Source organism: Pecten maximus, chromosome 14, assembly GCF_902652985.1.
Source record: "Pecten maximus chromosome 14, xPecMax1.1, whole genome shotgun sequence".
Lineage (NCBI taxonomy): Eukaryota > Metazoa > Mollusca > Bivalvia > Pectinida > Pectinidae > Pecten > Pecten maximus.
The window spans coordinates 17188325-17332503 of NC_047028.1; the positions used below are offsets into that span (position 1 = coordinate 17188325).

At 35.8% G+C, this 144179-nt stretch overlaps 5 protein-coding genes across 6 annotated transcripts in view; 3 read left to right on the forward strand and 2 right to left on the reverse strand.

Annotated features, from left to right (window-relative positions):
* The first annotated feature begins 7707 nt into the window (after nucleotides 1-7707).
* Nucleotides 7708-58560, forward strand: LOC117342344 (F-box-like/WD repeat-containing protein TBL1XR1-A). The gene is given in 16 exon segments (XM_033904486.1): nucleotides 7708-8003; nucleotides 8994-9149; nucleotides 28413-28558; nucleotides 29243-29314; nucleotides 29316-29394; nucleotides 45530-45662; nucleotides 47444-47582; nucleotides 48239-48302; nucleotides 48613-48710; nucleotides 49110-49170; nucleotides 49835-49956; nucleotides 50287-50361; nucleotides 51222-51349; nucleotides 51978-52143; nucleotides 53054-53155; nucleotides 54920-58560. Coding segments are annotated over 15 exon segments (1470 nt in total). The 5' UTR covers nucleotides 7708-8003; nucleotides 8994-9091; the 3' UTR covers nucleotides 54947-58560.
* A 2127-nt stretch (nucleotides 58561-60687) lies between these two features.
* LOC117342345 (E3 ubiquitin-protein ligase RNF13-like) lies at nucleotides 60688-77886 on the reverse strand. The gene is made up of 11 exons (XM_033904487.1): nucleotides 77779-77886; nucleotides 75479-75597; nucleotides 72522-72602; nucleotides 68719-68853; nucleotides 68455-68545; nucleotides 67661-67754; nucleotides 67152-67260; nucleotides 66684-66777; nucleotides 66193-66273; nucleotides 65710-65919; nucleotides 60688-64817 (listed from the first exon to the last, which is right to left on the reverse strand). Exons 2-11 carry the CDS (start codon nucleotides 75593-75595, stop codon nucleotides 64480-64482), a joined length of 1350 nt encoding a protein of 449 aa, XP_033760378.1. The 5' UTR covers nucleotides 75596-75597; nucleotides 77779-77886; the 3' UTR covers nucleotides 60688-64479.
* A 4080-nt stretch (nucleotides 77887-81966) lies between these two features.
* On the forward strand, nucleotides 81967-91030 carry LOC117342346 (probable sodium/potassium-transporting ATPase subunit beta-3). The gene is made up of 6 exons (XM_033904488.1): nucleotides 81967-82149; nucleotides 85429-85569; nucleotides 86135-86245; nucleotides 86703-86899; nucleotides 87365-87466; nucleotides 88372-91030. Exons 1-6 carry the CDS (start codon nucleotides 82005-82007, stop codon nucleotides 88609-88611), a joined length of 936 nt encoding a protein of 311 aa, XP_033760379.1. The 5' UTR covers nucleotides 81967-82004; the 3' UTR covers nucleotides 88612-91030.
* Nucleotides 91031-96572: 5542 nt separating this feature from the next.
* LOC117342347 (ATP-dependent RNA helicase eIF4A-like) lies at nucleotides 96573-105438 on the forward strand. Of its 2 annotated transcripts, none has more exons than XM_033904489.1 (10): nucleotides 96573-96850; nucleotides 98987-99044; nucleotides 99411-99558; nucleotides 99982-100121; nucleotides 100473-100638; nucleotides 101011-101120; nucleotides 101647-101790; nucleotides 103308-103445; nucleotides 104054-104223; nucleotides 104432-105438. In XM_033904489.1, exons 1-10 carry the CDS (start codon nucleotides 96588-96590, stop codon nucleotides 104574-104576), a joined length of 1482 nt encoding a protein of 493 aa, XP_033760380.1. In that variant the 5' UTR covers nucleotides 96573-96587; the 3' UTR covers nucleotides 104577-105438. The 2 variants fall into 2 exon arrangements, with proteins under 2 accessions (XP_033760380.1, XP_033760381.1); XM_033904490.1 differs by lacking the exon at nucleotides 96573-96850 and adding an exon at nucleotides 97318-97439.
* Nucleotides 105439-113371: 7933 nt separating this feature from the next.
* Nucleotides 113372-144179, reverse strand: part of LOC117342348 (diacylglycerol kinase delta-like) — a 134987-nt gene continuing 104179 nt past the window's right edge. Inside the window, exons 10-37 of the mRNA XM_033904491.1 lie at nucleotides 143972-144151; nucleotides 143586-143668; nucleotides 143003-143111; nucleotides 142388-142527; nucleotides 141808-141865; nucleotides 141309-141403; nucleotides 141054-141108; nucleotides 140682-140762; nucleotides 140273-140368; nucleotides 139759-139846; nucleotides 138632-138838; nucleotides 137961-138149; nucleotides 137519-137639; nucleotides 137035-137145; nucleotides 136486-136644; nucleotides 135946-135991; nucleotides 135552-135665; nucleotides 134640-134774; nucleotides 134173-134312; nucleotides 133717-133828; nucleotides 130989-131084; nucleotides 130326-130475; nucleotides 129418-129532; nucleotides 128610-128749; nucleotides 121877-127695; nucleotides 121428-121579; nucleotides 121192-121259; nucleotides 113372-121157 (exon numbers count right to left, since the gene is read on the reverse strand). Of these exons, the coding sequence (XP_033760382.1) occupies nucleotides 127597-127695; nucleotides 128610-128749; nucleotides 129418-129532; nucleotides 130326-130475; nucleotides 130989-131084; nucleotides 133717-133828; nucleotides 134173-134312; nucleotides 134640-134774; nucleotides 135552-135665; nucleotides 135946-135991; nucleotides 136486-136644; nucleotides 137035-137145; nucleotides 137519-137639; nucleotides 137961-138149; nucleotides 138632-138838; nucleotides 139759-139846; nucleotides 140273-140368; nucleotides 140682-140762; nucleotides 141054-141108; nucleotides 141309-141403; nucleotides 141808-141865; nucleotides 142388-142527; nucleotides 143003-143111; nucleotides 143586-143668; nucleotides 143972-144151 (2919 nt within the window). The 3' untranslated portion in view covers nucleotides 113372-121157; nucleotides 121192-121259; nucleotides 121428-121579; nucleotides 121877-127596. The remainder of the gene's footprint in view (nucleotides 121158-121191; nucleotides 121260-121427; nucleotides 121580-121876; nucleotides 127696-128609; nucleotides 128750-129417; nucleotides 129533-130325; nucleotides 130476-130988; nucleotides 131085-133716; nucleotides 133829-134172; nucleotides 134313-134639; nucleotides 134775-135551; nucleotides 135666-135945; nucleotides 135992-136485; nucleotides 136645-137034; nucleotides 137146-137518; nucleotides 137640-137960; nucleotides 138150-138631; nucleotides 138839-139758; nucleotides 139847-140272; nucleotides 140369-140681; nucleotides 140763-141053; nucleotides 141109-141308; nucleotides 141404-141807; nucleotides 141866-142387; nucleotides 142528-143002; nucleotides 143112-143585; nucleotides 143669-143971; nucleotides 144152-144179) is intronic.

A 144179-nucleotide genomic window follows, 5' to 3' on the forward strand; every position in this document is an offset into this window, starting at 1 on the left:
CGGACGTGTTCTATTTCCCTATGTGATATAAAGGCGGACGTGTTCTATTTCTCTGTGTGATATAAAGTTGGACGTGTTCTATTTCCCTGTGTGATATAAAGTCGGACGTGTTCTATTTCCCGATGTGATATAAAGTCGGACGTGTTCTATTTCCCTGTGTGATATAAAGTCGGACGTGTTCTATTTCCCTATGTGATATAAAGTCGGACGTGTTCTATTTCCCTGTGTGATATAAAGTCGGACATGTTCTATTTCCCTGTGTGATATGAGGTCGGACATGTTCTATTTCCCTGTGTGATATAAAGTCTGACGTGTTCTATTTCTCTGTGTGATATAAAGTCGGACGTGTTCTATTTCCCTGTGTGATATAAAGTCGGACGTGTTCTATTTCCCTGTGTGATATAAAGTCTGACATGTTCTATTTCCCTGTGTGATATAAAGTCTGACATGTTCTATTTCCCTGTGTGATGTGAAGTCTGACGTGTTCTATTTCCCTGTGTGATATAAAGTCGGACGTGTTCTATTTCCCTGTGTGATATAAAGTCGGACGTGTTCTATTCCCCCGTGTGATATAAAGTCGAACGTGTTATATTTCCCAGTGTGATGTGAAGTCTGACATGTTCTATTTCCCTGTGTGATATAAAGTCGGACGTGTTCTATTTCCCTGTGTGATATAAAGTCGGATGTGTTCTATTTCCCTGCGTGATATAAAGTCGGACGTGTTCTATTTCCATGTGTGATATAAAGTCGGACGTGTTCTATTTCCATGTGTGATAAAAGTTGGACGTGTTCTATTTCCCTGTGTGATATCAAGTCGGACGTGTTCTATTTCCCTGTGTGATATAAAGTCGGACGTGTTCTATTTCCCTATGTGATATAAAGGCGGACGTGTTCTATTTCTCTGTGTGATAAAAGTTGGACGTGTTCTATTTCCCTGTGTGATATAAAGTCGGACGTGTTCTATTTCCCTATGTGATATAAAGTCGGACGTGTTCTATTTCTCTGTGTGATATAAAGTCGGACATGTTCTATTTCCCTGTGTGATATGAGGTCGGACATGTTCTATTTCCCTGTGTGATATAAAGTCTGACGTGTTCTATTTCTCTGTGTGATATAAAGTCGGACGTGTTCTATTTCCCTGTGTGATATAAAGTCGGACGTGTTCTATTTCCCTGTGTGATATAAAGTCTGACATGTTCTATTTCCCTGTGTGATATAAAGTCTGACATGTTCTATTTCCCTGTGTGATGTGAAGTCTGACGTGTTCTATTTCCCTGTGTGATATAAAGTCGGGCGTGTTCTATTTCCCTGTGTGATATAAAGTCGGACGTGTTCTATTTCCCTGTGTGATATAAAGTTGGACGTGTTCTATTTCCCTATGTGATGTAAAGTCGGACATGTTCTATTTCCCTGTGTGATATAAAGTCTGACATGTTCTATTTCCCTGTGTGATATAAAGTCTGACATGTTCTATTTCCCTGTGTGATATAAAGTCGGACGTGTTCTATTTCCATGTGTGATATAAAGTCGGACGTGTTCTATTTCCCTGTGTGATATAAAGTCGGACGTGTTCTATTTCTCTGTGTGATAAAAGTTGGACGTGTTCTATTTCCCTGTGTGATATGAAGTCTGACATGTTCTATTTCCCTGTGTGATATAAAGTCGGACGTGTTCTATTTCTCTGTGTGATAAAAGTTGGACGTGTTCTATTTCCCTGTGTGATATAAAGTCGGTCGTGTTCTGTTTCCCTGTGTGATATGAAGTCGGGCTTGTTCGTCACTCGTTACCCGGAGGGTGTTTAAAATGCAAATTGTAATTGTTTTAAATCGGCACGCATATCGAAATAAGTTTTATATGAATATTCAATCCCTGCGTAGGACTATGACAATGATTTATAATGTAAAGGTGATCAATTTTATCTGATGGCAGGTTTGCTTTTTACTTTTATAATTAGGGAAATGTCAAAATTGAAGTATTGCCTAATACAATGTTATGATGGATATGCCTGGTGGTTGTAATTATCACCACCCAAGGCTCATTTGGAGAACACATCATTCAGATCGATCCTTTACACGCTGGTAGTTATCTTAGGAGTAGTAGTTATCTATGATCAGAAGACAGTGTAAGTTGTCTTTCCTGGACGTCATTTCATTTTTTTTTGTTTTGTTATTAACCTACGACCTGTGGTCAGTACCTGGCAACTGCCCCACGTAGGTTTCAAACTCGCAACCCAGAGTTGGAGGGCTACTGATAAAATGTCGGCACACCTTAACCACTCGATCACTGCGGGCCCGTATTCATTACAATTTGTAAATTAAATGTTGTTTTTATAAAGCATCCGGCTTATGAAGCATGCGCTACCTACAAAGTAATTAATGATCAGGTATATGTTTGTTAACTGTTATGAAAAGATTACAGCATATTTACTCTGGTGTGTGTCGAAAAAGAAGCAGAGGACTCTTACTATTCCGACACGTCTGGTCTTTTTCTCCTTGTACCTTTTCAATGGCCTCCATACATGTCTATATTTTTGTTTATATTTTGCCCTTGTTCTGTCGATTTGGATTTCGTTTTAATATCGATATTCTGTGGTGTTTTGATCGCTTCCGTATATAATCAAAAGTTGATGTTTTTTGTTACAGAGGGGTTAAAAGTGAAACCACAATTCTGCAAAAAGTTCCCACATTGCTCTTCCGTTGTAAGTACAGTGTGGCCGGGTAGGGTAATATATACTCCTACGTCTATGCTATGACATTTCAGTAAGGAGACGTTTTAAAGTGGTCTGTGGTATGCTACTGTATACTATCCATCACGAACACCACCCTCGTGTTACATTGTTACATAACCGATATAGTCACGTAAAACTACAAACCAGGATATTTTTCATACTTAAACTGTAAAAAGTACCGAAAAGGGAATATCTTTTTTCGAGAATTTTATGGTAAACACCTTGAGATAAAGGTGTCGTCTGTCACGGATTATTTTACATTGTGTCTTTATACGTGTCGAATTCCCATTATTCTCTGAAGGTCATAAGTGTCTATAGCTCTATCGTATTTGACAATTATAAGTAACCGGTTGTTTGTTCGTTATCAGACTCACTGAACGTTTAATGGTGCTCTAGGGATATTGCTTTTGCTCTTTGCATTTTTTTCTTTTTGTTTTTTGTTATATCTTTAAAGTTTAACCACGAGTACTACATGAGTTTTAACACTGTTCCAGCCGTTTTAATAGCTTAGTATTGTACAATGCTAACAAATTAACGATACCTTTCAGTTTGAATTGTGTTCAAGCAATACAATTGGTACATTTGTATATCAATTGTAAAAGTAAATTTTATTTATTTTACAACAATTGCGAACCAAGTTTTATCAACTTATATCAATCCCGCTTGTTGTCCCGGATGGAGAGGTCTTCCCGCTTGTTGTCCCGGATGGAGGGGTCTTACTGTGGGAGGAAAGCGGGATACCCGGGCAAAACCCACGTGGTAGGGCAGGTGACCCCATACGGCCAATCGTGGAATCGAACCCCTGCCGCCTAGATAAAAGGCAAGTGTTTTAACACTGTGTCCGCCCAACCACCCATATATATCAATTGTCAATGACAATAGACCTATAGACCATCCTGCCCATATACCTCTTACAGAATTAGTGCTGTCTCAAGTTTTTCCTGTGGAAACGGGGAAAAAATACTGTCACATAAAAATCTTTTGGCGTCTTTTGTCCCTCCCTGTCGAGTGTTCTATTTCCGATGGTGTCTTACTGCGTAGACAGTATCTTAACTGACACACAAATATTTAACTCGACCAACAAGAAAGCAAAAACTGCTTAGGTCAATAATAAGAGGTATAGAGAACAGTTGGACTGATAAAACTTATCTTTGTTTGACCATACATTCTGAATATTTCAGTGTCGTTATAAAACTCCGTAGCATGATAATGTATGACGCCAGTGCACAACATAGAGGCAAAAGGTCAATGCCGCTAAGGGTTAAAGGTCATCTCATTACAATGATGCCAAGGCCATAATTGAATTATGGAGACTTCGACATTTTCATTATAGTTGTGAAAGTGTATAGGTGATATGCTATAACTACAGTATGCCATGCATCTATCATGATCGTACCCAAAGTTCAAGGTCACTACAAGGTTGGTTTTATTTTGTTTTTGTTTAACGTCCTGTTAACAGCCAGGGGCATTTAAGGACGCGCCAGGTTTTGGAGGTGGAGGAAAGCCGGAGTAACCGGAGAAAAACCACCGGCCTACGGTCAGTACCTGGCAACTGCCCCACGTAGGTTTCGAACTTGTAACCCAGAGGTGGAGAACTAGTGATGAAGTGTCGGGACACCTTAACCACTCGGCCACCACAGCCCCATACACATACATACAATTTGGCTCAAAGACGAAGGTGGGCTTCTTGAAAGTCAACTAAAGAGCATTTCTAGCACTACAAGGAGTCAAAGATCACACAACTTGCGTTCTCATAAACTGGGTAATATTGAGCGCTGTTTCATTAAACGAATCCCTAGTCGGGTATTGTTCAAATGTAAGATACTCATTAATTTCATCAACTAATTAAAATAATCAATGATTTATTTTATTTTAGTGTCACTCATTTTTTCAAACACACATAGGTAAAATATATTTGAATTGAAATGCCCAGGCTAAAAGTCTTATGAGACAATAAGTATATGCAATTGATAAAGTAATACATGGTATATTAGTGGAAATATTATACGATGCTAATTCCAAGGAGCAAATCAATATGGAACATTAATACTTCACTAAAGTAAAACCGTTGGAAATTGAACTCTGTACTAAACCAAGCAATCTACGAACAACCTCAGGACAGGTAGGTTTCTTCAAGTTTCTGATCTTGTTAACCTTCGAATCCATCCTCACTAACTACAAATCCCAGGTATTTCACTTTACGTTGGAGGTAGGTAAACTTCTTTTGAGAAAGCTTTATCCCGTGCTGTCGAGTACCCTGGAGAGCTTTTGGAGATGTTTCCCGAATGTTGAAGAAAATAGGATTACTTCGTCCAGGTATGTGAAGGAATGGAGTTCCCCAAGGCACTGTTCCGTTAGCCTCTGAACAGTGGATGGGGCATTCGCAAGACCGAAAGGCAGTCGATTGAATTCTAAGAACCGCAGTTGGCCAACATTGAATGTTGTTTTCTCCTTGTGTTCTTCCTCAACTTCACCCTGATGATACCCACTCTTCATGTCGTGTACAGAAAAGTTTTTGCGCCCGAGAGAGAGAGTTTAGAAGTTCTTCTATCCGTGGAAGAGCATGTCCTTTGGTTTAGTTGACGATAGTCAATACACATCCGGAGTTGGCTATTCTTCTTGCGCGTCAGTACCACTCCAGAATCCCATGGCGAATGGGACTGTATCACTCCGCGTGTGGTGACTGCTGAAGGTCATCCCTAGCCTCCTGAACCATACCGAGTGGTATCCTCCACTGTCTTTGTTTTAAACGGCCGGTCATCATCCCGACCAATTTTGCGGGTAACACCAACTGTGTGTCGTAGGTCCAATTCTCTACTTGAAAACACATTTGCGAATTATATATTTTCCTTTCAAGAGCAGCACATCGTCCAGGAAAGACGAAAATGTTACCTGATCCAAAACGCTTGGCAAAGCAGGTTCCACTCTTTCAATTCCATTGGCTGCAAAGCTGTTCCTTACAGAAACAGACTGATTTCGCAAACTAATTCCCGTGGTGGGACAACGACTATTCGGGGGTTAACATTGGAAATATTACCATTGATTATCTCCTGAAGTGACATACAACGAAAAGACATGTACCAGGATGTAATCATTGGTGCTTCTTGGGGTTTTCAAACCATTTCTGGCATCGCAGCATAAAATGAGGGAGTAGGTTGGTACATAGCAGACCTGGTATACGCTTATTGAAGTCATAATCAGGAATAACAAGTAAAAGGCAGCTGTCTTCTTCCTCCCCATACCCCCTAAACTATCTAGTTTGAGGTTAATTTCAATGAATCCGATGTAAGGTAATAACTCCTCCATCCTTTAAGTGGTTGTAGGGATATGTGTCCAAGATGACGCCTGTAGAATGTTTCAACAACACAGGATACGGTAGCACCTGTGTCTAATAATGCCATATATTGCAACCCACCCCGTCCGATAGCTAGGTCAGGTGGTCCCTCATCTGGTATCTCCCTACTATTAATATCCATGCTGTAAGCTTGTTTTATAGTTACATATGGGTAACCTCGGTCCATAGGTCTTAGACGGTTTAAATTCCCTCTCGTATGGTCAAGCGGAACTCGACATCCCAGCTGCATATGTCCACACTCGTCACCTCGGAAGCACAGTGGTTCCTCTTGATAGTCTCGTGGCTTTGGATCCCTGTGTGACTTAATAACTTACATTTCCTGTGTGTGTAAAAGCATCTGAATATTAACTTAGCGTGTGAAAATTAGCGATTGTGTCAAGTTGGTTAATTGGGTTGAGAAGCTATCAAGCAAAAAAAAAAAAAAAAACGCTATCGCCTGACTTGATTGAAATAAAATAAATAAATGATATTGGACACACCAAACCAGAAACATATATAAGAGAGATAAAATACGTTTCTGCACAAAACCCAAAATTCGCAACAGCATCGCCATCAACAACATTTCTTCCAAGATATATATGCATAACCCAGTAGAAGTGTTCAAAAAAATTTATTTGAGTTGAAACAACAACAACAAAAAGACCAACACAAAAAAAATCCAACAGCAAAATTTAAATAGCCTTGTAAGCTAAGAACTGATTTTTACAAATTTATTTTTAAGGGTAATACTAAATGACTCTGATCGCCTTTTAAATAAAACATGTTTTTTCTTGATATAAGTTCATATGCTGCAGAAGATGACAATACTTGTGAAATAAATGTTGTTTGTTTTTGATATTACCAACTTGAGCAAGTCTACAAATTGATCAACGCCTACAAAGTAAGTTGACAAATCATACCAACATTGCATACTGGAATTAGTGTCTGTCGAAATTCATAAACCCTGTGCGACCCGGATATAGACTTAATGGTGATTACTGTAAAATTGGCAGTTTTGTGATGTTATTAGCGTCCCCCATTCACTGCTACTTGTAGTGGTAACCGCGTTAGGTTGCAAAATAGAAAAAAACTAGGACGCTACTGAGGGATATTAATAGTGTCAGGGAACGACCTTCACCTTTGCTTTTGTATACATCTGGGTGGGTCCAATATCGGGGTAATCATGGTATGTGTATATAGCCATAATACAGTGTAATCAGAATTTCGGAGAAAGGGAATAAACCAAATACAACAGCTACATTTTGTCAAAAATAAACGAATACAGCAAAGTCCACGAGAAAATGAGACAACCAAATCGTTTTGAGTTGAATGATTGCACCAATTTGTTAATGTATGTATCTGTGACACATCCTGTTTTCCCACAGCATGGACGAGTTCATCTTCAGTTTTTTAGCGGCTGACGTCACGACATGTGAGCGGTAAATACGCACCTGAACTTTTTTCATATATCGCTCCGCAGTGATTAACTATTAACATATACATATTTGTATTGGCAATTAATTACCAATTATAAAATAGTAATTTCATCTGGATAAAAATAGCATAATAGACGATAGAGGGTTTTATTATCACTTCATGTGCCACATTAAAATTTTTAAGCTTCCGCTCATCAGAAAATAGTGCGACAGACTTCTTCCGCCATTGTCGGCATAGTTGATGGACTGACGACTCGTTGGATTACAGATGTATATTTCTCGTGCTAATCTGGGAATTATTGTGCGGTTTGCTACACTAACATATAACTTAAATATTTAGTGACTATATATTATTCATTTCACTGATAATTTTGACCACAAACGGAGTACGCGTGATTATAATTCAGGTGTATAGGTGAATATTGGCCTAGGAGTTAAAGTCTGTTTCTGTAAACGATTTCTCAGGCTTTTAATAGTGCTACGAGTATTACACTGCATATTTGAAGTAAGTATGCATGATAATTAATTTATTTAAATTGATATGTTGATGTTTGCGTAGATGTCTTCTTGAGAAATTATCGGATAACATCACATGCATTGTTTTGTTGTATTGCCTATTGTACTTTCGTTTTCATGTTTCTCTCAAGTTCCCTTGAACTGAATTATACTATATGCCATCAACTCACGTTTAAAGGAAACATATTTGCTTAAAACATTCGAGAGACATCAATTTGTTGACGAAGAAATGGGATTTATCTGTGTAAAGATTCTGTATAGATTGTTTCAGAAAACTTGCATTACACGTATAGGTTATTTCACATTTGTACCAATAGCCTGGCTATAGGTTGTTTCAAATAAGTGACAAACTCTATCTAATTGTACATGTTTACCATACATACAGCTTACATTAACAAATATAAAATGATAGTCTTCATGAAAACTTTCTTTAACAAGCAGGTTTCCAGATGTAATAATATTAAAAAAAAAAAACTATTTCAAATGTCATTCCCTGAACAGGTTGGGGAAGACCACCAACTTGTGTATAACTTGCCTTTTATACCAATTTATATTAGGTATAGCTTAATTAGCTTTGTTACTAAAAATAGCAAAAGTCACTCTAAACTTACTTTTTGGAACATTTTCTTCCAAGTCACATTAATTTTATCATTAAACATCATAAACAACAAAATAAAAATAATTTGCATGTTGGAAAGTACCTAAAATTGATGCAACACTTACGGTAAAGTATACATAACATCATGTTTCTAAGTAGAAAATACTTAAATTAAATTTCTTTTGTAAAATATGATTTAAATTAATGTGCCATTGAATAATCTATTGCAAAATTCGCTGTTTAAGCAATTTTACCTATTGTTAGTTAGAAATCTGTTCTTAACTGGCATATAATATGCCAGTTTGCAAGCTTAAGTTGGAGGTTTCCCAAACCTGCTGAAGTAAGCAATGATGTTAACAAAATATGTTCTACTTTATCCAGGTGGTGCTTTTTCCACAGAGGAATGTGGTGATCGGTAATTGATGGTCAGATGACACAGAACGGATGTTTCCTCATTTTGGCCACTGTTTAATATAGCCATGAGCTTCAGCAGTGATGAAATTAACTTCCTTGTATATCGATATTTACAGGAATCAGGTAAATGCAACTCTTAGTTATTGCGTAAAAAATGTGTATGTATCATGTAGGAAAGCAATTTCTTTCTGTTTTCAGCATACTATATAAATGCACATTGTGATTGAGTCATTGATATACAAATGTACTATATAATTACTGCCATTGGAATGCTTAACCATCTTAGTATTAAATATTTATTTGGTGAAATTTTCAGGAAGGACACAACAGTCTATCCATTGATGATTTCAATGCTGTTGTGTTAGATGTTAAATTAAACTAACATAAATCTGCATATATTGTGTACTAAACTGAAAAATATATTTGATATTCAAGCCAGCAATAGCAAAATTATAGTCTTCACCAAGAAATATCTTAATAAACTGCAATATCACTGACAGTAAACAGGTTGTCGGACTACAAGCCTAAGATTTAGAATTTTCTCTGATGTACAGTTTGACTCAATGCAGATTTTTTAAACTAACACAGTGAAGAAATCAGTGTTTCAATTTCAGAGATTTGAGTCTTGTCAGTGCTATGTATTGACACTACCTGAAGAATCCATTCCAGGTTTAATATATAGGTACAACTTTGGGTGGCACAGTGTACTACATGGTAATTACACACTTGCCTTTCACCTAGACGGCCAGGGTTTGATTAACTGGTCGGACATGAAAAGGTATCATACTATGGGATCGCCTGCCCAACCTCTTTGGTTTCCCTGGGTAGTTTCTTCCCACAGCAAGACCTCGCACGTTTTCACCCGGACCAAAAAGTGATTAATTTAAGTTGATATAACTTGTTTGGCAATTATTGTAAGATGAATACAGTTAACATTTTATAGGTACAACCAACTTTTTGAATTCATCTATCTTGGCTGGTAATTATATAAAATGTGGAACTGATAAAAGTAACAATGACATCATCACATTCTTTTAAACTCTGCATGATCAGTCTGCATATCACGTTATATTCTGAAAGCCTCCTAATTTCTTGATTACATTAGTTTAGGGTTCCTAACCAATCCTCGATTTTACCCTCTGACTCTGTTAATAGTACATTTTTATCACCATGAAAGGGAATTAAAAAATGATGCTCGAGGGATTTCAGTAGGAGAATGTGCAACAGATATCTGACAGCTAATGCAGATCTAGAATGCATTTGGACAGAACACACCTGACCACTTCGGAATTTATTTCATTTTGAGTTTTGATTGGTTACCAGAAAGTGATAAGTCTAGTTGATACTGAGAGAGCTGTTGGGTGGCGCTTCTTCTGACACTGACAGTCTGTGTTAGATCCATGTATCAACATGGACATACCCAGGTTTATTTAACTCTCTTTAGGTTACTCAATATTTGGTACTAGGAATGTTTCCCATTTTTATTCACATTTGTTATATAAAAATGTTAAGTGTTGACACTATTTTTCCTGGGTAGTTTGGGAAAATCCAATCTGACAACCAAATTGGGAAAGTCTTACATGTAAATCATATCAAAAATTAACATGCTTGTAATTGTTTCATGAGTGTCAGCTTACCAGTTTTATATGTGATGGCACACCCCAACTTTGACCCTTAACTTTACATGTTATTTTTCTTAGCCATTTTTTGTAAACTTTTGGGGAGTTTTATTCTTTGGACACAATTGAGATTTTTTCGGGGAAAAAAATGGAAAAATAAGGCTAAATTGCATTGGCATTCAGTTATATAGGCAGGAAAAACACCAGAGGATTTCTAGTAAGACTTGATAAATCTAAAGAAAGACAAGGTCTGGAGTGGTGTAAAAAGAGGGGTCACTAAATTGCAATTTGCTGGTGGTCATCTATAGCAGGCTTCTGAATTATCATAGTTTTAAATATGGTCTTTATCACTTTACTGATAGAGTGATGGAGAATTCTTCTTTGGTAGAGTTGGTATTGAGCTGTTGCTGTTTGATTCCTTTCAGGATACTTGGTACAAGTAGGATATTTTTTCTCATCTCCAAAAGGTTGTCTAACAATTTTCAGTCTTTGTCAAAGAGCTGTTTCAGAGAGATTGTTGTGATGGTAGAATTTTTAAACCTCTCCCTGAAGGCTTGTACTGCTAACAGTTAATATCCTTATAATTATCATTAATTTATTTTATGACAACTTTGGAAATAATTTGCTTTCTTTGTCTGATGCCAGTGTTAAATTGCCACTGTACATGTGCCAATCTTACTCTCTGCCACTGTGGAAAGAGATCTTGCCTTACTTAGATATCAAACATACTTTTGTATTTATGGTAATGTACACATCATCACTACCCATATTTCCCCTAAACCGTTTCTGCTGGAAACAAAGATTACAGGCCCAAACATTGATATATATCACTGCTTTATTACAAATTATTTCATGAGGCTAGATATTGGAGGGTTGATAAATCTCTGTATTCACCTGAAATATGGTTGATAACTGTTTTATTATATGATATTTTACTTGTTTTTAAGCAAAAGTTGTTTGTCAACATTCATTTGGAGAAAGATGGTTTCAATGTCCTTTTCCTCAATGTTTACAGGACAGTGATTGCCGTTTTCTTGGCTCTTGTATATTTTGCATCGTTTACATTCAAGATTTTCACTAGTTTCTCCTCGGAAACATTTCCAAAACGCGTGTTTGTCCGTTTTGTTTGCGTATATCATGACTGAAGCGACTGATCATGAGTCGTCTGCCATATTTATTGTATGGAGTTAATTTTTACTGGTGTCTAATTGGTCAATATTTTACAGTGGGTGTTTTGGATTCAGTTATTTATCTGCGAGGCTCACGGCGGGGTTTTTGGATTTCAATATTAACCTCTAGTGCAAGTTTTTGTCATTGCAGGTTAATATCGCATCTAATTTTGACCTATATGTATAGACTGTTTAGACCAATCAGCATTAGGTAAATAGTGTAGTCATATAATAAAATCCAGTATAGCTAAATATGGTATAAATCATTTGATTCCACATTCAAGATCTAGATTATGCAGTTTTTGAACTAACTGCACAATTCCATAACAGTGGTTCTTTTTGGGTATACTTTGGGCTTGTGAAATTTTGTTGGATTTTCTCAATTTCTTCTTCATATTTTTCCAGTGAAAAAAATAGCTTTAGTGTCAATGTGTACATCAATTGGTATGCAGAAATGTCAATCCAAATGTATTCAACATAATGTTTTCCAAGCAGATGTAATAATGCTACTAATTTATATTTACACAAAGAAAAAGGCAGATAGTGTTACATGCAAAGTTATAAACACATAAGTACTGTACTTGTGGTTTTTTTCTGACTTCTACCTTCTTAAAGAAAAAGAGGGGGGGGGGGGGGGAGCTGGTTTGTCAATTTGCATACAGTACATTTCCACTAGCTGTACATCTGAGACTTCATGTTTGGGATAACAATTTATACATACCAGGTAGATAGAATGAATATGTTTGGTTGATAGTAAATTTGTTCACGTTTGCCTGTGAGCTATATAACTATGGTAAGTAAGGTATGAAAAGTATGTCCCTGAATTTAATTCACAAAATATATATATATTTTTTCATTACTGCTTTCCAGAGAGAAAATCTGCAAGGAAGTCTTCATTATCTTTTTACAAAATAGTTAAGAGGAAGGCTGGATGTCATCCAAAATGGAAAAAAAATATATCTAACATCAACCGTATCCTGGTTTTTAAGTGCGTTAAGTAGAAGTAAACTTTATAAAAGCAGTCAGTATATAGCCTGGAGTAATTCAAATGTTTAAATAAATAGCACCAGAAAGAATTAATACACAAACATTTCTATACCCGGTGACCTAGGCCTGTACTTTGCAAGACCAATAATCCGTGTATCCACCCACCATCTTGACGAACCGTACCTGAAATATTCCTAATGTTTACACAGGCTTTTTACCTGGCATATTCACGTGTCTGTGTAAATCCGGTTTCACGATTGAAAAGATTTCAATTTCCAAATCAGCTTTAAAACTAAGCTTTATTACATCACTGCAGAAATTTGAATCTCCTTAAAACTTAATGAAATTAAAGTTGGAAATTATTTTAAGTTAATCTTATGCTGGTTTAATATATTTAAACAATGCTTAAAGCAAAATCAAATATTCAAATCAATTTCTTATCTAGAATTATATATCATATTGATATATAACTTGTATTTGGTTAATACTTTACACATATGCTTATAAAAAATAAAATATAATGACATTTGATGGTGAAATGTTATGGCCTGCATTGCTGTACATGTGTAATGGTTTATTATAAATGTATATACATAATAACCCAGCTGAAACAGATTCATTTTAATATGAATAGAATATTTTTTTTATTCATCTGACTTAAATAAGCGAAATTAATATTTTACTCATAAATTAAAAAGTTTACCCTGTCCCATATAATACTGTTTAGCATGTAAAACTTTTACCATGCCACACTACAGTGTAGTTTTCTGAAACAGACTATAGAATGTTTGCCGATCAGGTTGCTTGGCAAGTCTCTTACATCATCTGAGATAAAAGTAGTTACACCAGGACATACATACACCAGGAGCTGTGTTTATGCTATTAATCATTGGCGCTATCATTGAAACCATCTAGACTGTCTGCCTTTATTGTTCACTGCATGAATGACATTGCCTAGATTTTTTTAGAATCATTTCAAGCCTGAACATTAAATATTCTGTTTATTAGCAAGGCTCCAACAAGCCAGACAGTTAGGGAGGGAATGGCTTTGTTGTACTGATATTCTAAAGAGATAAGATCTTCAATTTTTTCTTAGAAAACTAAAAAGTTGTCATATCAGAACAGTTTTTGGTCATGACCTGGTTCAATTGATAATATTTAATTTATTCATCATTTAAAATGCTTGGCAAGGACATCTTGTATAATACAAAAACAGGAAACTCTTATTCTTGCAGAGTAGCTTTTACTCAAGTTCTCCTTGAAAACAGCACAAATTGAGAGGCATTTTACTTCAATATGCACTTTTCTGATCAGATGATGAGATATACAGATAAGTTGGTTAATAGATTCCCAAGGCATGTAAAACACTTCTCATTTTTAATTGCTTACTTATAAAATAGTCATGTACTATTTTATGTGTGTAACATGGAGGCATGCAATTTTTATAAGTATCTTGTTAATTTAGCTTCCATTACTCCAGCTTCAGTAAGCACGGTTTTTCCCTTGTCTGCTTTAGATTGAATTTAAATATTAAACAAAAATACCGTATTTATTATTCAATAATCCCAGCGGATACAAATAACCTTGACTCAGATTATGAGCTTATTACAGACATTAAAATAAACTTTGATGGTTAATACAAGTTACTGAACAACTTGTAGGTATCATGGTAAGGTAGCATATAACCTTAACTTAAACACAAAACACAGCTATATGATGTTTAAGGCAGCATATGACCTAAACCTAACACAAATTAAAGGTACAATGTGTAAGGTAGCATATAACCTTAACTCTTACACAAATCACAGGTGTAATGTGTAAGGTAGCATATATATAGCCTTATATATAACTCTTAACAAACCACAGGTATGCTGTGTAAGGTAGCATATATAACCTTAACTCTAACACAAACCACAGGTATAGTGTGTATGGTATCTTGGGTAGAATTTAACTTTTTTAGTAACTCGCACATTGTTGCGAGTGGATAAAATTTTAACTCGCAAAATTACAAACTTACTCGCAATTTTGAAATTATGTGTTAGCAATATAACAGATGTTTTATGATAAATATTTCTTTTTGAATTACATGTTATAATTTATTTTCAAGAAAAAAAAAATCAGTCATTTCATTTGATTTAATCATGTATGATTTCTCATAAAATCTTTGACTAATAATGAAATAAGTATTAATTCTATCTAATTAAAATGCTATTCCCTGTCCATCATGATTTTACAACATATTCGTGATTCGGAAAAAAAACCCCCGAATTTTTCGTTTAAAAATTTCATTTTGTTTTTGTCATATCTGAAGTTGACTTGTTAAATTAGAAAACGGACAATACAGTAAGTGCTGATAGAATTTCAAGTAAGAACAAAACATTTACCGATGATGACTTGTCGGGACTATATTCTTTGCAAGTTTTGCAATAAATTTCAATAACGTGCACATGATCATCGTCAAGGTTTTTTTCCAGGTCAATATGCAGTTCACGCTCCCATTTCTCGACAGTTTGTTTTGTTGGCCTTGGGATGTGTTTCAATTTTTTCTTAGGAGTTGGCCCACTTTCTGTACATGTGTCCTTGCTCTCATCATTTTCGCCGATCTTTTCATTTGATGTTCCGGCAGGGCTGACTTAAAAAATTGGTTATGTCAGCCATGCTTGCAGACGTCGTGCTTTGTTTCTCGGAAACTCTCGTTTCTTTTCCATTACAATATATTAACCCTTTGCCACATGCAGGTTATAACACTTCAGCACTCTGTGCCAATAGTGCAAAGATACATTGTTGCAATGCAACATTATTGCGCTGACTGAAATATACATACACCATCTCAATGGCAGTTTTTGAGAAATTAAGCTTTGTTTTGATTAATTTTTCTAAACCTAATTTTGAAAGTGAAATAGTTGTTTTAGACATTTTTAGTAAGTTACAATTATGTTCAGAATTTCTTAAATTTTAATTCTGTGCTATTTTCTTTATAAAACCAACAACACATAACCACGAAATCAGCTGTATACAAACAGAACAGAAAAAATTCAAAATATTTTGACAATGTAATTTATAATTCATTGAATTCCTGTACATGAAATGATTCAACATTAACTCCCAAATGAAACAAACTGAATTTTCAAAGTTTTCACAAGAATATTTCAACAGTTCAGGCTTAAGCCTAGAATATTTTATATCCGATGTCGCGACGAAGGAATGTGTATCCGACCATTTTGGGTCAAATCTACCTTCGTTTTTCAAATGCCGGCGAGCGTAGTTATTAGTGTGTCGAGCTATGGTGGAAACTGATTCTCATTGAAGAAAAGGTAGAAATAATCAATGGGACTTGCAGTATCAACATCAAAAGTTTCTGGAAGTTCTGGCCCCGTTTCCCTAACAAAATCATTTACTGTGATCGGCGAAAAATCTCTGTCAACATTACCTAATGGCGGCGGTACAACTAGTCGCCGTTCGTCCTCATTTTCGGACTCGTTATCTGTTGACAGTTCATTTAGAACATCGTTAAGATCAATATCTGACTCAATGTATTCAGGTCCAAAGCCATCGAACTCTAAATTATCATCATCGTCGTCAAAAATGTCGCGCAAAATCGTAGCCACAGCCGCCATCACGCCTCGTTGTTGTCACACTTTTCTACACTCATGACTCACACTTTCTAGGTTAATTTATTCAAAAACTTTCGTATGAATGACGTGTACAAATTCATGTATATCGTAGTCTTTGAGACGCTTGGAACTAACGAGTGCTGTGTACAAGCGTCACCAAGATAATGCATTGTCTGTGTGTCGGTTTTTGTTTCAAGTTTTCGTCGATGTTTTACTATGTGTGTCTGTTTTACCAGGATTTATATGCACTCGCAGAAAAATGCAAGTACCACAATTTTCTACTCGCAAAATGAAAAATCAGCTCGCATTTAGTGAGTGTGCGAGCGTTAAATTCGAACGCTGTAACCTTATATAACTAACTCTAAAACAATCTCGGGTTTATCTTATAATTATAGGTGTCATATATAATGTATAAAGTAACATTTTTCAAGATTCAGAAATTTCTTGCCAACTTCACTATTTAGATGGGAAACACCAAGTTTTGGGCTCAAAACTGAGATATAACAATCTAATTTTGAAATTACAATTAGACTAGAACAATGATAATTCAGTCATTGTTATAAACATACTTTGTATATATATATGGATGTAATGTCAAGTGTGGTAATCAATGCAGGTTAACTCTCATGAGTCTAGTGTGTGTTTTACATCTAGCCGGTAATGTGGAGACTTACTACAAGTTAAAAACACAAAACGAAAAGTTTCTGAAAGGGAAAATTTTAGATTCTTAGAAAAAAGGTAATTGGGCCAAAAATGTATCTATATATTTAAATTTGCATATATATTATATGCAATACATAAAAAACACATTTCATAAATGAGGTATAATAGTGAATTGCAATGCGCGCAAGCTCAAGTAAGTTAAGTTGCCGATACCGTACTATCACAATACTAGTCTATTGTGATAGTAAGCCACAAAAGCTAATTATCACAATTCCAATAGTACTGCAATTGTGAGAAACCTCCACAATAGACAGGCTTATGACATATTTATGATTAGTTCATGTAATTTAAGTTTGTCAAAATCGTATATAGCAAATTAATTTCTAGACTAGACAATTTCAGGGAATCATTAGTCATGGAAAATCATAGATCAAAACCATACTGAACTTGCTGAAGTCTGTTGTATCGTGTTATACATGTTTTAATTAATTCCAAATGGAATCATGATGGGCTACAAAAATAGCTATCATTACAGTTATCTCAGCTCATGTAAATGCTCAAAGTGGTTTCAGCTTGATGACATAAAATAGATTTTCAGGCATAGACCTTGATAAAATCAGTGCACGTGGTTGTAAATGAAGATGAAAAAGATGAATGATAATTATATAACATCGCCAAACATTATACAATACAGTCTTTCTGTAATATCAAAGTTATACGTACATGTATTGTCTTACAATATTATCATTATCCCCTAATTTATAAGACTAGTATTTATCAGTACTTATCATCACAGGATAATGAAATTGTATTACAGGTACAGTATGTCAGTATATATATATATTATCATAGTTCACCAGCTGGCTCAAAGGGTAAAGTGAGTATGCCGTGATGTTCATGTCTGGTGTAAACTTTTCCCTTCAAACACCTTCTTTTCAATAATAATATTTTCAATAATAAAGTGGGCATGTACAAGCACTATTGTTCAGACTGTTTTTTTTTGGGATGAAGTCAAAGTTTGAATTACGAACAAAAATGACCTTGTCCCATTTCCCAAGTTCGCAGGGGTCATTGACTCAAATGTCTTTCACAGGAAGCCAAGAAACAGGCCGATCTGTGCTGTTGTGGTTGTTTCCTTGGGCAAGACACTTTACCCTAATTGAGTACTGGATGGCATAAGATGAGCCTCCCATATATGTTTTCAGTGAGGCAAGGAGATTCTGCCTAAAAACAACCCAGACTGTTCAACCCAGCAAATTAAACAGAGCCTCTATATCCATATCTAATATATATATTTATTAGCTATAACATTGGTGTTTTTTTTGTTTTTTGTTTTGCATTGTATAATTCCAATGACGTTTTGCCCGAATATACATTTTTAAAGGTTCTTCTGTGGGCTAGCTTTCAATTATGTGTTTTACTTGTTGGTTCCTGGGATAATGCTTGTTAACAAATAAATAAGTTAGCAAAAACAAATGACCTTGACCCATATTCATATTTGACCTTGGCCTAGAATGATGATGATATAAATATCTTGTAATTTGACAGTTATAAGTACCATACAGATTGGTTTCGGATTTCATATGTAAGTTCTAGGGCTGTTACACATATGCACAAGTACCTGAGTACCAGATTACAGGTTGGGTTTGAGAATCCAGGTTCAAAGTTTTTACCAGAGTACCTGTCAGAATAGCAAAGACATCCAAGTCCATGTCAGAAAAGCAAACTTTCTGACTGCTAGGGATGGGCAACCATTTTGCATAAAGACAAATTTAGTAAGTATCATTATTTGAATAATTCACTGCAGAAAGTACCTTACAGATCATTATGTGTGTGATCAGTTTCTCTTGTAATGATGTTACTTTGGGATTAATCTCCCTGTCATTCGCGGATCGGCTGTCAATTAATAAAACAAATAATCAGAGGAAAGAAATTACTCTTACTTGCCCCTATAGATAGGGGGTGCCAAGTGGGATCTAACTGTGTATTCGTCACTAACATTGAATACTGGTAGCAATACCAGGAGACACAGGCCAATTGGGCCTCTTGTCTGATGTATTTTAGGCTTGTGTATTTGTACTGTAACCTGCGCTAGAGCACAGCACTTCTGGTGATTATTATATATACACAAGTCTTGTTTACATTTCTATCTGTTGTTTCTGAATGTTTGTTCAATGATATATACCTAAGCATATACTAGTACTTTTGAATGAAGAAGACCTGTACAAGTTCACAGTATATATATAAATATGAACCAGTGCTATGATGGCTTTGACTCTATATCAGTTTAAAATGAAGCAGCTGCAAAAACCGTCATATATTTTGTATTAGATTATGCCATATATATAAATTGCAAGATTAATTGTGGCAATCTGATGAAAATCGTCTGTTTATGTAGCGTACATGTACATGTGCTATGCCTGAACAGGTACAGCAATAAAGGTCATGCATGTTCAGCATGTTTCAACCTAATTTGGGGTGAAATCAAATAAAAATATATGGTAAATGATATACTTTCAAACTGATCTTAAATAATCTGTAGTTAAATGTTTAAACAATGTGCCAAGTGTTGTTCGAAAATGTACTCCCATAATATGGCTGGTGTGCCCTAAATAATCATGGGTGAGCAAAATTTTCCATAGTTGATGCATGTATGTATTATACAATATAATTCAAACCTAACACTATATTCATAGTCATTGAAAATTAACATTCAATGACAAGAATTTTAAAATGTATATGATTTCCATATTTCAAATAATAAAAAAAGAAATAATAGCATTTATAGATTCTGTGATATCCCCTTTCTAATCTGACTGAACTAATGTAATTGCATGTATATACGTGCAATGAGTCCGTGCAATAATTCTGTATACATGCCTGTAGTTGTGTAATTAAAAACTGCGGTGCACATGTTGATGTAATCTTGAGTCTGTTATGTGCAGAATGTTCCTTGGTAGCTAGGGTGTGGTTCAGATCTGACAGCAGTCAATTTAATTATTCAAGTATAACATGTACACCAGTTTAAATTACTGCATACATAACAGTTGCATATAAATTGCACAGTACGTAATTGGTTGTGTTTTGGCCTACTGGCCGAGATTGTTAATACAATTAATTTAATTACGTTTGATAATAAACCTAGTAATAATCCTACTTGCGGGTGTTATCTACCTGGTTGAGACTCGCACTAGATCTGTTACCCTGATGAATGCTACATCAACTTCTGTAATATCTTTCACAGTTGGGATAAATAGGATGGATGCTAATCCATTGCCAGTAAATAGTTACTTGATACCAGTAAATTATAAGCTTCCCAATTCCAACACAGATAATTTCAAAATTCAAGATTTACCAAATTGCATAGGTGTAGGAAATATTTACCTATAAATGAAATGTTGTAATTCTTTAATTTTGAAATTATCTGTTTTGGAATGGGGAAGCTTACTGGTATTAGGTGGCTATTTATTAGCAATGGATATATTTATCTCTCCACCAAGGATTCTCATAAACACCCATCCTATTCCTCAAAACTGTGAAAGGTTTTACTGAAGTCAATTTAGAAGTAATGCACTCCAATTAACTATATAAGTTAAGATATCTTTTGTACTGCCCACTCTGGAATTACTTAGAAGCATGTATAGGATGAAAAAAAACAGGATATTTAATCACTTATATATTTATTTATTTTTTATAAATACAATGTAAATGAAAGTCACTCTGAGAGCCAGGTATTTACACAATTGGTCAAGTATGAATTAATTTTTAGTTCTACATAAGTAAGGTAAATGAATTAAATATCATTTGCTTGAGTAAGGTAGACCAGTCACATCATATGACTGCACCTGTCTAGTCAACATTTTATGTATCTATTAATTATGATGTAATGTATAGCCTAGAATTAATGCTCCTTGGTGAAAACATTACCCTCGATATTCAAGGCAACGACATGCATCTAACCTTTCATGTTAATGTCACATGTGTGTTGTAAAATCCAACCAGGATGATGTCTGCATGCCATTTTAGCATAGGATGAACTTTAAAATCAGTTTTAAAATGCCAGTCATCTTGTCCCAGTTGCACCAGACAACTGATGACAAAGAAAAAATTTAAAAGTCAAGGATTTGCTAGACACCAAATTTATGTCTGGGAAAATGAGAACTTTGAAAGTATATATATACTGTCAATTTATATTTTGTGATAATGGAATTTCTCAAAATCTTTTATGAGGTATAGTAAGTTTACTTAGAAGTTATGTCTGAAATGTTACATTAAGATACCACAGACGACCCAGTTTGTGGGCATAAAAATTAACAGACTCCAGGTGTTGAATGGTAAAAGTCAAGGTAATTTTAGTACTACAAACTATGATGTATTATGATATATATATATATATACATACAGCCTTAAAAATGTGTTTGTCTAAAAATTGGCATATATATCTATCGTCAGGACAACATTAAAGTAACCTCAAATAGATAAAGTGTGAGGTTAAGATACTTGAGAGTATCCTGATATACTATATTTGATTATAATTGTGGATGGTCCCAGGGCAACCTTACAGTAACCTCAAATAGATAAAGTTCTGATATACTGGCTATGTATGATTATAATGGTGGATGGTCCCGCCTGTTCTCTACTAAATCACCTCACTAAATCACTAACATCAACAAATTGTGACCTTGCACTTGTAAGTCACTACATTGTACTAAGCTCTAGGGTCAGAAGATAAAGTTTCAAGGTCCATTTACATAATGCATGAAAGCTAGAGGATTTAGGTCATAGTTGTAGACAGCTAAAATGCACGTACACCTATTTATAGGTGGGTGTATGTGCTGTTTGATGATCAGTCACTCCTGTTACATTTACTATTGGTTGTTCAAGGTACAAATTACTTCAGGTTATAATAAGTAACTAGCTTCCTAAGTTTAATTTAAGTGAAAATAAGGATTTAGTTGGGTAAGCAGTAGTTAGATATGGCATTGGTTCATTCAGGAGGAAAATTTGGCTTTATATTGCATATATCACCATCAACCGGCTCAGTCTAGTTTTGAAAGTTAACCTGCATTGTAGTCTCACCTGTCAAATGAAGTCTATATATGGTGTTACTTTCCAAGCAGTCCAGTTTTGAACCTGCATTGTAGTCTGGCCTGTACATGTGTGAATCGAGACTATGGTGTTACTTTTCCAGCAACCACTGCATCAACTTTTCGCTTAAATGTTTTGTTTTTAGATCTGTAACTCAAAAAGTGTAAGTCGAACTTAAATCAAGCTTAGTGTATAATTTAATATATAATATCTACCTAAAACTTATATAATACTATATTGACAAAGCGGGACAGGTGAGACATTTTAATTACAGGTAATTCTTGTGTTGCTAGATGGGGTTTCGAATCAGCACTGGTTAAATTATTTTTAAATTTAATGAAAACAGAATAAAGTAAAGTTACAGTATATATTGTTTTCAGTCTGTGATTTACTGTGTGTATATATATATACCAAAAGTACAGTTGTAACCGCAATTAGCATACATATTATATACCTGTGTATATTATAGTATACCAGGATGTCTGATCGAGGGTTATATTCTATAGTACATAAGATATAAGCTAGCTACGTATACCAGCCAGCCAGATATATCTAATATACAAATGTACTGCCAGTGTACATGTGTGTAGTACTTCTATCTTGTGTAACAAGATTGGTCCATTATTCATGTCAAAATTCAACTTTATAGAATCTTTCATCAATCTCGTGTGAAATGGTGTGAATAATAAAAAATACAATACATGTATTGTACATGTTTATTGTACAGGATATATCATCTAGACAATGTGTAGAAATTAAAAAAAAACCGTGATATCTGCGGTTGATATTTTGATATTACTGTACATTGGACAGAGAGGGGGCTATCCTAAAATGACCATATAGCTTTTGATTGATGGATATTAAACAATATTAATCAACCCAACTAAACAAATCAGGGATTTTTCTGGGGAATTTCTTGGGCCAATATACGTACCTCATTCCCACTTGAGTTTTTCTTTTATATACCCTGGTAATAAAAAAAAAAGATTCATATTATTCCAAATTCCGAAAGTTTGAAGTTTACCCCGTAAAGTTCCTTTCCATGAATTATTGTCCCATAATGAGACAAAGGCTACATTCAAAATGGATGAAAAAAGCCCTGATTCCTCATATCAGAGAGCCCCCTCTCATCCCCATATATAAGCTCATCCCAATTATTGTATCATAGGTTTATACCTATTACTACTACAGGATAAATACGGTAATAATCTAAAACTATAGTCTCCATCACACATGCCAACTGCATTGAAATTTAAAAATGTACAGTATACATACATGTATAAATCTCTTTGCCAATTGCTGAAATTTTCCTGGTTTAATGAAATTTGTGTACACTGAAGTTATTTCTAGAAAGGCATTTTATTTGCATTCTTATATATAATGAGGTTTTCAATGTAAAACTTGTGCTGCAATTATTTTCGGCTTTATATATTTAGCTTTTGGAACAATTCTTCAAGTTGGAATTTGAAATGGTTTGGCAGTGTGCCCTATCACAAAATAGATTTCAGTTTTGTAAGGCAGACCTTGATGGTAGAAATAGCTCTCTTGGTACACCATATAACCTAACAGAAACAGTGTTATGGAGAACTGGGTTCTCGCCGATTGATTTACGGTGGAAAGGGATTTGTGCCACCTATTGAATAACACTTATTGTGAAACTTGATAAACTGGTATGACATGACAGAGAAATCTTCTCATGTGTCTGTGAATAGAATTTTTTATTGAAATTTTTTCTGGAGCTGATTGAATGAATAATAAAAGAAGAATTGACTCAAATTTATTTTCAAAAAAGCTGGAGTTGTATACACTTATCATTGATGGCTTACTGAAAGATAAGCTAAATGAAAAATAGTGATATTAATACATTATTTTCAAGGAGTTCAATTTCTGCTGTTTTCAGGGTTAGGAAAAAAGTCATTTAATTAAAATATGCACAGAAAATGCAAACTGAGAGACCTATGACCATTTTCAGAATTACTATGATAAAAAGTACTTGCTTATAATGTTTGGTAAAACTGTTCAAATTTGAACAATAAAAAGGGCTTGTACAGAACCAACAATTCATTTTAGTGTACCTTAGTACATTAAACATGAAGAAAAAGCATTGATCTCTATTTAATTATCATCAACTACAAATTTTGAATTATTGTCAAAATCTTACGATTACACAGTCAGCACATTACTGAGGTAATGAAATGCACTCGCGATGTTTGGAGACCGTATCATTACAGGAGCTCTGATGAGTAAGGATGCTGTAATAGACTTGCTATCATTGGTGCTGGCTTGAATGATCACCACAATAAAAGTCAATGCATTGTGTAACTATAAACAGGAAGTCAAGTAACTTCAACCAAGAGACCTGAAATTGTCCTCTAGAGTGTTTTATAAACTTCCACGAAATGTTACAATTGAATGCTGTTTGCGTTAACCAGGTTAAAGTTTCTCTTGAGAAGGTTCGAGTTGAGATATATGACTTTGTTCGTAAAGACCTATAACAGTGCTGGTCCTGTACCCCTATAGGAAGTCAGTAATGTACAGTTTTATTCTACACCACCAGCATGTTTAAATTTTCCTTCCTTGTTTAATTACCTTGAATGTATACCACTGTATTTCATTTTGAGGTTATGAATAGTTACCTGGAATTCAATTGTTTCTGATCATCTGTTTTATAGTTGGAAAGGACCTTGTTGTCTTACCGTTGCAATTGTCTGTCTGAAGTGCTGAACATAAATTTCTTGGGTCATGTACAAGTCCATACATATGTCTTTCATTTCTTAAAAAGTGTGATTTAAAACATATTTCTTGAAAAAAAGTAACAAATATATAAATTTCCATCAGATTGAAAATAATACTGTATGTCTGTAAATGTACATATTTCAGCAGTAATCTTATTTCAGTGTTTTTTCGCACTAGAAGCTTAAGCCTTCCACTAAATTATGATGACTTTAAGTGTAGTTTATCTACTTTGGTTTCTTTTACAATCATTAATTTCATTGGTGTGCTAATTCAGCATTCAGCTAATCTGTATCAATTTTGGGTTGTTTTTTTCGCTAAGATTTGAGTGCGTCAAATATATTGAGAAAGTTTACAGTAATTGGAGAGAAATTTAAGTACAGTATAAGTATGTTTTGACACTTAGTTGTAAAACAAGCTAACATGTTGGTTTGATGTGAAAAAATATACCTTTTATCATCAGATTAAGAGAGATAATTAGAATTAGAATTTGTGGTCCCTAGTCAAATTACATATATGCTTTCTATACCCGACTGTACATGTGGACGTCTGGACACTGTACATGTGGACGACTGGACGGTAGTCATGAAAACTTGCCAGTCTAAATCAAGACATAAAGTTTCGACTGTCAGTTTTGATTTCAAGTCCGGGCATTCAGTAGACCCTTGGGTGAGGATTGGACTCCCCAAAATTGACTTTAATTGAATTTTGTGGTTTGAAAAGACATTTATCATTGTGAATGATGTCTTCTTGACCTTCTAATTTTCAGAGTTTATGTTATTTTCTGAAATTGCAAAATGTCAAGGGTCAGTTTAAGGCTGTGCATTTAGCTGTATATTGTTATATGGATAAAATACTACATTCAACCTGGGATTCTTTAGTTTCAAATTCATCATCTTTTATGTTAGTTTAAAAAGGTCTGCAGTTTTTATATTAGTTTAAAAAGGTCTGCAGTGTCATTTAACTTGATTTGTTTTGAAGTAAAGCTTTAAGCTACCAATCTCAAATAGAGGAAAAAACATACATGTGTGTTTATATTTTAGAGATTATAAATGTGTTCACTTTGTCAGTTCATATTTTTGTCAATGGGTAGCTATTTAGTATAGGTATGTTCAATACACTGTGCAGTATGCAGGTTTGGAACTGCTACTACAAATGGATTACAGAATTCTGTCACCATTACCAAGGTTAACACTGAGTCTGGTTCCAGCTGAATTGTGGCTTTGTATTTCCCATGTGCTACTTGAGGCAGACTAATAAATCTGTTGTGATACATGGGGTCAGTTGAAATTGGAGTATATATTGTCACTATGAACATATCAGGGTATAGGGTTGACCATCACTGCCCAATTTGTGGTGCAGTGGTAAAAGATGCAGGTATTTCTGGCAAGGCAATTTAGAATTACCGTAGGTGCTGTACATGTAGATTGTGAGTTCGAGGCACGATCAGGGCACGAGTCATAAAATTTTCTTCCTTCATCATTTGTGTTACTATGTTATACAGTGGAACTTCGTTAACTCGAACTCGGATAACTCGAATACCCCGCTTAACTCGAAGTACCTCGCCGGTCCCGGCCGAATTCTCTCGTTATCTTAGTAAAAAAAACTCGGATAATTCGAATTCGGATAGCTCGAAAAACTCGGATAATACGAAGTAAAAATTTGGTCCCAACAATAAAAATCCTACTTGAGATGTTCGAATAACTCGAAGTATAATTTTCGTCGATCGGTGGCAAACGCCGACATTTTTTAAGAGCTAAATTCCGTTTGTAATACTGAACATATCGGCACTACTAAACTACATGCTATTATAAGTGTTTCATAAATTCATAAAAGAAATTGTCGGTTGAATCTTATAACAACAAGTCTTGGTGATAAAAAGTACTGCTTTACTTACATCAGGTAATTTCCCAAGGCGGTCGCCGATATCAGTACACACGATAGTCAACAACTCATCTACCCGTTCGCTCAAGCGGAACTAATCTCTGACACACCGGTAGATCTACCCGGCTGATGTTTTTACAGGTGTAGAAATGACACAGTCACCGGCGCCTATTAAATCTTTAAACTGCTGAAACAATAGCGTAATTACTGCCGAGGTGTTCAGAGTACAACTGTAACGGTCAGTGCTGTCTATTAAATCGGATAAAACGCCAACTCAGTTACAGTAACATTTTATACGCACATGCGCAGCCCAACTTCCGGTGCTAATACACATGGAAATGGCGTGGTTATCAATAAAAAGTAAGTAGGCCGATCAAACAGTATTTTATATATGTCCAATAAAAGGTAATGGTTCTGTTACGTTTTGTATGCAATCTGTGTTAAACTTAAACGGTTATTTGTTTTGACATTAATAACTTGTTATTTTGTCGAATTCCGTTTTATCGTTTACCTTTTGCAAACATGACTTGCACATCAGATCGTTATTGAAGTGACTAAGTGAAAGAAACTTTATCGTGACTGTATATCGGCAAAACTACACCAAATCACAAGTGACATAACGAAACATTACATATATATTTACATGTATTGACCAGTCTTCACACTAAACTGATGAGCGACAGAGCGAAGTTATAATGATTATATAATGTTGACAAATATTGACCAAACTTTTCACCAAAAATGATAACTCGCTTAATTCGAACACTCGGATAACTCGAAGTTTTTTCGTGGTCCCGTCGACTTCGAGTTAACGAAGTTCCACTGTATATCAAATAATTAGCACAATGTCTCTTATGCACTATGTGTTGTCAGGGCTTTTTCTCACTGGTTTGCGAAAGGGCTATTTTTTTTTCTCATTTTGGGAAGAAAATTGGTGAATTGGGAAAGATTTTTTCAGGAGTAAACTGCAAATTTTAGGAATTTGGCTTAATGGGGCCCATTAACGGCCCCAGAAAAAGCCCTGGTTGTTGATCCAAAGGTAAAGATTTGAATTTTCTATAGTAGTTGTACTGTGTTAAATATCCTTTAATGGGAAGTACAGAATGGTGGTGGTTGGGTGGTGCAGTGTAACACACTTTTCACCTCGGTGACTAGGGTTTGATTCCCTGAATGGGTAATCACCTGCCTTACCATTAAGGTTTCCACTGTTTACTCTGGTTTTCTCCCACAGTTAGACCCCCTCCTGTACTTCTATCAGGACTCTCAAGGAATTATTGTGGACACAATTGTGGTCTCTAATTTCTAAAAAGACAGGATTGGTAATTATAAGATGATCTATTGAGACAACAGTCATTGGTATATGCTTATTATTACACAGATCTCTTTATTACACAGATCTCTTTATTACACAGATCTCTTTATTACACAGAGCTCTTTATTACCCAGATCTCTTTATTACACATATCTCTTTATTACACAGATCTCTTTATTACACAGATCAGATCTCTTTATTACACAGATCTCTTTAAGGGACAAGAAAAATATTTTTATACACACGTGACACTAATATTAATATTTTTACATACGTTTTGACACAGATATCTTACCAAACATTTTGGTGTGTTTCAGGTTTTGTTCATTCTGCGTACACGTTTGGTATAGAGAGCCACATAAGTCAGTCCAACATAAATGGGGCTCTTGTGCCTCCCGCGGCACTCCTCAACATTATACAGAAGGGTCTCCAGTACACGGAGGCGGAAATCAGCATAGGGGAGGTGAGTATGGTAAAGTCACTGTTTTTGACCAACTTCGAATTCAGGGTAAAATCTTGAAATCTTGTGGTGTAACATACATTTTCATTTATCATGGATTAACATAACATAATAATAATTTCACGTTAATCCTTATAATTTGATTTACTTTACACAATCCCTGTGGAAATCTACATTTAGTGATGAACTCTTCTCTTATATATTATTATTTCACTGCACACAGCCAGTCAAAAGTGACGTAACAAACAGCGATGTCATTTTTATGCCCCGGCCATTAAAAAAAAAGTGTGTGTGTGGAGGGGGGATATAGTGATAGTGTTACCCATGTCCATTGCCCGTCCTGTCCTGATGCAATGTAACTAGCTAATCTCAGGAACTGCTGAGGTTTCGGGTTGTCCAGTGGCAGCAGGGGCATTTATGTCTTGCAGACATTTTCAAGTTTACTTTAAGGATTGATAACATTTAAGCATTTAGCATGATTAAATAACTTTTTTCATAATGCAAATATTTGTTGTTTACCTCTAAAGAATCTTGCATCTAAATTCGTCAAAATCAAATTCTGACCTCTATGTCCAAATGAAATTGGGTTTTTTTATCCTTCAATTATGTTGTGGCAAAATCATTTCAGATCATTCATGGAGATCTGCACTTGTCTGGTTTTCCAAGATGTTTTTATTATACTTTCAGGATGGGTCAGAAAAGGTTATTGAGTCTTTATCACTGATTGATGCTGTAATGCCGGATGTGGTAGAGTCTAGGAAAACAGGCGGCAGCTAAAGCCCACATCAAAACGGCAGAGACGCCTAATACTAATGGTGAAGAGCCCTCCCAGACACTTAGTAAGTCTATCAAATGTAGGAATTGGATTACTTCCCTTAAAATTATCTCCCCTTGACTAGGAGACTCGCACTTTTCATTTTCATAAGCTGAGTTTTCAGTAAACCGTTGAGTGCTTTTTGACTCCACAAAATGAGGCTTGCCTCTGGGTTTGCATTTTTTTTTATCTTACTAAATATCTTTTTTGAACTTAACCTTTTGAAGAGTTGAGCAGAGACATTTTGTGTGTGTTAATTGTTGTGTTGAAGGACAACAGCTGCCTTCTACCATTAGGTGTAGCCTTTTGTAGTTGATGGTTACATTTTTTGTGCCCAAAAATATTTCAGACAGTTGGTAATGATGTTAGGCCTGAAATTAAAAATGAAGTGTAGATATTTTTGTCCTACCTCTGGGAAATTACATTGGTTGGTTAATTCAGGACCTATGTTGTAATTAAAACTTCTCCAGGTACATGTTGACCTTTGTCATTAATGCTAATAATACTGATTGTAACAGCTTGAAAATGTCTCCACATAGTAAAATGCACTTGACCTTTCCATCCTGAAAAATCGTATTCCTACAGAAATCTTTTTATGGGAAGTTTTTTTTTTTTTTTACATTATCAACTTAAAAACACAGGTATAAACATTAATTATAAATAATTCTATTTTATATGAAACACGCATTTTCATTGGCTGAAATAATTTTGTTATACCTCCATAACAAAATTTTTGACGTTGCGAAATGTAAAGTCATTTTTGATTGGCTGATGACGTTGCGTAATAATTTATCACAGAAAAGAGTTTGCCAAAGAAAGTGAAATATCTTGGTGTGTATAAGACGAAATTAAATTATAAGAATTAACATTAATTATTTTTTCTGTTATACAGTCATAACATAAAAAACTGGAGTGTACTCTCTTCATAAACCGCTTCACGGTTTATTTAGAGTACACTCCAGTTTTTTCTGTTATGACTGTATAACAGAAAAAATAATTGATGTTAATCCTTAAATATTTAAACTTTATTTTAGTAGATTAAATTTAATTCAAATTTAAATTTTAGTGTAATAAAATGCATTAAGTAAACTTTGAGAGTAAGTTTTGAGTCCCTTTTACTTGTTTGACCCTGATTTCCAGGAAAAGGTGATTTTACTTTTGAAATTGGAAAAATGTGAAGGTCAGATGAAAGCAAAGACATCCGTGCTTGTCCATTGGATTAAGTGATTTACTTAAGCCTCAAACTAAAGCTGAAGTGCTAGTGTTATAGTGTTTGTACCCAGGAAACGTTTGAGAGACTATGGGTGCCTTAATTAGTGTGACTGGGATCACATGAAAATCATGACTTAGTAATAATAACAAGTTCTTGTTCTATTTAACTCTTATCAGTTACTATCTGGGTCAGGTAAAGGTACAATTTACCTGCGTCGAAGGTAGACAAGGTACAAATATGATTTTGCCGGACTTTGACCCTGGCTTTGTGGTATGGATCATTATTATATATTATATAAATATATATATAGCTATACACAAACGGAGTTTAATTACAGAGGGTTTTAAAGTGGTTCAGTTGGTTTGTGTAGTGGTTAATCTGTACCTGTAAACATTTTATGTAATAGGATGTATGTTTCTGGTCATTGACAATAGTGTTACTTGAGATAAGCCTCTGTTGTATTCTATGATTCAATCCCATGTTCTACTTTTCAGACACCCTTTTTAAACTCTGATATTTCAAATTGCCTCATACTCAACAACAGGGACCAGTGTTTGTAGGTTGAAGATAACATTTTGCTGTTTAATCTGGGATGTCCTGTATATATACTGTATTGAGTTTATTATCTAGAATGGCTTTTGAGTAGGTACATATAGGTTGAATGGATTTATTTCCAAATAAATGATGTATCTTATTTCTGTCCTGATCTGGCCAGTTCTCAAACTCTCTTATGTTTCATTCTTGTTCCACAAATGGGGAGATTTTTAGCCCACCATCATCAGATGGTGGGCTATTCAAATCGCCCTGCGTCCGTGGTCCGTGGTCCGTCCGTCCCTCCGTCCCTCCGTCCGTAAACAATTCTTGTTATCGCTAATCCTCAGAGAGTACTGAAGGGATCTTTCCCAAATTTCATATGTGGGTTCCCCTTGGTGCCTAGTTATGCAAATTGCATTTTGAGACCAATCGGAAAACAACATGGCCGACAGGCAGCCATCTTGGATTTTGACAATTCAAGTTTGTTATCGCTATTTCTGAGAAAGTACTGAAGGGATCTTTCTCAAATTTCATATGTAGGCTTCCCTTGGTGCCTAGTTATGCATATTGCATTTTGAGACCAATCAGAAAACAACATGGCCGACAGGCAGCCATCTTGGATTTTGATAATTGAAGTTTGTTATCGCTATTTCTGAGAAAGTACTGAAGGGATCTTTCTCAAATTTCATATGTAGACTCCCCTTGGTGCCTAGTTATGCATATTGCATTTTGAGACCAATCGGAAAACAACATGGCCGACAGGCAGCCATCTTGGATTTTGATAATTGAAGTTTGTTATTGCTATTTCTGAGAAAGTACTGAAGGGATCTTTCTCAAATTTCATATGTAGGTTCCCCTTGGTGCCTAGTTATGCATATTGCATTTTGAGACCAATCGGAAAACAACATGGCCGACAGGCAGCCATCTTGGATTTTGACAATTGAAGTTTGTTATCACTATTTCTGAGAAAGCACTGAAGGGATCTTTCTCAAATTTCATATGTAGGCTTCCCTTGGTGCCTAGTTATGCATATTGCATTTTGAGACCAATCAGAAAACAACATGGCCGACAGGCAGCCATCTTGGATTTTGATAATTGAAGTTTGTTATCGCTATTTCTGAGAAAGTACTGAAGGGATCTTTCTCAAATTTCATATGTAGACTCCCCTTGGTGCCTAGTTATGCATATTGCATTTTGAGACCAATCGGAAAACAACATGGCCGACAGGCAGCCATCTTGGATTTTGATAATTGAAGTTTGTTATTGCTATTTCTGAGAAAGTACTGAAGGGATCTTTCTCAAATTTCATATGTAGGTTCCCCTTGGTGCCTAGTTATGCATATTGCATTTTGAGACCAATCGGAAAACAACATGGCCGACAGGCAGCCATCTTGGATTTTGACAATTGAAGTTTGTTATCACTATTTCTGAGAAAGTACTGAAGGGATCTTTCTCAAATTTCATATGTAGATTCCCCTTGGTGCCTAGTTATGCATATTGCATTTTGAGACCAATCGGAAAACAACATGGCCGACAGGCAGCCATCTTGGATTTTGACAATTGAAGTTTGTTATCGCTATTTCTCAGATACTTATGAAGGGATCTTTCTCAAATTTCATATGTAGGTTTCCCTCGATGCTTAGTTATGCATATTGCATTTTGAGACCAATCAGAAAACAACATGGCCGACAGGCAGCCATCTTGGATTTTGACAATTGAAGTTTGTTATCGCTATTTTACAGAAAGTACTGAAGGGATCTTTCTGAAATTTCATATGTAGGTTCCCCTCTGTGCCTAGTTATGCATATTGCATTTTGAGACTATTCGGAAAACAACATGGCCGACAGGCAGTCATCTTGGATTTTGACAATTGAAGTTTGTTATCGCTATTTCTCAGAAAGTACTGAAGGGATCTTTCTCAAATTTCATATGTAGGTTTCCCTCAGTGCGTAGTTATGCATATTGGATTTTGAGACCAATCGAAAAACAACATGGCCGACAGGCAGCCATCTTGGATTTTGACAATTGAAGATTGTTATCGCTATTTATCAGAAATTGCTGAAAGGATCTTTCTGAATTTCATTTGTAGGTTGCCCTCTGTGTCTAGTTATACATATTGGATTTTGAGACCAGTCAGAAAACAACCTTGCTGACAGGCAGCCATCTTGTATTTTGAAAATTGAAGTTTGTTATCGCTATTGTACAGAAGGTACTGAAGGGATCTTTCTCAAATTTCATATGTAGGTTCCCCTTGGTCCCTGGTATTGCATTTTGGGACCAATCGGAAAACAACATGGCCGACAGACAGCCATTATCGCTAAATCTTAAATTTTATATATAGGTTCCCCTTGTTTGAAAAGTACTAGATCTAGAGGGCTGTTTCTGAATTTACACAGATTAGTAAGACTTAGAAGAAGGGAAAAGTAGAGAAAAGATCAATCTGACATGGAACCTATAAAGATCATTCAATGGTGGGCGCCAAGATCCCTCTGGGATCTCTTGTTTCCCATGTTGATGATGCCTAATGACTTTTGCTGCAGGGGGGGGGGGGGGGGGGGGCACTTTTTTCTGCTCTGATAAGTGAAGCTTTATACTAGCTAGCATGCCAATATAAATCTGAGCTGATGACTTGCAGCAACCAGACATAAAACAGACAATCATGAAAATAAATGTTAATGCTCAAAAGGTTATCAATCTGGAAATAATTTTTCAATTTAACCCAAATAATAGACGTGTGCGCTATTAACACTATGGGAGTAAATTTCATCTATTTTTTTTGCAGGTGATTATCACCAAAGCATTAGACTTGAGAGAAATATTTTGATTTTTTTTTTTAATGTAAAATCTAGAGATGTGAATGTTATAATCTAGTTGGAGTATAAATATGTCAGTATCCCCTCACTCCCCATTACACAGGTGTCATGTGATCATGGCCTGCAACCAAAATTGTCAGCTATTCAGACAAAAATAACAGCAAACAATGCTAAATATTCAAGCACATTATGTATGTGTATATTATTAAAATTAAGATGAATCTACATGTTTGAGCCAATTGTTTATTTGAACGGAAATAGATGTTGGAATTTCTAGGTGTGTCTCGAGTATTTTTTTAAGAAGTGTTGTGATTAGTCTTCAAACATCAAGTCTATAACAATCTTAGCATGTATTTTAAAACTTTCCTAAAAGATCCCTTTTGGGCCCCTGGCCCCCTGTACCCTGAAATTAGGTCAATGTATAATTCCTATATATAATGCAGTGTTATTTGTGGACTAGACAGACTCGTGTCATAACATGCAGTTTTGATGGTGTATTTATACCTCCACCAACCAGGCTATAACCAGGCAGTACACCAAGTTTACTGTGTCCCAGATCAAAGTCCCAGGCACAGGTTGGAAGGTACATGAGTAATAGGGAACATGTTCGATAAAAAAATAGATACATGTACCGAGATAGAATTTCAGACTGAAGGCAAAAAGGTAGAACCATTCAAGTATAGATAGGAAATTTTCAGATAAAGATTGGATTACAGCAAACTTCAGATGGGTACTTTAAATAAAAAAAGTTAAATACTGATGAAAATGTAGTTAAAACAAAAAACAAAAAAATCAGATGGCAAGTTGAAACTTTAGATGAGAAAATGGTAGAAAATGGTATGAATGTTATAACACTGGCAAGAAATTCAAGAATACAAATACAACACCAATGTCAGGTGAAATTTTCTGGTACATTACATACCTCAGTGCACTTGAATTACATCACGTTTGATGTTTTATGGGGCTGAAAGTTTGACAAGGTTGTATTGGTCTTTGTGTGAATCTTGTAGGTCGGTAGTTTGACGCTCTACCTTCCCTGAGAATCTTGTAGGTTATTTTTACTGCCAGCATTTTCATTATCTGTGTGTCTTTAGGATATCATTTTGTGTTGTATTTTGTCTCCAATGAAATCACACCTGTGTAGGCGATACGGTACAAAACCACCTGTACATCTGAAACACCATGTTTTTAAATGATATGGATTCTAAAGGATTGAACCACATAATCTGGCCAGTAGATGATCCAATCAATCATGCCTGTAACTTTTCAACCCATCACGTGTTAAGTGATAACAAACTAAAGAAAAAGGATGTGTGAAAACAAAATAAATCAAATACAAAAACTGACAATAAATTAATTAAGTTGTTGTCCGGTAACAAGGTCACTTGTGTCTATAATTGCTGATCAGGAAATATGCTCTTTCATTTTCCTTCAATAAGCCCATCCCAACTTTGAATCAAAGTTATGTGTTTATCCCTGGACTTATTACAGGAAAAACATGGTATTCCTAAAATGTAACCTCAACTACATTCTAGGGAAGTGATATATTTTGGGTATCTCTTAATATTGCAATCCCTTGTCTTCAGTCTGGCAATCATTGATCAGTATATGTAGACCCCTTATAATGCTTCTAGTAAGTAGCCTTCTTCATTTTGTGAGAATCAGCAATTTTGTAATAGCAAGATAAAAATGGTTCGCAAATAAGCCCTCCTCAAACTTTAATAAAGACCTTTACTCTAGGAGAGAGGGTTTATTTTAGAATAAATACAGTTTTAAAAATATTTTGAGAATTTTTATGTATGGTGATTATTATTTATAAATTATCTGTAATCATTCTCAAATAAGCCTCCTGTATTGTGAAATTTTAGTTCTGCAGTATATGGGGAGGGCTTACTGGTGAACCCTGTTTTGTTCAATGTTTAAAATTGAAGATTCTGTGAAATTCAAGAAAGTAATTTTTTTCTAGACATGGGATTAGTTGTGGATATAATTACTGTACTTAAAAAAGGAAGTCTTGTGTAGGAAAAAAAAAGTTGGGAAGAGAGAACAAACAATAGTGTTATTTCTTACATGATGAAGATCTGTATTCTTATGTAACTTGATTTGAGTTATCACAAGGGTAGTAGCAGGTCATTGTCCGGTTGGGTATTGATTTTTGGCCAGGAGTGTGAGTATATACACAGACTTGATTGATCTGTCTGTAATTCAAGAGAACAGCTTCTGTTAGTCTGTTCTTTTTCTACTTTCATCTGACTCATCAGCTGCTTTAAGTTGCAGCCTGGAGTTGACCTCTGATTGACCTCGATGTGTGACCCAATTCTGGACAGTGAATATATTTTTTGTTAAAGAGTTTTCAAGATAGAAATTTTAACTATACCCAGATAAGGTCAGAATTAGATGAACTTTGATTGAACTTATATAATAATTAAACACATGAAAACAAAATAAGGAACCAGTCCTTTCTTCAACATCAGCCATAGCTTAATAAGAACAAAGCCAGATTTTACACTCTGCCTTATTAAATGAGCCTGTGACTAACAGACACTGACTTAGTTATTCAATGTCAAGGTCTAGCAATGTACATGTATATCATATTTTATGTGCGAAAGCATTAATATTAATCTCCAGGGACTTGAAAACTCATTAAGTGACCTATACCTGAGAAAAAATCATCGGAATTGCTTTTATACAGATACAGGATCCTTGTTGGTCCTGTATTTTATGTAAATTGGATGGATATATCATTGTTTATTAAAGGAGGAGGTCAGAAACTAATTTTGCTGTTTGGATAAGTTTAAATACATTTTAAGGGAGACACAGGCCTCAGGTTATCTGTTGGATGGGTTTGAGTGTCCTAGGAGGGAGATCCAGGCACTCTGTTTGGATGGGTTGGAGTGTCCTATGAGGGAGACCTGGGCTCTCTGTTTGGATGGGTTGGAGTACCCTATGAGGGAGACCCGGGCTCTCTGTTTGGATGGGTTGGAGTGTCCTAGGAGGGAGATCCAGGCACTTTGTTTGGATGGGTTGGAGTACCCTAAGAGGGAGACCTGGGCTCTTTGTTTGGATGGGTTGGAGTGTCCTATGAGGGAGACCCGGGCTCTCTGTTTGGATGGGTTGGAGTGTCCTAGGAGGGAGACCCGGGCTCTCTGTTTGGATGGGTTTGAGTGTCCTAGGAGGGAGATCCAGGCACTTTGTTTGGATGGGTTGGAGTGTCCTATGAGGGAGACCTGGGCTCTCTGTTTGGATGGGTTGGAGTACCCTATGAGGGAGACCCGGGCTCTCTGTTTGGATAGGTTGGAGTGTCCTAGGAGGGAGATCCAGGCACTTTGTTTGGATGGGTTGGAGTACCCTAAGAGGGAGACCTGGGCTCTCTGTTTGGATGGGTTGGAGTGTCCTATGAGGGAGACCCGGGCTCTCTGTTTGGATGGGTTGGAGTGTCCTAGGAGGGAAACCCGGGCTCTCTGTTTGGATGGGTTGGAGTGTCCTATGAGGGAGACCCGGGCTCTCTGTTTGGATGGGTTGGAGTGTCCTATGAGGGAGGCCCAGGCTCTCTGTTTGGATGGGTTGGAGTACCCTAAGAGGGAGACCCGGGCTCTCTGTTTGGATGGGTTGGAGTGTCCTATGAGGGAGACCCAGGCTCTCTGTTTGGATGGGTTGGAGTGTCCTAGGAGGGAGACCCAGGCTCTCTGTTTGGATGGGTTTGAGTGTCCTAGGAGGGAGATCCAGGCACTCTGTTTGGATGGGTTTGAGTGTCCTAGGAGGGAGACCCGGGCTCTCTGTTTGGATGGGTTGGAGTGTCCTGTGAGGGAGACCCAGGCTCTCTGTTTGGATGGGTTTGAGTGTCCTAGGAGGGAGACCCAGGCTCTCTGTTTGGATGGGTTTGAGTGTCCTAGGAGGGAGATCCAGGCACTCTGTTTGGATGGGTTTGAGTGTCCTAGGAGGGAGACCCGGGCTCTCTGTTTGGATGGGTTTGAGTACCCTAAGAGGGAGACCCTGGGCTCTCTGTTTGGATGGGTTGGAGTGTCCTATGAGGGAGGCCCAGGCTCTCTGTTTGGATGGGTTGGAGTGTCCTATGAGGGAGACCCGGGCTCTCTGTTTGGATGGGTTGGAGTGTCCTAGGAGGGAGACCCAGGCTGTCTGTTTGGATGGGTTGGAGTGTCCTGTGAGGGAGACCCGGGCTCTCTGTTTGGATGGGTTTGAGTGTCCTAGGAGGGAGACCCAGCTCTCTGTTTGGATAGGTTGGAGTGTCCTATGAGGGAGACCCGGGCTCTCTGTTTGGATGGGTTGGAGTGTCCTGGGAGGGAGACCCGGGCTCCCTGTTTGGATGGGTTTGAGTGTCCTAGGAGGGAGACCCAGCTCTCTGTTTGGATAGGTTGGAGTGTCCTATGAGGGAGACCCGGGCTCTCTGTTTGGATGGGTTGTAGTGTCCTGGGAGGGAGACCCGGGCTCTCTGTTTGGATGGGTTGGAGTGTCCTAGGAGGGAGACCCGGGCTCTCTGTTTGGATGGGTTGGAGTGCCCTGGGAGGGAGACCCGGGCTCTCTGTTTGGATGGGTTGGAGTGTCCTAGGAGGGAGACCCAGGCTCTCTGCTTGGATGGGTTGGAGTGTCCGGGCTCTCTGTTTGGATGGGTTGGAGTGTCCTATGAGGGAGACCCGGGCTCTCTGTTTGGATGGGTTGGAGTGTCCTGGGAGGGAGACCTGGGCTCTCTGTTTGGATGGGTTGAAATGTATTCAAAGGGAGAAAAATGTCTTCTGTAAAAGGCCATGTGATTGCTTATGCATTATTCATAGAATTATATCAACTTCCTAATTTTAATTGCAACCAAAGTTGTCTTCTGCTGTGGCTTCTGTGGTTAGGTTAAATCAATTTGTTGTGATAAATATATGCCAATCCTCAACTTTTTAACAGGAATCCAGATGGAACAATTACGTCAGTGTAATAATGAGACATGGAGAATTTGATATGGAACGCAGAAGCTATGTTCAAATGACATAATTATAAGTTCAAAGTCATGGGCTGATAGGATTTTCTGGTAGTTCCGGTGTTAAACTAATGAGATGAAGCTAATGAAATGGAGATGTGGTGATGTTTACAAGAAGTCAAAATGTTTCACTCGAGTTTATGCCTATTACAAGCCATCATTACAGGAATCTGACATAAAAGTCCACATAGTCTTATCAAGGAAAACCCAGATTTACTCCGGGAAAAGAGAAAGAGAGAGAGAGAAAAAACAACAACAGATTTATCACTTCTTTCACAGATTCATTAAAATCATTTAAAGTTCCAGGTCAGGGGGAAAAAATCAGCATTGTTGGTCCTTTGGACAAGTTTGGGTTAAAAAATACTTGCCCAAAGGTAAAACATGTTGGTCCAATTAAATTAGATTACTGTAAATCACTTATATTTCGCGTGGGATTTATTTTCGCGTTAATTCGCGAGGAGAGTCAAACGAGAATTAAAATCCCTCGCAAATATTTGTATAAGAATGATAAAAATACTAAGTGGCGTCCATTTTGAATCTACAGTAATCTTTAGTTGGTGAGCAAACATCACCGTTAAAGTAATGATAGAGTGATAGATTATATACTTATATCAGAGTGTGTTTTTATATCACAAAACACCAAAATTTCACACAAAAAAAACGCCACTGAACACTGATATTGTGGTTGAACTCAGACTTAATTAACTTCTACACGAGGTTTTACATGTAGTTAATTTAATTAACTTCTACACGAGGTTTTACATGTAGTTAATTTAAGTACAATAGGTACGGTCCCGAGGATCCCGGATGGTCACCCGGAATACGTCCTACTTTATTACCCACGCTGTTGTAAGTTATGTAAGGTTACATGTATATATAGAACTTCACATCGCTTGATTCTCGAAAAGATATTGACCATAACAAAGTTGAAATCAAACAAATTATTTATTTAATTCAAACATTCAGAGCAAATAATTACAGTACTCTAGGAAAGAGTAAAAATATGAGAAATTTGCACTTGCTAATCAGGCAAGTAGTCACCAATATTTACTTGCCCAAAGACTAAATCTACAGGCCCAGGGTCATCAGACCTGGGTTTTGTATTGCCCTGAAATCAAGGGTTAAATATCACAATAAGCTGTGCTATACATTTGAAGGAACTAGGTCAGATGTATGCAGGTACTTCCATATAATAAAAGTGTAGTAAATTAAAATAGTACCCCTGACAGATATATGGCTTTAATGAAACTAGATCAGATTACAGGTATTGCTGTAACAAGGTCAAATTACAGGTATTGCTATTACTATTTCAGATTACAGGTATTGCTATAACTAGGTCAAATTATAGGTATTGCTATTACTAGGTCAGATTACAGGTATTGCCATTACTAGGTCAGATTACAGGTTATGCTATAACTAGGTCAGATTACAGGTATATATATCAACAAGATCCTTTGTTCTAACCTCACAGTTATAAAATCAATAGTGTTTGTACACATGCTACAATAATGTTTAATTTCAGTTGTCCTTTGCAAAGAACAAAATTTTCCCAAAAAAATGAGGATTTTTAAACAAGTAAAGGTCCATTTTTGGCATATTTCAGTATATTTATGAATTTCATATCATTGAGGGGGAAATGTTGCTTATATTATCATAAGGTTTTCCATCAACATCTGTTTTGTCTTTGTCATAACTTATGTCAATTTTCTTATCACAATGGATGATACTACACAGTTATATTCCTGAGGGTGTTTACAACAGAACAAATATTGTATTTCAGTGATGAGGTGTTCGGGTTTGACTTCCTGTTGCCATTAGAGATGGTTAAATTCTTAAAGGTTACTGTGTAACCAAGAGGCATTTCGAGGTCTCTGCCTAGTAATCTAGTATTGGCTGTCAAGGACACCCAGTAGATTTCAATATCGACTTGTTTCTCTGGTGATTCAGAGCAAGGACAATCTACTAAGGAATAACGCAGTAAAATTTTAATTGCACAAGAAAGGAATGTTAATGGTGGTAGTTCTGCAGCGGAGCAGCTCCTCCATCAATTATGTTGATTTACAGGCACAATTTTGTTGTGATGTTCTGTAGAGAATTGGGGCAGAACAATTAGATGGCACTCACAGTTCCATTTTTGGAACATTGAGTCCTCTGTTGTAAGGTCGTTGATATTTTTCTTCACTTGTAAGTGTTATTTAAGGTTTCTGGCATTACAGAAGATTTCATGCAATATATTTAGGTTTTAAGGACCTGCATGACTTTTACCTGTTGACATGGAGTCTTGATAAAAAGGTTTGAAATTAGTGTTAGTTTAAGATTAGAGATAACTGTTCAAACTATATTATATGTTTGACCTTGGTATTAGACATGTTTGAGATTCGTGTTATAGGTGTATGCTTGGTCTTGGTCCATGAAAGGTTTGATACTGGTATTATGATGAATCCTGGTCTATGAAAGGTTTGATACTGGTATTATGATGAATCCTGGTCTATGAAAGGTTTGATACTAGTTTTATGATGCATATACAATAATGTTGCATGCTTGATTAATTGATCCTGGTCTATGAAAGGTTTGATGCATATACAATAATGTTGCATGCTTAATTGATTCTATGAAAGGCTTGATACTACATTATAGTGATGTTACATAATATATGATAATGTTGCATGCTTGGTCCATGAAAGGTCAACAGCAGTGTTATATAAAGCTTTATGAGTGATCTTATCTGATTCATTGCTGGCCTAATAATTCTGATTATTTTGTTTTGATTATTGGATCAGAGTTGATTATGAAATAAGGATGGACTTAGCTATATAGTAACCTTATCTTGCTTTTTTGGCAGGCATTATCAAAAACTTTGAAGGACTTAAGGTTGTGATGATTAAAGCCTGAACTGTTCCATTTAAAAATAGACAACCCAGTTTGTCCATGTAATAAATGATCAGACCCCCTGGTATTATACAGTGATGGTATGGCAGAAAGGTCAAGGTCCTTCTCAGTGTTAACTGTTTATTGACTCTCTGAGATAGAGAGAGTATGGTGGAGTGGGTTCTAATACACACTACTGTGACCTTGCCAACTCCCTTGTCAATCAGTCAAAGATTACTACATATTTTGTACAATATGAAATGTTGATATACTTCCTGAGGAACAGATTTCATGTGTTCATTGGCCTCAGAGTGAGAGGGTTTCTGACAGCCTGTAATATAAAACCCCTAGTGTGTACCTTAGGGACAATGGAGGTGTTCTGGGGAAAATGTATTAATGGTGAAATCATCACATATATATATGTATGTGTAAATAGATATGTATCAGGAATAGATTTCATTAGATACTCTATTTTGTAGTTAATACTTGATGAAGGATCGATGGACAATGCCATGTTTTTGTTTATTTGTTTGTTTGTTTTTCTTTGGGGGGGGGGGGGGGGGGGGGGGGGTTAGTGCAGTAAAAATGTGATTTATGGGGGTAAATGAGATGAAATAGAAATGGGATGAAGTAGAAATGGGATTTGTGGTTTAAAAAATGGCATGCAGTAGAATTGTGATTTGGGGGGGGGGGGGGGGGGGGGGGGGGGGGGAATGTGGTGCAGTAGAAATGTGATTTGTGGGAAAACATGGAGCAGTAAAAATGTGATTTGTAACTGATCATACTTGTTTTATGTCAAAAACTAGAACTGATTACTCATCAGGAAGATTAAAAGATTTATGAAGCATATCTACTTCTCAAGGTCTTTTGGTTCAAAGTTCTTGAATGAGATGGATCACTTCCAAACCCCAACCATTTTGTCTGCAGCCTATACAACTTATATACTGCTTTTTTAAGTGCGTAACCTTCCGTTTGGCGTTTATCTAACAATGCGCTTCCATTGGATCATGCGCTTCAGGTGCACCACAGCACACTGGATAGTAAACATTCTTTGGGTATGTTATATAGCCTTTATGACTAAGTGGTATCTTTATGACCGAGAACCCCAGACGTAGGATTATTTACTATAGGTACTCAGAACTTGTGATTACTTCAAACAGTTTTGGAACAGCTGGATTGCTTCTAGTTGTGTTTACCTCTACCTGATATAAAAATACAAGCTATGTTTGAAAACAGCCAACCACAAAAAACAAGAGAGATGAAATGAATATATAGCACAGCATCAGGAAGTGGGTCAAAATGACTACCGGCTGTCTCCTGTGGTTATATCTCAAACACTTTTAACTTCAAACACTTCAGTCCTCTTGCTGAAAGCAGTAACCAAATTTAGATGAACAGTTTTCACAATTTGTGTTTTTCTGATGTTATCGTAAATCTTTCTTTAGATTTTTCATGTAAAAAAAACTTACACTTTCATTTATGTGTGATTGTGAGTAATGAGGTTTCTTTTGTCAAAATTGGCCCCCAGAAAGAATAATTAACCTATTTGTTGAATTTAAAAAAAAAGAAAAACCTTTGATAGCGATTTGTAAAATTTGAAAGGGTAATTTCCCTTAGTATTTGAAAATGTACTTCATTATTTTTCTCTCTCAATTTTTAACTAACTTCTTCTTTGAAACCCACTAGGCTTTATAATCATAGATATCTAGCCTACAGAATGGCATTTTGATTTTATGGCAATTAAATGAGTTAAGTATCATATATTTTTACTTTAGCATGAAGCTGGTGCATATTCACTTTTCAACACTTCATAGTTGTGTATTTTGGTTTGGATATGGCCTAGATTTTCTACTGTGTTGTGATTTATATATATAATTTGTGGTCATCAGAAATCTATTAAGACTTAAAGAAATTCCCACTGGAGTTAAGATTAATCTGATCATATAATGATAGCAATTTGAAGATGACATTTATTCAGGGATAACAAGCCTATCCTTTTTGCCATAATTTAATAGAAGCATTGCAGCAAAGCCATAAACATTAATTCTTGTTGGCTCTCATGATTTATCGATTTTCTCAATATTTTCTTGAGAAAGCTTCCAAGCTCATATTGGAAAATCTGCCGTTGTCACCTAAGTAACAAGACGAGAAACCATTTCATATCTGTTTGTCTTCTTGGCTTGGGGGTGCACGTGACTGACAATCCTGGATACCAGTTTCCGTGACAGCTTATTAAATATGAAAGTATATTCTAAATTTAGATATTGATGAAAGACAACTAAAGAAAAAGATAAAATATATTTTAGAAAAAAAAATTGTTGGATAGCACCAATGCTTATTTGATACATCTTTCAAGAAGTATGTTTATTTTTTATTTAAGAAATATTTTTGTGAAAACAAAACAAAAAATAGATTAAGTTATGCAGAAAGTGAGTTCTAATTAATGGACTAGTTGTTCATTAAATAACACACAGCCACAGGTATTTATATATATATACATTGAGGCTGCTGCTTTTTGTGCCTGTGATTGGGGAATGCCTAATTACTGCCTTGGGTAGTAGACAGACAGACCTGCCATTTCTAGCCTGTAAACAGAAGGGAGTACTGTAGCACTCTAGGCTGTAAACTGCCTGTGAGTTGGCAACTTGCCAATACACCAAGTAACATGACCTCTGGTGTACATCAACATGGAAAGAATATAGATCAAGCATACAGGTATAGACCAGCCTATGTCTGTAATTACATGGGAGGCACAGCTCTGATTATCTGGGATGGTCCATTCACTGTTTGACTAAAGGGGTTGCAGGCTGGTGAACTGGAGCTGACACCTACACAGCTTTCATGTGTGGCAATAACTTTTTTCCAGGTTATAGCCTGTTTCAATAAAGTAAGCTAGTCTAATGGAAAGTATAGTCTGTTTCAGTAATGTTTAGACAGAATGGAATTTTCCATTGCGGTTATAGTCTGTTTCAGCTTTCGATGGATAGCTGCAGAGCTATATGGCGTCTTTCATCTTGTGGTTTAAATGGGTTTTTTTTCAGAGAGAGGAGAGATAGAAAAAAAGCATGACTCATGCTGGAAAGAGATTGACTTTACTAAAGCAGATCCTGCTTGAATATTTAACCTAAATTGTTAGTGTATATTGTTTAGATATTGTTGCTCGTATCCTATATCTTGTAATGGGAAGTATTGGTTTATTGATTTGCAACATTCAATTTGAAAACAACAAAATCTGTATGAATATTTATTTATATTGTTAAAATGAAGAAAAGATCTTTATTATATATAGGTGTGTTCGATACAAGATGTTTTTTATATATATAACTGTCATGCTCAGAAATTGAAATTTATCATGTTTGAGTCAAATAGTTATATGCTTAAATAGAGCAAAAATAATTTTCAAAAATTATTTTCAGTTATAATTTTTGGTTATATAAAAAGTATTAGATTTCTTTTTATAAAAGATTATATGAGAAGAAATAGAACATGACAGTTTCAGTTTTAAAGTTTTTTTTTTTTTTTCTGGTTATGCAATAGTTAAGTATTGGTATATACAAGATACCGGTATGTTTCATTGGTAATTGAGGGTAGGTTGGATTTACCCTCCATGAGTAACATTTATTATTTTTTGGAGATGTTATTGGATTTCTTTTCATTTTTTTTTTTACATTTTTTTTTTTTTTTTTAAATTTAAATTTTTTTTTTTTTTCAAGTTTTATGCTACAATTATTTTTTTCTCCATAATTTACAGCCAATCACACAGAGTCGATGGAAGTTGATGGCAGTTTGGAAATCCCAAGCAGCAAAGCCACAGTGCTACGTGGCCATGAGTCGGAGGTGTTCATCTGTGCTTGGAATCCAGCTAATGACCTGCTAGCATCTGGGTAGGTGTTTTTCTCATCTGTAAATGCCACTGAACTGAAGCAAAACACGGCTGCAGGTGGTTGTGTTGCTAATATGTAAAATGGTCGAGCATTAATTCCGTGTGTTGATTTTTTTCTGTAAAACAGGTTTCCTGGACATGTCTTTGATGCAAGGTAGCTCCATCGGGAATTTTAAAAAAGATGGATTCCATTACATTGGATGCAAGAAAATAGGAAAATGCTTTCAGTTTAATTTGAAAATTATGTAGTTAATAAAAATATCATCTTGAGTTGGAATACCAGTTGTTATCACCTGAAATGATTAACTAAATATTGTATTTTATAATATTAATCTCTCTGTAATTATTGTTATCTCTTCGCAAATCATGTTCTAACATCCCGCCTCAAGCAACGATTGGTCAAATAATATAATCCGTACTATCTTGGTCTATAATGTGTATTGGAAAGACTGCACCAATTTCTCGCTGCTGTAAAAATGCATTATTAACAATGACTAAACACATGGACCATGCAAATGACAATTTATCGTAGGCCTAACATCACAGATAGATCTGAAAAGATATTTCCAATTAATACGAGAAGATCAGAACAGATGAAAAGGTAGAATATAACAAGACTGAAAATGTAAAACAGATTTCTATTGAGATTATTAACAATAACGAAAAAACGTCTCTGAACCTTGGCTGATGAAGGAAAGGAAATAGAGAAACGTGAAGACAGATTCCACTTATTGTTTAAGTATATTTACTGACATAAGTGAAAAAATTGAGGCAAACAGTGCAAAATACAAAGGTACCGTACCTTACGACAATTAATGTAAGCTCAGTCAACTCAACAGAAATTGAAAACACCTCAAACTAACAAGCAACACTGCTACAGCCTGCAAGCATTGACAAATAAATTATGTAATTCAAATATTAATAGTAATAAAAAAAAATCTCGAAGTTAAACAATGCTTTTTTTTTTTTTTTTTTTATTAAATTGGTAAAATTACATATTATCAGATTTGCTTGAATACAATGAAAATCTTAGAGGGAATTTGAATAACAAATGTTCAGTGTGCAGCACTAGTGCACACAAATGAGTTGTACAATATTTTTAAAGTTAATGTTTGGGGAGGTAAAATATAAAAAAAATTAAAAACCGTCAGTAGCTACGTACTATGCGATAGTATCAGAACACAACATAGAGCTTCTATATAGATTTTTTTCTGCTGTTATGTAATATCCATTCTTCAAGATTGAATTTGCCGAAATTGGACAAATAATATAAAAAAACGAGTCTGAAAGTTTTATGGAATGATTTTCTATTATTTAACAGATAGTGCTTCCTTCTAGAGACTATTTGAAGTGATAATTGAGTTTCAGTTATAGAGACTATTTGAAGTGATAATTGAGTGATAATTGATTTTTGCCAGTATCCAATAAAAAGTTGAACATAATTGACATTTTATTGATCACACTGGCTAAAATATCCTTACCACCCCTAGACTTTATCAGCACAAATAAGGCAGATTGAAAAGTTGGAAAATCTTTTTTGTTTGAATTTCGACATGCTTTCGACTGGCTAGTGTTGAACTCATCTCCATCAAAGTGGGAGTGGGGACATACATGTTGTGCAAACAAACTTCTACCTACTAGGTATAATTGGATTTATCCTTACCCTAATACTGAAGCTGCTTTTGCTGGTAAATAAGCTGTATTGCATGGTAAAATATTTTCACTACGCCCTATCCTCACTTAATCGAGTCTTCATCACACATTTAATCCTGTGTTGTCCAGGTCTGGGGATTCTACAGCACGGATCTGGAACATGAATGACAACAGCAATAGTGCTAATCAGCTGGTGCTGCGTCACTGTATCCAGAAAGGAGGAACGGAGGTCCCCAGCAACAAAGACGTTACATCTTTAGACTGGAATGTAAGTTCTGAGAGAGACAACATAACAATAACTCTCAAAATCAGAAACCCCAATAGCACAGATGAGTCCAACAATATTGTAAAATTTAACTCTAATTGATCCAATCTCCCTTTTAAAATTGATGGAGATCAACTCAACATACCTTTTCCAAGCTCTTAATTATAAGTGAGTCTTGTTAATATTCGTCCTAAACATCCCACCTTGGTCTGATTCTATGAATTGAGCCTGAACCAAGAACGAACTTGACTTAGATGATTGAATTACCTTCTGTTTTTTAGCTTAGTCAAATTTTAGCATGAGGTTGTCACACCCTTATAACATGAGGTATTTCTCATGCTGTGGTCTGAATAGCCATATACTTTGTACATGGTAAAGGGGAGATAACTACAGTAACAGAATGGAAAGTGTTCATTAGCATCAATATACTTCAAGGCTTATGCTAAGTGTTGAGATTTTGTGTATTTTTTCTGGTCACAATTGTTGCGAAAAATATCATCATGGAAAAATGATATCTTTCTATGTCAACTATTTTCTTGGTCTTTTACTAGAACTATTGTATGATCATTCTCTATCAAATGTCATTTAGAGTGACAAGCCCATAGAAGTTCATGTGTTAATCATGACAGTGTAAGTTATAGAGATGTGTTCCTTTTCAGTGTGAAGGTACATTGCTGGCTACAGGATCCTATGATGGTTACGCTAGAATATGGAGCACAGATGGTAAATAAAAACTGAAACCTTAACTCCACTGTAAAATCTCTGATATTGTGTAAAAATTGGCGTAGTTAGTCTGTAACATGGCAGAATACCATATACCCACTACATGTACATTGTAATGGAAAGAAAAACTATAAAATACGAAAAAGGAATAAGCGTTAAACTTTTATCTATAAGAATACACTATTAGTAGCACTAAAACTAACAATCAGGTTCATACTTCCGTTGAATTGGTCTTCTGTGTGTATTAGATTTGTTATATTGTAATCTCTTGTTTTAAGTTAATTTCATATATTGTAACCTTTTGTTTTAGGTCGGTTGGTTAACACACTAGGGCAACATAAAGGTCCAATATTTGCTTTAAAGTGGAATAAACGAGGGAATTACATCCTTAGTGCTGGGGTGGATAAGGTAAGACCTATCATTGTGACCTTTGTATGACCTGTCAATTCAGAGTCTGACCTCTACATTATTTTGCCACTAACACTTGCATTACCTGTCCCTATGACCATTGACTTTTGAACTGTGAGTCTTACCTTTCAACTGTGATTTTGGCTCATTAATCTTTGTACTTGATCCTGTGCTATTAAACCTGATTTAGACTTACAATCAATCAGTTTTCTGAGTCTACAGTAAACTTTGTCAATTTTAATAAGAGTACTGCAGATCAGGTCTTAAAAAATATTTCATTTTTGTGGAAATTTTGTTGTTTCTGACTGTTATTTTCAGACTTGTTGGTAGTATATCAGGAAGCAAATTTGTTATCATGTTGTGACACTCGGTAATTAGATTTTCTTTCTTTTTTTTTAGACCACTATTATCTGGGACGCAAGTTCAGGGAATTGTACACAACAGTTTTCATTTCATTCTGGTAAGTATTTATTAAATGGGGATGTTAGAAATTTTAATGAAATGTTTAAGTCTTTTGTAATTAACTTTAATATAACCTTTTGAAACGAAATAATTATTATGATTTGACCCTTTGTATGCTCTGAATGCACCACCATAATTTGGTATTAATTTTGAAGTTATTAGCCAAAGTTTGTCAGCGCTTTAGGGGCAACACCCTTTAGGGATTGACCATAATATTTTGGGACAAGTTCCGAGTTTCAGGGTTTTTAGGTCAAGGTCACTTAATATTTTAACAGGGTGGAGTAGGAGACATTTATTGCTTTAGCAATACCCAGTTTGCTTGTTAAACGTTATTGTAGTAATTATGTGAAAACAATTTATGTTACTTCTTTTCTAAACTTGACCTCTGTGACCTGACATTTCTAAATCTAGGAGCTGGTTGTCAGTGTCTCATTCTAGTTTGTCTATCTGTATTTATCTTAGAGTTAATAATAATCACTTCATAAATGATAGAGGGGTATCACATATAGAACTCTTCAGTGATACTCATTCCCCTGTGGAAAGTAAATAAAAAAAAAAAAAAACATTAAGTCAAATGTTTATTTATTTAGATATTATCTGGAACACTTTAATATATGTATGTGTTGTGTCACTATTATCATTACTGATATGGTCTATTCTAGCTCCTGCGCTGGACGTAGATTGGCAGACAAATGCAACTTTTGCGTCCTGTTCCACTGACCAGTGTATACACGTTTGTCGATTAGGGGTTGACCGGCCCATCAAAACATTCCAAGGCCATACGGTAAGGACATAACATGGACAAGTTTTTGCTTCAAAATATAAATGTTAGTGAAAATTTGATCAATAAGCTAGTGAAATTTGATCATAAAAAATGCATTCTTTATTGCATGTAGTTGATGTACAGGTAATATTGTTCTAAAATCCATCAATAACATTTGACCGAGATATTTTGATCTCTCTTCAAGCATAAAGTCAATAGACTGGTCATATATATTGACCCAAGTGTAGGATTTACTGGTTGTATTTTGAAACCTTTGGAATCATTAATTCTTGTAATACCACTTTTTACTGTTGTTTCTCTGTTACATTTTCTGTGGTTGCTGTTTTACAGAATGAAGTAAATGCCATCAAGTGGGATCCACAGGGTCAGCTTTTAGCATCGTGTTCAGATGATATGACATTAAAGGTTTGTGGACATTTTTTCAGGAGACTAGATAAGAAATTTAGATTATCTATTAATATATTGTTCATGCTATTGTTTTAACATATTGTTCATGCTATTTTTTTTTAATATTCAAACGTATTGCTTAATGAAAATTAAGAGCAGAGCACGGAATAACAAAAAACTGTCACATTTAAACAGGCAACTAAGACACCATACTCAGTCTTCACTCTTCTGTGGCATTCAATATCGGGGGCAGATTCTCGGTGTGTCTTACTAATATATCAGTTTGTGTGCCCTAATAGCTAATAACTATCAGAGTTATCTCCCATTGATCTTCTGTGTCACTGTGTAAACTCGGTTACGATTGCCATATTTAATTGCCCGCAAAGGCTGCATCATGCACCTTGCAATATAACTTTTGGTTATCAGAATTGTTGTAAGGGATTCCTTCCATTACATAAGTCCTGACTATATAGCTATTGAATTTGTTCCCATTGAATATATTTCTGTATTAAATGTTAGGAAAGACATTTTTGGTGTTGTGTAGTTCAGATCTCACTACATACTAGCTGTGATCATGGTGGTTCCAAGTCTATAAGGAACAGTACCTGTATGTGATATGTAAGGGTTAGCTATCTTCTGTCTACGGTAAACCAAAATTTGACCTGTAAGCATTTTTACCCTAATGTGATAATTAATGAAAATTCCAAAATGTATTGAAATAAAGAAAAAATGTAGAAAACAGATTGAAAAAGGAGGAGAGTTTATGAATTCATACTTTATTATGTGTTTGTTCAAGTGATATGCAGATTACCTAACTTTGTCGGCCATTTACCTGGTATATTTATAACAATGGATGTTAATGATTGATGTTTTCACAGATATGGGATATGCAGCATAACAATTGTGTCCATGATTTACAAGCTCACAACAAAGAAATCTACACAATCAAATGGAGTCCCACTGGGCCAGGAACCAACAATCCAAACGTACCACTGATTTTATCAAGGTAGGTTCTACTGGGCCAGGAACTAAACATATCATTAATCTGATGTTAAATCGGGGTCAAATGTCAACTACTGTTCCTGTAGTCAATACCATACTAGAGAAATGCATAGAAATGTAATCTTGGTTCAGAGACAAATATAAAAGCCCAAGAGCAAGAGTGAATTGTAATTGGGAGGAAGTAAAACAAAGCAAAACTGCCTAGACTGTTTTCAACATCTGCAAATTTCACATGTAATTTAAATGTGATATTTTCAAGTATTTTTTTTTCTTCTTTCTTTTTAATATTATCAAGATGTAATGAAATCTCTGAAATTTTGGATACAATGAAAAAAAATGAACAGAGAAAATCCTAGTTCAATTTATAATCCCCGCAGTAAAAAAACAACCACTTTTGCTTCAAACTTTTGGTAAAACAAATATGAATCATAAAAAACTTATATTTAAAATGTGTTTGTCTTCATCATGGTATCTTTATATTTATATAACTTTATTGACTTTAGAAAATACAATGTAGTAAGTGATTTTTCACTTCAAAGAAAATGTAACAATCCTGAAATCTATGTTATATTGATGTCTACAAAATAAATATTATCCTAATAGAAGTCATGTGTTCCCTGTTTCTGTTGCAGTGCGTCATTTGATTCCACGGTGCGTCTCTGGGATGTACAGCAGGGTACCTGCATCCACACGCTGACCAAGCACCAGGAACCTGTCTATAGTGTGGCGTTCAGCCCAGACGGAAAGTTCCTGGCAAGCGGGTCTTTTGACAAGTGTGTTCATATATGGAATGTGCAGGTAAATAACTGGTTTGAATTAACAGATAGAATACTGTATAGTTGGTCATATTTGCTGGGGATTTAATTTTGGTAATAAGTTCCCACTGAGGGTGGACAATTGGGATATAGTTTTGGTAATTAGTCCCCTACTGAGGGGAGATTGGGGGGGGGGGGGGGGGGGGGGGGGGGGGATAGTTTTGTGTCCTTCCTCACTTCACTTTATCTTGTCCACACTTTGTCTCCTACACTACTCACTGGAACTTCATACTTTGGACATGTGTATACCTAGGCAATGTATCCATAATAGATCACTTTGACCTATATTTTGACTTGACCTACATCAAAGAGAAATTTGTTCAGGCCTGATCTCTAGCTTGGTGGCTCTGTGAAACACTCAGTTTGTAGAATTAATTCATTATCTGTGTATACTTGGCATAAGGTTTCATGTTCAGTGGGGGACTGTAATTTGTTATTTTGTTAGATACTTATGTAAAAATAAATACCCAGCAATCATCTCTATAAACACAAATGTTTAATAGAAGTGTTAACTGCAGAATGTTTAAAACGGATGGTTGCAGGAAATTTTATACCCACAAACTAGTTTCGACTGTGACAACTATGAAATATAAACCTCATGAAATTTAACAACTGTACTGTACAGTATTCAAGTTGCCACCATAAGGTCAAGAGTGGAAGTTATTTACATACTTTTGTGGAGAGATTTGGAAAATAAACATTTCTTTGCTGAAAATCTCATTGGAATTATGAAAATGTACTTTATCATGGAAAAAAATCACAAGCTCTACTTTCTTCTGAACTGAAATCCTCTAGTAACATTCTTTACCCAGAATTCTTATATCTCAGATAGGTACATATAGATAATATAAAGTAAATTTGACCCTAAACAACTTCATTATTTCCATTTTTAGAGTGGTGCATTGGTTCAGAGTTACCGGGGTACAGGAGGCATTTTTGAAGTGTGTTGGAACCACCGTGGGGACAAAGTGGGGGCGAGTGCTTCTGATGGATCAGTAAGTATAGCTGTGCTGTGTGTAGAATAAGAGCTGGATATGTCACGTGAAACCTCTGGGTTCCTTCATTTATAAGAGTACAGGGCTATGTTACAGTGAACATATTCCATCTACACTGAAGGCTATCCCAGTAAAATATCTACCCGTCAGAATTCAGGTTTATTTTGTGTAACATCCTATTAAAAGCCAGGGTCATTTAAGGACGTGCTGGGTTTTTGAGGTGGAGGAAAGCCAGAGTACTCAGAGAAAAACCACCAGCCTATGGTCAGTACCTGGCAACTGCCCCACGTAGGTTTCAAACTCACAACCCAGAGGTGGAGGGCTAGTGATAAAGTGTCGGGACACCTTAACCACTCGGCCACCGCAGCCCCTACCATCAGCATTCAGGTTTTCAGAATAGGAAGCACCAACAGAAGTGATTTGCCTAAACAGTACCATATCCAGCACCCATAGAATGTGTTTATTTCTGGAGTCTTCCCATAGAAGTATACTCTACTGGAATAGCCCTGATGAATATATTTAACTGGAATAGCCCTGATGAATATATTTGACTGGAATAGCCCTGATGAATATATTTGACTGGAATAGCCCTGATGAATATATTTGACTGGAATAGCCCTGATGAATATATTTGACTGGAATAGCCCTGATGAATATATTTGACTGGAATAGCCCTGATGAATATATTTGACTGGAATAGCCCTGATGAATATATTTGACTGGAATAGCCCTGATGAATATATTTGACTGGAATAGCCCTGATGAATATATTTGACTGGAATAGCCCTGATGAATATATTTGACTGGATTAGCCCTGATGAATATATTTTACTGGAATAGCCCTGATGAATATATTTTACTGGAATAGCCCTGATGAATATATTTGACTGGAATAGCCCTGATGAATATATTTGACTGGAATAGCCCTGATGAATATATTTGACTGGATTAGCCCTGATGAATATATTTGACTGGAATAGCCCTGATGAATATATTTGACTGGAATAGCCCTGATGAATATATTTGACTGGAATAGCCCTGATGAATATATTTGACTGGAATAGCCCTGATGAATATATTTGACTGGAATAGCCCTGATGAATATATTTTACTGGAATAGCCCTGATGAATATATTTTATTGGAATAGCCCTGATGAATATATTTTACTAGAATAGCCCTGATGAATATATTTTACTGGATTAGCCCTGATGAATATATTTTACTGGATTAGCCCTGATGAATATATTTTACTAGAATAGCCCTGATGAATATATCTTACTGGAATAGCCCTGACCAATGTATTTTACTGGAATAGCCCTGACCAATGTATTTTACTGGAATAGCCCTGACCAATGTATTTTCCTGGATAAGCTGTAATGAAATCTTTGTCAATGAGGTATTGACAGTGCAAGGTATTCTCTGTGGAGTTTTATGAAAACTGAAGTGCTTTGTAGTATTGTTAAGTAATGATAATATTGTAAAATGGTAATTTACTACAAGAGTGGAGACTTAACAAGTAATAAATTTGTTATGGTAATCTCCTGTGTAAAGAAATACAGAATATGTAGTTCAGGTTTCAAAAGTGATGATGATTTTAGGGAGAGAATTTCACCTCAACTGAAGTTTCAAATGTGATGCTGATTTAAGGAAAAGAAGTTCACCTCAACTGTTCAAAATTCTATGGTTCATTTTGAAAATTATCAAGTACAGTTTGGTATTGTTAAGTCTATTGAATTTGATAAATGTCCATTTTTATCCAATAGGTATTTGTCTTGGATTTGCGGAAGTGAAGAATTGCTATAAAAACAAGAACATTGCTAGCTGCTACCTCGTAGTCTTTTTCAAAGGAATGAAACATGAAAGAGCTCGATGGGTCTCTGATGACAGAGAATAATCATATGGATCGATCTTCAATCAAAGTGAAATGCAAATGAGGCACAGTCCAGGTCTAAGTCGACTGTTTAAGATGAGCCCATTTCCCCAGGGTCGGATAGTGCTGAACGGTCCAGAGAGTTGACGGCAGTTAACGGCATGTATGCAGCCTGCTCAGGTTGACAGAGACTGTAAGCCCATATGCAGTCTAGCACACAGAGTTGATAAGTCAGTTCTGATATCAGAAAGATTGTGTTTTTGTGCACAGAGAGGTTATTTAGATTGAGAGAAAGGAAAGGTGAATCTAAAGATATTCCTTAAGAACGAGCTTGAACAAGAAATATTTTGCTTGTGAGATGAGGACCTTTGTCTACAGGTCTATTAAGAAAGAGTTAAAGATGTATTCCTTGAATTAATTCCTAGCACCAAAGAGGACACTATTGAACAGAGAAATATGCTCTATAATGATCAGCTATTTTAATCATCATGTGAAAAAATTAAAATCTGTCAGTGATGAGTGTATGTAATTTTTGACCGACATGATGCGGTCAACTTGTTTATTGTGTCAATCTTGAATTGTGTATTTCTCGATTTGAGAAAGCATACTATTAACACAGTCCAAAGATAATTCTCCCCCATTGTAGCGTTTCTTTGTTATGACACTTTCTCTTTGTAACATTTTCTCTTAAATTAAGAGTGTCTGATTTCTTTTCAGATGAAGAATGTTCTTTTCTTTACATGTAAATTGTCTCTTCGTCATTGTGTATAAAAAACAAAAATGATTTTTTTTTTCAAATATTTGTGAATCGGTTCAGTCCCTAAAACTTTTTGAGGCTTTTCAGGTGACTGGTCTGTTCTGAAATATTGAAAATTTCACAAAAACTTCTCAAATGATTTATCATGAAACTTTTCAAGCAACTTAATTCCTAGCTGTGTAGGTTTAATTTTTTTAAAGTTTAGGTTTTGAGAATATTCAAAAATGCTCTTCTTTTTTTCTTTGTGCTGATACATTGTTAATGGTTTATTTGTTTCACTGCAAACTCACTGCAATAGTTTGCAGTGAGGTAGAGCTTCAAAGTTTCTTTGTTGTGTTTAGTTTAGGTTATTTTAAAGTTTCTATATTAATGCTTGGTTATAAATCTAAAAGTAAAAAAAATTCAAAAATATTATGACATTGAAAAAAGATCAAATTTGTATGACAGATTAGACTTTTTTTGGAAGCAATCAAGACAATATCTTGCCAGTTTGACTTCCATGAAATCTGGTAACTAATATACTGTACTTACTGTATAAGCTAATGCCAATTAAGTCTTGTTTCGTTTTCACAGTTTGATAAGTTGGAATGAAATTAGTAAAATTTGGGGTAGCACCAATACTTCGGTATCTGTTGATTATGCTGTGAAGAACTCATCCGTTTTCAGAAAATATATTACTGGTCATAGAAAAGAAATTTAAGAGATGTGTATTTCAGTAACAACAGGAGAAAATCTTTTCAATTTTTTTATGGTATTTTTATTTTTTCCACTTAAAAAAAAAAAAGAAAAATCAGGGACACTGATGATTCTGTAACAACGAACACATTTGTATTACGCTTCATGTCAACAACTGGAATATTATTACTGATTTCATAAGAAATAACTTCAATATTTAAAATATTGCATTGGCTTGATAGGAGATCACTAGCATGCAAGTTTTACTGTTTATGGTACATACTTTTAGTGATTTTTAATTGATTTTTCAATTTCTCCTGTGAATATGATTAAAATTAGCACAAGATGCTAGTGACTTTAGTCCAGGTCACAGTTTGGTTGATTTAGTCATTAACATCAATAAAGGATATACATGTATACAGTTTTGTAAATGATTACTTATGTAAGGTAATATATAATTTGGCAATCATAATTAAGATACGAAAGGTGGCATAAACAATTTCAGAAATTGCTTTATGTAAAATATTCTACAGAAACAAGTTTTTCAATTGTCTGTATTAAAGTAGAGTTTACCTTAGTAGAGAATTACTAGATGACTGCATTTAAATATTGAAAGATACATTTTTTTACAAAATGAAAAGTGCTGTATTTAACTTAAAATTTCCTGTTTTGTTTGTTTTTTTCTCTCTTATTTTATTTTTGTTGATTTTGTGAGTGTTTTTATGTAAATTTGACCACAAAAATTGGTCAATATTGATTATATGTAGTATTGCCACTAAAATCAACACGGTATTCCGCAACTGATGATACAAAGCTTAAAAGGTAAAAGAGAGACAGTAAATGTCTTAATTTCTCAGTAATCATTTTAATTGTGTATATAATCTGATAGGAAGTGTATTAGTTTGAAACTTGAAGACTATTTGTGCGAAGGTCATTTTTCATTTTTTTTCTCCATTGGAAAGGTATGTGTTAGTTTGGAACAAAGATCAGTTGATGTTTTTCATTAATTTTCCAGATTTTTTGTTGGACATGCATTGAAATTTGGATCTTGCAGTTAATAATGTGATTAGATTTTGTAATTATGTAAGTTGGAAGGTGTTGCCCTGGTTGTTTGTGATGGGTAAAAATGTGCTTACTGTAATAGTAATGTAGTGAGGATGAAAGACATATTTAACAAAGCCATGACAAGAGAGAATATATGAGTGGGTTTTCTTTCTACCTTTCAGTGTTTTATGTTGCAAACTCCATGCCTGGACTTTTTTTTTAAAATTAATTATTTGTACTGTTAATACTTATTCTGTATTCCATCATAAAAACATAAATACTTCTGAAATTGGAACTTCTGAACGAATTAATCTGACATTTCAAAAGATTTCAGTAGCATTGTTATCTATAGATTATTTTAGAATGGCATTTTTAAATGCGTGTACACTAAGGCATTGGAACTTGGTGTGAAGAACCCTTGGGTGAATGTGGATTATTTTGTGTGGGTGTTATGATTGGTAGTAAAAGGTCATAGGGCAAGAGGGAGTGAATGAATAAAGAGATAAAAAAACATTAGTAACATAAAGTAGATAAATAAAGGCAGCTACTGCATGGATAAACGATCATGTACATACAATGAGCACTACACACCATACATAGGATTCACCTGGCCTGCTAGTAGCAAGTTTCATTAGTCACACATCAAGTCTGTTAATCACTGGACTTCTTTAACTATTGTTTGATAGGGAATATTTCAATCCTAGAATATTTTTCATATATTTCGAAAATATTCAGAAATATTGTTTTCAGACTTGTCAGTTCTGTTGATGTGACGATGAAACTTGACTTGGCTGATCATCCATAACTATTTAACTAGATATAAACAAAAGCGGACACTGGTTTTAACTAGACAAACTTTCATTAATAAAGCCATGTTGTTATTGTGAAGAAGAAGTGCATGTATGTAATATGTTGTGTTTTGGAGAATTCATTATATTTGGTCAACAGGTTCCTCAACATTTTTATCGTGATATCACATGGGTTAATAGGAAACCTGTACTGATCCGTCGATCTTAGGCTGTTATTAATATGTCTGTCAAATACAAATATACTTTGTACAAATGTGTTCGTCTTCATTCATTACTGATCATGAGGAGTACAAATTCTTGCATATTTCTCCACTGGTACTTTCGGAGTGGAATCTACACTTGCTTGCCATTGCAACTGACTACAGAAATTCAATACTGAAACCATGTGAAAAGAAAGTTCCGAGTTTATTTTACAACAATTTGAAAACCAGCATTTCAACTAAAGAGGGCCGATTGATAAGTTGCGAGCCTCCGAGCCTCCGAGCCTCCTATTGAAGGAATTACTTAAGGATGTTCTTTTAAGTCCTACTATTCTCTGACTATATGGGGCTGTGTACCCAAGGACTGGTCTCATTTGGTTAGTTTATATCGACGAGGTAGCACTCTAAAGTAAACAAGACAAGCAGCTTTTGCAAAATGGACAAACTAGGGAAATTGTGAAAGAGTCGGTCATTGTCATAGCTGCCATCCACGATTGTGGCTTTAAATTGATTGAGGGTCTGCCTTATTCACCTAACCTCGCTCCATCAAACTTTCGTCTATTTCAAACAAGAGGCCCAATGGGCCTGTATCGCTCACCTGGCTCTACAGCAACTTTGAAGTTGATTGAAGTCATTTCTAAAGATACTATGTTGATTACCTCTTTATTCAAATATCATTGTAAGCTAGTTTTATTCATATTAAACATTTTCTAGTCCTTCATTCTAGCATTCTATTGGCCTAATATCAGGTCTTGGAGGCTCTTGGCTATCGCAAAATTATTGTTTACAGATTTGAGCCGATTTCACCCCTGTGACTTTGAATGTAGGTCAAGGTCATTTATTTGAACAAAATTGGTAGTGCTTCACCCCAGCCCAGCATGCTACAGGCCTAATATCAAGTCCCTGGGCCTCTTGGTTATTGAGAAGAAGTCGTATGAAGATTATAGCCTATTTGACCCATGTGACCTTGAATGAAGGTCAAGGTCATTTATTTGAACAAACTTTGTAGCCCTTCATCCCAGCATGCTACAGGCCCAATATCAAGTCCATGGGCCTCTTGGTTATTGAGAAGAAGTCGTTTGAAGATTATAGCCTATTTGACCCCTGTGACCTTGAATGAAGGTCAAGGTCAATTATTTGAACAAACTTTGTAGCCCTTCACCCAAGCATGCTACAGGCCCAATATCAAGTCGCTGGGCCTCTTGGTTATTGAGAAGAAGTCGTTTGAAGATTATAGCCTATTTGACCCATGTGACCTTGAATGAAGGTCAAGGTCAATTATTTGAACAAACTTTGTAGCCCTTCACCCCAGCATGCTACAGGCCCAATATCAAGTCCATGGGCCTCTTGGTTATTGAGAAGAAGTCGTTTGAAGATTATAGCCTATTTGACTCATATGACCTTGAATGAAGGTCAAGGTCATTTATTTGAACAAACTTTGTAGCCCTTCACCCCAGCATGCTACAAGCCCAATATCAAATCCATGGGCCTCTCGGTTATTGAGAAGAAGTCGTTTGAAGATTATAGCCTATTTGACCCATGTGACCTTGAATGAAGGTCAAGGCCATTTATTTGAACAAACTTTGTAGCCCTTCACCCCAGCATGCTACAGGCCCAATATCAAGTCCCTGGGCCTCTTGGTTATTGAGAAGAAGTTGTTTGAATGAAAAAGTTGACGCCGGACGGCCGGACGGCCGGACGGACGGACGACGGACGCCGCACCACGGCATAAGCTCACTTGCCCTTCGGGCAGGTGAGCTAAAAATGAAAACGGCTTTTTCATGGACATAACCCTAACATGCAGTGGATGACTTTCTGAACAGCTCTATAAAAGTGGCATTGAGGCCCTTAAACGCCGCTGGCAAAAGTGTACAGATACTGAAGGGGATTATGTTGAAAAATAATACATTATGTCCGACAAAATTCAAATCCTTCAATATGAGGCTCACAACAATCGGCCCTCGTATATTAATCACTTATGTTGGACCAGATGGAAACGCCATGTGTCTTACCGTGGGAGGAAACTGACTGGAGTATCCAGAGATAACTAATTTCAAGTAGGTGATTCGCCATATCTTTTCATGTGATTGAGGAATCGAGCCGGGTTGCCTAGGTGAAATGCGAATATGTTATTACAGCACCAGCCGACCATCAAATAAAAATTAAAAAGACAAGAATGGGTATATAAAATTTATTCACTTCATATTTAGATGAAAAATTGTGTAAAATATATTGGCTTGTAATGTATGCTTAGAAGAATGAAAACAATGGATATCAATTTATTTCCAGTTACTTGCAACATACAGTGAAATCACTTAACACAAATTTCACATTTTTTATCAGCTCTCTTCCAATCAATTAAGATAGAATGACAACACATATATCTGCCCATTGGAATGACCATGATGTATCTACCGGGTAAATAAATCATCCACTCTCTTGGTGGATTTTAATGTTTTACAATTTTGATTTTTAAAATTAATCTAGAAAAATCTTTTCTATATGAAATGGTATTGCATGAAATTCTTCAAACCCAAATAACTTAATTACTAACCTGATGGATACGACTACCAAACCATCTGGTAACTAGTAAATATTTCAAGCCTATTACAACTTTCCTAAAACAATACATAATACAGATATCTCGAAGATAAAAACTGACTTGTTGGGAATATATACCGGTACATACCATTAAAATCTTCATTTATTCAGAAGGAAAGTACAATCCCAAATGAGTATTTCCATTTAATTGCTGATGAACATCAGGCATGAAAATTTCATTTAAATTAAACATGAATTTGTGTACTCCAGAGCCAAGAAGTATTGTATCTTACCTTTGAAAAGCTGAGAGGCCTTTGTACCAGGGTACTTGTCTGAACTCAAATGATTTCTATTTTACACCATGATAAATTTCACATACGCAATTACGATATCCTGTGAAGTCAAAGACCTACATACTTCGACCTATCTAAATTGGACCAATATGTATCCTGTGAAGTCACAAAGGCCTATATAATTCTATCCCATGAAAGAATTAACATAAATTTAGATACTTTTACTGAATAGTTGAACTTTATTATATATCAAATGCTAAACATATTTAAAAACAATAATAATAAAAAAAAAAAAAAAAAAATAATAATTCAATAACAGAATAAATATTGGGGGGAAAATTCATTCATCTCGTATACATTGTACTGTACATGAAGTAAAATATTAAATAAAGCACTATAAGTCATGTTCAAATTACTGTCACTATATACATCTTGATAATTTACACATACAGCATGTACATCGATTTAAATCACCAGGAATTTGTTTCTTACACAATTTCTATAAAATTTAAAGAGTTCAGATTTAGATCTAACCACTCTTGCAGCATAACATATCTAAAATGAAACGTATCAATTAGCATAAGCTCACTGCAAAAGAAACCCGTAAATTTAAAGAAAGATCTGTACACTGACTGAGAAAGCAGTCTGGAAAATACACGTTCAGCCAAAATCTATGTAAATCAAACCTGATGAATTTTTAAAATATGCACCAACTAGGAAAAGTGGCCTTGAAAATAAACAGTCAGGGCCTGGTGTAAACCATCTCTTTCCAGAACAAATGCTTGTAAAGAAATATCTGAAGGTATGATATGTTTTGGAGCCAAGTCAATCTAATTCTGTGGTCGTATATCACATGAATTTTTTTCTTATTTAACCTGGTTATTGTTCATTCTGATAAACCCTATTACTGGTTCCAGTTTTGCTGACCATCAAATTTTAAGGTATAATTATTACCTGAAGGGAGGTAACTGTTCCATCTTCATGTTGACATATATACCCATCTGTCATTAAAGAGCTTTGCTCAGATACCGGCTTACAAAGATCATCATGTACAGACAAAACTGAAATATTTTGGTTGTGCATTTTTTAGAAGTCTGAGTTAAGTTACATGTGGATTAGTGACAACTGTAATTTTCAAAGTGAGGCAGAATTTGTTGACCTTTAAGGTCAGACTTTTTTGTGACCTAAATTCCTAATATGTCAAAGTTATTGATACAAACTAACAATCACTATTTCGACGGAAGTCAAAATGAGATGGTATATTGTTGTTATATGATAATCTATTTCTACTAACCAATCAAATTCTGCGTAACATTTTAAGTGAAAAAGAATAAAGTTTTATGATAGCAGATAGCAGGCATAATGTTTGATAATATATTATGTGCAGAAGTGTACCATATGAAGCGTAGTATGATACATTTCTTAACATGAAAACATTAAAAGAGTTTTAAAAAGTTTCAAAAAGAATTCTGATATACAATAAATTTTCATGCAACTGCAATGGAGAGGAGGAAAAGACAATTCCAAAAGAAGTTAACATCAAACATACTGTTCATTCGTATATATAAAAATCACAGGTGAAAGTTTGTATTTAGTTAAGACGTGACAACTTAATAATATCAAATACAGAAAATTTTATATAATCTCAATTCATACACAAATTCATCATTAGCTATCTCTCAACAACTTTTTTGGATTTTTGTTATCAATAAGATATCTGGAAACCCGAAATTGTAAAAGTCATATTTATACTAAAAGGTTGCTTACCTTCTTTATCTTAAATTAATAGAATCCGTTTTTGGTTTTTACCAAACATGATTTTATGAAATCAATTGAAATGAAAATAATCAACAGGTATATGATTTACCTGCTTAAAAATGTTTGGTCTTGTATTTTTATTAAATCACATTTAAATGACTTCATAACATTTATTTGAAACTAATAGGGACATAAGCTATCTCCATACACAAAAACATTTCCACAGTTTGTAACAATGACCAAGGTCAAGGTCAGTAATAACATGGATTAGTCAAAGTCAAGGCCATTGCACCAATTAAAAATAACAATAATGTTGATAATTTTAATTTCATAATAACTTCAATGTTAAAACCATTGTTAAACTGGTACTTTCATACTACCATGGTTTTAGAAGTGTGCAAAATTTCCTTCCTGTACTGCGAAAACAAAAATAGTTGATCACAATCAACCTCCGTCTATTGCTATAAAACAAGAAAGTTTACCAGTGGCTTTCTGAAAAGTGTCTGCTGGCTTTCGAAGCACATCTTGTTTTATGTTGCATTTCTTCTTCTTGGACGAGGCAAATTGGTCAAATATATACTTTTGAAATTACCTTGGCGGACAGCATGTGAAAATATCCTGACTTACAGTATGAGAAATTACCCTGGCAGTTTGATTAAGCTCTAATTTTTTCGTCAATGACCTTGACCTACAACTTTAAATCTGACCTGTGTTTTGACCTTCACACATTTCTGGAACTACTGTAACATCATCAATGCTTCTTTGACTCTTTCCCAAATTTAATTGACACTTTTTGCAATACATGACAAAAAGTTTTATACACATCTCCATGCATCCATCTTTTTAAAATTCAAGGGTTCCACTTCAATACATAATCTAGTTTAATGCCCCTTTGAATGTGTCACGAAAAATATTGAAGGCTCACGCACGGTTACAAGATTTGATTGGATAGAGTCAAAACATGACTGACCAATCACTAAAACTGATACTTTTCCTCTAGATATTATAAAGGTGTATCATTGATATTAAAGCCACCCAATTCGCTGTCAGGTTGGTTTGTAATTGACTCTATCTTAATGAAGATCACAGATATGCATCATTCCTGAATAGTTTCCAGACAAATGACATCACCTGCAAGGTGGCACATACAATACCTTCAACTTTTGTCATGACATGTTCTGAGGGAGTAAAGAAAAGTAGTGGCAAACCCCTTTTCTTCTAAAGACATAAATCTGACTTAATAATTTCATTCACAGCCTTAAAGTTTTGAGGATATTGGTATCCGGAATACATCTTCTACACATATTCCTATTAAGTTTCTATTTTAAAGTCTTCATAACAACTTGAATCCTGATCTGGACACAACCAGAAAACAATCACACGACATGATTTACAGTCCTGGATTCTGATGTTTGGTCCACATTAACTATTGAAACATTAGCAATAATTCCCTGTCTGTTTTCCTCAACAACCTCGGACTCTTGGTTTTGTCTGTGAGTGTCACCATCACTGACTTGTTCGTCCTCATCATCCTCTTCATCGCTCGACTTGAAGTAGCCGCGATTTACCACTGCTCTGTTCACGACATTTTCCTGTGAGTGAATCATTGGTCGTGGCATGTTGTCGTCCTCCTCAGAGTCAGAATCGCTATCACTAGAGTCAGGGTTCACCTCATTAACAGTCCTCAGCATTGGTCGCATTGTCTCTGGTAACCCTGTAGATAAACAAAAATTCAGTCCAAACTCTTCACGAAAAAATATCAGAAATGTCATAAACTTATGTCAAATCTCAATGAAAAAACAGGATCTTTTAATGCAGTAGGCATATGATGAACCCCAATGATATTTACTGTCGTAGGGCTGTTCCAAACCTTTCCTTGTGGGAGTGGTAGGTGGGAGTCAATTTTCAAAGACTCCACCACCCATCCAATATCAAAACATATTCAGTATAAGGAAATCTAGAAAAATTGGACTTGACCCTTACCAACCATCAAGTTTTAATACAAGTGCCTCCTGCGCCTCCCGCGCCTCCCACAGTTATTTCTGGAATAGCCCTAATGCCTTATAAACAGATTTAAGTCATTTTATGAAGATACCTAAAAATCTTAAAAACCGAACTCGATCAAACACATATTGTTGGTGACTTTCAAAGCTGACTTTCATTTTAAAAGAAATATTATTAGACCGAGAATAAAATTAGGATATTGGCTTAAGTTTAACTTGATATCCCTGACTTACACACAAAAATTGATGTAAGGGAAAGCCTTAAAATTAAGGGACATTACTTCTGGGAAATGCATTGAAATAAAAAATAAATCACAAGTGCACAACAACCTTGTTCAAGTTTCATGAAAATTGGTTGAGAGGTGAATTCCTATAATGAACAAACTTCTATCCAAAGGTGGATGGGTAGATGGATGAACATCCTCAGTTGTAGTCACCAAGGAGAGACACAGAAAATAAATCTAATTTGGAAGATACCACACACTGCCTTTTACTTCTACCCACAATATAAACACTGGTATATACTTGGTACCAGGAATATCTAATAGAGCTCATTATTTACTTCTATCAGAATTATCTGATGCTGCCTACATAAAAACTTACCAGAATTATCAAACGTGGACCTCCTGGCAGGTCTTGTGTTATTGTTGTTTCCAAGGAGGGGAGTTCTCTCTGATGTAGACTGGTTTCCATTATCCTCGTCCGAGTCCGAATCAGAGTCTGGATTACTTCCAGGAATGACTTTCCTCTTACACACTGGACAAGTTTTCTTGTTTTTTGTCAGCCATGGATCAATACACACACAGTGGTATGCTGTGAAAACAGGATCACAATCAATACATGTTCTGTATGTTAATCATGACAAGCCCATCAGCATTTTTTTTCTTTAAATAGTAACACTGATTTTGAAATGAAAATGACATGACTCTTTTTTTAAAACATCATATACAAACACTTTTAAGGCATTATGATACCTTTAATATAAATGTATGACATAGATGGTAAAAACAATCTCACACTGCTCCCATAAAATAATGTTGTAAATAAACAACCATGAATAATAGTAATTAAAATAATATCACTCACCATGAGAACAGGGCAGGATTCTAAGTTTGTCTCCTTCCTCGTAGTCATCCAGGCAGATAGCACACACATCATAGTCATCACCTGTAAATACATATACTCATCTGTATCACACAAACACTTAACAAATTGTCATCTGTATCACACAAACACTTAACAAATTATGTCATCTGAATCACACAAACACTCAACAAAGTCTGTATCACACAAACACTTTATAGATTCTATCAACTGTATCAAACAAACACTTTATTAATTCTATCGACTGTATCACACAAACACTTTTTTAATTCTATCGACTGTATCATACAAACACTTTTTTAATTCTATCGACTGTATCATGCAAACACTTTTTTTAATTCTATCGACTGTATCATGCAAACACTTTATAAAATCTGTCACCCGTGACATCGTGTTATCTGTATAACACAGATTTTTAACATGATATCAAAATTTCACCAGAAGAATTGTTGAATAAACATAAGTTCTCAAACCTTTCTTAAACTTCTTTGTTGGAATTTTCTTCAGCACCTTTGTTGAAAGTCTAGACTTTTTTCTTTTGCTGATGTCTCTACACCACTTAAATATCTGAAACATTTGAAGAATATTTTCTTGTCAATTTTAAAGATTTGTTCATCATAGCAACATATCAAGTCTGGTATTAGTTCTTATAAATTCTCAGTGTCCAGTTGTTTAATGCTACGCCAATGCTTAGCTCATGAAACTTTTCTTATGAATTCTCAGTGTCCAGTTGTTTAATGCTACGCCAATGCTTAGCTCATAAATCTTTTCTTATAAATTCTCAGTGTCCAGTTGTTTAATGCTACTCCAATGCTTAGCTCATAAAACTTTTCTTATAAATTCTCAGTGTCCAGTTGTATACAGTAGAAATTATACTAAGTACACAAGAAATATGAAATATGTGAAAAAAACCTCTGATCCCACGATTTACAGTTACTTACCATGAAGGAAAGCATGAGGATGAAACAGGTCCCAACAACGATAGCGAAAGGCCACAAGATGTAGGACTTGAAGTCTTGTGGTGAGTTGTTGTTGATGGTGATTGTGTAACTGTAAGAATTGAGTACAAACAGGTTAAAAGTTGTTTCATGTGACCCTAAATTTTGAGCCAATTATTTATTCATTTGAATTCCTAACCTAAAATCTTAAATTCTGGGCCAATAAAGAATTCCTTCCAAACTTTAGCCCTCATAGACCTATGTTCTGGATAAGAAATGAAATTTGTGATTACAAGTTTGGCAGCTGAATATTCTGGAAAAAATCATTAATTCTTTAATGATATTCCAATTATCACAGGTTCTGGGCCAGGAACACAAAAGGTTTTCAAGAGCAAATCTGACCGAAAAGGTATTTTTGTAGAATAAAAAAACTCATCTTAGAACTATAAAATGACATAGTTTTCCCTGGGCAGCAATCTGTTACCGACTTTATTCAGATGTATATGGCTTACTTGGAGAATGAGCACTGATAGCAGTATTTCTTGCCAATCTCATATCCACTGGTCCAGCCAACAAATACTGAGGGAATAGTCACATCATACATATCTGTAACAGACAAAAAAACCACTTATTAACAGTTAATAGTGGAGAGGAACCTTGATGTTTCCTAGTAAAATTTTCTGGCCTGTAACAGGACTGTATTGTTCAGAGAAAAAGACAATATGTCCTCTAAAGCAGGGTGAGCTTGGACTGTTAGTGACTGGCTTGTTGGGGTATATTTAGTGACGGCTGGATGGTGGGACATCAGGATTAGTGGTGACTGGCCATGGATGGTGGGACAACAGGATAAGTGGTGACTGGATAGTGGGACATCAGGATTAGTGGTGACTGGATAATAGAACAACAGGATTAGTGGTGACTGGATAGTGGGACATCAGGATTAGTGGTGACTGGATAGTAGAACAACAGGATTAGTGGTGACTGGATAATGGGACATCAGGATAAGAGGTGGCTGGATGGTGGGACAACATGATTAGAGGTGACTGGATAATGGGACACAGGATTACCAATGGGTACCTGGTAGTGGTGACTGGATAATGGGACATCAGGATTACCAATGGGTACCCGGTAGTGGTGACTGGATAATGGGACATCAGGATAAGAGGTGGCTGGATTATGCGATAATATAATTAGTGTTGGCTTGCTAATGGGATAACGGGACTAGTGCTGGCTGGATCATAGGAGAACATAATTTATGGTGGTAGATATCTCAAATAATTCAACCAAACTATAATCATATACTTACGAGAATCTCCGCCCATAGCAACAAGACTGTCATCTTTGAAATGATTTTGGATGATCACTCCCTGGTAGCCCAGTTTCTGAGCATTTAGCACCTTAAAATATAAACAAAATTGTGTCACTTTCCAAGGAATTCAGTAAAATCTTGGATAAAAGTGTTTACCTCAAGTGTAGCATTGATCAAAAAATAACATGAACTAGTACTTTCTTTAATGTCTTTCGAATCAGAAAACTGTATGGCTAATCATATGGTGAATAAACAACCTACCATGTCATCAAATTTACAGCCATTCCTCCGTATGAGAGCAATCCAGACCTTGGAGGTGTCATTGTTGGGAATGCCTGGCTTGTAGTCTGTACAAGAGGACTTGTTGACAACTGGACCTACAGATATTAGGTATCCCTGGAACACAAAACGATAGAGTATACTTATATAAATGTACCTACCTTTAAATAGACAGGTACATAAAGTTATTTCCTCTTTTTATTTATTTCTTAAAGCTTATTTTGTAATAATGATAATACTTCAAAAAACTTTTTATTCTGACTCACAGCTGTTTGGTTAAATAAGGATGACATGTTAGAAAATGTTTGTGATACAAACATACATCATGTATAATGCCACTTTGATATAAATGGAGTTAAAATCATAGAAATGAACCAAGAAAAAATTACTGAAAATTGGTGACATCAACATCAACCTATACTTGATACCAGGGTTCTCACATCAACCTATACTAGATACCATGGTGCTCACATCAACCTATACTAGATACCATGGTGCTCACATCAACCTATACTAGATACCATAGTTCTCACATCAACCTATACTAGATATCATGGTGCTCACATCAACCTATACTTGATACCATGGTTCTCACATCAATCTACACTTGATACCATGGTGCTCACATCAACCTATACTAGATACCATGGTTCTCACATCAACCTATACTAGATACCATGGTTCTCACATCAACCTATACTTGATACCATGGTGCTCACATCAACCTACACTTGATACCATGGTGCTCACATCAATCTACACTTGATACCATGGTGCTCACATCAACCTACACTTGATACCATGGTGCTCACATCAATCTACACTTGATACCATGGTGCTCACATCAATCTACACTTGATACCATGGTTCTCACATCAACCTATACTTGATACCATGGTTCTCACATCAACCTATACTTGATACCATGGTTCTCACATCAATCTACACTAGATACCATGGTTCTCACATCAACCTATACTTGATACCATGGTTCTCACATCAACCTATACTAGATAGCATAGTTCTCACATCAACATATACTAGATACCATGGTTCTCACATCAACCTATACTTGATACCATGGTTCTCACATCAACCTATACTTGATACCATGGTTCTCACATCAACCTATACTTGATACCAGGGTTCTCACATCAACCTATACTAGATAGCATAGTTCTCACATCAACCTATACAAGATATCATGGTTCTCACATCAGCCTATACTAGATACCATGGTGCTCACATTAACTAATACCTATATCTATATTTCATCCATATAAATGTTCTGCAAAACTACCTTAATGTTTTGAAAAACAAAGCAGAACCTTTGAGAAACACATTTCTTTTTAATTTGGTCTTATTTTCCCTTCAGACTTTTACTAAAGCAGGAGAGGACACCATTGCCTTGTTTAATTCAGCTAGCATACACTAATATACACGTACCAAACCACAAGTATACATCACACTTTTGACAGCTGACACAAATGGTATCAATTATCTCTACCAATTGGAGTACGCAAAGAAGACCTGCTGTATATAACACATGTCTGATACATGTGTATGTGCACCAGTATAAAACAGCCTATGTACAGGATAATATCTGATATTGTCTCTAAAGTGAACAGTTACATGTAGTGATCATAGCCTGAGGCTTCATATAAATTGACATACCCTTCAAACACATATATCACCGCCATATACTTCACACACACACCCTACATATATTTCCTAACTACTTATATATATAAAGTATATCTTCTTCCTAGAACAAACACATCTTACTAAGTTTCGATAACATGTAATATTTTAGATTAGTCACCAAATCTCTATTTAAGCCCTAAATACCTTAAACTGTGATAGTATATTTCTGGTTTCCATATCCCAGCAATATTTAAGCTAATTATGATGAATTGCTTAAATCAAAACCTTATCAATTGTAACCGAAGTAAATGTCCCCCTGTCATATGACACTATGGTTTTAAAGAGGGAAACCAGGCACAGATATTAGGCCATCATATAACATACATTTATAGGTCCTATTTATCAACTAATACATGTATTTTGATGCTGTGTGGAGAAAAGTCAGTGCTTTTATTCATAATATTTGCAGGTGATTATTTTGAATCACAAGAAAATATATTCTGTTTTTGTTTTTAATAAACATGGCAATGTTGGAAAATCGCATTTATCATACATAGGAAAGCTTTGCACATTCACTCTGAGATTTTTAGTCTCGGAAATAGTTATTAAATTAACACTTTGTATCATAACACAAACTGTCAGTTATAAATGTCTAAACATTATTTTTTTATAATGGCGCTTTGATAGAGTTAAGTTGACATACTCTTTTATCCAGACAGGACTGGCCTAGTGAGCTGACAAATATATTGCAGCCTTAAGGAGAGTGTCACCTTGATATAAAATATTAGCCGACATTATATAACTAACAGGTACATCAAGTCTATATGCATGAAACACATTATTGGTAGAAGTGCAATGGCCTCATTTGGAACACCTCAGGTCTTTCTTCTTTCTGGCAGAAATGACCAAGGTGTTCCTAATGTCAATGCCCCACCCCTTATAAACCCCTTGGCTTATTGATCCTGGTGAAATAAAACAGTACAACTGCTGTGGAAATATCCACAATGATTTCATACATCCATAGGAAATTCCATTTAATTCACAAATCTGTTAGGAATATTGTTAAGAATTTTCTGATAAACTGAATACCGATGAGTTGTGACTATGAGATTTTGCAAAATCTTTATACCAAGAATAAGTTTTATTAACATAATATATTATCTACTGGGAACTCTAAAATTGTAAATGGATTTATTTGATAAAATCTGTATGAATTCGCTTAGAGCTTTGATACTTGGAAACAATCTTGTACAAAATTATTGAGAGATATATATATATACATATGGACCAATGACACATGATTGTATTTGGGAAGTAATGTTCACGAATACAAGAAGGACAGTCACATAATTACAACAGTAAACCTGTTCCCATTTTAATGGTGCAGCAATTACACCATAAATTTACACAAACTTAATTTCAAGTAATGAATAATTACACATGAATTAGCATTAATTATAATCCAATTAATTATGTATACCCTACACAAAATTATCAATGACACAACATTCACCACAGATCCAGTCATACCTAAACCACTCTGAACAGTGAAATGTAATGTCTAGGTTACTGGTACACATTCAAATATACACACACAAACATCTACAGTATTCTGTATCTCTGCTGTCATAAACTGGAATTTGTTCTTGGGTCCAAAGGACAAAGTGACATAAAACAGTTGTAGATCAGTGCTTTTACTGAAGGTTTTTTGGAACTGTTAATAGGCCCCTTTCGATATTGAAATTATTTCATTATTAATTTCTGTCTGAAAATTTCATTTTCGATTAACTAATTTTCTTCCCAAAATAAGTTGAGAAGGCCCAATCCCAAAACTCTATATATGTAAATTGAAATTGACAATACATAAATTTTGACCAATGAAAAGCAGCCACCTTGTACCATATTCAATTAATCAGAAATTAAAATGAAGGACAAGAATGTATCATTAATGACACAATACACAGCTCTACATAAAAAATTTGATAGAAACAGAAGATTTAAAATTTTTGACAAATAAGATACTATAGCAGCAATCATGGATGTGTACGTAGTGTAGAGAAAAAGGATTACATGCCAACCAACATTTATTTTCAGTTTGACTGGATTCCAGGTTGATACCAAATTGTTAAGAAATCACTTACTGTAAGTCCTGTTTCTGACAGCTCCGGACCAAAGGTAGCCATTCTGTCCAGGTAAAATAATATAGACTCATTTCCCTGATTCTGAAAAACCAAACAAACGTTGATTTCATCAACAAGTACGAACTTCAAACAAAAGTTGATTTCATCAACAAGAACTTAATGAGATTTAAATCAAAGTCATTTAATACATGTGAAGTTGTGAAGACATCCTAATACATGTATTTCTTCTATTTATCTGTTACTCAGTCACTTGTACTGTGTAGTCACATAACCACAAGCCCCATGGGCCTCTTGTTGTTCATCTATCTACTCTACCTGATGTTTAGTGAAAAAAATTAAAACAGAAAAATCAACAGGTGGTCATTAAAAAATAACCCCGATGTAACCTGGTAACAGAAGCAAGCAAGGACATCGTGACTTGTTAAAATGATGACTCATCAACATCATTTGACTGCAAGTGGTAGGGTGTGTCAAAGTGTACTTCAGTCACCTCCACAGCAGTTCAGATCAGTTATATGTACAGGACACCTATTACCCCCTCCCCAAGGGAGCACATGTAAACTGTTAAATATAAATACATGTACATGTTTTTGTCACTACAGCTTCTTTATCTCCAGACCAATTTGGTGTTGTGTCACCATCCCATCAGGCTTTTTGTCCTTACTGACAGAACATGAATGTCCTGTCCCATGTGACAATTTATCATCTGCCTCAAAGTTTCCTAAAAACACCACCGTAACTACCCAAAGCTAACTGCCCTGTCCGATACAGCAGTGGCTCTACACTCACCAGTACTTTTCCCGCTCATATATATTTGGGTTAGAATTTTGCTTATAACTTCTCGATCAAATCCTGAAATTACCAAAATCTTTAAATCTGGTATTTTTCATGCGAGGACATGAAACTCTGTCCCCCAATTCCCCCTTTTGGCCTTCATTTACCTTTTACCTGCAGAAAAAAAGACTTAAGCTTCCACCAGATGAGGTGACACATTCAGAAATTAACCAGATAAAACACTTTTGACACCTCCACATCAAATACATTTTTTTGTTTGTTGCGCTTATTGCCCCATGAACAGCCAGGGTCATTTTAAGGCGGGGTCTCCTTGTAGTAGTTGGTGACTACCTCCCTGAACAACATACCCTCCAGATCAATTAGGGCAAAGTGTCAGAATAATTCTGACACTTTGCCCTAATTGATCTGGAGGGTATGTTGTTCAGGGAGGTAGTCACCAGTCTTGTCCAAGGACACAACCACGACAGCACAGACTGGCCTGTAATTCAGCTTCTCGAGAAACACAAACCGACACGATTAGCTCCTCAGACCTTCACCTGAGGTTAATTATGTTATCTAATATATATATGGAACTTTTCAAATACATTACAAACAATGTATACATGATTGTATACATACTCAGTCCTATTATATCGGAATCCTATCAACACATTAATGTCATCTAATTCAAGGGATGGTGTGCACATTATGATGTAGCCCATGTAAAGACCACTTCGTTAAAACGTAATCAACAACACAAGAAAAGTGCCCTGTGCATGCCTTCAGTGCTTAGCATCAATCCGGGGGGCGTTAAGTTGCATTTTTAATGACTGTGTAATGTGTCTACACAACCTGGGGACAGAACATGTAGTCTTCCTTATATGGGCGAATATTTAACTAAACAGCCAAAAGTGGTTGATAAATGAAGATCCACAATTTTAGTATCATTGTTCCCTGATATTACAAAATTACAAATCATGCAATAGAGACAGCGGGTATAAATTGTACACCCTACCTGCAAGGACAAGTATATATACTGTACAATTTACATTATCTATCGGTATATATGAACAAATGTGTTATCTTAGGTGACAAGTAAATCCACACACCTTCAGTCATTTACATATAATTACCAGCATACATAATATATATATACACTCCTGTACCAGAATTCAAGTACAGGTATGTAAATCTGTGCTCCCATTTTCACTTTTATATACCGTTATATACGTACTTGATACCATAAACCTATGCCGGCTTATTCAGAGATCTCACATTTACAATTCTCATATATTGTTATCCTCCTAGTCTAATCTCACATTTACAATTCTCATATATTGTTATCCTCCTAGTCTAAAGTTTTAATCAGTTTCAATTTCTGTATATATGTACAGCTATTTGTCTGTGTGTGTTTATAAATTACTTACTCATGGTTTGTACAGATTTTTCATACCATAATTCAAGCATTTTTCAAGCTTTTTTCAGCACATTTCTCAATTTTCCAGGTCATTTTTTTTGTCCAAACTTGTACAGAATTGAGGTAATTTTTGTCTTTAATATGATAAAAATTAAAAATTTGTGTCAAGTAAAGAGCTCAGAAGACTGTGCTGGTAATAAAAAAAACAAAAATCAAAATCTGGATATTATCGAAAATTTAAATTAATAATGCTGATAAATAACACTTTCTTATAATTTTCTTGTGATGAATTACTCATTTCTGAGGAAAAGCATGTTTATAGCAAGTATTAAAGTATGAATTTAAGCACTGTTCAAGCACTCGTGAGCAAATTCAAGCACTTTTCCAGCTCTGACCACAAGTTTCAGTACTTTTCACCACCTGTACAAACTAGGTTACGCATACTGAATTAGCTATCAGGATGAATTACAGCTGTCCTGGAATTTTTTTTTTTTCGCTTTGCATTTTTTATTCCTCAATTTTCAACAAAGTAACATCTCAGTTTTCAACAACTCAAGATGTAACATCATAAACAGACAGTAAATCTTTAGTTACTAGATCTCTACTAAGTGTTAGGATATTGAGTAAATAAACATTGCATAATTTGTACATGATAAATATTTCATGAACAGTGACCAGGGACTCTAGTTACAAGTTTCGAAATGCTCTTCATATCATGATCAGTAACCAATCAGAAACACTTTAATACTTAACTTAAATAACTTACCACTTTAACGTCTCCACTGACAAAAAGCACGTTGAATACTGACATAAGGTTGAACAAAGCGAAGACATGAAGCCATCTTGGCCTTTTCTGACAGGGAATTTCAGTCAAGGGAGACATACCTGTAACAAATTATCAAAATCTAGTTTACTAACACCATCAGACATATACAGTACATCATATTTATCCTGTTATAAACCAACAGGACAAAACTAATAAACCCTTTTTTTGAAGTAAATGATTTTTGCTCAATTAGGCAATTTGAACAGCAGAATGAAATGGATTGTATATGATATACTAGGGAAGCAATCCGGAGCTGAATAAATGCTTTTGGATTAAAAACTTCACTTCTATACAGTCAAACTCTGAAAACTTGAAGACCCTGTGTTACTCAAAGTTAAATTCAGTTCAGACAATGAAAATTCTATACAAAATATTCTTGGCGATCCTTGTCTTAAAAGATTTGTATGACCCCATGCCAATGACTGGGAGATATGAGGTTTGACAGTAATTATAATCACCACATACAACACTTTTTTGTTCTATATATATACATGTAAATCAAATACATTTTTTCTGCTGTTTATGGTAAGTTGATCAAATGATTTCCAACATGCTGATCATTCGTTGACAGACTATTTACATGTCTATATAAACATATTGGTAGCTGCAAGTCCTATGATAAAATTGCCTAGAAACTGAAGAACTTTTGTCAGTACATAGTGCACTGACCAAATTTAAAAAGAAATTTGAAGTAACAAGGTATAGCTATTGTAGGCTGAACAATAATCATCCAGGTGACTTTGACATCTGACATTTGACCTTTTGATCTGAAATGAAAGTGTGTGCAGTTTGAGTGTGATTGATCCAATTGAGCTTTATCATTGTCTGGAAACAAGGAAGCAGTGTGATAAATTTCAGTTTGATCCACTTAAACTTGTGTTAACATGCAGAAATGGTGTTTACTGATGGACATAATGATGGATGTACCACAGTACAGTATTAAAATATCATCTTCCCACCTTTAAGCGAGGGATAAATTCCCCATAATACATGCATGTATATATTCATACAAATCGGAAACTCCTCCAAAAGTTGAGACAGTCTTGATTTTGTGAGACTTCTTGGTATTTAATGATTGTGTTCTATATAAAACACATTAAAATTTCAGATTTTGGTGTTTTATTGAAAACCTCTTTATTTTAACAGTTTTCAATGAAATACATCAAAATCACTGTATTTAATACTTTATATATGAAAGCTTACAAAACCGAGACTGTCAACTTTCCGAGGGAGAAATTCCTAGTCCTAATAATGATTTTTAACATTTATTGAGAATATTATCAGATTTCTACATTTTTGTTACTTGTCCAACTTCAGGACTCAAAGAGTTCCCAATGTTACCTTATAAAGGCTGAGCATTCAGATAGGGTAGAGCTTGCTCCCATTCTTACTATCAAATATTGGTATGACATTCTGTCATTCTTTTTCTTATGTAATGTCAAAACATCTTTATGCAACTTTCAGTCACTTGGCGGGTGTTTTTCCTTTTCAAAAATTTCTTTTTTAATCTTTTTGTTTAAACTGCTGGCAAGCTTGTATCTATTCATCTGTAACTTACTCAACGACTGCAGGTTTTAGTCATCAATGTCTGATGCTGTATCTGCAGCCTAAATTTTGCATGATGGTGACATGCTAATTTTACAATAGGCCTTGTAATGTCAAAGTCTTTTGAAACCCTCTGTTGATAATTTTAAGAACCAAGTAAACTGAGAACCGATCGCACGTCTCTGCTGTTGACAAATTGCAATTTCCTATGTGTTCACTGTGATAGTCAGCTGGTAACTAACCTATAGAGAAATAGACTTTTAAATCGACGCAAGTCATGTGTTTCCCCACTCTAAGAGTGTGAGGCTGTGACTACTTTTACTCCTTTCTATCAGTGCCATGCATGACTGAGTCTGTTTTCATAATCATATCCGGATATGATTTCTGATTTTACGGTACGGGTATCATATTGTCATATGCCAAACCACATGGGCCCATATTCTTTGCGTCTATCAAACGCAACAGTTTAGTTGACGTTTTAAGAAAATATCTGTCTCTCTTGTGTCCGAATAAAACAAACCATCGAGCATGTTTCCTCACGAGAGGCGAGTGACAGTAAACGTAAACAAACATCTTCGGTTGACGGAAACGAAAACAACATTTAGGTTTATATATTCAGCCATTTGGTCACTTCTGGGTACGTAATTGACAATAACAGGTAGCTACTTTACAAAATATTACAATGGAATACCTACCTTCACGTACTTCTACATCTGTTAAGTGACATGAAAAACAATATTATATTGTAAATAATGGACTCATTTGAGATCCAGTCCGACTGAAAAATGGCGTCTGTTCATGTGACCTTCCGGGAAAGCACGGAAGTTGACGAATGCAGTTCTAGGTATCACACTAGTATCTGACCGCAGAGACTAGAGAAAGATGAATGCATACTTTGTGGGGACATTTACCATGTAAAAGCTCTAAAAAACAAAAAGTTAAAGTGACAAACAACAAAGAAAACAACAGTAACAACAACAATCACATATGTTTAGGGAAACTTAGGAATATATGTCTCTGCTGTAAGGAGGCCATTAGCATGGTCAGCGCGGTCAGAGACGTATATACCCTGATATACAAGTCTCTGGTGCGGTCTATGCTAAATGCGAAATTCCGCTATAAAGTTCATGTAAGGATAATTTAATTACTTACTTATAGTTACTTATAGTTGGGTCATTCCAGAAAATTAGACCAAGTTGACATGATCGTTCGTGAAAAATATCACGACTCATTTTTTGTTTTCCAGTACAGGAATTATGATTCCTCTTCACCGGACTCAATGGCAGTTATAATATTATTTCTGTCACTTCTTATCCTAATGTTTGTAACTGTAGCCCTGTAGTTGTAGTATACATCTTGGTCTTTCCATAGTCTGTCTAGCCTATTCTTAAATGGGTTGGTGTTTGGAGAACTTGTTACTTCGGGCAGGTTATTCCACACTTTTCATACTCTGTGAGAGAAGAAGTTCCTTCTGAGACTTGTTTTGGCTCTTTGTGGATATATCTTTTTTGAGTTTGTCCTAGAACTAGGCAAAGCTGTCCCAAGGCGTAAGGATATTATTGGTGTCTTGATCATATATGCCACTCAGTATTTTGTAAGTTTCAATCATATCACCTCTAATCCTGCGGAATGAGAGGGTTTTGGCAAGTGGAGTTCCTTTAATCGCTCCTCATAAGTTAGGTTCTTCAATCCTGGTACTTGTTTAGTTGCCCTCCTCTGCACTCTCTCAATTCTCTCGATGTCCTTTATTTTTGCTGGTGACCACACTGAACTGGCAAAGTCTAGATGAGCTCTAACTAATGATTTATATATAGGTATAAATGATTTTCTGTCCATAAAGTTGAAAGTTCTTCTAATTATGGCGAACATATAATTAGCTTTGTTCACTTTCTCAATTATATGGTCCTCGAATGTGAGATCAGAGTCCACTGTTATACCAATATCCTTTTCACTAGCTGTTTTGGTTGGTTCTGTGTTGTTTAGGTTCAGGTATTTTTAAATACTTCTTATTCTGTCAGAAGCAGTCATTCTTCAAGGCTCAATTCTTGGCCAATTTAAAAAAAAAATTATCTGTATATCTGCCTCTCGCCTATTTGCAGATAATATTTCACTGTTAAAGTCATCATCTTCTTGTCTTGAAATTGAAGAAACTTTGAATTGTGATCTAGATAAGTTAAATACATTATATAAAACATGGTTGGTTACTTTTAATCCTGATAAGACAGATGTATTTTTCATCATTAATTCTGTGATCATTGATGAAGATTTAGATTTAATGTCTGGTGGGAAAATCCAAAACTTTACCGATCATCATAAATACCTGGATGTGCACGATATGAAAAGTTAAAGAATGGCACAAAGAGAAGCTGACCGTATTATCTCGGGCGACATTCAATCATATGCCCGTATTAGTGATTTATATCATAAAACAGACTTACAATCTTTTTCTAAACGTATAAACGTAGAAACTCCAACTGTAATAAAAGATGCACAGCAAATTACTTCCTAGCTTCCTAAATCATCTACTGCGACCAACTTCGCTAGCCAAGGGAGTTCAATACGTTACTCACCCTTGGCTAGAGTTGCGACTGGTACCTACTATTGGTTAAAACAGTCGCTATCTTCTAGAAACAACAATAACTACAGGATTCCTCAAGTTAGACTCCTTCTTCATAATTTTAATACTTTGAATGATGCAGTGCGTTCACTACCTCCATTAGATTTGTCCTTGTTAAAATCAGATATAAGATTTTCAAACGTTGATTAAATCCAGAAACACATTTTGACAGTAATACATGTGTATTGATGTAGAAATATGCATGTTTCCATTGTATTAATAGTCTTCCTTTATCGGGAGAAGGCGTAGATAAGTCGCTATAACTTGTGCCTAATCTTTTGTTATAAGTTTGACAATAAACTATTTATTATAATAGTATATATTATCATTATAAAACGGCATAGCGTTAACGTTCTCTTGACGTTTCATGGTTCCTCCGCAACTAAAACGGGATTGACGAACAAGGAAAAAAATCATTTAAAACCCCGAATAATATACATATAAATATAACAATTATCCAGTTTACGGGAGATAAAGGTTGCTGTAGGAAGTAATAATGATGTAATGATGTAATTGAAAGATAGTGAACCAATCTGTCGTCTGTGAACATTCCAGCAATGTACCACACGGTTTAGTAACCTGCATCACATGCTATACTATAAGTCTCTGTAAACTTATTTTACTCACAGGGGCTTGAACAGTTCATGGGAGCTAGAATGAAAAAATAGGCTATGGTCTGATCCCTGTGTCAAGCTGTCGTGATACTGTCATAAATACCACCCGACCAATTACTGTCTGGAATGTCTGTTTCGTTTATTTCATAAATAAACCACACATCATTGATGTACACATCGACGTTGGCCTAATGGATGTAACTACATGGAATAATTGGACTTGTTACCGTACTTTATACATATATTCTGAATTAATTTCTGGGATACAAGTCCCTAGCAATTACAGCTATTGTTCTGCAAATTAAACAGGCGCTATGATAAATATCTCGTGATACCATTAGTATTTGGGGAAATTTCAGGATGTAAAAACATCAGAAGAGTTATGCCGGATAACTTCGTCTGTAGAGCATTCCTGACATTCAGTCAAATGGAGTTTTAAAAGTTTAAATTAACAGTTGTTACGGATGGAGAGAGTTTATTGAGATCATAGCTTAATCTGTTTTAGTATTATAGACACACGTGTACTAAATTCAATTACCGTATTACCAGAGACGTACATACCTGATATACAAGTCTCTGGTATTACTAAGCACATGTACGGTACACATACCTGGTGTAAGTGTAGCCAAGTCCACCTCACTACACTTATCATTATAAAATAGTCAAAAAGGTCTGCACGTAATTCTGACAAAAAGGACAGGAGATGATCAGGTCTGATAACGATGACTTTAAATCGAATCTCTGAGACTTATGAAACGTGTCTGTTATAAGTTTTTATCTTTGCGAACAGAAATTAAAACTTTGAGGTGTGTTTCACCAATGACATACGTTTGATCACATAACTCAAAAAAGGGTTTTGACAGAACTTAATAAAATCAAACGGGGACAGCCATTTGGTTGTGCCATTAATCCATTTTAAGGCGTAACGTCATTGTCCATTATGACGTCACAATGCATGTATCTGCTTAATCAATTCTCTTCCACTCTTAATAGTTCCAAATTACGGATGGATAGTGGCGATAAACATAGATCTACCTTTTGAACCTTTTTGGTTGAAGAGACTTACGGGGTTATGCATATAATAATCTAATAAGCTGAATCTTAAAATTGCATCTTATTTTACATTATCAGAGACCCGGCAGAACCTTTTTCGAACATTTCTTAGAATCGTTGTGCGTTTTCAAACTTCATATGGAAACTGGAAATTCTTGCAATCCTTCAAAAACTAGTTTCAGTACTGTAATATTTTTAACGTGCTATTTAAAAGAGAATTGTCACATAGAATCAGAGACCTATATACTACAAAAACTCTTAAAACATAATCAGAATAGATGGTTACATGCAGGGACATACTTAATCTAGTATACAACGCCCCTGCTACATGTATTTATAATAACGTTTTGACACAAAATGTAGAACAACCATGTTCGACTTGTGTAAGTCTAGAATCCTCATGTGTGGTGTACAAGCTGTTGACCAGTGCATATATTGTGTATTTGTAATCAAATGAGTATTTTGCAATTTGTAACTGATGAAAATTTCGTAACTTTATATATATACGCATACATACATTGGTTATTGCGAAACACAACTCAAGCGTGGTACTACGTCATGGTTGTCACGTGATCAAGTATCAAAAAGGTCGAGTGATGACGACATCCGGGCAATTTATCGCTTCTCTCCGACCAAGATGGCGTCTTCAGCAAGTACAGGTGTAACAGCGGCTTCTGTCGGCCCACAGAATCAGACAGCTGGACAGAAATTTAGAGATTTTGGCACATTTTTGTATAACAGTGATGAGGGTACCGTTTTAGGAAGAACAGGCAAAAGTTGGGGTAAGTTAAAAGAGTATTGGCAATGCATTCACAGATAAACTCCTGGCTTCATGATTTTGCATGTGTTGTATTTGCAATAGCAGAATTTTTCCGGGGTTTATCCATATAATTTTATAAATCATTATGTCAAAGGTATAGATGATCGTATATGATGCTATATTTTAAAGTCGCTGTTCAATTTTTTTATCTTTCCTTATATTTAGCGTTCATTTTAGATTTGTCAGTGGATGACCTCTGCAAGTTCGTCCTATCCGTGAGCCGGGCGGGGTTCCCATGGGTGAATTGAACTGTAGCGTTACTTGATACTTAGATAAATAGATCAAACAATGAAATACATTTGTGACTCGTCTGAAACAATAGCCACATCATTTTGAAGTCTCAATTTTTATTTCTGATGTTTAAAATTACTTTTGAACGGGGTGATGTATATTATATCGGCGGTGTCATTGGAACCTCTTGTTTTGCTAGGTGACTTGTGGCCTCCGGCAAGGTTCATCTCAAGCTTACCTGTCCTGCCATATAACAATGTCATAGATGTACACAAGTGGGATCGTTCGGCAGTCCACTTGACACCTGAATATTTATAGACTAAGAGTCACCTTGAAAGGATAAAATCTTATTGTTTTACATGAAATTAATGCACTCCACGTGGTCATAACCTGTTAACGTTGTCTTTGCAAAGCGAATGACATCTACAATTTTGCTTCAATGATGTTGTTTAGTGATATTATTTTATAAAAAAAAACTTTTATATGAAAATAAATTTTACATAATAAATGCCTTCTGAATTCAGCTCTTAAGATAATCAGATTTGAAGTGTTGGTTATAAAATAATGTTCCTTTTTATTGAAATAGCTAGTTTATATTTTAAGACAACTATTTTATATTTGTTTGATAATATTATAGTTGGAATTTAAAAGATAAAAAAAAATCATGCAGGTAGCACAATGTGAGATAGGCATGGGTCAAGACAGCACACAAAATACTTATCTTTGCAGATTTCCTTTTTGATATTTTTTTTCCATAAAGTAAAATTATGCTTAATTGGTTGGTTAAATGGATATCTAAGCGTTTTGAGATGATTGTAATTTGTGATGGATACATCTTTACATGCATAATTTCCCCTTTCATACAATTTTTATACTGAAGTCTTGATATATGTAATGAAATTGATTACTGAAATAGAAGGCATCGTAATGTGATCAATCATCCAGGTCCTTGGAATCTCTAACAGTGCTAAACCCCAGGCAATTATTGTGATAAATGTCAGCCAAGTCCAGGTTCCCATTGTTGAGATTTCTATGGTTTTGTAATGTTGCATAATCGTCTATGTTGTCACTTGTTATTCTCTGTTCCCCCAGGCTGTAACTGGCCCTGTTGTATTTGTCCAAGTCGACTTTTTAGAGACTCTGGCTTTCTACATACATTATTCATTGTTGTCGTTAGTACTTATTTACAAGTGGTAGTGGGGTGTGAATGGGAAGTCTCATTAAACAACAGTATTTTTTCAGACTGAAATAATGCAATTGTAGTTAAAAGTAACAGCCCCATTCCTGATTCAAAATGGACTTTTTAGTCCTAGAATACTCTAAATTTTAACCATTTACAAAAAAGCATCAAAAGGTCTTTCCTGAAATCAGCAGGTGATTTTGTCATAGAGTAACTATTGAGTAGTCAATTGTAGGGATTATTTCATATAAAGCAACATCAGTTTTTGGGTGATAGTTTGTTCATTATGAATTTTAACTTTCTGGTCAATTTAGCTGTTGAACATTATAAGTAATAAAACATTATTGATTATTTTGTTAGTGGTGGGTTAAGTAGAGCAACATGTTATAATGAAGCACATGATTTCTGTTTGTCTATGTTTATGGCCACAGTTGGGAGAAATTTGTGTCATTTTGGACAGTGCCTTTTAAAACATTATCCAGATTCCCAAGAAAAATTGTATCCTGTCATTCACTGTTGCCTTCCCTTGAGTATTTCTTTTGCTACTGTTTTAGATTGTTCAACATTTCTTTGAAGAAGACAAAAATACTTGAGAGTGGACGATCTGACTCTTTTGAAAATCAAAATTATGATAGACTACATGTTGGGAAAGTTCCATTTTACAAAAGTGAATAAAATTGCAAAGTTATTGCTCTTTGCCTTACAAGCTAAATCTAAGTAAGACAAACGGATAAATCCCGAGTCCTGTACTCCTAGAATTTTGATATTATCTCGCAGAATTTCTGGAAATTTAACATTGTGGGCCTCATTAATTCTTATTTCTATAATACAGTTGAAAAGGACTCGTTAATTTACATTGTAGATTGATCTCTGGACAAAGCAATTTGCTATTTCTTCGCATACTTAGTGAAAATATGACAAGCTTTTTTCACTACATTGGAATGGCATTTTTGTCACATGAAGTAAAGTGAATTGATCGAAAATTGTCAAGTGAAAACTGCAATTCTGTGAGTTTGTCTTAAATATGCCCAGAGTATAAACCCCAGTGCTCCAGATAACTTTTGAAGAGGTTGGGTTTTTACCCATACCTTATGAAAATGGTGGGGGTTTTTCACTCGTATTTTAAGAAAGTGGAGTGTACGTACCTTATTCTTCAAAAATATATCTTTTTCTTCTCACAATTTCCTATACATTTGCTACTGCTATGGACGGTTAGTTTAGAGTTCATGTTACAATTCATAGATCTAGGATATATAACAAGTCCACAAGGATTAATATTTTTGTTGCCCTTTATTTAATTCGAACGTTTTTAGCAATAGCAGAAATGTTATCTTTAAAATTTTGTCATATCTTTGCGCTTTACAATAACACGCTTAAGTTATCTGGCAAGCGTCACAGTGATATGAATTATATTCTGCTGAAAATTGGATTCCAAGTCTGACGCAGGTATCCAGATTTTGCTTGTGTTATACACGCAAGTATGAGTATTTTGCTTGCGTTATTTACGAAGAATTATGCAAAAATATGCATTCACGCAGGCTATCATGAGCACGGAGCCCTGTTAACTATATAGATCAATGGAACTATAGATAATGAGGTGAAATATGTGAATGTCAAATATGATAATGAATAGATTGAATATTCATTGATACATGATGGTTGTGGATATTTCTCAGTCATGTATATCGTGGGGGAACTTATGGTGTTAAAGTATTGGATAGGGATTATCATTATGTCACAAAATTTTAAAAGTTTCCATCAGTTTGTACAGTTTGAACTCTACTAATTTGGTTTTTGTTTTAATGTGGTATTTATTATTTATTTTTGCAGCTCACATCACCATTTTCTACGTCATCTACTATGCATGTCTGTCTGGGTTCTTTGCTGCCTTGATTGCTGTGTTCTATCAGACACTTGATTGGAACTTCCCCAAACTTGCTGGTCCTGATAGTTTGCTGAGACAGAACCCAGGTATTTAAGATTTCTGCTTTTTACTGTACACATGTATTTATACAATCATTTAACCTGAATACATTCTATATTCTGTAATATTAAAAATTAATACGGAAACGCCTATTGAATAACAAATTCAAAAACTTGTTTGAATAATTTCAAAGAAAAATATATCAACATAAAAACAACTATAAAATTCATTTGCAATAATATATTTCTAGAGTTTTAATTCCATCAGGAATCAGCATATCAATCTGACCAAGGCCATGTCTTACATTTGGAAAAAACAAAAATGATCATTATCTACAGAGAAAAAATTGCAATAGACTAGTCAGAGATGGAATAGATGCTGAAATTAATGAAGGGAAAACTATATGACATTTATTTAAAACATTAGGTAGAAATCCAGATGATTTGATTTGATACACTCTGATATATATACAATGGTTTCTTTTCACATTTATTTCATATTTAAAGTACTGCTGAATACATAAGATATTAATCAGGCATTAGGTAAAATGATCTTATTACATTGTGTATCAACTTCATTGTGTATATATTGTTATGGTATGGTTGCTTCCAGGTATGGGATTCCGTCCAATTCCTAATGTACAAACAACTCTAGTGCGATTTGTGAAAGGCGATCCCACCTCTTACAGCCCATACACTGACCACATGGAGGCCTATCTCTCTTGTAAGCATTCAATCATCATGTCCTATTTTCATGTTATTTATTGAAATGAAAAAGTTTGAATTATCGTCCTTTTCTGTGCTGATCAGTTCACATTCAATTTAGGAAATGATAAAAACAAGGGTCATTTTGTGATGACCTTGTCTCTATTGAAAAGATAATTACTAAAAGTTCAACCTTTAATACAAAGAACCAATTAGCATGGGGAAATAGTGAGTGTCAAGATCCCTCTTGGACCTTGTTGTGATTAAATTAAATTTCACATTATTCTTTTTGTTTGCAAAGTTAATTTACATCTTAAGTGTGCATGCATTCTGTATTAATGTCTCTTAAGAATTTTGATCACTTACCTAATTTTACCTTTTTGCATATTTTTGTGAGAGTATATCTGGTGTAATTTCAGTATCAAATTAAAACTATGAATGGATCATGAGAATGATTGTCTCTTTAATGTTTTCAGACTATGAAAATGAGAACCAGGTTACTGATACCGGAGTGATTGTGGATTGTGATGCCATCAGTGGTCGTCGTCCTGAGTCTGAATGGGACAAAGCCTGCCGATTTGATCTCACCCAGAACCTTGGAGCCGACTGTGTCAAACAGCAGGCCTTTGGGTTTGATGACGGACTGCCTTGTATTCTTGTCAAACTAAACAGGGTAGGTATTGATAAAGAAATGGAATGTTGGAATTGAACCTTAATTAAGGATAATGCTATCCTAAATATATGGAGATTGGAACCCTTCAAAGATTGGGAAGTTTAAAATTATGAGAATTTCTGACCACTTATTTGTAGATCATGTTTAATCTCATGAAAACATCCTTAGGTTTTAACATTGGAATTCATGAGAAAGGGCAGTGGGTAGTTGTAGATTGAATAAAAAAATGAAATTTTTTATGTTTCTTCTGCATAAAAGAAAACAACAAAACAAGGGAATAAGAAAATATGGTCAAGGTGTGTTGAAAGGGGCTGTGTATTGTCACACTAGTTGCCCATTTAGTTAGTATTTGAATATTGTCCTTCAAATACTTCTTTAATGCTGTACCTCAAACTTTGGAACAATGCTGTCACAGTCAGGGTAAATGTTCTACAGGTATTGATCAGTTTCCTGATTTTCTTTCAGATCTTTGATTGGATGCCCCAGATGTTCACTAATGGAAGTGTTCCATCAACGATCCAGGACATGTACCAGAACTACTACGTCACTGTCAAGTGCACAGGAGAGGTAAGTTACTGAACTTGTTCTGGCTTCTCTCAATGTTTGGCAATTCTTATCACTAATCATCAGTCCATCTGTCCATCCATAAGTAGTCCTTGTTATCGCTAATTTTGAAAAGTATAGGATGGATCTTTCACATGTAGACTCCCCTTGGTTGTAGTTGTGCCCGTTCAGTTTTGAGTCTTATCAGGAAAATAAAATGGGTAATAGTCAGCCATATTGGATTTTGGCAATTTAAGTTTGTTATTATTGTTTCTTGAAGTCCTTTGGAGGGGAGGGGAGATTTTTTCTGAGATTTGATATGTATGTTCCGTAGTTGTGCCCAGTCCATCTTCGAGACTGATAAGAAAAGCAAAATGGCAGGCAGACAGCAAACTTGGATATTAGTCGAATTTTTGTTATTGCTGTTTATCGATTGATCATGCCCATGTAGGTTCCTCTTTGTTTCCAAATAGTTTAGAGAAAGAGAGGAAGTAGAGAAAGGATCAATTTTACACAGATTATTCAGCTGTTGGATGCCATGATTTCTTAGTTATTCTTAAAACTTTAAATTTCCTGTTTATGCACAAGTAATAGGATGGCTTAGAACAATCTGGTCATATCAAAGTAAAACAGTGCAAGAAATGTCCACAGATTCAACTTAAATGCTTCTTTCTGTTGGCATGGTTGTGTAAATAACCCAAACGTGAACACTGGTTTTAAGTTGAAATGAGATTGCAGAAAAATGTGTCTTCTACTTTAATATTGAATCTAATTGTGTTGCCGCAACATTATAAAGAATAACTTACATTTTGATGTAACAACACAGAAAATGTGAGAAATATAACTAAAAGATTAACTTGAGGAAGCTGCTGTTCCTAATCCAAGATAGTAAAATCTTCCAAGGTTGAATTTTCATCTTCTCTCTACAGAACCCTTCTGACCAGGACAATATTGGACCCATTACCTACTACCCAGCCGGAGGATTCCACTACAAGTACTTCCCATTCCGTAACCAGCAGGGATACAGGTCACCCCTTGTCTTCGTCAGATTTGAAAGGCCAACACCTGGAGTTCTCATCATGGTTGAATGCCGAGCATACGCTGCCAACATCCAGTTTGACCGTTTAGAAAAGGCCGGCAGTGTCCATTTTGAGCTGCTGGTTGATTAACCTTGCATTTGTGTTTAGTTCTTTTATGAAATTCTGATTTTTAGGGGGTTGTAAGGCAGAAAACAGAACATTTTAATAAAAAAAAACTTTTAGGTATATAGGGAGTGGGTTAGAGTTTGGGTCATAAATTTTAAATTGTACTTACAATTGGAATGAAACAAAATTTCTTTTGGAGAAAAAAGTGTTTGACAGCAAATAATACAAAAAAACAACAACAACAAAAAAGACTTTACCTGGTACTTTACAAAAATCTGCAATTGTCTTGACAGAAATCTGTCTGTCTGCTCTAGCCCAAGAGAATTAGTGATTTCCATAGAAATAATTTTTCATCTACAAAGGCATTTGAAGTCCAAGTAGGTTAACAATCAGGTGCCTGACATTCTGTAACAGTTCTTAGGATCAAGATCTGAAGTTTGGTTAGCCTTTTCTTGCAAATTTGAGTGAAATGGTTTATAGAAAGTGCATTTGATTTTTTTATTGACTTTTTTTTCTGTTTGTAAAAGCATTTTGTCGTTCATTTGTCAGCTTTCCAAAGATTTTCTTGTTTACCATACTTTTCCTCATTTTTCTGTATCTAGCATTTCATATGTAGTTGTTTTTAGCAGTATTTTTTAAAAAATAAGAAAGGAAGAATGTGGATTTATTCGTGACTGATCAAGATAAACAAATAGGAAAAAAAATACAAAAAAAATACAAAAAAAAATGTATCCAGTCATTGAGTAATACTCAGGGGTGACTTCGGAAAAATATGTCATTTCATCAGGATGAAATGGAAGGTGCAATATGTGGTAAAACATATGCTTACAATGTTAAACAGGGGGGTTTCATGATCATATACAAGATCTATCACAAATCAAAGCTCAAAATCGACTCCTTCGTTTAAAGCAGATTTTCGTTCACAGAAGTTGTTTTGTTATAAAGATCACTTATGCAATTTCAAGTGGGAAGTCACTTTGTTTTGTTTTGTACATTCCTTTTAAAACAAATGTTTTTTTAAACAATTATATCTATCCAGATTTATGTACAAAACTAGTGTGTAGTATGTTGATGTTGCCATTTGTGAAAATGAAGTGTCCAGATGTTTTTGTATAGGATGAAACGACGTTTTTAAATCTTAAGATATTGTTGTTATAGATACAGTGTATTGTTGCTTTGTGTGTAGTGTATATGAAAATTTATTACAAGATGTTTTTACCAATACACAGTAAGGCTACCCTGTTCTGAAGTTATTGATTTTCAAAAGACCATCTTTGTTTGCTTTGGAGCCCTCTAGACGCAAGTTTAATTTTGAAACTTACTTGAAAGGTTTTTTTTAACTCTGTATGATGTTCATTTTGTCATTTCTAGAGAGAGAAAAGTGCCATCTTTAAATGACCAATCTATTTGTAATACCTACGAAATAATTAACGAAAAATTGTAGGCATGCTGATGTTGAATACTGTGCAGCTTTCGCGTATATATAGTGATACAAGCATGATTGTGATGCAGAGAAGAAATCATAATGAATGATGAAGATAAGATGTTGTTTTTAACATGATAATTCAAAGGTGACTTTTTGTGTAAATATGTGAATGCATGACGGTATGTGAATGCATTACTATTAGGATGTAGGTAACTTACTGGACTTATCTCAATTATTCTACTTGTACCAAATGCTTATTATTGTAAATTCAGCATAATTATACATAGCAATACTGCACGGATGTAAGCGGGTAAAACTGGAACCAAAACAAAAACATTGTCGTCTCATCTTGTGTGGCATATGTTCTCTTCATCAATGATGAACTCCATATTTGAATGTAAATTTATAATTTACGTCCGGAAGCATCTTGCGATGGCAAAACAGTTCTGTGTTGCTTCCAGTTTAAATATAAAAATGTTTCTCACTGTTTGGAATGTTAGGAATGTGTTGTAGATCAATGTGGACATCCAGTGTTTACTATGCCACGCAAGCTTTGGGTTATATATCGTGAACCGTCAGTGGGAACATTTTTTATTGACATCTCTTACACCCAACCACATTTCCATTGTTTATACATATCATATATCATTATTACATCACTAAATCTGTTAACATGTAAAGGTTAATACTCTGAAAACCTAAATTCTGGTGTATTTATGAAAATGGTTGTGGAAGAAGTAGTGAATTGTATTAAAACAATTAACAGAATTTAACCTTGATAGTGTCAACATACAACTTTATTAATAAAATGAAAAAAAGGAATGAAAATGAAAAACTTCAAATTGAAAACTGGATGTTATAAACAAAAGCACAGTGGTGAAAACCTTTTTTAATAGAACTCGTAGTATTGTTTCCCAACACACGCACCAGTTTTCAACCCGTTGAATAGCTGGCATTTCTACTTTTATTCAAGATGTAGCACTGAAGAAGTTCATAGAAATAAACTTTGGTACATGACAATTGATTTTGTTTTTATTATTATATTTATATAAGGTATTAACTGTCTTGATGTTTACAAATGTGCAAGTACTGTTCCTATAAGTATGCTTGAAAAGGTGAAGTTTTGATTTAGTGAAGGCTCTTGTTGCTGTTGACGTATTGAGAACGGGATATACACTGGAGGCCACGAAGACAATCCCGACCAGAATGTAAAATCGACTGGTATCGACCACTCCAGATTTTGTTTTACTGAATTTGATTTCGGGTAGATCGCTTTTAGTCAACATTGGTAGTATCTAGGAAATAATTGTAATGCAAGGGAGATAATTGTTCCATGTCATATTCCTCCATGGGGTAATAATCCCAGCATACCTAAAACTGGAACAATGACCTAATAGTTTCCCCCTTTCTCTCACTTATATTCACACTTCTTTCACTTACATTTTTACGATTAGAACAATGATATTAGAGAAATATAACTAGTGTGTCCTATATGAGCTTCGTACTGACATCCATGTGTTTTCATGAATCCTATCTCCTGACAAACGAAACCCAAGTATTTCGCGATTGACATTAGTAACAGACCACATTGATTTCTCTTTTTTTCGTTGTTATAGTTATTCTTGTATTAAGTTTTACTTCTTTTCTTTTATCATAAGGACTAGTTATACTAATTGTACACAATTGATCTGGACGTAAAATCCCCAAAACAACAATAGCAGATGGTTTGCTAAGCACGTAAGTTAATATATATATATTTCCATTTATTACACACAAGTTGAATAATGTAAATACCAAGAGGACTGGAAAACAAGCTTAATGCTATTAATCTCCTCTTACAGGTCATGACGTTTACAGGGACATACAAACGTAATTGATGAGATGGACAAATCATAAGTAAACTTGATACCTATAAAATGATTTGACAATGGGTGTTTATATCCTTACCTAGTTGTGTATAGAAAATCTATCTTAGGTATGCAATAGTCATTAAAATCTTGATGATATAAGTTGTGAGCGGAACTAAATTGCAATCTCCCTATCATTTAAACTGACCAGCCCATAAGAGAACATCTGCGTAACCTTGTCCATACTGGATAAATACTTCGGTCTGTTGTGAGTATAGTCAATACTAATTTACATGTTAGAGTGAGCTGCATTGGAGTCCGGGTCTAGCATGAAGTATTTGACCGTTACGATTACCCATATTAAAATAGCTTGGAACATGTTTGATATTGTCCTTACTGACTTATTTTACCTACATATAAATGTATTTGATTGTAGTTTATTCAGAGCTCATTTGAAGAAAGTAAAAACAATTACATTTAATTACTAGTATATAATTGTGTTTGTGCAGATCGATATAGGTCGGATGTTCTTGTATTGTAAGTGCTATAGAGATGATTAATAGGCGACACTTTGTTGACCATTTTATGATATTGTATTGTTTTTTTTAACGACGTTCTCGTTGGCTAGTTTCCCCCTTTTTAGTGTTTCTATATATATATATATAGAGAGAGAGAGAGAGAGAGAGAGAGAGAGAGTTACATATCTATATATATCCATCCAAGCAATTTAACACAAAGCGCTTTCCAAAGCTTGCTGCTGGTACTAATGTTCATCACTTCCCATGCCAATGTTTCTTTCTCCTTTCACTCCTTACTTCCTTGAATATCCGTTTCTCTTTTGTTGTCGGCAACGGAAAAGAATAAGTATAATCAAGTGATACTATATGTAAACACACACACACACTTGTGTATACATACACAAAAACATAACATACCATATGTAAATACATACATAAAATATAAATTTTAAATGGGTGTAGGAGAGAAATCAGAATCTATTTGAGTTAGCGATGTATATCTGAGTGACTTGACAAATTCTTAAATTTTCATCATGCGATAAATCATTTCTTCCGTGTAAAAGTAACTGCAAATCTAGTGGAATATAGTCATTCAGATCACGAAACAATGATATTCTCTGGTTCACATAATCATTACAAGCAAAGAAAAAGTGATATGCATCTTCAATTGGATGTCCACATTGGCACTGACGGTAATTAATCAAATTTACTCTATATAGGTCATTGTTAAGTGTGCTGGATTTGTTTCTTAGTCTAGCATGCAATATATTTAATTTTCTATCACCGAAAAGTTCAATATACATGTGTATACTAATTTGGTACCCCCTGTAACAATACTCGCTGTAAATGATATATACATTTGTTGTACAGAATGTCTATCAAGTTTTAATTTCGGTTTTCTTGTTATCAGTAGACGTTTTCAAACTGACTGTTGTATGATTTATGTGAACATTCCGTGAGATTCGATGAAAACCAAACACCAAGATGTGTATGGCTAGACACTTCAGAAATAACAATTATTCTAATATATATCACCGTGGCCAGGTTTCAGAGGTTTGGGTTGAAATTTACTCATTTATCAATCCAAACTTGAATAGTTTTAAAATGATATACATATAAACTGCTACATAGTCACATGTGTTGATAGAGACATAATTTCGAAATACTGACCAAGATTTATTTATAGGTTGTTGATGTAGATGTTAAGGACGCGGCGTATGGAGTTTCCCTTCATAGTCGAAGGTTAGCGCCTTACCGTCATAACTAACGATAAACTCCCTCCCGTCATAATTGACATTAACTTCCTCCGGTCATAATTGACGGTAAGCGCCATCCCTACATAATTGACGGTAAGCTCCCTCCCTACATAATTGACGGTAAGCTCCATCCCTGCAAAATTGACGGTAAGCTCCCTCCCTACAAAATTGACGGTAAGCTCCATCCCTGCAAAATTGACGGTAAGCTCCCTCCCTACATAATTGACGGTAAGCTCCCTCCCTACATAATTGACGGTAAGCTCCATCCCTGCAAAATTGACGGTTAGCTCCATCCCTGCAAAATTGACGGTAAGCTCCCTCCCTACATAATTGACGGTAAGCGCCATCCCTACATAATTGACGGTAAGCTCCCTCCCTACATAATTGACGGTAAGCTCCATCCCTGCAAAATTGACGGTAAGCTCCCTCCCTACAAAATTGACGGTAAGCTCCCTCCCTACATAATTGACGGTAAGCTCCCTCCCTACATAATTGACGGTAAGCTCCATCCCTGCAAAATTGACGGTAAGCTCCCTCCCTACATAATTGACGGTAAGCGCCATCCCTACATAATTGACGGTAAGCTCCCTCCCTACATAATTGACGGTAAGCGCCATCCCTACATAATTGACGGTAAGCGCCATCCCTACATAATTGACGGTAAGCACCCTCCCTACATAATTGACGGTAAGCGCCCTCCCTACATAATTAACGGTAAGCGCCATCCTTAAACAATTGATAGTAAGCGCCCCTCCCTACATAATTGACAGTAAGCGCCCCCCCCATTATTAACGGTAAGCGCCATCCCTACATAATTAACGGTAAGCGCCATCCCTACATAATTAACGGTAAGCTCCCTCCCCACATAATTAACGGTAAGCGCCATCCTTACATAATTGACAGTTTGCTCCCTCCCTATATAATTGACAGTAAGCGCAATCCTTACATAATTGACAGTAAGCGCCCCCCCCCCCCCCCCCCCCCCCCTTATATGATTGAATTTTAATTTCATTGGTTATAAATAAATAAATAAATAAATAAATAAATAAATAAATAAATAAATAGTTATCATGGCAAAGTAACATTTATGGAAGGAGAGATTCCAAACGATTTGTATTCCACCAAAAATCCCAAGGGAACATAGATTAAAAATTTCATCATAGTGTGGAAAGGGAATTTAAGCCCACCTTTTAATAACTTGTCTAACCTCCATCAATCAATCAAATATTTTTTTTTTTATTAAAGTGTCACAAATCAGATACGTAATACATATACATAGTAAAATATGAGTTCGTGTAAAAATAACACATTCTCCATATGACACTTAAATCTGACGTCTATTCCACAGAGGAATTATGAGACACTATAAGTTAAAATAATTTAATAATAAAGCACATACATTTAAATAGAAATTGTCTCCAACATAAACTCCTGGATGATTACAGTACATCAAAAGATTGTCTAATTGGGTCATTTTGCTTTCAGTTACTTTACCCAAAACAATGAGACAATTCAATGCATGCATAAGAGTTTATGCCAAATTCATAAGATGCTTTAGACCTGAGAGATAATGTGGGATGTTAATTGTATCAGTCTTGTAACATCCGTACTGTTACTATGACTGTATATGAAATATGACAGAAAAACTTATCAATATCATAACATGTATTTAAATTTCCCAATTAATAAAATCCTGAAATCTGAATAAATAAAAGGAAGTACACCTGGCCATTACATAACTGATTCTAATGCTGATGTTCTTTAGATATACTGGTACAGTATAGATTATGTGTTGTTAGTTCAAATTTGATCTTTATTTGAAATAAAAAAAAAATCTCTGTAAGTCTATTTTTGAAATATACGTACACTGTGGATACATAATGTTGACCGATTTGGCTCAAGATTCCCTTAACATGCACGTATCACATTGCACATTAAAGACAAAGTTTTTACGCAAGCGTGTAAAATCGTGTATATCACGAGTAAACATGACGTGGCACTCCGCGTACTACTGTAAAAAGGAGATCTCAATTCTAACAGCTAAGCAAAAATTCCCTGAATGATCAAGTTACAGCACTCCAATGACCTACATTAAAAAGGATGGGGAGAAATGGTTTAGTCGGTTAAGTCATGTAGTGTATTGCAAAGCTCTGTACAGTTTTTGAAATATTGCTTGTGTAAATTCACAAAGCCCGTTTTATTTTGTAAATCAATAGTTTAAGATTCATAGGGTGTTTTTTTTCTCACACGGTTCGGTATTCAAAAGTTATTTTGGACGGAGAGAAATTCTGCTGTGACTTCAGATTAAATAAAACTAACTTCCAGCTTAGGCGCCGAAGTCTCCTAATTTAGTTACGTAGTCAACCACGTTATTTGATATTTTGAATATCAAAAAGGTCAATAATGATTTCTGGATTAAATGATCAAAACGGTAGTTAATTTCACATTACTACATCAGCTATGCAGAATTACTGATATTAAAAATACATTTTAGAAACTCATTGTTATGTTAATCCTGTTGTTACGTATTTCTCAATTTGTTTTTATCAGAAACATGTGAATTGTTTTTAATGTACTAATTAACTGGCATTCGTATTGAAAGTGAAAATATTTTTTATCAAATTCAAAAAGGTCCTTTAATCTGTAGCACTTCGATCATCGGCGTATGTTGAAATACTTACTAAGGTTTATTTATAACATACCAATACTGTGCTATTTCGCAATATCTTGGCAGGAGATCAATAATTATGTGAACAACAATTTCTAAACAAAATGAATACATGTCATATTTATAGATATCACCAAGCCGATACCCAAGGTCAAATTAAGCATTTCGAAATAACATTTGAACCCGATCAACCACGGTATATAAGGTTCGGGGAAGCTCGCAACCTTCATTCTAAAACGAACAAACTCATTAAAAACACTTAAATTAAGTAGTACTGAAAGTCTAATGAGCCTTTCAAAAGCTGAAGTGAGAACAGAAACCTCCCAATCTCTTCGGGACCAGGGAAAAGGTTACGGATTTCGGGGGGAGGGTGAGCGTAGCCCACCAAGGCGAAACAAAAAGTTTCGAAAGCCCTCTCCTGAATTTTGGGATGATGGAGCTGGGAGATGCGCGGGACACGTCCCATCGGAGGGCTACCCTAAAAACTCCGAGGGGACAGCTTGGGCTGACGAGGACCCGAATGGCTATACTAATCTCCATAACGAAAGGTAAGTTAACCAAAGCATGTTTTAACGTTATGTTCTTAGGCAATTTAACATATATTGGCCTATTTTATTGAAGACACCGAAAAACTAAAACGTGATTTTTTTTTCACAGAAAAATAAATCTACACAATATTATGATAGCTAAGTCATATTTACTTTAACTCAGAACAAGGCAGAATCATTCTGAAATAATAGTATACAAAGATATATATGCATCAAAAATTGTTTAATATTTCACGTAATGCGCAAAATATTCAACCTATAAAAATATCCCCGCCCACTTTTCTGACGTCACGTGTTAGACGAAAATGGCCAACCCCAATATCAATGAAGTATTCGTCCGCCTAGGAGAAATAATATAGTGCGCTCGTAATCGTTTTGATATCGATATAAGCATTAGATAAAAATGGTCTTTGTCAGCTATTTATGTAATCATTATATTCTGAACATAAAAATTTGGTCTGTTTTGATATGCAACGTGAAATATGTAATTGGATGTTCTTCCGCCAAACCACGGTGAGATAGACGGTTCTTTCCTTTCTTCGCGGTACTTCAGCGAGAACATGTCATATAACTGTTCGGATGAAAATAGGTGAGAGAATTTGTCGTCATTTCTAGTCAAAAATATGATATCAATGTTTATATGAATATATAAGATATTAAACCTTATATATATGTTTACAATTTTCGAACAAACACTATAATAATGGTTTAAAATGTGTATTTCCCGAGGTTGATTCATCAGCCGGTGTCATGGCCGCCGATCAGCACGTGTGACCCATATGGTTACGACCAAAATACCATAAAATATGAAGATCTAGTGAGAACATAGCACTAAGTAGTGGTCGATCGGTGTTTATTTAGATGCGATTTATGTAATCTATGTGGGACAAGAGCATATTTCTGTTCAGTGTTGCGCATTTCCTCACATTTACTTGGGCCTTGTTCGCGATCGCCTATGCTAAAAATTTCGCAATGTATTTTGACATTTCGGACATCGCTTCCATATAGGCCTAGACAGTTGCACGGATTTACGAATGCTCATTCAGCTCTTTACTTCATTTAACGTATATGCTTACATTCATCCTTATTCATTACATGTACTCCATAAATCAACTTCTGATAATGGCACTGAATACTTCTCACGTGGCGGAAGAATGTTAAATCGCCATTTTAAATGAGATGAGTTTCAAATTTTTTCCTAAATCACCACCAGGCCTCTTAGATTACAGTGTTCTTTAATAAAGTGAGAAAGTATTGCATGGATAAATAATTTACATAAGATGTAACACTAAATTATATAAATAAATATGGACTAAAGAATTCATCAACCCAGGAAAAAAAGGGGGGGGGGGGGATTAAAATGAAGCATTCATTCAACGTGAAAATTATTCAGCTGTTTAATGTAGTTAGAATTGAGAATTCTATAGTAGGACTAGCTAAGGGTATTGTGCATAGCCAACACCATCAGGTGAAAACTGGTTATTCAGAAAACATGTATAACTTTTTCACGCAAAATTAGTTGTATATTATCGTTAGAGGATGAAATAATAGGAAAATGTTGACAAAAGTGAAATTTGTCCTTTTCATTTTAGTTGCCAAATAATTTGTTGGTGTTCACAAGTCTGCAGTGTTCTCATTTCATGAAAGATTAATTTTCTTACTTGCACATATGTTAACCTTTACTTATGTATCATGTCAACCTATACAGTTTCTTGGGGGGGGGGGGGGGGGGGGGGGGGGGGGACTGGCGAGAAACATCACAAACCACACTTATTTCCAAGTGCACAATATCAAAAACAGTAGCTGAAGTGACAAGGCTTTCTGCATATGAATGAAATACATAAACCATGTTGGCGCATGCATGCACATCTTTTAAAACTAAAAATCAATGGTCAAATGGATGCCCTAGCTTACAAAGCTACTTCTGATTATAAGCATCAAAAGCTGTTAATCACCAATTTAAGATTTCTTAGAATCAAAGACAACAGATCTAAATTCCTGAAAAGGGCACACTCGGTTCTAATTGCAAAATTCTAATATTTTAACACTACGAGGGAGGTCTAAACTTGTTAAATGTTGATATTCTGCACAAAACAACTATAACATGATTTCACATTGCCTTTCTTTTTTCTCCAGGTCTCAAAAAGAGGCTGAAGAGCAATATCAGGATGGAGGTATTCAGCCAATCGTCCAGGTACAACATGTCTCTTCTGTTGGAGTCATTTTTCAGCCATATTGACGGGCACACATTTCAAAATTGTTAATATTGAAAGACTGTATTTCTTGGGGCAAACTATTATAAAGTATTTTACTCAAATTTAGTAAATCAAAGGAATATTTCCATTTAGTTTCCAAAAAAGAAATGATGTTTACAAATATTTTAAGCCATGTGACAGGATTCAAGATATCAAATTGGTGCTTGTTAAAATTAGCCAGGTAAATATTGTAAGGAACCTCGAAACTATGGTCACTCTGAATGTTGAATTATTTCTGAAAGACATCTAGGAAACATTTAATTCCTGTATCCCTAATTTATACAAATTGTTGATATGAATTGCAGACCTCTGAGAACAATGACTATGTGGTGGATGTCATTGAAAGCTTCGATGATATGAACTTGAATGAACCATTGCTCAGAGGAATTTATGCCTATGGTTTTGAAAAGCCTTCCGCTATTCAGCAGAGAGCCATCAAACCCTGTATTGATGGTGAGTTGTCTAGATAAAATGAATGGAGTTCAGGGAATTGAGGGGGTTGGATGTATCATGTTCTTTACATTAACCCTGGGGAAACCATTTAACAATTATGTATACTGGTATTTGTACTACTGTAGTCACTTAATCTTTGAGCAATTTTTTTTCATTTAATATTTGAAGTAATCATGCTTTAAAGAGATGCATATTGTGAAGGGGTGCATATTCATTTTCATTTGTCAAAGAAAGGACATTTTGTCAGTTTAATAATCCCTGTGGCAACTTGAAGTCATTTGATCAGAGGTTGGAAATAATGAAGTAATATTGCAAATCAGTGATTTATGTCAATAATGTAATGGACTTATAAAAGTTTCTACTGTATATGTATCTTCATGCTGATCTGAACCTTCAAACATAGGGATTGATATATTTGTTCAGGAGTTGATGTGATTGCCCAGGCCCAGTCTGGTACAGGAAAAACTGCTACCTTCTCCGTAGCAATCCTTCAGAAACTTGATGTAAACAGCAAATACTGCCAGGCTTTGGTCCTGGCTCCAACTAGAGAGTTGGCACAGCAGGTAAAGATAACTAGCAACCTCATTTCTCTCGGTTGAATAATTTTGTATTACATATTCATTGGAATTGTTTTGGTGTTAAATTATGCAAATACAATTAAATTGTAAAGGAACTTCTGTTTTGTCAATGCCTGAACTTAAAAAAATAGACTTGAAATGTTGTGATAAAAAACGTTGAATATCTTTGATGTGCGGCAAAGATTGTAACGAAATACTAAAAACGTGAATTATATGTTTTGCTGTTTTCACCGAGATGCAATATCTCATAATAATACATAATGATTTACAGACTCTAAATACATCCATGTAAGTATGGTCGTCAGTGACTTAAGTTTTACTTTGGATACTTTGTAGATCCAAAAGGTGGTGGTCGCTCTTGGAGACTACATGAATGCCTCCTGTCATGCTTGTATTGGTGGTACCAATGTGCAGGCTGATGTAGCCAAGCTGAAGGCAGGTGTACAAATTATCGTCGGCACCCCAGGCCGAGTCTACGATATGATCCAGCGCAAAGCATTGGGTAAGATATCTTCATCATTTCTTGGTGTTGTTGAGTTATCAAATTTAAGCAAATAAAATTACAAATTAACAAGTTTTTCTTATGCCTTGATAAAATATGCATTTGTCATTGATTTTGTAATATTTTGATTAGACATTTCTCAAAGTTTGTGGAATATCAAGACTTGATCGATTCCTTTTCCTGAGAATTGAATTTATGATACAGTCTTCATGATGTGAAGTAATTTTCTACAGTTTTGGAAACCAACAAATCTGGTTGTATTCACCATTTTGTCACAAAAATATATATAGACTTTCAAAAGTCTCTGGTCTTGTCTTGAAACTCAGAACTGAAGTTTGGAGGTGAACTTATTTCATATTGTTCTATCTACAGATCCCTCAACCATTGACCTTTTCATCCTGGATGAGGCTGATGAAATGTTGTCCAGAGGTTTCAAGGATCAGATCTACGACATTTTCAGGTTCTTGAAAGAATCTATACAGGTAAGAATGTATTATTTGTGGTAAATTTATGTGATATAAACCTTCCCAAAAGCACCAGACCTTAATTTTGTGTGTGGGCTCTGGCCGTCAAGTGGAAGGAGATTAAAATTTGTGCCAATTGGGTGAGGCGTGTTGACATCGAGTGTCGCAAATCTCAAACTGGTGCCTTACAATTCTTTCTATGTAAAAATAACATTGTGAGGAAAACTACACTCAAACCTGACTAAAACTTTATAAGCAGGTTCATACTTCATAAATTGTTACAAAGGAACTCAACATGTGAATCTTTCTTGACAAGCTTTCTTTATATACATGTGGTCTTTTACGCAGTTTTGACTTGTCACTGTATCAAATTTGACAAAGAGTTTTGAAGTTGACCAGATTTTGTCAATGTATTACTGATATTGAATTATCTGGAAGTTTTAACCTTGATGTTAGAATTGAAATAATTAATTGCATGTTTCTGACAATGACCCATTAATGTTTCCTATTCATTTACTGATTTCATCAATGATTTCTCTTGCAGGTCATCCTGTTGTCTGCTACAATGCCTAGTGAGGTTTTGGAAGTTACAACCAAGTTCATGCGGGATCCTGTCCGCATCTTGGTGAAAAAAGATGAACTTACCCTTGATGGTATCAAACAGTTTTATGTCAATGTCGAAAAAGAGGTAAGCTGGAACATTGGATCTAAATATTTTGTTCAGAATTCAGTGAATATAATAAAGTGATAACTATTGATCAGATTATGTAAAATTTGTCAGTTATGATGTATAGCTTGCTTGCATGATGTACCTTCCCAAAAGCACCAGACCTTAATTTTGTGTGTGGGCTCTGGCCGTCAAGTGGAAGGAGATCAAAATTTGTGCCAATTGGGTGAGGCGTGTTGACATCGAGTGTCGCAAATCTCAAACTGGTACGCGACAGTAATTACCAGTAATTTACCTTTCCTTATTCTGTGCAAATTTCACATACATTGTAAATGATTTCTGATGATATCAATGATCTTTCAAACAAATAATACCTATATATAGTCTTTTTGCCGAATTTGCTTTTGAATAAAATTTGTAGATGAATAGTTTAGAAAATCAAATTATGGATTAAACTTTTATACTTGTACAAGATAGAAAGGGTATGTGTTTTCTTGAAAAATCCTGCTTACATACTATGAATACTTCCTCTATAAATTTCATAATTGATCATTGCCATTCTTAATTGATAAAGGGAAGTATCAACAAAAACATTAACCTAAATGGAGGAAAATGTTGTGGATATGTTTAAAGGCATTTAGTTGTTTTTAAATGTTTTAATGCTTTTTAATTTTAATTTACTAGCTATATTGTTTATTTATTAATTGTTGAAGTCTTGAAAAAATCCATTTTATTGTCAAACCACGATTTATCACAAAAAATCATGACTGATTTAGTCATAATAAGAGGTAAAGCGACTTATCATGGTTAAATTGTATTAAAATCAAAACAACACTAGTGCCTTGTATCTTGAACAGTAGTCTTGTTAACTTTCTTCTTGAGAATGTTGAAGAAATATGTTTATTGATATAGAAGGATTATAGTAAATGCAATTTCCTGTAAAAAAAAATGGTTACCATTGCTAAGATGTGGTAAAAAATGTTATCTTCATAGAGAAAGGTTCAGTTGAATCCAAATTAATGTGCAATTTGATTTAAAGTCCCTTAGAATATTACCAAAATGGGTTATGAACTAAGCTCATATAAAATAAAAGTTTGGAACTTGTACTTCCAAAGTGCGCCAGACCTTCAAGTTGTGTTGGCTCTGGTCGTCATGTGGAATGCTATTAGAATCTGTGCCGTTTAGATGAGATGTTGATATCAAGTTAATAGTCACGTCTTAATCAATTGGCACTGTCACATTACACAGACTTCTTAAACCCACTTAAATAATGTCCACTTAATAATGTCCACTTGCATGAAATTGAAAGTTTTTCATACATTTCAGAAATTCTTGATAATCAAGTTTTGGGGTGGGGTCAAATTGACTTCTATGACTGAGTTTTTAAAACCTGATTCAATTTGGAAGGGCTGTGGGTTTAGTTTAGCAGGATTGTTAAGCTTTGAATGTGTTAAACTGGTAATATATAGTACCACAACAAATGAATGATGCCAGTAAAAATGAAGAGATGCTTCTTACAAATTGATTTTTTTTAACAGGAGTGGAAGCTTGACACCCTCTGTGACTTGTACGAGACATTGACAATCACACAAGCTGTCATCTTCTGTAACACGAGAAGGAAGGTGGACTGGCTCACCGAGAAGATGTTGGCAAGAGATTTCACTGTCTCATCCATGGTAAGTAATTTGTGATGTTTTTAAACTGTCTAGTGTATTTTAAGAGCTTTCCAGCGAAATATTTTTTTTTCTTCCAAGGCAGGGATTGGGAAGGCCCAGTCAAAGTATGGGCCAATTATACTGTTATAAAAATTCCTATGGGCAATTCACTTTTTGTCTATGTAAGGCTAACAAATTTCTGTGGGCCATAAGGATATTTTTTTACGTGTCTATGGCCTATGTCCTTCCTAAAATTGTCTAGAATACTTTTGAGGGCTTTTACAATGCATCTAGCTAATGTGGTCTTGAGGGTTATCAAACAGGAGTTCCTGAAAGAAGTGATGTAATTCAAACAACACTGTGGGATAAGACACTTTTCTCATTTGCCAGCTATTGATAGAATTTGTAAATCTGGAGTCCTCCCATAGGAAATATTTTCCTGGATTAGAGATTTGTATATTTAGACCGGTGTTCTGAAGGATGATACACAAAAAATGTCTATATATCACCATCAAATAGGAAGTAGTAATTGATACAGTTGATGTCATAGAGTGAATTTAACTGAAAACTGAAAAGTCCAATTTCAAGGATTCCTACTTGATAAAATGTTCTGAAAATTTTGTTTTCAGCACGGAGAGATGGATCAAAAGGAACGTGACGTGATTATGAGGGAGTTCCGTACTGGCTCTAGCCGAGTTCTCATCACTACAGATCTGTTGGCCAGAGGTATTGATGTTCAGCAGGTGTCCCTGGTCATCAACTACGATCTCCCCGCTAACAGGGAAAACTACATCCACAGGTAATGTAGACAATTTTACTGGTGTTGTATTTATAGCTCTTGTTGTCACGACTCTGGCTGTGGAACCCCAAATAAATTATTGCTGCTACTTAGAAGTAATATATGCACGAAGGATTCCTCAACTTCATTCTTTAGAATTCAATCAGAAAACAGTTGAAAGTTATGAAATTGTGACAGTTCTGACAGAATTATTTCTTTTTGATTTTAGAATCGGTCGTGGTGGACGATTCGGACGTAAAGGAGTGGCAATAAACTTCATCACATCGGAGGATAAACGTCCATTGAAGGACATTGAACAATTTTACAATACAAACATTGAGGAAATGCCTATGAATGTAGCAGATTTGATCTAGATATCGCAATCGAGGTCGGAGTCAAGTGGAAGATATAGCATCTTATCAAAGTGTATATCGCTGTTGAGGCGTGCACACAACGTGGACTATTATCATTGTCTATTGACACTGTATACCGCAAATATTTTTGTGCCCGGAATATGAACATTTTGGGTGTTCCTTGAGGAAATCTGACATTGTATAATATAATATTACTAGTGCGTACCTTTATCAGGGTGAGCCAGGTTTTATGGTGTCAGATATACTGAGGACTTCATTAAAAACCGTTAGTGGTTGATCCTATTATTTGTAATTACAGGAGTACACATTTTTATAGGTATTTAACACTATCGATAGTGTTATCTCTCGGACATTAAATTATTTTAGCAGTGCTAGGACAGATTGGTGCCTGGAAAGAATTTTTTTTTATATATAAACATTTTGTTCTCGTGATAAATTTTTTTTTTTTTTTTGTGTAAATTTATTGAAACTTGACAGGTGCAAATTGGTGGTGTGGTCAAGTGATCAACGATTGTTCAGTGTTTTATTTATAGTGTCTCTCTACAGTGAACTTGTTGGCACTTAGCTGCAGCACAAATTACAACTATTTCCGACTTGCTACATCAAATTAATGCTTATCTGTGCTATAATCGCATACTGTGAAATACTGATCAATCTGTTTTGAGTCTTTTTCCTTATTTTCATTTCTGACAATAAGAACTTTGTACCGCGTGCTAGTAAACAACACGACATGTGCTGGTCGAATCCTATGTGGAAAAGAACACTGTTCTGGGCATACAACACCTGCCAACCTGTAAGTTATGTGACATGTGAAAAAGATTCAAGCCATAGATGTATTAAAAATTGTTGTACAAACTACAAATCCATATTCCGATTTGTTATTTGATACAGTACCATACATGTATCGATTACTTTTTCCATTGTTTTTTCTGGCCATTTAATTATTAATTAAGGAGGAACGTGGGATTGTGGAATTAAAGATGACATACTGATTTGGAAGATTTTATGACTGCATAACCAATTGTAAAAAGTAAACAATTGGAAATGGTAGCTAACTTTAGACCACTATATAAAGGGAGTAATAACGGGCAACTTCGATTTTGATATGTGAATACATTTAATGGTTGTCTGCCACAAGTCTTAAAGTGACCAATTGCAGTCACCTTTGTTGTGTGTCTTCAACAATTTGGGTACATTTTCAACATCTTGGTAACAAAGGCCCAGGGTCATGATATTGGGCCAATAACATACTGGGATGGAGGGCTACAAAGTTAGTTCAACAGAATGACCTTGTCCTAATTTCAAGGTCAGAGGACGGAGATGTGTTTAATGTGGGTTTAAAAGCAAAACATCTACCAATGTACACATCAGAACTTTGGTGACCGTTAAGGTCCCTGGGCCTTTTGTTGTGTATTGCAATCATTAAATTTTAATTGATGACAATGTTGCTGACTTAACCCAGGCATATGACCAGTGAAGTACAACCTGAAAAGAATGATCATGATTGTCTCAACAACCTGATAATGGAGGGTCTTGCTGGAGTTTCCATTTCATACCCAGATTGAAGAATTCTATTATTGTGCCTGATAAGGTGAAATTAAATAATCATCAATCTAATATAAAATGAAAATTAACGTGATATTCTGTTTATCACACTTGTTATGTTTCCAAATATTTCTGAAAGCATTTTATGAAACCGATTCAAAGCCAAAACCGTAATTTCACTTGCTGCCATGTCTCTGGTTAGGTCAGAATTCATATGACAACATGCTTTTTTGCTGGGTTTATAGCCTAGTGAACTCCCAGGGTCATGTTTAGGCGGGGTCTTGCATAGTTGGTGACTACCTCATTGAGTATCATACAGGTGGCTCGATGCATGCCATCCAGAGCATTATGTTTGTGTCTTGCCAGAGGATACAACCACGTGGGCACAGACTGGTCCGTTTCTCAGCTTCCCAAGAAATCGAAACCATAAATCTTCACCTGATGCTACGTAGTCCAACACTTGCCGACTGAGCTATCTCAGCCCTCTGATGATAAGTGTGATGCCTTGTAAGCCATGAAATGATGGGAACCTACAGCCAGTCTCTGCCAGGTGTTGCCTACAGCCAGTCCCTGTCAGGTGTTACCTACAGCCAGTCCCTGTCAGGTGTTACCTACAGCCAGTCCCTGCCAGGTGTTACCTACAGCCAGTCCCTGTCAGGTGATACCTACAGCCAGTCCCTGTCAGGTGTTGCCTACAGCCAGTCCCTGTCAGGTGTTACCTACAGCCAGTCTCTGCCAGGTGTTACCTACAGCCAGTCCCTGCCAGGTGTTACCTACAGCCAGTCCCTGCCAGGTGTTACCTACAGCCAGTCTCTGTCAGGTGTTACCTACAGCCAGTCCCTGTCAGGTGTTACCTACAGCCAGTCCTTGTCAGGTGTTACCTACAGCCAGTCCCTGTCAGGTGTTACCTACAGCCAGTCTCTGCCAGGTGTTACCTACAGCCAGTCCCTGCCAGGTGTTACCTACAGCCAGTCCCTGTCAGGTGTTACCTACAGCCAGTCCTTGTCAGGTGTTACCTACAGCCAGTCCCTGTCAGGTGTTACCTACAGCCAGTCTCTGCCAGGTGTTACCTACAGCCAGTCCCTGCCAGGTGTTACCTACAGCCAGTCCCTGCCAGGTGTTACCTACAGCCAGTCCCTGCCAGGTGTTACCTACAGCCAGTCCCTGTCAGGTGTTACCTACAGCCAGTCTCTGCCAGGTGTTGCCTACAGCCAGTCCCTGCCAGGTGTCACCTACAGCCAGTCCCTGTCAGGTGTTACCTACAGCCAGTCCCTGTCAGGTGTTGCCTACAGCCAGTCCCTGCCAGGTGTTATCTACAGCCAGTCTCTGCCAGGTGTTACCTACAGCCAGTCCCTGTCAGGTGTTACCTACAGCCAGTCTCTGCCAGGTGTTGCCTACAGCCAGTCAATGCCAGGTGTTACCTACAGCCAGTCTCTGTCAGGTGTTACCTACAGCCAGTCTCTGTCAGGTGTTACCTACAGCCAGTCCATGCCAGGTGTTACCTACAGCCAGTCCCTGCCAGGTGTTAACTACAGCCAGTCCCTGCCAGATGTTACCTACAGCCAGTCTCTGCCAGGTGTTGCCTACAGCCAGTCCCTGTCAGGTGTTACCTACAGCCAGTCCATGCCAGGTGTTACCTACAGCCAGTCTCTGTCAGGTGTTACCTACAGCCAGTCCCTGTCAGGTGTTACCTACAGCCAGTCTCTGTCAGGTGTTACCTACAGCCAGTCTCTGTCAGGTGTTACCTACAGCCAGTCTCTGTCAGGTGTTACCTACAGCCAGTCCCTGCCAGATGTTACCTACAGCCAGTCCATGCCAGGTGTTACCTACAGCCAGTCCATGCCAGATGTTACCTACAGCCAGTCCCTGCCAGGTGTTACCTACAGCCAGTCCCTGTCAGGTGTTACCTACAGCCAGTCCCTGCCAGGTGTCGCCTACAGCCAGTCCCTGCCAGGTGTTACCTACAGCCAGTCCCTGTCAGGTGTTACCTACAGCCAGTCCCTGCCAGGTGTTACCTACAGCCAGTCCCTGCCAGGTGTTACCTACAGCCAGTCCCTGTCAGGTGTGACCTACAGCCAGTCCCTGTCAGGTGTTACCTACAGCCAGTCCCTGCCAGGTGTTACCTACAGCCAGTCCCTGCCAGGTGTTACCAACAGCCAGTCCCTGTCAGAGTTACCTACAGCCAGTCCCTGTCAGGTGTTACCTACAGCCAGTCTCTGTCAGGTGTTACCTACAGCCAGTCCCTGTCAGGTGTTATCTACAGCCAGTCCCTGTCAGGTGTTACCTACAGCCAGTCCCTGTCAGGTGTTACCTACAGCCAGTCCTTGTCAGGTGTTACCTACAGCCAGTCCCTGCCAGGTGTTACCTACAGCCAGTCCCTGCCAGGTGTTACCTACAGCCAGTCCCTGCCAGGTGTTACCAACAGCCAGTCCCTGTCAGAGTTACCTACAGCCAGTCCCTGTCAGGTGTTACCTACAGCCAGTCTCTGTCAGGTGTTACCTACAGCCAGTCCCTGTCAGGTGTTATCTACAGCCAGTCCCTGTCAGGTGTTACCTACAGCCAGTCCCTGTCAGGTGTTACCTACAGCCAGTCCATGCCAGGTGTTGCCTACAGCCAGTCCCTGCCAGGTGTTACCTACAGCCAGTCCCTGTCAGGTGTTACCTACAGCCAGTCCCTGCCAGGTGTTGCCTACAGCAAGTCTCTGCCAGGTGTTACCTACAGCCAGTCTCTGTCAGGTGTTACCTACAGCCAGTCCCTGTCAGGTGTTATCTACAGCCAGTCCCTGTCAGGTGTTACCTACAGCCAGTCCCTGTCAGGTGTTACCTACAGCCAGTCTCTGTCAGGTGTTACCTACAGCCAGTCCCTGTCAGGTGTTACCTACAGCCAGTCCTTGTCAGGTGTTACCTACAGCCAGTCCCTGTCAGGTGTTACCTACAGCCAGTCTCTGCCAGGTGTTACCTACAGCCAGTCCCTGCCAGGTGTTACCTACAGCCAGTCCCTGTCAGGTGTTGCCTACAGCCAGTCCCTGTCAGGTGTTGCCTACAGCCAGTCCCTGTCAGGTGTTGCCTACAGCCAGTCCCTGTCAGGTGTTACCTACAGCCAGTCTCTGCCAGGTGTTACCTACAGCCAGTCTCTGCCAGGTGTTGCCTACAGCCAGTCCATGCCAGGTGTCACCTACAGCCAGTCCCTGCCAGGTGTTACCTACAGCCAGTCTCTGTCAGGTGTTACCTACAGCCAGTCCCTGTCAGGTGTTACCTACAGCCAGTCCCTGCCAGGTGTTACCTACAGCCAGTCCCTGCCAGGTGTTACCTACAGCCAGTCTCTGTCATGTGTTACCTACAGCCAGTCCCTGCCAGGTGTTACCTACAGCCAGTCTCTGTCAGGTGTTACCTACAGCCAGTCCCTGTCAGGTGTTACCTACAGCCAGTCTCTGCCAGGTGTTGCCTACAGCCAGTCAATGCCAGGTGTTACCTACAGCCAGTCTCTGTCAGGTGTTACCTACAGCCAGTCTCTGCCAGGTGTTGCCTACAGCCAGTCCCTGTCAGGTGTTACCTACAGCCAGTCCCTGTCAGGTGTTACCTACAGCCAGTCTCTGTCAGGTGTTACCTACAGCCAGTCTCTGTCAGGTGTTACCTACAGCCAGTCTCTGTCAGGTGTTACCTACAGCCAGTCCCTGCCAGATGTTACCTACAGCCAGTCCATGCCAGGTGTTACCTACAGCCAGTCCATGCCAGATGTTACCTACAGCCAGTCCCTGTCAGGTGTCGCCTACAGCCAGTCCCTGTCAGGTGTTACCTACAGCCAGTCTCTGTCAGGTGTTACTTACAGCCAGTCCCTGTCAGGTGTTACCTACAGCCAGTCCCTGCCAGGTGTTGCCTACAGCCAGTCCCTGCCAGGTGTTACCTACAGCCAGTCCCTGCCAGGTGTTACCTACAGCCAGTCTCTGTCAGGTGTTACCTACAGCCAGTCCCTGCCAGGTGTTACCTACAGCCAGTCCCTGTCAGGTGTTACCTACAGCCAGTCCCTGTCAGGTGTTACCTACAGCCAGTCTCTGTCAGGTGTTACCTACAGCCAGTCCCTGTCAGGTGTGACCTACAGCCAGTCCCTGTCAGGTGTCGCCTACAGCCAGTCCCTGCCAGGTGTTACCTACAGCCAGTCCCTGCCAGGTGTTACCAACAGCCAGTCCCTGTCAGAGTTACCTACAGCCAGTCCCTGTCAGGTGTTATCTACAGCCAGTCTCTGTCAGGTGTTACCTACAGCCAGTCCCTGTCAGGTGTTATCTACAGCCAGTCCCTGTCAGGTGTTACCTACAGCCAGTCCCTGCCAGGTGTTACCTACAGCCAGTCCCTGCCAGGTGTTACCTACAGCCAGTCTCTGTCAGGTGTTACCTACAGCCAGTCCCTGCCAGGTGTGACCTACAGCCAGTCCCTGCCAGGTGTTACCTACAGCCAGTCCCTGTCAGGTGTTACCTACAGCCAGTCTCTGTCAGGTGTTACCTACAGCCAGTCTCTGCCAGGTGTTACCTACAGCCAGTCTCTGCCAGGTGTTATATAACATGTTCATTATAAAATCCTGAAGGTAAATGGTGTTAAAACAATAATGTTAGTTACATGATAAAGGATGGAAAATAGTTCAGGAATTCCTTGGAGATGATGTGCTGTTATACAGTATTTTAAGAATTGGTGTCAATTTGGGCAATCTTGTGGCTATCGCCAATTTTTATCCCCCACTTAAAAACATGCACCCCATAACTCCGAACTGATCTAATTTCATGTCATATCATGACCACTAACTTCAAGGTATTAATATACAAAAAATCAAACTCACTGGTGAAAGTCACCAGTAGGTCCAAATTAGCACCCATCCTTTGTTAAAATACTGTATATCAGCACATCTCCAAGGAATTACTGAGAACTATTTTATTTGGGTACCGGATACTGATGATGATAGTGAGGTCAGAATTCCGATGATGGATATGATATATTGTGACAGTGAAGATCATTGATGTAGCATCAAGATAGTGATGCTGGAAGATACGGACATGTTTTTATTCTTCTGTTTTAGCAAATGGTACGTTGACAGTTAATCAAATGCTCTCACATAACTTGCATTCCTTTCATGAATTATAAAAAAGGATGAGCATCACAAACTGAATGAAAGAGGATCTTGGAAAAACAAACCAAAGATGATGAGGGATCAGATAGCTATTCAAACCCTGTTCTTTTGTATTTGTCACGTAAGTTCCTGAACAGATCTTGGTAAAACTTTGTGACATGGTTCTACTTTCCTGAGCAACATTTTCATTTGACAATTCTTACTTCACTTCCCAAAATTTTAGGTCAAGGCTCATGGTGACCTATAACCTTCGCCTTTTGTCTGTTGCCGTGTGATCGTCTGTTGTGCGTTAATTTTTTCATGTGAATACAATAACTTGAGTGAAGATGAACACATTTTTTTTTATGAAATTTGTATGTCACCTTATATCAACTAGGTCTGGTATGAGTTTGACAATGGAACCGATTTGGTTGAAGTTTTATTACCATTGGAACTTGTGAACAAGATGACATGACTTGATATGAACTGATTTTGACGAAACTTGATATGTATCCTTATATTCATGAGATCTGGAATGAGTTTGACAATGGGACCAATTAAATCATAACTTAGTCAACATCTTAAACTTAGTTATTGTCCTTGGTACATTTACCATTAGACCTTGTGAACCTAACTTGAGTAAATATGAATGGATTTCGATCACATTTCGTATGCTGTGAACTTTATATCACTAAGATCTTGGTACAGTTTCAACACTGAGACTGATTTGTAAAAGTTAGGCCCATTGTAGTTTAGGTCTAGGGCCACTAGCATCCAAAGATGAAAAATTAATAAGTTTATTCAAATGAATTCCCTTGACCTAATTTCAAGATTACAGAGGTCAATATGTTAAATCTTAAAAAGTAGGAAATCTTTATCAACATACATATCAAAACTCGGGTGAATGATAATGTCCAAGAGATTCTTGTTTGTGTGTGCTTATTCTTTTTCCCCATAATATATATATCAATTACATAATATCAATTTATCTTGTGCATGTCAAGTTGACAGGTTCAGAAGCACGAGAACTAAACAACTACCTCAGGCAATCCCACTTTCCATTCACCAGTAGTATAGCCAGATTTACTTGTCATTGACACCAGGTCTAACATTGACCCAGGGCAAGCCTGTCTGCCCTTCGACATGTGGTTTTTGACTTGCAATTACCTAGGGCAAATTGTAGGCTTACATTCACCTATACCTGGAGGGCTGCCTTATCTACACATGTAGGTGTATATTTCATGAAGAAGAGCTAGGTGATCTATGACAAATGTGATCTTTAAATACAAGTCAATAACATTGACAAGGGTTGTCCTGTAGTAGGGTATGAACCAGTTGGCAAGTTAAACCGTTTTCTATTTCTTTTACTTATTTTCAGAGAATCTTTTTGTTCAATATTCTAAGAAAATTCCATAAATTTGATGATTGAATACAATCTGATCATGAAAATATATTTCCTTCTGAAAATGAACTTTGCCATATCTATGTAAATCTGAAAGCTAAGGTCCTTGACAAAATATATACAAAATATAGATTATAAAATGAAAGTTTATAATTAAACTGAATATTTCAATTCAGAATTATGATGAGTATAGATACATGTAGTTCAAGGTCTTTTTTTTTAAGTCCATAACTACCGACTTTTTGTCATTGAGACGTTTCCTGAGAAGTCTTTTTGTCACACATGATAGGCTTGACTGGATTTGTAAATAACAGAGGACTAATTTACTTATTTCCTGAGAAGTCTTTTTGTCACATATGATAGGCTTGACTGGACTTGTAAATAACAGAGGACTAATTTACTTATTAAGCTTTGATAACTGTTATCTTTTTTTTTCATTTCATGCTTTGTAAACATCATCAAACAAGTCTGAATTTCTTTTCAGTATGAAGCACACTATTCCCTATCTGTCGTGTAACACAGTACGATTTTCCTGGTAGTTTCATACTAGACCTTCAATGGAATTAGATCAGCATAAGATTCCTCTAGTGATGCGGTTGATTTCCTATTACACGTATCACAATGGTGACCTTGATCTAGAACCCTGAAAATTGTTTTTATACATGACCTTTGTTTATAATGTGATCACATGATCAACACTGTATATCCCCAATCCCCCATTAAATAGCCAGGACATCAAAATGAAGAGACAGAATTAGTCAGCTTTCGCTTTATTTGTCACAACATATCAAAATGTCACAATATGAACTTCACATTTCATAATCAGATTAGCGAGTAAATAAATAGAAACATCTTCAATAATAAAATGTTGTAATAATAATAAATCGATGGGCTCATGAAAATATCTCAATAAATATTGACAATCGAATTCACATGTTAACAATGAAAGAGGCCTGGGTTAAGTTACAAACAGGAATGATTTGTAAAACATCCTTAATATTAACGGACAAACACAATAGGCATAAAGCAAGATTGGCTGTCTACTATATCCTAAATTAAATCAACATTCTTAATTGGAATTGAAAATTCTTACTAGAGTATCCTCTATACAAACCATGTATACTTCAATATTGTGTTAACGGGCCTAAAAGTTTAATTGTAAGAGGACTGCGACCATTGGTTATTAAAAATAGGACTGCAACCATTTGGACCATCACAACCGCTCTAATGGAAGTATTACTATTTGACCAAGGTGCTTAGAATTGTTCATCATGTAGGAATATGGTCCTCTTTCTAATTTTGTTTCTTAGTGAACTGATAATTCAACTTTTCTTAGTGAAATGATAATTCAACTCCAATACTAACAATGATGAAAGCTAACCAATTTGTTATTGGACTGTGTTCACATGAACAACCTTACAAAGCTTGATATATCTTACTACCACAAGGCATTTATAGAAGCAGTGAAACCAAAGTGCACAATATCTGCAGTAGGGATTGGCAATTGTGAATTTTTACGATATCACTTTCAGATATTTAGGCCTTTACAACAATTTTTTTCTGCAATAAACAATAATGAAATTATCAACCTGACCAAAAAATCTGAAATATGTATCTAAATTTCAAAATGAAGTCTGATTTTTAAATACCTCAATCTTCATTATTCAACTTATCAACCTATTTTTTACTTTTCAACTACTGAAAGTCTTGTGTTCACTTTGGCAGTTTTTTTTATACATATCAGTTTAAGTGGTTATATTTTCTCTCAACTATCATTTAATACAAATGAGTTAAAAAAAACAACAAATCCCACAAACTGTGTGAAATTATTACAACTTATGTTTTGGCCTAATACAAAGACAATTTGGTATTTGTTGACATTTTGTAATTGAAATTTTGACAAAAATCTTCATGTAACAAAAGATCATGGTAACAAGAATCGAATCACATCTGTTTGACCAGGAGAAATGCAGACACATAGAGCTGGACAGAGGCTGTCGGACACATCACAAAAATTACCTACAAGGCTACACATCGCAATCCTAAGCATCACAATACTGACAAAGCATCTTTATTCCAATACAGGGACAATTTGCCAGAACTTCTCCACTGTCCATACAGGACAATTATGATCTTCTTGTGTGACCCTCCAAATATTGCATAAGGATCAGTTTCATATATACACCAAAAACATTTACCAAGATTGGGAATAGTCAATCAATCAATTTTAAGAAAATTGCAATGAAAACGAGAAACGCTTTGTCAGTATAGAGCCTATAAGAGAAGCGTTGGACATGTCCAGTATATAATGAATACATTTCAATTATGTACAAAACAGGCAGATTTCGGACCATAGTAAGACAATAAAAAACAATGTACTGTACAGAATATTGTCAAAAAGTGAAAATCCCCCACAACATTAAAACCTTATAAATCTGACTCCCTGAACAATATCTTCAACACTGATAACCAGAATTGGTGTTTGATAATTCCACTCAACACTGATAACCAGATTTGGTGTTTGATAATTCCACTCAACACTGATAACCAGATTTGGTGTTTGATAATTCCACTCAACACTGATAACCAGGTTTGGTGTTTGATAATTCCACTCAACACTGATAACCAGGTTTGGTGTTTGATAATTCCACTCAACACTGATAACCAGGTTTGGTGTTTGATAATTCCACTCAACACTGATAACCAGATTTGGTGTTTGATAATTATGTTTCAGTTTGAACTGTTGAATTTGAACATTTCCCTTTTTTTTTAATTTACAATGTTTTTCTAAACTGAATATAATCTGCATTAACTATTTATTTATTACACAAAAATATATTTTATTGCATCAGCATGATTAATCTTCACATCATTAGATAAGGATCTCACGATTCAAGTAAATCTGCATCCAGTAATTACGAACAAGATGGAAATGTCTTGGACATGTAGGCTTCTAACTTCTGTAAGAAAAAATATACCTTGCTACATGGTACCTTCATTAACATGATAACAAATTTTCTAACACATTTTTATGAAGCAAGACCGAGTCACTAATATGAATTTTATTTAATTTTGAACAGGTCAGGTGTGAACATATGAATCACAGAAATTTAAGATATATTCAGATGCAGAAGATTAATAGATTTTTTCTGGATTGTGTAATTATAATGGAACAATTTTTTCCAGAAATGATACATGTCTTAAATCTATCTTGAGAAACATCAGGTTACTCATAGATTGTCTGAATCGTTTAACTATACTGTCTGAAAGTCATTCTCGAGAAACGGAAGATTAGATTGTCTGAATCATTTAAAATAATAATTATAAATCACTAGTACAATACCATATGTGTGTACTGTCGTACAATATCACTTAATGTTATAATAAAAAAGTACATAACAAACACTTGGAGCAGACAAACACAAAGCATTTCAATATTTCTGTACTAAAAATAGAACTTATAACTCTAATCTAGCTTCAACATTAAAACAGTAGCATAAAAATAATTATTGTTACAGAACTTATATACAAGTATACATTAAATTAAATCAATGATTTGGAAAGACTGATAAACAAACTTGATATATATATATATATATATTCATATATAAAAGCTTTTACATTAGAAAATAAAGCTATTTTCTTTAATAAGATTTAACAGAATTGCCCTATATCTAACATCATTAACATATTCCCTTAAACTACAAAAATAGTAGGTCATTAATCAACTAATTAGGGGTGTCTCACACCAGGCGGGTAATCAGCAGAGTGAACTAGATATCAGTCACGATCAACTTGACTCTGGCATGTCTGAGAAATGTTTGCTGGGTCAGACTTTGATGAGAGCAAGTTACGGTGAGATGTCACTGATTCAAAATGACTGAAAAACCGACATTCCAAATTGCAATTCAATTAAGTTGGGTTTTTTCTGCGGATGTTAAAACATGTCCTAACAAATGTTTCATTTAATTCTGACCCGAAATGTTTTTTTTTTTTATAAATAACAGAATATTTATCTATGTATCTATTCTCATCTTCCTCTTTCTCTGATCCCCATCCCATGTACTGTTCCACCATCTCTCCAAATCAACAGGAATTCTTCCACATCGTGCACTGTTTTTTTTGTGTTAACTGGTCACCAGCAACCAGCACAAACAGCACACCAGATTCAAGTTTTGTTTAAAGGGGCATAACTCAGTAGTAAAGGGAAACAACTCATTTTATTGTCTTTTATTGTCAGAATTACCAGGAATTACTACTGATGAGTTGTCAGAAAGGTTATACTGGTATATGTACATCAAGGTTTGCTACTCTGCCACCCACAAAAGGGATCTTTTATATAAACATATACAAATGTACATCAGACAGAAGCACTGAAATTAACAGTTACCATGAAAACTAACTGGGGTTTAATCTACATTTTCTATCCCCCATGTCTTTGGTGTTTGTCAGTACAAAATAAATCCCTGACAAGGAGTGACTATAGCAACATATATACACAAATTACCTTGGTATCACTGTATCAACATCTACAAAAGTACTATAATAAAAAAAAATATGAATGTGAAAAAATTGAAATATACACATACATGAATTTGTACATATTCATTGTTAAAAATATATATTTAAAAAAAAAATCATTACACCAGCTGCTGGTAATACATATTCAAAATACCCGATGACCCTACCATCCCCTTTGAAACTTGAATGGAATAGTCCAGTGGTGATGCCATCTCCTATTCATACAATGATGAACACATGGGAGATGAAGAATTTTGTTTTCTTCTTAAATTTGTGTCATGTACTTTCAATGATTAATGAGTCACAGCTTTATATACTGAGGCCAGAGAAATTGGTGGCATGTAACAGTGTTTTTGACTGATTTCACTTGGATAATTATGTTTATCTGTCCTTGATTTCACCTGGATAATTCTGTTTATCTGCCCTTGATTTCACCTGGATAATTTTGTTTATCTGCCCTTGATTTCATCTGGATAATTCTGTTTATCTGCCCTTGATTTCATCTGGATAATTCTGTTCATCTCCCCTTGATTTCACCTGGGTAATTCTGTTTATCTCCCCTTGATTTCACCTGGATAATTCTGTTTATCTGTCCTTAATTTCACCTGGATAACTCTGTTTATCTGTCCTTGATTTCACCTGGATAATTATGTTTATCTCCCCTATCTCCATACAATCCTCCTGCATGTTTGGTGATATGAGGAGGATTAGGGGGATGACAAGAGCTGACATTCACCACTGAAATGTATTATTGTCTGTTTCAAGAAGATGGTTTTACAATACAATAGGACTGGCGAGACTGAGATCACAATTAACCCAGGGGCTACCCTGTTTTTCTAGCTAAGGAGACAACCCTGTATATATACATGGAGGTGACAGAGGACATTGAATGTATTGTACATATATATAGGGGAAATCTGGTCGAGCTCTGTATGACCAAGAGTCAAGAACTCCCTATGTATTCATCCGTTGACAGAGAATTATGTATGTACCATTGGGTTGAAACAAATTTTGTACTGTACATTGATAGAGAACACTGTTGTATGTATGGTTTAATAGAAAGCTCTGAATGCATCTATGGGTCGATAAGATGAACCTTTTGTGTACATAATGTATCTATGGGTTGACAAAGAACCTTATATGTATCTATGGGTTGACAAAGAACCTTGTGTATCTATGGGTTGACAAAGAACCTTGTATGTATCTATGGGTTGACAAAGACCTTGATGTATCTATGGGTTGACAAAGAACCTTGATGTATCTATGGGTTGACAAAGAACCTTGATGTATCTATGGGTTGACAAAGAACCTTGATGTATCTATGGGTTGACAAAGAACCTTGATGTATCTATGGGTTGGCAAAGAACCTTGATGAATCTATAGGCTGAGAACAGAAAACCTTGTATGTATCTAGGTTTATAGAGAACAATTGTATATCTATGAATTGATAGACAACTATCTATGGATTAAAAGAAAACTTTGTATGTATCTCTAGGTTGACAAAGAACCCTGTGTGTATATTTGGGTTGAGGACAGAGGATTATCTGTATGAGAACCCTGTATATAATTGAATTCCTCACTCCAAATCCACCAACAATTACATGGGATTAGTAAATACCTATTGTCTTCACCAGAAACAAGGTCAGTTAGATGGATATATCAGGTTAAGGAACCCCTATATATTATAACATTGATATTACAACATTATAGGACAGAGCTACAAAATATCATATAAAACATTTTATAGGAACTACAATATTCACAATCCCTCATTAATCGTACATTATTGCATGATAGTGTAACAAACAAGATACCAAGTCTTGGTAAGAAACATTTTCAAATTCACTAAAAAAGCTTACATGCATTATTGATTCGAACAATTATATAAATCAGTATAAGATATAGCAGGTAAACATGTTTAAAAAGACAAATATCACCTTTGCGATAATATCTCAAGTTTTCAATCTACTGTATTCGCCATAATCAGTACCCCTCACCCTATTTACCATAATTAGTACGCCTCCCTTTTTTTTCCCTTTCTTCTCCCCTGTATGTCAAGGTCCCTCCCCCGTTCCAGACCAGCTGAAGAAAATTAATAACTCTTTTCCTACTGTGTAACATAATGTCATCCCCCTATACCCACCCACTACACAATATGGTTCAATTTCAACATTTTTATTTCAAATTCAAAGTTTTCTATTTCCGAAGTGATCCCTCTGGACTATTGACATACATTTCCCCTCTAGACTAATATTGACATACATTTTTCCCTCTACACTTTTGACATACTTTTTCCCTCCAGACTAATATTGACATTCATTTTTCCCTCTACACTTTTGACAAACTTTTTCCCTCTGGACTATTGACATACATTTTTCCCTCTACACTTTTGACATACTTTCCCCCTCCAGACTAATATTGACATACATTTTCCCCCTTTGGACTATTGACATACGTTTTCCCCTCTGGACTATTGACATACATTTTTCCCTCTACACTTTTGACATACTTTTTTCTCCCTAGACTATTGAAGTACTCTTTTATGTCACCCTAATTAGTGTCCCTTTTTCCCTCTGACTTTAGGGCCCTGTACAGCGAATACAGTACTTAAGTTGAACCTTGATATGGAGTTGTAACCATAAACTGGCCCTGGGATATGTCAAGGTAACATATCCACGGGATGGGCAGCATATATGGCAGTAGGTCTACCCACGAGTTGGGTATTGTTAGAAAGTTACAATGATTTAGACATTGGACACAGTAACAGACAGATGTTACTGCCGAGTGACGAGCAGGGTAACAAAACCAGTATGCCTCAGAGTGGCACAATAACAAAATCAGTATGCCCAAGGGTTGGGACAGATTAAAAAGCCAATCACTTTGCTCCAGGGGTGGGGCAGAGCAACACATGTCATAATGCCCCAGGGGTGGGGCAGTATAACGAACAGCACCAATAATAAAGTTAAATACACACAGAATAAGAAACATATGTATAAATTATACAAGGGACATCTCATATAAAAGTATAAAAATATAGTGTTAGGTTAGTTAGGAGACTACTCCGTTTGTATGTAGGTCACAGACTGTCGAGAAAAGGCAGTAGATATACACTGTAGGCAGTAAAACCATGGCAACACAAACAATATAAATCATTCCATTCTTTGGAAAGAGACAGCAAAACGATACAGGTCAAAACCTCTTGGGAGAAGTCAGCAAAAAATATTAAATACAGAGCGCTGGCATATACAACAAGTGCCTTCAACATTTCCAATTTCTACTCCTGAATGATTAAACATGGTGAATTCTGGGAAGTTGCATAAAAAAATGAAAAAAAATGAAAGAAAATGAGATTTCTCTCTATTCCATTACATATGTTCAAAATCATACGAGTAATTTACCTATTATCGTAACATACACATGACCACTGGGAATCCCCATAAAAAATTGGTAGAAAAAATATGAAAATACTATTTTTTCAGTATTGCAGGAAAAGTGCAATGTTATCAGAGAGAAGAAACACACATCATATACACAGTATATAATATACACGGTATAAGAGTAAAAACACAGGGACTTGTAGCAAACACCCATTCTATATAAAACACATATATCAAAGGTGTATAAGGTAGGGATAATGTTACAAGACCCTGTGCTACCACAATACTATGTTATCAAATGATCTACACCATATCATAAAACAAACATCTTACAGCCGAGCTGAAACAACATTGAGATAAGTGTATCACATCAAGATTCATAGTGTCTTTCCTGGCTTAAACATGAAAAATTTCAGATATAATCAACATTACGATAAGGACATAGAATCAGCACATACGAGACACGTACCTCTTCACAAAAATAGCCACAAGGTAATGTAGGTCGGTAGGTATAACCTGTTGTATGTCCACTAGGTACTGTAGGTCGGTAGGTATAACCTGTTGTATGTCCACTAGGTACTGTAGGTCGGTAGGTATAACCTGTTGTATGTCCACTAGGTACTGTAGGTCGGTAGGTATAACCTGTTGTATGTCCACTAGGTACTGTAGGTATAACCTGTTGTATGTCCACTAGGTACTGTAGGTATAACCTGTTGTATGTCCACTAGGTACTGTAGGTATAACCTGTTGTATGTCCACTAGGTACTGTAGGTCGGTAGGTATAACCTGTTGTATGTCCACTAGGTACTGTAGGTCGGTAGGTATAACCTGTTGTATGTCCACTAGGTACTGTAGGTTGGTAGGTATAACCTGTTGTATGTCCACTAGGTACTGTAGGTTGGTAGGTATAACCTGTTGTATGTCCACTAGGTACTGTAGGTCGGTAGGTATAACCTGTTGTATGTCCACTAGGTACTGTAGGTATAACCTGTTGTATGTCCACTAGGTACTGTAGGTATAACCTGTTGTATGTCCACTAGGTACTGTAGGTCGGTAGGTATAACCTGTTGTATGTCCACTAGGTACTGTAGGTTGGTAGGTATAACCTGTTGTATGTCCCTAGGTACTGTAGGTTATAACCTGTTGTATGTCCACTAGGTACGGTAGGTATAACCTGTTGTATGTTCCACTAGGTACTGTAGTTCGGTATGTATAACCTGTTGTATGTCACACTAGGTACTGGTAGGTATAACCTGTTGTATGTTCCCACTAGGTACTGTAGGTTGGTAGTATAACCTGTTGATGTCCACTAGGTACTGAGGTATAACCTGGTGTATGTCCACTAGGTATGTAGGTATAACCTGTTGTATGTCCACTAGGTACTGTAGGTATAACCTGTTGTATGTCCACTAGGTACTGTAGGTCGGTAGGTATAACCTGTTGTATGTCCACTAGGTACTGTAGGTATAACCTGTTGTATGTCCACTAGGTACTGTAGGTCGGTAGGTATAACCTGTTGTATGTCCACTAGGTACTGTAGGTTGGTAGGTATAACCTGTTGTATGTCCACTAGGTACTGTAGGTATAACCTGTTGTATGTCCACTAGGTACTGTAGGTATAACCTGTTGTATGTCCACTAGGTACTGTAGGTCGGTAGGTATAACCTGTTGTATGTCCACTAGGTACTGTAGGTCGGTAGGTATAACCTGTTGTATGTCCACTAGGTACTGTAGGTCGGTAGGTATAACCTGTTGTATGTCCACTAGGTACTGTAGGTCGGTAGGTATAACCTGTTGTATGTCCACTAGGTACTGTAGGTCAGTAGGTATAACCTGTTGTATGTCCACTAGGTACTGTAGGTATAACCTGTTGTATGTCCACTAGGTACTGTAGGTATAACCTGTTGTATGTCCACTAGGTACTGTAGGTATAACCTGTTGTATGTCCACTAGGTACTGTAGGTATAACCTGTTGTATGTCCACTAGGTACTGTAGGTCGGTAGGTATAACCTGTTGTATGTCCACTAGGTACTGTAGGTATAACCTGTTGTATGTCCACTAGGTACTGTAGGTCGGTAGGTATAACCTGTTGTATGTCCACTAGGTACTGTAGGTATAACCTGTTGTATGTCCACTAGGTACTGTAGGTCGGTAGGTATAACCTGTTGTATGTCCACTAGGTACTGTAGGTATAACCTGTTGTATGTCCACTAGGTACTGTAGGTCGGTAGGTATAACCTGTTGTATGTCCACTAGGTACTGTAGGTCGGTAGGTATAACCTGTTGTATGTCCACTAGGTACTGTAGGTCGGTAGGTATAACCTGTTGTATGTCCACTAGGTACTGTAGGTATAACCTGTTGTATGTCCACTAGGTACTGTAGGTCGGTAGGTATAACCTGTTGTATACATCCTACAATAACCCTGTGCTATTTAGGAGAACTACAAATACAAATAACAAACTGAATTTTATCCCTGTAATAAGCACATCTTTAACTAAGTTTTGATCCCACAGACTTAATCTCCCTGTAATAATTTCCATTCCCCACCAAAATTATTACGGTATCAGGTTCAGTAACTAAACAACATACTAGAACTGCAATTTGTTACTGCATTTTAACACTGAAGATTTTTTTGCTGATTTATATTATTTTCTTAAGAAAATTCGGCATATTAAGTCAACTTTCAGATAGAATAAAATAATCTAAAATCTATTTTTCATGAAAGTTGATTTGTACTATGGTTATTTATTTTTACAGATTTGAAATGTCCTTTTAATTTTGTCCTATGGCAGTGGATCAGTTTAAATACACCGATGAAAACCAATAATGTTAATTGGTGAGAAACATCTTGTTATATTCAATACTTTTCCCACTGAAACCAAACAATGCCTGGGGTTTGCACATCATATATCATCTGATACAGAGACACATTTAAGCCTATGTGTGGAGCAAAACATCCCAAATTATAGGCAAATGGCATCCTGTACCACAAGTATTATCAAGAATAGAAAATTCAAACAAAAATAGATTTGTTTCATCCTTTGGCAACAAGACATGGAAACTAGACTTAAACATTTAAGGTAGAAAATGATATATGCTAACTCTAGTACTATTGTAGAAAATAGTATGGACATCTGGTAGTGCAGTACAAAAAAACTTCTAACAATTTTAACAAAATCCCCCCAAAACAGAGCTGTCACTGTTATTACAAACCCACCATGACCTCACATTAGCTGTACTGCACATTACACTGTAGCAGGGAACACATTCTGGGAGTTATAATTAACTTTACCTAACAGGTCAAACAAAGGTAAAATACACCATCAAGGGTCACACAAAGGTAAAATACACCATCAAGCACTATCTAGGGAATCCTCTCATTCCCGACACAAATATCAACATATTTAATCAACCCACCTTAATGCTATGCCATGTAATGTTTTGTCACATGTAATGTCTCATTGTCACATGTTATGTCTCATTGTCACATGTTGTGTTGCATTGTAACATGTAGTGTCTCATTGTCACATGTTGTCTCATTGTCACATGTAGTGTCTCATTGTCACATGTAGTGTCTCATTGTCACATGTTGTCTCATTGTCACATGTAGTGTCTCATTGTCACATGTAGTGTCTCATTGTCACATGTTGTCTCATTGTCACATGTTGTGTCTCATTGTCACATGTTGTGTCTCATTGTCACATGTAGTGTCTCATTGTCACATGTAGTGTCTCATTGTCACATGTAGTGTCTCATTGTCACATGTTGTGTCTCATTGTTACATGTTATGTCTCATTGTCACATGTTGTCTCATTGTCACATGTTATGTCTCATTGTTACATGTTGTGTCTCATTGTCACATGTTGTGTCTCATTGTCACATGTTGTGTCTCATTGTCACATGTTGTGTCTCATTGACACATGTTGTGTCTCATTGTCACAAGTAGTGTTTCATTGTCACTCAATATAAGATTGAAATGTAAACATTCCTCAAACCTTATATTTCAAAATGTCTGAAATTGAGATATAATGTCAATTAAGGTCGGGATATTTCAAAACGTCTCATCATGTAAAGACTGAGAATTAAAGATGAACAGATGGAGACATTACACTCCGAGATTGACAAATATCAAGATCGAGACACATCACATCACCATATAATTTAGAGAAGTTGAAATGTCTTAATTTTGAAAAAGAGTCACTTACCAAATGACTCTTCTTCAAATGACAAATAAAGCAAAATAAAGTCAGGTAAAAGGTTATCTAATGTAAAATCACATCCAATGAAGTTGAACCCTTCTTCGAAGACGATCCAACAAAATGTTGAGATGTGATAAAAAATGTATTGCTCAAGATATTTTACACTTATTTCAGAACAAGCATTTATGATAATAAGTTGTTCATAGAAAAGTAGGAAAGTATAAAACTCTATCACACAGTAAATTATCCCTGCTGGGTAGCTACTTAAGATGCTGAACACTGGGCAAGAAAAATAATGACTCTCTCACCTTTGTACAGGTATGACAATCAATCAGACAACAATAACACTCTCACCTTTGTACAGGTATAACAATCAATCAGCAACACCAAGGAGTTATCTCCCCTGCATTGTTTAACAAACTACATTTGTACCTTAATACAAGCTCACACACAATGACTGGCTCTCTCCCAATGGCATACAGATTTTACATTTAAAGGGACACAATCACTAGCTGAAATCTTATCAAATTCAGGGAGTTATCTCCCTTTAATTTTCTCACTTAAATTTTACAACCTACCTCTATGCACATGAAGTTTTTGAACTGAATTCAGGACTTAATTAGTAATTATGTTAACACCTTGTTGAATGTATATAAACACATACATTGAGTAATGTTTGATGCCTAATGACAGTGATGAACAACATGATAAAGGAACATGGGTGAGATTTATAGTGATTGTCTTAGGTTGATAGATGTACAGTGACTGGCTAAACACTATTGAATATACACAATTAAATTACCCTGTAAAGTATGGAATGAATCTTCTAAAGACTGGGTGAGGAAAGGAAGACCCAATCCTATCCCTCAAGTCTCTATAATGTATGACAACCGGTATGATCTTTGGAATGAACAGTAGAGGTGAGCTGGATGAATGACACCACCCCCGATTTCCTAATCCACACCCCCAGCCCCTCTGTAAAAGGTGTTCTAAAGCTGCCTTTATAGACATATACTCTTAAACAAATGGTTTTTGGAGAAAGTGATTTTTTTTTAAAGAAGCTGCAAAATGACAAAAGGATTTCATTTCTAAATTTTATAAACACGATTCACTTTCATTTTAACAATTAAAAACAGAGCTTTCTACAAATGAACGATTACATTGGTATAGTAGCGATTAGACTGTTTGGCTATGGTGTGACTATAGAGGAAAAAGTGTTTTTAACAGCCAATAGTACAAATGGGTATGTCCATTGTCTACATGGCCACAGAAAATAGGGGTGCAAGACCAGGTATATTTCATTTGGAAGTAACATCTACAAACTTTAACATTGATAGACTTTGTCTTATTACATATCCCTTGACTTTTTTAATGTTGGGACAGAAAAATCACGATATCCCTGACAACAGAGGAGAATTTGTATCTGAACATTCCCATTTCACAGACACAACATACATAGTTTATTCAAACAATCTAGGAATAGTCTTGACCTCAACAAAACATGTGACCCTGAAAGACCTTGACCTTAAAAGGTCAATGGCCATTTTCACATATTGAACACGTAGCAATGTTTGACATCAAGAAATACATTCCACACAAATAAATATAGTAAAGCTTTAGCACAAAATTAATTAAGGATTCTTACTATTAATCAACAATTTAAGAATATTAAAAGATGAATTAAAAACATCTTTTTAAATCAACAATATAAAATTTTGTTGCTCTAAAAATCTTAAACAGAAGTTTATTATATAATAAATCATCTGAAAAATGGTTACGTAAAACTCTTATAATTTCATAATATAAAATTGTAAGAGCTTCATGTTAGACAATAACTCATTTGAAGATTTTGAACAGAACGGGTGAGTACTGTGCCTGTATGAACTGCAGGACGCCTCAAGGAGATAGCTAATACAGTCGTCATGAGGCGTCCTTTATACAGGTGAGTTGTCTGCTGTTGTCATGAGGCGTCCTTTATACAGGTGTGTTATCTGTTGTTGTCATGAGGCGTCCTTTATACAGGTGAGTTGTCTGTTGTTGTCATGAGGCGTCCTTTATACAGGTGTGTTATCTGCTGTTGTCATGAGGCATCCTTTATACAGGTGAGTTGTCTGCTGTTGTCATGAGGCGTCCTTTATACAGGTGAGTTGTCTGCTGTTGTCATGAGGCATCCTTTATACAGGTGTGTTATCTGCTGTTGTCATGAGGCGTCCTTTATACAGGTGAGTTGTCTGTTGTTGTCATGAGGCGTCCTTTATACAGGTGTGTTATCTGTTGTTGTCATGAGGCGTCCTTTATACAGGTGAGTTGTCTGTTGTTGTCATGAGGCGTCCTTTATACAGGTGTGTTATCTGCTGTTGTCATGAGGCGTCCTTTATACAGGTGAGTTGTCTGCTGTTGTCATGAGGCATCCTTTATACAGGTGAGTTGTCTGCTGTTGTCATGAGGCATCCTTTATACAGGTGTGTTATCTGCTGTTGTCATGAGGCGTCCTTTATACAGGTAAGTTGTCTGTTGTTGTCATGAGGCGTCCTTTATACAGGTGTGTTATCTGCTGTTGTCATGAGGCGTCCTTTATACAGGTGTGTTATCTGCTGTTGTCATGAGGCGTCCTTTATACAGGTGAGTTGTCTGCTGTTGTCATGAGGCGTCCTTTATACAGGTGAGTTGTCTGCTGTTGTCATGAGGCGTCCTTTATACAGGTGAGTTGTCTGCTGTTGTCATGAGGCATCCTTTATACAGGTGTGTTATCTGCTGTTGTCATGAGGCGTCCTTTATACAGGTGAGTTGTCTGCTGTTGTCATGAGGCGTCCTTTATACAGGTGAGTTGTCTGCTGTTGTCATGAGGCATCCTTTATACAGGTGAGTTGTCTGCTGTTGTCATGAGGCGTCCTTTATACAGGTGAGTTGTCTGCTGTTTAGGTCCTTAATTCCTTGTTGTATACGCTTCACATGTCCAACCTTAGATACACCGAGGTCCTACAGCATAAATAAATACATCGTTACAGATACACCGAGGTCCTACAGCATAAATAAATACATCGTCATAGATACACCGAGGTCCTACAGCATAAATAAATACATCATCAATCAAAAATATGTAGAGTAAATGTGAGCTGTAGCCTTCAACAAGAGATCCCGGAGGGATCTTGGTGCTCATCATCAAATGTAAGACTGATCTTTTCTCTACTTTTCTCTTCAACCTTTTAATTGTTTGAAAACAAGTGAAACCTACATAATAAATCTGGAGAAGATCCATCAACAACTCTGAGAAATAGGGTATAAAAACTTCAACGAATACAAAAGGAATCTAAATGAAATTCAAGAAAGATCCATGAAGAATTTTCTGAGAAACAGCATATCAAGAATTGTAATAAGAAGGATGGAAGGATGGCCGAACGCTGGACGAAAAGCTATTTGATCAGAAAGGCACAGTAGTGAGCTCATCTATACCATGTACACAACCACAGTAAAACCCACTTACTACTGGTGTCCTGAACAGTACCAACTAACAGGGGATACAGGGAGATCTATATCATAAAGGATTGAGAGGAAGTGAGGTTATGTATCAACACAGTAAGGTACAGAGACGGGTCTCTGTATTAACCTACCTGTATATCACCTTTGTCCAGAGAGACGGGTCTCTGTATTAACCTACCTGTATATCACCTTTGTCCAGAGAGACGGGTCTCTGTATTAACCTACCTGTATATCACCTTTGTCCAGAGAGACGGGTCTCTGTATTAACCTACCTGTATATCACCTTTGTCCAGAGAGACGGGTCTCTGTATTAACCTACCTGTATATCACCTTTGTCCAGAGAGACGGGTCTCTGTATTAACCTACCTGTATATCACCTTTGTCCAGAGAGACGGGTCTCTGTAATAACCTACCTGTATATCACCTTTGTCCAGAGAGAGGAGCTCTGCTCCCCGTATTTCATGGCTAATGAATGACTCCTTGTATTCTGCCAGAGACAAGTTCTCCAACCACATAGCCACCTCCTCCAATGTCCATGATTGTACATGGAATGCTGGAAAATCAGAAAAACATCAAATACCAAAATATTGAAAATCAACCTACTGATTTCTTGTTTTTAGGTCTTCTGTCCTTAAATGATGAGTATCATATCTTTTGTTCTTGAACTCACCATCACCTATGACCTCCGCACTAATTATGACCCTTGACCTTAGGCTTAGCTGGGTTTATCATCAGGAAAAGCCTCCATTGCAGTTGTCACAACCTTTACCCTCAAATTTACTCTCTAAATAGCCTAATCCTATGCAAATTAGTATCAATGTTTGTCAAATACTATGTAAATGTAAAAGTGACCTTGACATTGACACTCCAGAAAATAAACTTGCCAGACCTTGCCCATTCATGATTGGTGATGGTAAAAAGAATGCAAATTATGATGTTAATTATGTCATACCCTTAAAATGTAATCTGATCAAAATCTGTCATGAAATTAAATTTCTAGAGTGATGTTGATGGTTTTGTATAAACAGTGACCTTGACCTTGGCCATGTAACTCCAGTTGAACTCATCCCTAATATTCTCATATATGACCCAGAATGACCTTTGTATGCAGTTTTTATTTTTTCTCTTAAATTTTACTTAAAAGATAGGCATACATTTTGAAAAGGAAAATCTGTTTTTGTTGTGACCTTTGCCCTGAAATGTACTCCATAAAATACTTACGTAAGGGGAAGGCTTTGTTGTCCTTGTCCTTGTCGCGACCTTTGCCCTTTAGTTTACTGTACACCTGTTTTAGCTTGCCTGGCTTTCGTTTTGGTTCGACTGGTTGTACTGGGATCTATAGACAGGTCAATGGAACAATGAAAGCTAACACATCACTACATCCATTTAGATGTTTGTAAAGTATGGGCAATAAACAGATGCTCTATACATTATTTCTAAGAACAGGTGGATACAATTTTTAAATGTGATCAATATTAGAATTTGGCCACCATCCTGACTCTCTTAGGGAAATAAATTTTAGCAGTTAAAGCAAACAACTAAAACTACATTCTTGGGAATATATGGAGATGTGATTCAAAGAAAATTTATAACTACAACTTTGAACACAATGATGGAACTTTATTATCACCTTGAATTTTCCAGGAAGCCCTATTCATTTACACTTCATGTATAAGCTTCTCAGGAATACCTTGATTTACGTTTTATAGGAATTCTGTAGCTTTAGGAATAAAATTTGAGATATGATTTATAGAATTCTATAACTTTGGAATAAAACTTGAGACAGTTTTTTATAGATGAAGGTCAAGTTGGTTAATAACTTTGATAGATCCTGGTGTAGAGCTAATACTGTTACTTTGATGAAGGTCAAGTTGGTTAATAACTTTGATAGATCCTGGTGTAGAGCTAATACTGTTACTTTGATGAAGGTCAAGTTGGTTAATAACTTTGATAGATCCTGGTGTAGAGCTAATACTGTTACTTTGATGAAGGTCAAGTTGGTTAATAACTTTGATAGATCCTGGTGTAGAGCTAATACTGTTACTTTGATGAAGGTCAAGTTGGTTAATAACTTTGATATCACAATAATGGCCATATGGACAATAGATTGTAATGTAAACTTGAGTAACCTCTAGGACAGATGAACTGCTGACCTCCTCCTGTGACACCGCGTGTGATACAGACGTCAGCAGACCACACATACTGTTCATCTTCTGTAGCTCTGTCTCCAGCTGAGCCAGCGCTACACTAAGGCGATCGATTAACTCGGGCTGAAGTCTCTGTTGATACAGGAAGTAACACAATAATTCACAAACTCAATAAATGTAGCGAAGAGATTTTATGTTTAGTGTTAAAAGTGAAAGATATCATATACATTTTCAGTTGTGGTATAGCTTCGATATGGACATCTTCATTTTGTAATTTAAAGTAAGTCCCACAAGAATTCTTTTACCAAGCTTGCTCCCTCCAGTTTCATGGACTCGACCAGCATCTTCCTATATTGAACTACCAATTTAACAGAGTCTTACTAAATTCTAGTGCCATAGTTGTTATGGCCCATCATCCCAATATCATATTGATGAATAAATGTTGTATTTTAATCTTATATATTCTCTTTGTGTCTTTTGTTGATACATCATTTATTTCTATACACATTAAATCTGGATAAACATCAAATTTTTTGATGAAAAAATTGCCCATACCCAGAACTCAATGTGGCTAGAAGAAATATCATAAAGAGTTTTGAAAGTTGTAAATTTTTGTGTTGAAACAAAACTTATCGTTAAACTTACCAACACTGGGGCCTTGTCTGTGAGGAATGTATTTGCCTCGTTGTAAAGAGTCTGGACGCTTCGGACAAAATCAATCACCTGGCTCCGTATTGTTGGCTTAAAAAACAAAATAATATTCAAGTTCAATTATATTTTTTCTTTTTTCTATATTCTTTATTACCATCTTACTTTCAACAACTTATTTCATTTTTTTTTTTTTTTTTTTAAATTTGTTTGTTTGATTTGAATCATGATTTACTTGTTTCACATCTCAATATCTTCTATTTTACATCTGTAATTTAATTCATAAAATTTTGTCAATACATTTGTATATATAAAGATAAATTTTCTTGAATTAACTGATTTTCACAAGGGCAACACTCTAAGAAATAAGACAAACACAACTGAGGAAAATGCAACCATGCTGAAAGAAAAACAAAATGTAAAACTTAAAGAAAAAATAAATAAATAAAGAAAACAGAAAACATCTATCAACTAAAACTGATCATGCTTTGGTGAACTGACAATAAAACAACCTTCCCTTCCTGTAGGCCATAATAGGCCTGCCCAAAAGAATGGAAGGAAGAGTCCAATAGAATTAATTAGGGGAGTTTTCTGTCTGATGTTAAAAGAGTACATGCTGGACACATTGTTGTCTCAACAGACAATTTCATGTAGATTAGGGGTTACATAAAAAAACACTTATACATTGGACAGGACTGAAAAAATGAAACATGGTCATTTTGAGTAGTAGTTGGTGACTACTTCACTGAACAATATACGGTAAAGTGTCTTGCCAATGGACACCACCAAAACAGCAAAGAACGGCCCGTTTCTCAGCTTTCTGAGAAACACAAACCGACAGTGTCAAAACACCCACCTCAGATCTTCACCTGAGGTTACATGGCTGGCACTTTAACTGACTGAACTATCATGGCCACTGTACAGTGGGATTGATCAAAACTAATGTAGAACAGAAATTGTTAATATTCCGATGAATTACGTAATTCCATTTTTCTTCTTTGACAGTAATTTTTACAGCCAGTCAGATTACTGAAGTGGTCAGTGTGATTCTGATTTGACTCCATCTAATGCTATGACCTATGACACATATAATGTTTGACCTTGACATTAGAAATTAAACATGACATTTGCATGCTTATCATTGAAACTGTGTTATATTGACACACACAATCACCGCATGTGAAGTTCTTTTTAATTGTGACCATGAAGTGTACCTTGAAATATGGAATATTTACGTTCTTGTTATATGACCTTGATGCATGATCTCAACACGACCTTGAGACATGTGGAATATTTTGTGACTATAACACGACATGAGTGACTGTGACAAGTGAACCATTAAAATATGTCACTCGGATGTGTGGGACATAAAAACATGTGGCCAAGACTTATGTGACCTTCACAATGATGAACTTGATTGTGTGACCTTGAAAATAATAAACAGAAAATACCAACAACATCATTACAAGACCACAAATACGCAAGCGAAGAACAATATGTGTATAAACCTGGTATGAGTCGGATTCCGCTGTGTCCAGCTGACAAACAAAAACATTTCAAATCAGATCACCTACTTCTGAAGTGAAATATCCTACTTCTGAAGTGAAATATCTTAACATCTGTTCTTTAGGTATACATCTCACAATACAGTTAAATGCCTGGGTAGAACTAAAAAACTTCAGGGGTTTTTAATTCACAGTAAAATAGGTAGTATAAACAACTACTCTAAATCACTTTATTTCGCGAACTTACCTTTTCAAACATGTTCGTAAATACATGATTTTGTAACTGAGATCTAGAAGTGACATTACTAATGATGAGCTATTAGAGTCATGGACTCTCCGAGACTCCTGTATCAGTAATCAATAACTTGGCCACCATCCAAAGGTGTCATTTTGTACAAGTAATCGAGAAGGATTCGAATTTGCAATTTTCCTTGTATATCATCGTGAAAATATAATCCATGCAAAATATAAGTGATTTAGAAAAAAGATTTATATCAGAAATTTTAGTCATTAAATCTGCTTTGTAAGTATGTAACAGACTGTAACCAGCATTTCAGGTACGAAGGAGGAAATTACTATTTGGTGAAAATTTGACGATTTTAAATGGAGGAAGGTTTTTATTGGTCTGATATATGACAGAAAAAACTTTTTTTCGTACATATCACTATACAATAAGTCAGAATTCAAACTCCAAAAGTAGATTTGACTTTTAAACCATGAAGAAGGATAATATTCCATTCCCTGTTAGCAAATAATTTTCATTAATGAAACAATTCTGTCATGGTGACGTAGATAATTTTATTCCAATGAAACACTTTGATAATTGTTACTGTCAGTAAGATTTGCATACCTGGTCAGTATACATGTAGTTGATTATGAGTTTAATAGAAATCTGCTAATAATACATCAGAGAAAGTTTTATTAATTTAAAACGTTTGGACTTTAAATGGGAAACCTGAAGAAAAATATAAAACTTTCATAACATAAAGTGATACCAAGTTTCCATTTGAATGAATCTGAAGGAAGATTAGTCACCAAATTTTTAGTGATCATATTTTTTTTAGAAATTGGTTATGATGCTTATTGCTTGTTGTTATTAAAGAACAGGATTTTGAAATATTGAAAATATTTTTTCAAATATAACTTGATTATGACTAACAAGATTTCACTGTAAACACTACAGACAAAAGAGATATGACATGTCATTTGGTATTACTGACCTCAGCTAGTCTACCAGACGGGTAAAGCCTGTCCATGTATTCCGACGCCTGGGTAGCCAAGGGGAATAACTCCTGTTCCACAGTACTATAGTTCAGGGCTGCCACTTTCACACTGTTCCAAAACAAAAGAAATTTGGGTTGAATTTAAAAAAAAAAGTCTTGATATGGGCTTTCTTACAGAAGATATTGCTCCCTTTTGGGCCTGGCCAAACATCAGCCCTTTTCTGAGCCTCATCTTCAAGTAAAGATGGCAAACCCCTTGTGGGTATCAGCTCTATTTTCAACTTTCTATATCATTTATCAAATCGAATAAGAATTTCCGTTAATGTTTAATATCAACATATTTTATTCAAAATATTTGAAACTATTTGAACACAAGTTAAAACAACTTAGCTATTTACTTTTGCATTAACAGATACATATTCCTATCATTTAATGTCCATGATGTTGTCTCACCATTTAATGAGAGCAGAGGCTACATCCACGAAGTTCTGTAGAACCACACACTCCTCTTCGGACAGTGCTACAGGCTGGACACTGGTCATCCTCTCAGTCTTCTGTTTCTCTGACCACGACTTCAGAATACTCTCAAACGCCTGCAGAGGCCAGTGACATAATGCTTATAATGATGGCAATTCAATAAATATTTTGAAATTACTTTTCCCTTAACAGATTACAGACTATTTCTCAACATATCTTTCCTGGTTTATCGGTTGACATATGGTTGCTGGGAATTGTACACAGATCTTTATTACCACAATATTTCTCTGTCAACACACCCATGCCCAGCAATAAAACTTACCCATATATGTTGCTATGCAGTAAAATATCAGATTAATGTAATTTCACTGTCCTGTAATAAGTTCACTACTTGAATTCAGATTATTGTTGCCTGTCACTGTGTAGTTCAGAACTATACCTACCCTGTCCCTGGTCAACATCTGAGCCCGGTTTTTATGAACTATGCGGATGTAGCCCGGGGGTTGCATCCACGCCTCTCCATCCACCTGTACGGGGACAGCCTCATCACCCATGATTGTGATCTTTACCTTCCGACACTACAAAACACAAATGAAAACTGAAATGGTTAAAAGGTCATGAAAACAATACTGTTTGAATGATGTTGTAACATCAATCAATTTACGTCCGAGATATTTCTGATAATTGTGAAGCAGACGGTGAATGTACCTTAATTAAGTCTCAATTACATCAGATCTACAGATTATTTCAATAATTATATGGACTTACTGAAATACAAAACAAAACTGTTCCCCAATACCTCTGTGTGTCGATATGTTACTTACATGTAATATAATTACCTGTGCTGTACTGTAGTTACCTTGCCGAACTGTAATTACCTGTGCCGAACTGTAATTACATTGCAGTACTGTAATTACCTTTATTGCATTGTAATTACTTTACTGCATTGTAATGACATGTGGCGTACTGTAATTACCTGTGACATACTGTAATTACCTGTGGTATACTGTAATTACCTAAGCTGCCTGTAATTACCTGTGGTATACTGTTATTACCTGTGCTGTACTGTTTTTACCTGTGTTATACTGTAATAACCTGAGGCGTACTGTAATGACCTGTGGCGTACTGTAATAACCTGTGGCATACTGTAATTACCTGTGGCGTACTGTAATTACCTGTGGCATACCGTAATTACCTGTGGCGTACTGTGATTACCTGTGGCATACTGTAATTACCTGTTGCATACTGTAATTACCTGTTGCATACTGTAATTACCTGTTGCATACTGTAATTACCTGTGCCTTACTGTAATTACATGTGGCGTACTGTAATTACCTGTGCTGTACTGTAATTACCTGAGCTATGCGATGCTGCTGTATATCAAGGACCCTTGACATGGCCATCTGTACAGAACCAAACACAGCTACCACCTCAAGTATCTTATCATCAAAACTTGGGGCTTGGAATGTCTGCAATAAATGTAATTTAACTTAAACTACCTCCTTCAAAATCCCATCAATCTTATCTATCCAGGTACATACGTATTCAAAACTTGAAATTAGTTGAACATAAAACTTTCATTTCACATCAATTGAAAAATACTAAAATTTAAAACTATAATTAAATTGGTATGAAAACAGATAAATATTTTTGTCAGATTTATCAAATTTAAAATTTATTTAAACAATCATTTTCAAGTTTCTGATCTAATGCTGATCAGGGATTCATTTATTGCCCCTTCTTACTTACATCATCTTCTTTAGTGCCTCCCCAGAAGTTGGATCCGCCACCGTAACTGTTCATAGTAAATATAAAAATACATGAAAGTTTTTATCACAATCTATTAAAGGTGTAAATAATTAAATTATCATTTCTGTTCTTTTTTACCTTTAGATTTGAAATATATTTTCTTTTTTCTTGGGAATTGAACACTAATTTCTTTAGATTATCAATTTCTCAGCACATACTCAAATTTTGATTAAATACTGATTTTTCAAGAGTACCAATTTTTTTTTATTTGGAATGAAACATTCCAGGGTATAAATTTTATCATGTGGATTTATTAGATATAAAACCCTAATATATTCCAGGATATCATTTTTATCATGTGGACTTATTAGATATAAAACACTAATATATTCCAGGATATCATTTTTATCATGTGGACTTATTAGATATAAAACACTAATATATTCCAGGATATAAATTTTATCATGTGGACTTATTAGATATAATACTAATATTTTCCTGGGTATCAATTTTCTAACCATTTAGGTAAACTACTCTTACCTTGGAATGTTGAGGATGACAATGCCCTGTAATGACGGTAGGGGTATTCGCTGACCATCACACTCTAACTGGACACGCTGGTCAAGGTTCTTAAATGTCTGGTGTAGGATTTCTTTACCACCTAATACTCCGTACCACATCATGTTCTTTGTTCGACTCCTACACACAGAATTTTATGGATTTTGTCTCAAAAATGTTCTTATATTGCAGAAGCTGTTACCAGTATATAGAGGTAAAATCCAAACTTACTCTATCAATATCCTCACTCTTGTTGACCAGGATAGCAGTGTGATAGAGATCTTGTGGGAGGATACCAGAATACATGGACAAAACTCAAGTAAGATGGGCAGGTGACCTTTCTTATCTGATCAGTAAACCAAATCCTGGCACTACATACCACCAAACCACCCTAGTGTCTGCGTATCAGGTATCAAGGTTTTCTACTTTTACGACATCAACGTACCTTAAATGGATCTAATTACTCTGTACTCATTTTGAAATTCAAATTTAATATCTACAAGTGAAACATGAAATATTTTTGAGACGTACCTGCACTTCTCTGGGTGGACCTCCCGTTTGTTTTGGAAGTCAAGTGTAATCTTGGCATCAAGACCTATACCAAAATAGTTGTTCATCACACATCGCTCCATGTACTCCTCTCTGAAATTCAAATTAGAGGTCAAAGGTCAATAGGCAAAAGTCAAGGGTGGAAAGTGGCGATAAAGGGACTAAAGGTCTTAGGTGAAATAATTGGCATGTCAATGGTGGAAAAAGTGCAGCCAAAAGGTCAAATGTGAACAGGTCAACAGTTAATAGGTCAAAGGCTGAAATGTGCAGTAGAAGTGTCGACAGGTCAAAATGTAAAGGTCAAAGGTGGAAATTACAGAATTGGTCAAAGTCAAAACATGAAAAGTAAAAAGAGGTGAGATCAATGATGATCAGTCCCAAGATAGAAATGACTGCTCAGTGGCCAGATGAATTTAAATACAACAGTTAACAAGACTTCAACAATATGTTTGCCACAACTACTTACGGAGGAATATCCTCCTCCATGAGAGGAGAGGCTGCGGCACACAAGGCATCAGCATTGGCCAGTAATACTTTACTGATGAAGCTACCACCAGCCAGCTTACCAGCGATACTGCTACTTAAACCTGTAAACGAAAAAACAGTGTTTGGTTGACTCTAGAATAAGACCTTAAAATCTGAGTTAAGGAGCTACATCTTCAAACACAAGCTTTTTATTTAAGAAGCAGTAAAGTGTGACCTTTGACTTTTCAACCTGGACCGATGATCACCAAAATTAAATTCAGTGTAGAACTTGATGTTTTATCTTGTAAACAATGTTACATCTTGACAAAAGGTACCAAAATCTAATCATGTGTAAAACTTTTGACAGAATTTGCATTTACACAAAAAAGATATTGTTCCTCACTAGTTCGAGATTCTGTTTCTCACCCGAATCTATTACTTACTTGGGAGTACACTATAATCACAGAAAGGGAAGCCCATCAATGGGACAGGAATGCTCTCTTTGTTGGGACTTTTTTCGCGGGTCTGTGAAGACAAATTAGACCCTAGACTAGATGTACGGTTAAACATACTCATACTGCTGATTCGTCGGGACGTAGTTGGCTCCTCAATCCTCGGAGATCGCTCACCATCTGAAACATTTCAAATGTTGAAGTCAGATGATGATGAACATAAGTTTGTTGATTCAAGATTAATGCAATATTTCATTCTTGCCTGCTGCCCTTTGCTAAACACATGGCTACTTCAGGGCTTTTTCTGAGAGCTTTTATGGGCCCTATTCCAAATTGAAATTTGCAGTTTACTCCTAAAATAATCTTTACAATTTCATCCAATTTTCTTCCCAAGGCGAGACAAAAAAGCCCCATCCCAAACCAGTGAGAAAAAGCCCTGCACCTAGACACTAGAAATATCCTACCTTGATATGATACCAAAAACACTTGTTTTTTTTTTTTAAATATGTAAATTACATACTACCCACAATTCAATTTCTATGGTTCAGATCTGGTGGAAACAAAGATGGCAGGCATGAAAACAGCCACTGATCAAAACTTTAACACAGCACAGATACCAGGTTTTAACATATCTTATAGATATAGTAAAGCCAGAAACTCACCACAATTACGAGGGTTGAGGAGCGGGGAGACAGGTGCCACCTCGGAGGTAAATATTGAGAATGTTGGAGCTGAATGTGAAGTCTCTGTGTCTGTTACCAAGCCCCGACCCCCGGAGTCAACGTTGAGATGCTCCGTGCTACCGATAGACCGTGACTCGTGGATCAAACCAAGCTGCTGTTCTGTCTGTGCATTTTGTTCATCCACAGCTATAAATAGAAACATTAATTACCTCACATCGACAGCTATAAATAGAAACATTAATTACCTCACATCGACAGCTATAAATAGAAACATTAATTACGTTACATCAACAGCTATAAATAGAAACATTAATTACTTCACCTCCACAGCTATAAATAGAAACATTAATTACGTTCACATCGACAGCTATAAATAGAAACATTAATTACTTCACCTCCACAGCTATAAATAGAAACATTAATTACTTCACCTCGACAGCTATAAATAGAAACATTAATTACCTCACCTCCACAGCTATAAATAGAAACATTAATTACTTCACATCGACAGCTATAAATAGAAACATTAATTACTTCACCTCCACAGCTATAAATAGAAACATTAATTACTTCACCTCCACAGCTATAAATAGAAACATTAATTACTTCACCTCCACAGCTATAAATAGAAACATTAATTACTTCACCTCCACAGCTATAAATAGAAACATTAATTACCCATACTTTTCTGTATATAATGCATGCTCTCTCCCTAGACTCACACATACTTTTCTATATGTTAATAATTTAATTTTGCTTGTAACAAGCATTTTCATTGGCTCAAAAAATTATGTTATCATCTCATAACATAAAAAAAATAAACTGTGACGTCAGCGGAGTAATCGTTGTTCACGGGATTTTGTATTTATTGATGCGTTTTTAAATATCTGGAGCAAAATAAACATGTTAAAATTAATGAAAATGTTTCTTATCGTTGTTAATTAAATTATAAGGGTTAACTGTAATATTTTGTTTACGTTATTGAGCAATAACACAAAAAACTGGGGTGTACTCTTTTCATAAACCGCGATAACGTAAAAAAAATATTACAGTTAACCCTTAAATAATGTTTCTGTATATAATTTCCCCTATAACTACTAACTCACCTCTCTCTGTGTGTTCAATTATCTGTCGTATTGCCTTCTTTAGGCTATTAGCCCGGGACATCAAGGCATCTCTGGGTTTGAAAATTGCCTAAAATCAACAAAGCAAAATGTATACAACTTTGTGGTATTACAATCTACACAACACTAATGTTTACCCCTTGGTAGTAATATCTTGTATCAATTTCTCAAAATCAAGGGGTTTTAACTACAAACACGTCAAAAAGTAAAAAATCATTTTATCTATATTCCAGGTTTGGTTGGAATAATATTGGTAATTTCTGAGAAACTGAAAATGCAAAACTAAAAGTGTACATTTCCAGCACCCCTAATTTCCATTGTCAATGGACAAAGAGGGTGTCTTGGCAAAAATGAAAGAAAAGCTTTTTTGAAATAAACCCAATCTCTGTCAATGTTATTTTCTATTGAGAATGGCCCCCTTATCAATATTAGATCATTCACAGAATTAATCCTTAGATGTACAGCCCAGAGAGTCCTTACTGTAGGTAATACTTACAGTTTTTGTTTTGGGAGGCACATTAATTTCTCCAGGAACCACATCATTATCCGGAGATTCTATCACTGGGTCGGACTCCTCACGGTGAATCTGAACCTGCAACAGGTAAATCACAAGTGAATTCTATTGGAAAACAGGTAAATCATGAATAAGTTCTATGGGGAAACAGGTAAATCATGAATAAGTTCTATTGGGAAACAGGTAAACCCTGAATGAGACCTACTGGGAAACATGTAAAACTCTAGTCAGTTCTACTGGGAAATAGGTAACTCATGACAGAGTTCTACAAGAAACAGATAAATCATGAGAGTTCTACTGGAAATTGGACTTCCTTCACTCTGTAATGCTCAAATTTGATCAAAACCCATTCAGTCGTTCAGCACTAGTAGCAATGCATGGCATAACCTACCTGAGATGTCGATGTAGATGCTTGAGCTTCTTCTTTTAAAGTGACGAGCAGACTATCTAATTTCTCATTCAATACATTACACTGAAATCAAATTGTAATTTCATATAAATATGTGACCTTAAACGATACAATGTTGTTTTTATGTTTTAGTAGGTCTAAAACTTTTCAGAATGGTCTGATCAAATTTAACTTTTCTCAATTGAAAACAATATCATCTTCACTCTAACCAACTCAATTCTCTAAAACAATTAAATCTAAAATATTGGACCAAATTGTTTTCTAGATTAAATATCTATCTTTAAAACATTTATACGACTTGAGCCAGAATTTTGGTAATTCTATAAAGGGGAATAACTCTAACATGCCATGTACCTCGTAGGATTCTCCAACTTTGGCAACAAAATCTTTAACAGTTTCACATAACACTCTGAAATGGAAAAGATTATTTTGATAATCTACAACATGAAACAATCTTTTACATTGAATTTTTATCTGACCCTGAATATATGAAAGCTGAAATGTTATTGTTTTTTATCATTTCAACAAAAGAGAAGTAATGACATGTATGTTAATGTGAAAAGTGAATACTACTTTCATATTGTTGTAAGTCTAATCAGAACATCTTACTTTGCTGAAGAAATGACAACAGAATGATCTTCGGAATGTAGAATCTTGGAAAGATGATTGGCGACCGAGTCTTCATACACAGATATAGGGTCAAACTGCAGAGAGAAAATAACTATAAGAGATATTTAATGGAACAAGAGCATTACATTATACTTCAACAATAAATTGTTGTCTCTATGTTTGACAAAATCTTTTAATGAATTATTTTCTTCCAAATTATTTCTATTTTAAACTGTTCTAAACAATCAACTACAAGATTGTACAAAAAATGAAAAATTTGTTCACATCAATTTTCCTTCCATCCCTTCTTTGAATATTTGAATAATAGTACACAAAATTCCAGTTGGTGTAGGGATGAATACCCCCATCAAATTGCACCAGAATACATTAACATCACCTAGATGGCCCTTTAAAAGTCTTTCAATGAGGCCAAATACCTGCTAATCAGGTAAAATTTCAAATGAGTAGCTGAGTCCTACACATAGGAGGAAGTCTATACCTGTTGAGACAGTTTCCGAGGGGGAGGCATAGTACCCTCGTATGTCCATACACTCCATCTTAAAACATAAAACAAATGGTCAGCTACTGTAGTTCAATCACCACTTCATTTTAAACATCTTTTCCAAATATTGTAAATCACTCAGATTTCATGAATACTTTTTATTTTGTGAACATACCTCTTAAGACATCTACGCAAACACATGATTTTGTGAAAGCTGACCTAGAAATGACTTTAAATTCACAAATAATGAGCTTTTAGAATCATGGACTCTACAGGACTCCTATATTGGTTATCGATAGCTTGGCCGCCATCCAGGTGTTATTTTCGAACAAGTAATTGTGCAGGATTTGAATTTGTGATTGACTCTCTTCATGTATTAACACTGAAAATAAATTCCTATGCGAAATATAAGTGATTTACAGTCTGAAGAACACACTACAATTGCTATCTGATCCTTTAAAATCTGTACAACTATCTTAAGACAAATAGGAGGAGAAAGACCCCATAATTTATGAACAGACGATGGATGGACTGAGACACAGCTGTTAATATCAACGTTAGACTCCCAACATCTTACCTATCTAACATCTTGATTTGTGAATGTTCCAGTTTTTCCAATATCACAGTCAGTTGAGTATCTGCTTCAAATGTTGCTCCCCACCCTAGCACTCGTGCCAAGTCATTGCCAGTCCCAAAAGGTAGCACCCCAACTTGACACTACAACACAGAATCAATACAGTGCATGTCATGGTAAGTCGCAATAAACAGAACACAAAAGGTGGAGTTTTCTTGGCAACTTCTAATCTTAAACACAGGAGCTTATTCTGACCCCCATGCCTTGTGATCAATACAGCCAGGCTGTTTTTTGTTTTTGTAGTTTGATTTTTTTTTTTTTAAATGTTACATAATAATTTGTTCATTTAAGAAATAAGGACAGACCTAGTGATTTTATTTCTGATTCAAGGCGAACCTTGACGAAGACTTTTTTAAGTGCTGTATTAACAACTGAAGATCTGCCAAGATATATACCTGATATGTCACATTCAAAAAGTTAATTAACCGATTTATCCGCATAAACAAGAAGATCACTGTTCTTACTCCGATCTCCATTACAATAGATGGATGTCTATTTCACAATGACTTCCCATAGCATGCCAATACCCATTGTGTCAGGTCGGTACCAAAATCTTACCTGTCGATGTAGGTCTAGTGTATCTATCTCCGACAACACCCAGCCTACACTTCCATCACCCCCACACACCAAGATTCGGAACTGGTCAAATTTTTGGAATAGTCTTAACCTAGAATGAAAACAAATTGTAAGAACTGCTGATACAACACAACACATGCAATAATAACGATCAGATTAAACTTTATACTTTAACAGGAAAACATGTAAACCATTTAACCAGTTGAAGATCTTCCTGCGGATGTTGTCAGGTCATCTTTACTTATTGTTGATTAACAGGAAAAAGCATATCGGGTATTGCTAAAACAATACATCTAAAAATAGTAACAGTGACCTTGACTTTGACCAAAAACTTGTATGAGATAAAATTGTTTAAATGTTAAATATTATCATGCTTTCCATGAACTTTAACCCCAGTATTGTTGTTAGTTATACTGGTATTTAATATGATTTGTCAAAATCTGTTCCCATCATAAAGAATTAATGCTTGGTAAACTTATGCGGGACAGACATAAATAAATCAATATCCTTCACTTACGATCAACACAGAGGGAATTCTACACATGGTAAATGAATTAATGGTTACCCTGGGTGAGGTCCTCCGTTCATGAGATCAAACACCTGAGCAGGATTTAATAGCTGCTTAAACCGTCGTAAAAACTTCACTCCCTGAAACAACAACAACACATAAATATCAATGGTAATCTTTTCACACCAAAACACTTTTTATTTATCACTCAATGAGTTTACTTAATAACATTGCCCTGCATTATTTTAAGCTGAATTTCCTTTTTTATTTTAAGGAAGGGAGATAAATCTTGCACAAAATGTGAGGTAGCATACACCTTTAAATCAATTGAGGAACCTTTTGATAATGTCATTGATAGATATGTCTTTTTCAAAAGAAGGGAAGATAATTGAAGCACAAAATATCAGGTAGCATACAACCTTAATTTCTTGGAGAAACTGTACCTGATTGTCACCTGACTTAGTGTTTACAAATACGAGGAGAGGTGAGGTTCCTGCTGGACGAGTGGCCTCCCAGTACCCGTCCGAATCTATGTTGTTGATGGCAATTGGAGGTAGAATGGACACTTTGCATTGGCCTAAGGGACACTGGGACTGGAAGTACTCCTTACACGCTGTGTGGACCTGTAGCATAACAGATAATACGTAGAGA

Coding starts and splice junctions, on each gene's coding strand:
- LOC117342345 (XM_033904487.1), bottom strand. CDS start 75,595: ATGTCTCCCTTGACTGAAATTCCCTGTCAGAAAAGGCCAAGATGGCTT. Junction 72,603..75,478: donor TCAGTGGAGACGTTAAAGTG/GTAAGTTATTTA, acceptor TTGGTTTTTCAG/AATCAGGGAAATGAGTCTAT. Junction 68,854..72,521: donor TGTCAGAAACAGGACTTACA/GTAAGTGATTTC, acceptor TTTGTGTTCCAG/GGATACCTAATATCTGTAGG.
- LOC117342346 (XM_033904488.1), top strand. CDS start 82,005: ATGGCGTCTTCAGCAAGTACAGGTGTAACAGCGGCTTCTGTCGGCCCA. Junction 85,570..86,134: donor TTTGCTGAGACAGAACCCAG/GTATTTAAGATT, acceptor GGTTGCTTCCAG/GTATGGGATTCCGTCCAATT. Junction 86,246..86,702: donor CATGGAGGCCTATCTCTCTT/GTAAGCATTCAA, acceptor TAATGTTTTCAG/ACTATGAAAATGAGAACCAG.
- LOC117342347 (XM_033904489.1), top strand. CDS start 96,588: ATGAGCCTTTCAAAAGCTGAAGTGAGAACAGAAACCTCCCAATCTCTT. Junction 96,851..98,986: donor ACTAATCTCCATAACGAAAG/GTAAGTTAACCA, acceptor TTTTTTCTCCAG/GTCTCAAAAAGAGGCTGAAG. Junction 104,224..104,431: donor AGGGAAAACTACATCCACAG/GTAATGTAGACA, acceptor TTTTGATTTTAG/AATCGGTCGTGGTGGACGAT.